This window comes from Panicum virgatum, chromosome 2N (genome assembly GCF_016808335.1).
Source record: "Panicum virgatum strain AP13 chromosome 2N, P.virgatum_v5, whole genome shotgun sequence".
Lineage (NCBI taxonomy): Eukaryota > Viridiplantae > Streptophyta > Magnoliopsida > Poales > Poaceae > Panicum > Panicum virgatum.
Window position 1 is genome coordinate 59,081,460 of NC_053146.1, and position 123,212 is coordinate 59,204,671.

Sequence of the window (123,212 nt, forward strand, 5' to 3'; positions counted from 1 at the left end):
GATACGAATAAACTTCGGGCCACTCTCTGATGGCCCAATTCGCAACACATTCCAACATAGCACGAGCAGAGACCATGACCGCTAGCTAGTTGTGGCCATCCAGTTCGTGGTCGCCGCCTGTGTGGTTCGCATTTTGTTTTTCCTGTGTACCCGTTAGTTCGTTTGCTCCCGTGATATCTTTTAGCTACATAGAGGTTTGCAGGTGTGATTGAGTATAGGCGTTGCTGAGGAGAATTTTCAAGCCTCCTATTTGCCCGCATCTCTAGTTTGATTGTTGTTGCTTTGTCGGCTGGAATTGTAAATTCAATACCAAAGTCAGCAATAATCGTTTGTAATAAGCTATCCAGCTCTGAATTTATTACACAAGCAATGTCTTTGACCAAGCAACATGCATGGAAGCCTGATCCCAATCCAACACAAACTGGTCACGCTTAGGCCGCAGCCAATTTGTCCTCAGGTGGGGGGCGGCGCCTGTGCCCTGCGCCTCGCACCGGTACAGCACCATCGTCTCAACGGTGAGCCCGGGTCCGAACGCCAGCATGGCCCCCCACTCGGGCGCCCCCTCCTCCTCCCCCTTCTCCATCCGGCGGCGCAGCTCGTTGAGCACGAAGATCACCGTGACGCAGAACATGTTCCCGTACTCGCTCAGGACGCGCCTGCTCGCCGCCAGCTTCTCGGGCTTGAGGTGGAGCACGGCGTCGACCTGGTCCAGGACCGCCGACGAGCCCGGGTGCACGTCCCAGAACAGGTCGTTCCATCCTGCGCTGATGCCGAGCGGCTCGAACGCGTCGAGGAGGCAGCGCTCGATGTCGTCGCCGATGAGCACGGGGACCTGCCTGGTGGAGATGTTGCCGCCGTAGCCGCCTTTGGTGAGATGCATGGTGATGATGTCCTCGGAGTCCGGTACGATGGTCTGCGCGGCGGACACGATCTCGAAAATCGGGCACTCTCGGACGACGGCGGGGTCCCGATCATCACGGGGTCGGCGCCGACGATGACGGCGCCCGCGCCGTCGCCGAAGAGGCCCTGGTTAACGAGAGTCTGGAAGTAGCCCTCCTCGGGCCTGGTGAAGAGCAGGACGGTGACTCGGCGCAGACGACCAGCACGCGCGCACCGCGGTTGTTCTCGGCGAGGTCCTTGGTGACGCGCAGCGCGGCGGCGCCGGCGAAGCAGCCGTTGAGGTAGAGCATGGTGCGGCGCACGGTGGGTCGGAGGCCGAGGAGCGGGACCAGCCGGAAGTCGACGCCCGGGATGTGCGCGCCGGAGTTGGTGGTGACGACGAGGTGCGTGATGTCGGCGGCCGGGCGGCCCCACTCGGCGATGGCTCTCCGGGATGCCTCCGCGGCGAGCTCCGGCACTGCGGCCTTGGCGATGTCCAGCCGCGCGTCCAGGGACGGCGCGTGGTGGTCCAGGAACTCCGGGTGCGCGCCCAGCAGCTCCCCGGTGTGGTGCAGGTAGCGCTTCCGCACGCCAAGCTTCTGGCCTGTGGGCAACATCGATCGAGCATTGTGATAGACATGCATGTTGTTATAGGCAGCCTAAAGGGTAAAAGCTTGTTCGGCTGGCTCGTCAGACAAACAGTCAGCAATGTTTTTCTCTGACATCAAATCAACACTAGTCACAATACTTTTTTCTACGATAAATTAGCATCAGCTAGCCAAACAGGACGTAAATGGTAGATCTAACCGCGTGCTTACAAAGTCTCCTGAACTTGTCCTTGAGGCCGGTGAGGTGGTCGCTCTTGGTGGCACGGAAGTAGAAGTCCGGGAACTCGTCCTGGAGCACGCAGTTGGCCGGGTTGGCAGTGCCGATGGCGAGCACGGCGGCGGGGCCGTCGGCGCGCCGCGCGCGGCAGATCTCGCGGACGTTGGCTGGAGCGCTTCCCATGGTTGCTGCTATGGCTACCAGCATGACACAGGCAGAGCTAGCTGACCCCTCAAAAACTGACAGAGCTAGCCGATGTTGCTGTCGCAGGTGTCTTGCTAAAAGGCACGGCCGGGCGTCGTGCGCTTATATAGGAGCAGCAGAGATGTGCAGTGCAGGGGCACCGCCATGACCGGGTCCATGTTGCGGGTGCGGCGGCGAGAGGAGACGTGACGCGGTCAGTGGTGCGCTTTAAGAGCAACTCCAAGAGGTTGTTAAAAACTTGTTCCCCAAAACGATGTATTGGGGGCTATGCTAAATTCTTTTTTCCCTAAAAACATATCAACTCACAGTAGAATGCCAATAACTATCCCCAATATTTCAAATCAGGCACATGAACTACCTATTTTGCCCCTGATCCTAATCGATTGGACGCAAATCGATCTGTCCGTGCATCCCCTCCTCTCCCGTGTTCTTCTCCTCCCTTCTCTCTCCGTCTCTCCTCTCTCGTGCTCGCGCACATGCTGCTGGAGAGCATAAGTTCCAATGGGAGGCTGCCACTCAGAGAGACCTCGATGACCTCCCTGATTGCGTTGCAGGCGACGCCGTCCCATGTGCAGCAGTCCGTGCTGCTCCTCCTAGATGCAGCAAGGCCGCCATCCTGAGAGAGCCTGGCCAAGAACAGACGCGAGTGGAGAGGAGCGCCACGAGCTGCAAGACGAGCTTCCTCCCCGCGGCTGCCGCCGGCGACGAAGGCATCAGGCGCACAGAGGATGGCGAGGAACCGGTACGACAGGCGTCATTCCAGCAGGTTTCGGCCTGGAGCCGCGGCGGCCGGTGGCGCTCCCGTTCCGACCAGGAGCCGCGGCGGCCGGCGACCTGTTCCGCAGCAGGGGCGATTGGGGGCAGCAGAGCCTATACATGGCCAAACGGGCCGCACGGCACGTCACCGGCACGAGCACGATCGGGCACGGCACTAGGCGGCACGGCACTGTGCCGTGCTCGTGCCTCGCCGTGCCCAGGGTTAAAAAACCGGCTGGAACTAGTCCGGTTACCGCGGTTACCGGTCTTACCGGTCCGGACCGGTTCCGGTATCGGGCGGTTAGAAATCGGCCCAAATTCAAATTTTAAATTTGAATTCCAAAAAATGGAAAAATCTCAAAAAATTCCTAAAAATACTTCAAGGTGCAACAAATCTAATGGTGTCAAATTTTCTCAAAAATTCGTCCATTTAGTATAGTTTGCGGGGATTTGAAGTTAAATCAAAAAAAAAAACAACAAAATGGGCCGGCCCATTAAGGCCCACCGGTCAAACCGGCCGGTAAACTGGTAAAACCGGCCGGTAAACCGGTCAAACCGGCCGATAAACCGGTTGCACGGGAGCTTTTGAATTTGGATTTGAATTCAAATCGGTCAAACCGACCGATAAAACCGGCCGGTAAACCGGTCAAACCGGCCGGTAAACCGGTTGCACGGGAGTTTTTGAATTTATTTGAATTTGGATTTGAATTCAACCGGTTTCCACCGGTTACCGGTCCAACCGGTCCGGTAAACCGGAACCGGTGGCCGGCGGTTTGGGTTAACCGGTCGGGATAAAAAACCCTGGCCGTGCCGTGCCACCTCGGGCCACCGTGCTGAGAGCTAGGCACTAGCACGGCCCTACGGGCGGCTGGCCGTGCCGTGTCGTGCCCTTAGGCACGGCGGCCCCATCGTGCCAGTGCCGGCTCACCACGGCGCCGCGCCGAGGCTCCGCCGCACCGTCGCGCCGCCGCTTGGTCATGCCACACCATAGCCCCGACGCGTCGTCGAGCCTGGCCGCGTGAGCGCACTTCGTCGTCACTGTAGTTTGCGCCTGACACCGCCGCCGCCGATGCGCTCGCTTCCTCGCGTGGCCGCTCCGCCATCACTGCTACACGAGGGATGGGAATCGGACTATCTGAGCTTGGAGCACTTGCATCTTGTACTGCTACACGAGAGAGAGAGAGATAGAGAGGGCCATGGGAGGAGACGGACGGGAGATGGGGAGAGGAGGCGATGCATTAGCGGGGCGGCGGCGCTGAGATGGGAAAAGAATAGGGTTTGGTCTTTATATATGTTAGCTTCTTGTGATCCAACGGTGATAGTTCATCTCAAATGATCCAACGATTGGAAACGACCGGGCCGCATCATACCAGCCCATTAAATCGTGTCGTGCTCGGGCCGGCACTACGGGCCGGTATAAAGGCCCAGGCACGGCACCACCACTGGGCCGTGCCAGGCACGGCACTACCACTGGGCCGTGCCAGGCACGGGCACGATGGGCCTCGGACTAGGTCGTTTTTGGGCCGTGCTGGTTAGTGTCGTGCCAGTGCCGGCCCAACAGGCTTGGCCCATTTGGCCAGGTATAGCAGAGCCTGCAAAAATATGGGCGGCGAGGCATTGGATATTCGCATCGCGAAAGTATTGGGGAAGGTTTGCGCTGTCTGTTGGACTCCGTTTTTTTCACTTTTCTTCCAAAAAAAATTTTAGGGGTGAGATACATGTTTTTTTTGGAGTTCCTCTTATATGCATATATGTAAGTTTGTTATTCAAGGTCAGCGGTCCCCGCTCGGCGGCATATTGTAGAAGCGTACTCCCTCCGTCCTACAAAGGTTATTTGTTTGGCAACGTATCCAGTGGAAACCACAATCTTTGTGAAAATCTGTGAAAACTATGACTAAAAGGTCGTGTAAATTCACCCAAAAAATCATACATGTAGATAATATGATGATACACAACTTTGCAAAATATCTTCTCCAAACTCGACTTCGTTTGTGAGATATAAAAATAACAAATTTCTAATAAATATTTGGACAGCTTTCTGGCTTGAATTTTGTTATTTTTATATCTCACAAATAAAGTCGAGTTTGGACAAGATATTTTACAAGGATGTGTATCATCATATCATCTACACGTGTGATTTTTTTTGTTGAATTTAGACGATTTTTTTGCCGTGATTTGCACGAATTTTCACGAAATTGTGGTTTCCACCAGATACGTTGCCTGTTATTTTAGCTTTTAAATTTTATTATGTAAAGACTGATCATATAGATTGTAGTAAAGTCCATCTAGTTAAAACAATATCAAATATCAATAAATAATTGCATAGAGAAAGGCACGGAGCCAATCAAATGCTCAAATAGAAGTTATTGTTCTAGTTCTAATGTATTTATATTTTTTGAGGATCTAGAAACCAAATAAAACAGAGCGATCTTCAATCACAATTGATATATATAGTTAATTAGGGTAACATGATTATTTTTGACTACTAGTAATATGTCTAGAATTTTTTAAATGAACTATGGGACGGAGCACTACTACAGAACAGGCCTTTGTTACAGGCCATTTGTCCCGGCAGCCTTAGGGCCCGGGATAATATGTGGCTTTTGTCCCGGGTCCAACGGCTAGCCGGGCCAGCGGTGGAGGGGACAGGGACCTTTTGTTCCGGTTGGAGGCACCAACCGGGACAAAAGGCCACCCTTTTGTCCCGGTTGGTGCCTCCAACCGGGACAAAAGTCCCACGCACCAACCGGGACAAAAGGCCCCCTTTGTCCCGGTTGGTGTCTCCAACCGGGATAAAACTCCTTGGCCCCTTTATCCCCTTCCCTCTCCCCCGCCCGAGCCATTCATCTCACTTGTTCTTGCTGTTCTTGGCTCGGGGGAGAGGAGTTCTTGCTTATTTCTTCACTACATTTGTGAAGATCTTTGATTCCCCGTCCATCCATCGGAGCTAATGGTTTGGTGCTTGTTTTTCTCTTCTTCCTTGACTTGTATAGCTTATTTCATACTTTAGAAATAGAGAAAATGTGTAGCTACCTCATTTCCTGGACATTTAGATTGCATATGTAGGTGTGCTTTTCTTTTAGATTTAGATGAGTATGTAGATAGTAGAAATTTTTAGAATGAGCGTAGACACTTCATGTGATGTACTTGTATATATGACCATATTGTGGACAGTTGATTTTTGTATTCATGAATGAATTAATGAAATGAGTATATTAAAATTTTTGTATTATGAATGGATTATTTTGACACTCTAGTGATGTATTTATTCAGGCTTACATTGAAACCATCTAGAAGCTAAAAAATCTTTATTTCGAAACAAGTATACGTCGTTAATCTTCATCCAACGGCGATGGCACTACCTTTCGGGGATACACGATGCGCTATAAGGACGTCGCGAATCGGCTGGTCGCATCACCAGCACTTCCAATTGATAAGAAGACATCATTTGACGCAGTCAGCATGTCCGTTGTTGTACTGAGAGCATATCAACGGGTACGCTGCCGTGCCAAGTGATGTGCCTATTAATCATAAATGTTGGTGCTGCGAATGGCCGATTGGTGACATCCTTGTACCGCACCGTGTCCCCCCGAAAGACAGCGTCATCACCGCAGGGTTGAGGTTACTGACATATACATTTTCAGAAATAAAGGGTTTTTTTCTTCTAGAGGGTTTCTGGATATTGAAAAGAGTGTACTCCTGGAACTGAAGGGTGTCAAAGTAATTAGAAGTTATAGATATTTCTTTCAATTAATTAGATATTTCTTTCAATTAATGATACATTTCGTCTTTTTATATGATTTCATTGTTATTTGCAAGAGTTATTAATATGATCATTGTAATTGTAATAGTAAATAATATTTGCATTGTAATGGTAAGAATTTATAATTTTGTGGAAAATAAAGGTATTTTTCAGTAAAATATGGATTCAGCAGCCGGAGGGAGTGGCGCCGGTGGGGGTGATCGTTGTCCTTCTAGAGAGAAGGGCACAACTCGAGTATATCGTCGGTCCAAAAAACCTATTGTTTTTCATAGGACAGCGCTCCGTTATTTGGAAAAAGAATATAGAGAATTAAAAAGAATATAGAGAATGCATGGCAAGGGGCGAGGAACCTCCGTTTGATCTTGAGGATTTATTGCGGCGTTACGGTTCGTCACCGCCAAACTCGGAGGTTTTAGCTCCGCCATCTTCTTCTGCGCCAGCAAGAAATCCGTTAGAGCATTCTGCGTTCCAACGCAAGGACGGTTGAAAACCTATGTGTTGTTGTCCGAATTTTTAAGTTTCATGTTGAGTACTCCTTTGTCTAGTTCTATAATGGATTAAGTACTCCTTTTAATTAATCAAGATGTATGATGGATATTGCAGATCTTTTAATTATTCATGTTATGTTATATTTAGTTTAATTTAGGTTTGATATATTTTATTTATTCGATATGTGTAAAGGATTCAAATCGATTTCTTTAAAATGCAGATGGACCGACAATGGATGTACAATGCTGACCGACGTTCGAAAGAGTTCATTAATGGCCTGCATTATTTTTTGTCTGTGGCTGAGGCAAACAATCAGAATGGTTTTATGTGCTGCGTGTGTTCATTGTAACAATAACAAGAATTACTCATCTTCAAGAATCCTACACAGCCACATTTTCGCAAATGGTTTTATGGAGAAGTATGTTTGTTGGACGAAGCACGGAGAACGGGGGGTTACCATAGAAGACAATGAAAAAGAAGATTTTGACGACCACTTTCTCGGGAATGCTGGAATCGGTGCATTCGATGACGATATTTCCATGGAAGAGCCCGAAATAGATGTAGCAGAAAATGATCCCAGCGACGATCTGGGGTAGGCATTGCACAATGTGCAGTCAGACTGTGAGAGTGAAACGGATGGGTTGAAGTTACAGAAGTTGTTAGAGGACCACCGTAAGTTGTTGTACTCGGATTGTCAAAATGGATTGAAGAAACTTGGCACCACCTTGGAGTTGCTGCAATGGCGCTGGCAGCACTTTTTATCCCAGTTGGTGAGGTAGCATTTTGTCCCGGTTGCCAGACTCGGGACAAAAGGACCCCTTTTGTCCTGGCCTGGCGTTTCTAGTTGGGAAACCGGGACAACAAAGATTTCCCAACCGGGACAAATTAGCGTTTCTGTAGTTGTATTAGTGGAGGGAGTAAACGTTTGCAACCCTGATGACATGACAACCCAGATTCCCTGTCGCTAATCTTAATTATGATATCTATTTTATTTGAAAAGGTATCTTTATTGTGATACCGTGCGGCGAGTTTTGGGAGATCAAACTTTTAAGCATGGTTTGTTATATGCTCTGCGTCCAGTAGAAAGTGAAGTACAGTGAGTACGCACCAAATTTTTATGCAGCTACTAGTAGGCCGTCGTATCGTATTCTGGCAGAGACGAGGAAGGGACAGAGTAGCCGTAGCCGTAGGAAGCACACTATTTCTGGCTACGGCGGCTGCTACGCAGGGCAAAAAAAAAGAAAAAAAAAAAGAAGCAACCCACATACGACGGCTCTCTCGCAGCCCACGTGCACTGTTTTAAACGTCTGAGACCCGCGACGGCTCCTTCTTGGGCCTTTTCAGTTTTCATATCCCTGGCCTTCAATTCGCGAGACGCAACCAGCGCGAAATTTTTTATTCGATTTATAAAAAATATATGTCGTTATATTTTTTTTCAAAAATGTCACCCTGCCGCCGGATGAACCGGCGGTAAAATCCTTGGCCACGGCCCATGGAACTTACCGCCGTTTCATCCGGCGGTAGCTCCTTACCGCCAAACGAACCGGCGGTAAGTACTACCGCCGGGCTACAGCGTGGTTATAGTCGGCTGTAGCCGTCCTATAGACGCCCAGTGTCCTACCGCCGTTTGAAACGGCGGTACGTATTCCCACAATTTTTTAATTATTTTATATGCTCTCACTGCTGTAATTAATTGTATAATTATTTTATAGGCTGTCTGAACTGTAATTATTTTATTTACGTTTAGAGATATTTCAGAAAATAATAGAGATAGCGGAGGTTAGGGAAATATTTTTAAAAAAATTTATACAAATTAGATTGAACTCTAATAGAATGTGAAGAAATATTTTTTATGAGATATTCATGAGTTTCAATTACGATTTCGATGTCCTGTCACCTTGCATTAGATTCTTCTGCACCCCCACTATAATTAAAAATGTGGGAGGACCTACCGCCGTTTGAAACGGCGATAGACATGCGTGAACCATGCCTATAGACCAAATAGCTCCATCTATAAATAGAACATCGCCCCATCTCATATGAAGTCAATAGCCATCTCATACGAAGTCACTAGCCATCCCCCGCACGACCACCATGTTTTTCTCTGGTTCTACCTGCATTCCGTGGAACAAGATTAGAGAAACTGTGCCTCAAGGAGTGCAGGTTCCAATGTGTTTCTGCAGTTCGTTGTGCAAGCTGATGGAGTCCAAAGTTTTGGGCGATGGCTTCGGCAGGAGGTTCTTCATGTGTGAGAACTATGAGTACGATCTGCCAAAGCACTACGGCAAGGACAAAGCGAAGGTATCACCTCGCACTATCTAGTTTGCGCCTTCGGAGTTCAGTAAGTTAATTCTAACTCGGCTTGGAAATAGAGTCCACCACCTCTTTGTGATTTCATATAGTGGCTGGACACGGAGCAATCGACCGAAGCTAAGGAACACGTTGAGCGCGAAGCAAGGTGGGCTGCGGAAAGGTGGCAGCGAATGCTGCAAGAGAAAAAAATGGAGGAGAAGCGCAAGAAAGATAAAGAAGAGATCCAGAAGAGGTTCGCAGATATGAAACATCGGCAGGCGGGGGAGCGAGAAGCTGATAGGGAGAGGAAGCGAGAGAGGGCCCGCCGTGCGAAGGAGGCGGGACCCGAGGTTATTAGGAAGAGAAAGTATCCTCGGTGCACTCAGTAGATGACTATCATTTAATGTTCGAATTTCATATTCCCTAAGGCATGTTAGGTCTAGATGGAACACGACGTTAGCGTGTTCCATATACATGCCAGTGCAATTGTTATTGTAATTTCAATGTCAAATTAATCTGCATTGTGTAATTTGTACTAGCTACAACTAGATTTTTCAGAAGCATTGCCCTACAAATAAACTTTTCAGACCGACGCGATGACAACTCCATGGGCATATATCGGCCAGTACACACAATAAAAACAATCAAAACAATCACTGTTCATACATTGAACACAAATTAAATAGTGGTCCACACAATTCAACGCACAGAACACATGACATGGCATGTCAGGACCTGTTGCAAGCTATGGTAACGAGGTTCAAGACTAAACCTAACATGCCTTAGGTAATTCGAACAAACGTTACATTATTTATTCAGACGGAGCAGTACAACATCAATCATTCACGGGCAGTACCCTTATCACGTCCCGCGATGTCTGCTTTTGCACGCTCGCCTTTGCGTAAATCTTCATTCACCTTCTTCAACCACTCCATATATTGCTGATCACGATGAGTGATCCACGTGTCAATCCACTCATGGAAAATGACACCAATGAGTATGCGTGTCATCACCAGCGTACTTTTACAAACAAGAAACGATTCAAAATTAATAAAAATAACAAAAGCATATTTACAAATTAATCTATACCTGTGATGTTGCACCTCTTTTTTGGACTTCCTCGATATTCTTGCAACACCAATACCTCTGGCCAAAAGTCTCGTAATCACGAGATATGTTCGGAACACAACGCATTTGGCAATAGCAATCGAGTGGCTCTACACCTTTCGGCCATACCTTGCAATCTGTAATACATCTATCGGGATCGTTAGGAGAGGGTCCTAAATTAGCCTCCATTTCCCGACGGAAAGCTGCCCGGGAGAATGAGGAGCTCATAGCTGTTTGTTTGGGCTAATTAAAAAAAGTGGAACCTGAATTGTAAGTCTGTGCTCTCGGCAACCACAAGATGCTCTTTTATACACGCAGGGCTGCCTGCATCATCCAAGCACTTTGAACACAGATATTACCTCTCACTGCTCCACAGTCGTCCACGCTTCTGCACTCGCACGCTCCACAGCGCGCACTCATTCCACTTTAAACAACAACAGGACCTCTCACTGCTCGTACCATCAGTACTCGCACGCTCCACAACGCTCACTGCTACCACTTTAAACACGGATTATTGCATCGACCTACTCATCGCATCGACCACTTTAAACTCGTCGTACTGTCACTGCATCGACCTACTCGTGATTATTGCACTGCCCTGACATATCCCATCGCCCGAAACACTACATGGTACCGGCGTAATCGTCACAATGTAAACCATATGAATTACATCATGATACAACGTTAATGAAACACACAGCAGAAATGCAGTGGCATGGCAGAACCCGTTGCAACTACAGTAGAAAGATTCTGATCTAAGCTAACATGCCTTAGGTAATTTAAAAAACCCAACAAATACAACGATGCAGCATGTCACTAGCACTAGATAGTCCTAATAGCCGTACCCCCACGTAGCAAACTGCGTTGAGCCTTCTCCGCAGTATCCACCCATTGCAGGTGGTGCAGGCGGTGGTGCCGGAGGGGCATGGCCCTTCTTCTTGTGACAAGGGCAGTTGCAGTAAGGAATAGTGCATGGTTCATCTTGTGAAGCGGCAGCATTGCTGGTATCATCATCTTCGTCATCTTTGTTACCCTCGCTCACTTCCTCGTAATGGTTCACCTTGCACTCCAGATCAAAGATCTTTATCTGGAGGTACTCGATGAACTCCTAAACTGAATCAATTGGTGCAGGATCGACCCACCTGGTAAACCCACAGTTTTCTGGAGCATCTGAAGACTGCAAAACAAATTTCATGTAAGGTGTCTCAATGAAGATAAAGAAATAAAACAACCGAGTATTACCCATGCGTGTGGGCATTTGAAGAAACGCTGACCGCCATCACATCTGCACTAAGCAGTCCTCACCATGTCTACATTTTGGCCACGGTTCTCTACGGTTATCGTATTGTCGAAGAGGAGTTTTATTGGTAAATTCACTCTTGTACTGTGGCGGAAACTCAAACACTGGTTCCGGAAAGGAATCAGGTCCAAGAGGCCCCTCCCATATTATGGGGTCTCCCTTTCTTCCCCCTTTTCCTTTCCCAAAAAAGTAGTAATTCTTTCCGCTAGACCCACCTCAGACATTGGGTATACAATCAGCTTTGGTGTTTGAGTGGTGCTGAGAGTTCACAAACTGGTGAGTATTTATAGACGCACAAAGGTCTGATACCCGGAGTGTGGAGTGTAAATGCACATGAAAAGCCTACAGTACTCGCACGTTCCACGCACAGCGCTCACTCCTACCACTTTAAACACGGACACGACCTCTCGTTGCTCTTGATTTGTACCCTCGCACGCCCAACACCTCTCACTCCTCCCACTTTAAACAATGACACGACGTCTCACTGCTCATGACTTCAGCACTTGCACGCTCCACAGCGCTCACTGGTATCGCATCGAGCGTATTATCGCACGAACCTAATCGTCGTACTGTCACTGCATCGACCTACTCGTGATTATTGCACTGCCCCGACATATCCCATCGCCCGAAACACTGCACGGCACCGGCCTAATTGTCATAATTTCACTGCACGGACATATACCATCGCCCGAAACACTGCACCGGTCTACTCATCATAATGGTACGTAATGGACACATCCAATCATAGTCTGCACAGGCCTACATAACATAGTATGACGGAACAAAGTAATTAACAAGCTACAACCTGTAAACTAGATGCGTCCGCACATGCCCCCTCTCCACCTGCCACGTCGCTCTGCAGCCTGGCCCGCCCTAGTGTGGTGCTGCGATTATGTCAGTGGCTTCGGCGGGATGGTCTGGCGAGTGGACCGATGACCCTGCTCAGGAATAGGCGTCTGCTCCACCTGACTGTAGTCCTGCGTAGCGAGTGGGGCACCCCCCCCCCCCCCCGCTGTGAAGTGCCGACGACCTCCTGCGTCGGTGCAGAAGAGAAGAACATGTTCACCCACTCCATCTTTGCGAGGTCATCCACCTCCTGAATCTCCTCATCGTCGTCTGTCCCTCCCACCTGCCGGTACTCTAATTCACAAACTTCCATCCATCAATATTCAATTAAAAATGTACTTGTTATCACAAATTAACAACTCGTCTTAGACGTACCTAAATCGTGTATTGGACGACGAAGAGACGAAGATCCGGCGCCGTAGGGATCTATCGACGGAAACAACGACGAGCCGGGCGCTACACGAATAAGAAGTACAAGTTAATGAATAAAGTTTTACATGATACGGTATTGTAAGTGACACGAGGTTAGAGTACGATTTACCTGCCGAGTACAAATGTGCCGGTCGCGGCACGTACGTGGGCCGAACTGCAGAACCCGAAGGTGTCGCCATCGTGTCAGGTGGAGGTGGCGGTGGACCTGACTGTGCCGCGGGTGCAGACCATCGTGACGATGGACCGGGCACAGGCACCGGCCCCGAACTGCGAGGTGGGAGGAACGTGTCGTCCTCACGACAGGTCATGGCTCGTCGGAATCACTTGCACATATCGACGATCTTCTGCAGCGTGCTCTGGTGCTGGGCAGGCGTCATGTCATGGTACTGGCCCATACTCGATGAAGCCTCGGACTCAATCGCTCGTATGACATCGTACTGTACCGAGAAAGTAGTAACATCATATGCAACCAGTTTTGTATACTGCAAAATCAATCAGAGAAACGTACCGCTATGGCGAAGTTCTGGTCTCGAACTACGGGGTACGTCTCGGACACCCTTGCGGCCTCGATCCGAGCCTCTGGTGGAACGTGCACGACACGTGTGCGCGTCCTCGGCAGGTACCACCATAGGTAGTCCGCGAACGCCTCGTCGCTGTACGGCCGATCCTCGAAAACGACGTCGTCGAGGGTCGCGGCCCAAGAGTCGACGTAAGGACGGACCTTGTCGGCCCACCGCGAGCCTGGTGGCTGGCCTTGACGTGTCCACCTATAATAGAAAGCTTGAGCGATTCAATGCTAAATGGTAGGTTATAAAAAAAGATGAATTATTAACAGAACTATTTATTCGGTACCTGTGGACGTGGGCCTCCACTGAGTGCACAATCGGGACCGGGGTCTGCTGATAGAGACCGAACTGCCTCATGACCCGGTGAACGTGGTACTCCTCGACGTGGATGTCGTAAAGGATTGGCTTCCTCGTCATCCAGTATTCATGATCTCGCAGGCATAAGGACGAAAGACCGCTCGGTGCCCGGGCGTAAATGTCGGCTGCAGTGTATGGAGTCCACCTCATGTCCGTGTCCACAAGAGCGTCAAACTGTCCCACGAAGTCGTGGTACGACTTCCTCGTCTGCACGCCGACCCAAGAAGGCTGCATAATGAAAAAATAAGTTAACCGCTAAATCGTACAGTTGTGAAGGCATGTAACAAAAAGTAAAACAAATGATGTAACTACCCTCCTGAGGCACCACAACGAACCCATCGTAGGTCTGTCGACGACGTCGTGGTCTGCGGACAGCTGGACGTACGGCTCGAAGTCCATCTCTGGCCTACCGACGGGAAAGCGCTCGTACGACCAGAGCTGTAACAGTAGAGGACACCAAACAAAAATGGGCTCCTCTGCTGAGACCTTCGTCACGCCCGTGCAAAGACCCCTGTAACTCGCAGCCAAAACGGCAGAACCCCAGCTGAACTGTGGCATCTCGTGAAGTGGAGCATCAGCTATCGACCTCGCCAAAGGAATGAGCTGTTTGGGGCACGAGTCACCCTGTGAGCTGCAGAACATGACCCAGCCGAACAGCCACAGTAAGTAGGTCTCGAAGTGCCTGGCAACCGTAAAGTCATCTGCGTCTGCCCTCATGTAGTCCGCCTTTAAAATGGTACGAGTCGTCAATGCAAATACATATGAATATAAGTATGGAAAGAATCAACATTTATGTACTCACACTGAACTGTAGGAGCCACCTCTTTGTCGGTCCGTGTGCGTGGTTCGCAGGCAAGGGCCGGTACGGCAACGCTAGCTCGTTGCGCTGAACCCCAGCGAACCGAGCCAAAAGGTCATCGCGCCACGAGAGTCCCACGTCCTCTGCATCCACGGCTCGTCCAGCACACGGCAAGCCTAGAAGCATGCCACGTCCTGAAGAGTAGGGGTCATCTCACCGACCGGGAGGTGAAACGTGTGCGTCTCCGGACGCCAACGGTCCAGAAGTGCCGCGAGGAGGGACATGTCGAACTGAAACCGTGGAGCCCTGTCCCTAGGTCGACATGCAGGGTCGGCCATATCTCCCTCCACAAGTCACGCAATCGGGAAAAGACCTGAAGCGTGTAGCCTGCATCGCGAAAATGAAACATCAAGTTAGAACAAACGGTTACGGAAACAATTAAAATATGTGACAAATGTAACCCGTACCTAGGAACCCAACGACGGTGTATCGGCATCGTCGACATGGGCACACGTGCCCGAAACGTCCCTAAGCTTATGCCACGGACCGCAGACATGTACGACCGGTGGCGCTTGTCGACGAGAGCATCGAGCAACTCAGGGGTGGCTCCTTCCTCGTGCGCCATACGTGTATAACAAGATTTATTAGAAAAAATTTCTGAGCATAAATAACAATATTAAGCATAATAACATTAAGTAATACAACAAATACTTAATAAAATACTAAATAAAACATAACGTAATAAACTAATAAATAATGCACAACAAATTACATATCATATAACTTCAATTTCCAATTACAGCAACAAAGTTGAACATACGTTTACTCCACACATTACAACAAATATTCGTACGGCAAGACGAAATCAGTTTACGACATATTAGTTCTTAATATTACATAATTTAACATCGAACATGATTCAATATCGAATGACACAGTTTACAATCGTCATCGATCACATAAGGCCTTCATTGTTCGGACGGCGGCCACGACGACCCGTTGCCTGCGTTGCCGGATTTGGAGCTGCTTCTGATGGGCCCGTTCCATCTGTGCGGCCACCATAACTCAATGCCGTACAATCCTTGTATGTATGACCCGTCTCATGGCACTTCGAGCAGAGGCGGACGTCTCGACCAGCCTCCGATCGATCCATGTTATTTCTAATGCGTTTCTTCTTGCGTCGGCCCACCCCTTGAAACATTTCTGGATCTAGATCCGGAATGTAAGTTGCATTGTGTTCAGTATCAGTTATGAAGTCTCCCAGGATGTGGAACCCATAAATCTCGTGCCTCCAAGTCATCCAAATAGTTTCCTTCATGAAGTAATTTGAGACATACATACGAGGATGTAGTCCACCAGCTTCAAAACAGGCAGCAATGACATGTGTGCACGACATGTGCAGCAGCTTTGGCTTATGACATGAGCAAATACAAGCATCAGGATGGAGAACACACTCCTACACATGCTTCTCACGCCGGCCCCCCATTCGGCCTTTGTCCCTACACATCACCTCGTACCGACGTTCCATAGAGCCAACTGGAGTCACCCGATGTAAACGGGTCTTTTTGAAAACTGCCTCCATATACTCCGTAACCTTGTATCCGTAAACTTTGCGATTATCGACCATATCTTTCTGTGCCACAGCGTAACGGTTGAAAGGCCCTTGTTTGGTTTTGGTAATTGAGTGACAACTTAGGTGGACTAATAAGTGTTTATGTTGAGATACACAGGAAATTAGTCCACACAAAGACACTAGTATGAGCAACATGTGCCATGGTGGAGAAATGGCTAAGGGATTGATGCTATGCTCATATAGTGTGATCGAGGAGCTCATTGCATATGAGACATGACATGGAGTCATGTGACCAAAGTGGAGAAGATCAAGACAATGCTTGGCTTGATGGACCGGTTGCAATGGAGAAGGGCAAGTCAAGGCTTTGAAGCGATGGACCGCGAGGCGGTGAAGCTTGGGCAAGATTTGGCGCCAATGGACCGAGGCAACGGTGAAGAGCGAGCAAGGTCAAGATCGATGGACCAAAGAGGTCATGTGATGATATGGAGTGGATCATATCATTCAAGGAAGATCAAGCCAAGTGTTGACTCATGAAGATGATCAAAAGGCTTGATGGAGTTTGGTGCTTGTGTGGCATCAATATTTGGAAAGATGAAATGGAATGCGCAAGGCAAAGGTATGACTTGTAGGGCATTTCATTTCACCGGTCAAAGGTTGTGTAGAGAAGTGCATGACCGGATTTAGGATAGATGGCCGTTCTATCAAGAGGGGCAAACTTGTTTGCATATCGGTCATCTAGTGCCACTTGAGCGATCTAACATTGCAATGTAGCTAGGATCGAGTGGCGTGGTGAGATCAAGTGAAAATCCTTTGAAAATGATTGTGAAATGCTAACACACATGCACATGGTGTTGTTCACGTGGTTGTGTTGGCACATTTGCAAAGGAGAAAGAGTTGGAGTTGTTGTTGATCAACATTGGGAAGTAAGAAAGGTTTTTCGGTGTTCTCCGGAAATTAGATGGCTCTTGGAGTGGAATACTGCTTTGATCCATTGTGTTTTGGATCAAGTATTCAGTTGGGTTGTGTAGCCCTCTGAATTAGCTTTCCATAGAGTCCAAGATCACCTAATTTGGACTTCGGAGCTAAGAGTTATGGCCGTTTTACCGAGGTACATTTCTGCTGGAAATAGACCTGCGGACGGTCCGCCCTTGAGGGGCGGACGGTCCGCCGTTATCTTGGTTGAGCTCAAACAGAACCGTTTTTGGCTCTGTGGGTGGTCCAAAATGACCTGCGGACCGTCCGGTCCATGGGGGCGGACGGTCCGCCTTTAAAAGCTGAAACGGGCGCAGAAACTTGGTTGTTCTGTCTTGGGTGCCCAAAATGACCTGCGGACCGTCCGGTCCTTGGGGGCGGACGGTCCGCCTCCTACTGAAATTTCTGGGACAGAAACACTGCGGTTTCTGTGTGTGCTCATGTTTTGAACTGCGGACAGTCCGCCCCTGGGGAGCGGACAGTCCGCCGGTAACTTCCAGATTTAGTCAGAGACGTTTGCAAATCGGTTGGTTCGAAGTTTTGAACCGCGGACAGTCCGCCCCAGGGGCGCGGACAGTCCGCCCGGGGCTCTAACGGTCGACTCTGACACATAATCATTGCAGTTCTAGCCGTTGGTTTTAAATGGCGGACGGTCCGGTTTTTGTGAGGCGGACAGTCCGCGAAAACTCAGTTTTCACGGGATTTGAGTGTAACGGCTAGTTTGGGGCCTCCCTCTATAAATAGAGGGTGTGGCCGGCCATTTGAGATGGCTTAGCACCTTGGGGACTTGGTGTCCATGTGTGAGAGTGCTTGAGAGCCCTCTACTCACTCTAACTTGATAGAAATCATCAGATCGAGTGAGAGAGCGATTCTAGTGCGATTGCTTTGAGAGATTGCATCGAGTGGCACTAGGTGATAGTGTTGCAAGCCGGTGTGCTTGTTACTCTTGGAGGTTGCCACCTCCTAGACGGCTTGGTGGCAAGAGGCTCCGTTGAAGCCCGCAAGAAGATTGTGCGGTGCTCCGGAGAAGAGTTTGTGAGGGGTATTGTGCTCACCCCGCGGGAGCCGCGAAGAGCAACTCTAGTTGAGCGAGACTTGAAGAGCAACAAGTGGTTCGGCCGGATCATGTGCTAGAGCTCGGTGTGAGCACTCCACGTGGGAGAGTGTGACTTGAGAGTCACCACTAGCAAGAGGATCGGCGGCAACCTTGGAGCTTGTCTCAACGGGGATTAGCTTGGTGGCAACCAAGTGAACCTCGGGATAAAAATCACCGTGTCAACTTTGTCTACTCTTCTCGGTGGTTTGCTTTCTCCAAATCACAAGCATTGTATTTACATTCTTCTATATCTTGTGCTTGTGTAGTTGCTCTCTAGTGATTAGTTAGCTTGTGTAGCTTGCTAATCAACTTCTTGCTTGTGTAGCTAGAAGTAGAGATCCTAGTGTAACTAGTTAGCTTGTGTAGCTTAATTAGTTGCTCTTGCTTAGATTGTGTAGCTAAGCAAGTTGAGCACTTGGATTTGGATTGTGTATCCTTGTCCTTGAGCATCTAGTGAGCTTAGGTTTGGCTTTGTGCTTTTGCTCATTAGATTTGTTTAGGAGCTCCCCCGGTTTGTGAAGTACTAGTGCTTAAGCTTGTGTGTCTTGGCATTAGAATTGTTAGGAGAGCTCTTACTAGCTTGGCACTCCATTTGCTTTGTGTAGGATCCTTTTTGGAGGTGCCTTAGAGTCATAGTTAGAGGGGTGAAGTCTTGGCTAAGCGAATAGTTTCAATTCCGCATAAGTTTCGGTTAGCCGGCGTAATTATTTTTAGAAAGGACTATTCACCCCCCCTCTAGTCCGCCATCTCGACCCTACAAGTGGTATCAGAGCCGAGGTCTCTCATTTGTGGTCCTTACCGACCCGAGAGGATGGCGACTTATGGGTTAGATGTTGAGTGTCCACACATTTTTGATGGCACACACTTTGCATGGTGGAAAAATTGGATGATATGCAATTTTAAATTTATTTGCCCTCAAATGTGGTGGATGGTAGATGTAGGTTTATCTCATGTGTTAGATGAAGGAAATCTAACTCCAACACAAGAGAAATGCCTAGATCTAGACATTCAAGCTACTAACATCTTGTTTAGATCTTTGCATAATTGCATTCTTGGTGAGATCATGGACAAGGAAACCGCCCATGAGATTTGGAGTTATCTAAATGAAAAATATGGGGCGGCCTCCGATGATCATGATGATTATAAGACCAAGGAGGAAGTGCATGAGGATGATGAGCACATCCATGACATGGTGGTTGTGGAAGATTGCTCCACCTCATGGTCAAGTGATGACGATGATAATCAATCTACAACAAGTTCACTTGACATGATTGATGATGATTCAAGTGTTGCAAATTATGATTCTACTCCAAGCATACTTGATGATCAAGTTGGCTCATGTACGGATGATATTGCTATGTCAAGCTCATCTCCATCTCCACATTGCTTCATGTCACAAGGTGACACAAAGGTATCAAATTGCAATGTGATTGATCTTAATTCATATGATGAGCTCTTGAGTAGATATGCTAGCTTGACCAAATTATTTGAGGAAGTGTTAGCCAAAACAATCAAATTTGAAAAAGAAAACTCTTTTCTCAAAGACACATGTGAACAACAAAAGCATCTACTTTATGTCATGAGTTGTTCACATGAGGAGCTAAAATTGACTCATGAGGAGCTTAGTGTTGCTCATGAGAATTTGGTACTAGACCATGCTTTACTCACTAATAAATTTTCTAGTAAAAGAATTAAAACTAGTGAGAGCTCATCACATGGGTTAAAAGATCAATTGCAAAATATTGCTAACCCTTGTGATGTAGGAAAGAAGCATGTATCCACCTCATGTGATGATTTATTGTCTATGCCATGTACTTCACATATAGATGCTTGTTCTTCTTCTACTATGCAATATGAGACTAACCTTGTAGAAGAAAACAAAGAGCTCCAAAGTCAAGTGAAGTATTTGAGCAACAAGATAGAGAGATGGACAAAATCAAAAGTCACCCTTGAAAGCATAATCAAAAATCAAAGAAGCTTCGGTGACATGAGTGGCATTGGTTCCATCGAGAGCAAAGCCAAAGGCAAGAAATGGGGCAAAAATAAATATAATAGAAAGATGAAGAAGCAAGAAGAAATGAAGCTATCTCATTTCATGTGCTTTCAATGCCATGAGATGGGACATCTTGCAAATGGTTGCCCCAACAAAGAAAAGCTAAAGTTGAAGAAGGAAGAAGAGAAGCTTAAACATATCAAATGCTTCAAGTGCCGCACTTGGGGTCACCTCACCTCAATGTGCCCAACCAAGCAATTGGTGAAGCAACAAGAACCTCAACCAAAGCCACAAGTTGAGCAAGAGAAGGCACCCCAACCTCAAGTCAAGATCAACCATGATGATCAAGTTGATGACTTGAAGATGATGAAAAAGAGAACAAGAAGGGGTGGCAAGGCAAGAGCAAGGCATCCAACTCATATTCAAGATGCCAAGATGTTGAGCAAGAACAAGATTCAAGATAAGAATCCACATGCTCACATCAAGTGCCATAGTTGTGCAATATTGGGTCACCAAGCTTCGGGTTGCCCAAACAAGCTTGAGAAGAAGGCTCAAGCAAACTATGAGAAGCAAGGCAATAAGAAGCATCAAATGAGTAAGAAAGAAAAGGCTCAACAAAAGAGAAGATGCTACTTATGCCGGGAAAGGGGACACATGGCTTATTCATGTCCCTTAGGTAACAATTCTAAGCTTATTTCAATTGATGCAAATATTATGCTTAGAAAGGATGGTAATGGTACCTCATTTGTTACTATTGCAAAACATTCCACTATTCATACTAAGGCTTTGCCAAAGTATGTTGCTCCTAACTTGAGAGGACCCAACCTAGTTTGGGTACCATCAAAACGTGGATAAATGTGTGTAGGTACCAATGACATTGGAGGCTTGACTCAATTGGTTTTATCTTGTTCATCATGTGATTGAGTCAAGTAATCGAAGCCTAGTGCTATTCTCATCCCAATGTCAAGTCAAAACAATGAAGTCCAAGTTCTACAACATACAAGTATCTTTTTCTAGTTGTGAAGATTTATTGGAAATATTTGATGGCTTGCAAATTTATTTGAGTAGAATCTCGTTTTTGGATGAAAATCATTTTGCAAGTTGAGAAATGAGCTACTTGTCATTTGACTTCTCAAATATGACTTGAAAACTAATACTTATGGCATTTGGTTCATATATGCACTTCTTGTTTCTTTTTTCTGAATTTTTAAGCCATTTATGAGTTTTCATGATTCTACTCGATTTATTTTTGAATTCTTGTTGAAACTTGCTCATATGAGTCTTTTGAAGGTTTTCATGCAATATTTGAGATTTTTGGATTTTTATATGAGCAATGATCCCAAATTGAGGTTGAATTGAGAAAGTTGGAACAAATTCTGGACAGTCTGAAATTTGGTACTGCGGACAGTCCGCGGGTAAGGGGCGGACAGTCCGCCGTTCATGGGACTTGCTCACCAGAGGCTCTGCAGAGAAATTCTCAACCGCAAAAATACACTGCGGACAGTCCGCCAAAGGACCGCGGACGGTCCGCCTGTGTTGGGCAGTATTTGCCAGAGGCAGTTTCAGTCGGGCGGCGGTGTGAAAATTCAAAGGCGGACGGTCCGCTAGGATATCGCGGACAGTCCGCGAATGGACAAAAGGGAGGATCCTGACAGCTGAACTTATCATGAACTACAAAGGTATATCCCTAGTTGATCACATTCATTTGGGTGCATATGAGATGTTTGAATTGGATATATATGCTCGTGTTGCTTGCTATAAGATGTTTGAATGGATTAATTGCTTAGTATTCAAAATTGAGTTAATTTGAATGGATATGATCATGAGATGACATTTAGTATGCGATATAATTGAATATATGTCTTGTGAGAGTATTCAAACAAGTTGACATCAAGTTTGATTCAATTTGATGAAGTATAGCTCAATTGCTCAAAATCTATCCTTTATTGAAAATCTGAGTAAGCTGAGAAGATAGCCATAGTTGGATGATCAAACCTATTTGGATTGGCTTGAAATTTGGTATGCATGCCCTACACTTATGGTACTAGTTGCTGTACAAATTTCATGAGAATATGATGAGAAATACTTTAGTTTTGGAGTGGATCTTGTCAATGCATGTGCAGCAGTTTACAGCATGCACCCATGAGTGAAGATGTGAAATCTGGTAGCAATCTAGAAAAGCATTGAAGCTCAATTTTTTATGGCTACTAGATGACTTAGTGCCACACATCTCCACAAATTTTTGTGGCAATTCAACATGTACTTTGAGAGATTTGATGTATTCTTTGAGAAGCACAAAATCTGCCAGAAAAGTGACAAATGTTGGATTGATCTTGAGTCACTTAAATTGAAAGGTCCTCAAGTTGGAATCATCATTACAAGTGGTTGAGGAACTTAGGTTTGGTTTTGAGAAGAGCTAGAAGCATGACAAGAAGCATGACAAGTATTAGGTACAAGGCCATTTGATTGTAGAGTGTGCTTATCACATTTTTACTAAAATTGGAAGATCAAGAAAAGCAAGCAATACCCAATATAGATAAATTCATGATAATTCAAGTATATTCAAATGGTATTCTCTCATGCAAGCAAGGATCAAAGAGATGAAGCAAGCCAACCACAACAAGATAATGCATTTGATGATAAGTGATATTCATTTCATATGGGTGAAGGATGGTATTCATTGTCTTCACCAAGCTATTATAATTGGACTTCATGATGCTAGTTGGAGAACTAAATCGGAATCTAATGACTATCCTCTACTCCAACATAGCAAGGTGAAATTGGTTGACATATGCATTCATTATATGCTAAGGACATGATTAGTGCATATAGTCATATATAGTGATCATTCATGAAAAATAAAATATTTTTAAATGTTTTATGATGCCACTATTGCTTCTATGGTTGATATGATCTAGTGGTAACATAGGACATGTTCATGAGCTAGTAAACCCAAGTAGTTGATCTAGAAAATGAGTTTTCAAGTGTTTAACTCAACATTGTCAAGATAACCCTTTGAATGAGGTGTGAAGAAGCTTGTCATTGGTTCAAACCGAGTTGAATTATTTGGGCAAGTAGTCTAGATCAAGTCAAAGAGAAAGAAGCTCATGGAAACAATCTAGTTCAAGAATTGATTATCAATGTCAAATTCAATAAAGTGGTCCATCATGATTTTACAAGTGATACTAGATTCAACAAAAGGTATATCATTGTATCTCTACAAGTGATATACATGGTCATACAAGTAGTATTCATTCAAGTAGATCTAGTGCAATAATGTTGGTTCCACAAGTGATCCTCAACTTTAAGTGATCAATTCAAATCAAGAAAGCTATCCTCATCAAGAAGAGCTCTAGATTCAAGTAGATTGACAAAACTCTTTGACATAGGGGGAGGAGCCCCACTACAAAGTATCAAGGTCAAGGATCCTACTAGTATCCTACATGTGGCATTTCAAGGTGATCTTCATGCTTCCACATGTTGTTACAAGTGGTGTCGATTCCAATCAAATTGAAAGTGTCCATCAAAAATGAAGATTCAAGACTCAACCATCTACCCAAGTCCAACTCTTTGTATCAAACCACAAACGCTTCTTATGATTGCCTACAAGGGGTATTCAAGTGGTAACCCTATAAGTACAAGAGGTACAACCTCAAGTGGTAGCCATTGATCTTCACATGGCCAATTTCATGTGGCTTCGGCCCTTTTTATGGTCATTGATGACAAAGGGGGAGAGAAATGAACAAAGATATGAATTATCCTTGGATGACAAAGGGAGATGAGATGAGAGTGCAATCATGGACATGGATCAAGAGGAGCAATATTGAGGAGGATCAATATTCTTGGACAAGAGGAGCACACAAGTAGGGGGAGCAAGCTCATGAACTTAGTTGTTTGCATTTGATATGTGCATATTCATGTGCTTGCTTGCATTTGCATAAGTTTTAAAATTTATATATGCATTGCTTGTGTGTGATGTATGCTAGTCATAGAACTTAATTGATGATTTGATAACTAGCATGCATAGATTGTAGCTAGATATTTTTTTTTTACAAATGGATCAAGAGCCTTGCTAATATTGTTGATCTCATGAGGTATCTTGAGTTTTTGATGAATGTCTAGTTACTCATTGATGCTAAGGAATGAACTCCAAGGATGCAACTCAAATTGGTATCACGCTTCAAAGGTTTATCCTATATACCTTAGCATCACTTAGTAGTGATAACAATCCCACAAATTTCATATTTATGCATGTGTGTGAGTTTAAAACCAAATCTCTTGAGCACACATGTAGGGGGAGTTATCACTACCAAGTCGGATTTTTATGGTGCTTATCCAATCTTTACAAGTGGTCTTAATGGTGGATAAGAAACATAAAATCCAAACCAAGTTAGCTATTTACACATGTGTGAAGTGCTAGCTTGGAATATGCTTAATTTCCATATCTTTGTAGAGTTGTCATCAATTACCAAAAAGGGGGAGATTGAAAGGCCCTTGTTTGGTTTTGGTAATTGAGTGACAACTTAGGTGGACTAATAAGTGTTTATGTTGAGATACACAGGAAATTAGTCCACACAAAGACACTAGTATGAGCAACATGTGCCATGGTGGAGAAATGGCTAAGGGATTGATGCTATGCTCATATAGTGTGATCGAGGAGCTCATTGCATATGAGACATGACATGGAGTCATGTGACCAAAGTGGAGAAGATCAAGACAATGCTTGGCTTGATGGACCGGTTGCAATGGAGAAGGGCAAGTCAAGGCTTTGAAGCGATGGACCGCGAGGCGGTGAAGCTTGGGCAAGATTTGGCGCCAATGGACCGAGGCAACGGTGAAGAGCGAGCAAGGTCAAGATCGATGGACCAAAGAGGTCATGTGATGATATGGAGTGGATCATATCATTCAAGGAAGATCAAGCCAAGTGTTGACTCATGAAGATGATCAAAAGGCTTGATGGAGTTTGGTGCTTGTGTGGCATCAATATTTGGAAAGATGAAATGGAATGCGCAAGGCAAAGGTATGACTTGTAGGGCATTTCATTTCACCGGTCAAAGGTTGTGTAGAGAAGTGCATGACCGGATTTAGGATAGATGGCCGTTCTATCAAGAGGGGCAAACTTGTTTGCATATCGGTCATCTAGTGCCACTTGAGCGATCTAACATTGCAATGTAGCTAGGATCGAGTGGCGTGGTGAGATCAAGTGAAAATCCTTTGAAAATGATTGTGAAATGCTAACACACATGCACATGGTGTTGTTCACGTGGTTGTGTTGGCACATTTGCAAAGGAGAAAGAGTTGGAGTTGTTGTTGATCAACATTGGGAAGTAAGAAAGGTTTTTCGGTGTTCTCCGGAAATTAGATGGCTCTTGGAGTGGAATACTGCTTTGATCCATTGTGTTTTGGATCAAGTATTCAGTTGGGTTGTGTAGCCCTCTGAATTAGCTTTCCATAGAGTCCAAGATCACCTAATTTGGACTTCGGAGCTAAGAGTTATGGCCGTTTTACCGAGGTACATTTCTGCTGGAAATAGACCTGCGGACGGTCCGCCCTAGACCTGCGGACGGTCCGCCCTTGAGGGGCGGACGGTCCGCCGTTATCTTGGTTGAGCTCAAACAGAACCGTTTTTGGCTCTGTGGGTGGTCCAAAATGACCTGCGGACCGTCCGGTCCATGGGGGCGGACGGTCCGCCTTTAAAAGCTGAAACGGGCGCAGAAACTTGGTTGTTCTGTCTTGGGTGCCCAAAATGACCTGCGGACCGTCCGGTCCTTGGGGGCGGACGGTCCGCCTCCTACTGAAATTTCTGGGACAGAAACACTGCGGTTTCTGTGTGTGCTCATGTTTTGAACTGCGGACAGTCCGCCCCTGGGGAGCGGACAGTCCGCCGGTAACTTCCAGATTTAGTCAGAGACGTTTGCAAATCGGTTGGTTCGAAGTTTTGAACCGCGGACAGTCCGCCCCAGGGGCGCGGACAGTCCGCCCGGGGCTCTAACGGTCGACTCTGACACATAATCATTGCAGTTCTAGCCGTTGGTTTTAAATGGCGGACGGTCCGGTTTTTGTGAGGCGGACAGTCCGCGAAAACTCAGTTTTCACGGGATTTGAGTGTAACGGCTAGTTTGGGGCCTCCCTCTATAAATAGAGGGTGTGGCCGGCCATTTGAGATGGCTTAGCACCTTAGGGACTTGGTGTCCATGTGTGAGAGTGCTTGAGAGCCCTCTACTCACTCTAACTTGATAGAAATCATCAGATCGAGTGAGAGAGCGATTCTAGTGCGATTGCTTTGAGAGATTGCATCGAGTGGCACTAGGTGATAGTGTTGCAAGCCGGTGTGCTTGTTACTCTTGGAGGTTGCCACCTCCTAGACGGCTTGGTGGCAAGAGGCTCCGTTGAAGCCCGCAAGAAGATTGTGCGGTGCTCCGGAGAAGAGTTTGTGAGGGGTATTGTGCTCACCCCGCGGGAGCCGCGAAGAGCAACTCTAGTTGAGCGAGACTTGAAGAGCAACAAGTGGTTCGGCCGGATCATGTGCTAGAGCTCGGTGTGAGCACTCCACGTGGGAGAGTGTGACTTGAGAGTCACCACTAGCAAGAGGATCGGCGGCAACCTTGGAGCTTGTCTCAACGGGGATTAGCTTGGTGGCAACCAAGTGAACCTCGGGATAAAAATCACCGTGTCAACTTTGTCTACTCTTCTCGGTGGTTTGCTTTCTCCAAATCACAAGCATTGTATTTACATTCTTCTATATCTTGTGCTTGTGTAGTTGCTCTCTAGTGATTAGTTAGCTTGTGTAGCTTGCTAATCAACTTCTTGCTTGTGTAGCTAGAAGTAGAGATCCTAGTGTAACTAGTTAGCTTGTGTAGCTTAATTAGTTGCTCTTGCTTAGATTGTGTAGCTAAGCAAGTTGAGCACTTGGATTTGGATTGTGTATCCTTGTCCTTGAGCATCTAGTGAGCTTAGGTTTGGCTTTGTGCTTTTGCTCATTAGATTTGTTTAGGAGCTCCCCCGGTTTGTGAAGTACTAGTGCTTAAGCTTGTGTGTCTTGGCATTAGAATTGTTAGGAGAGCTCTTACTAGCTTGGCACTCCATTTGCTTTGTGTAGGATCCTTTTTGGAGGTGCCTTAGAGTCATAGTTAGAGGGGTGAAGTCTTGGCTAAGCGAATAGTTTCAATTCCGCATAAGTTTCGGTTAGCCGGCGTAATTATTTTTAGAAAGGACTATTCACCCCCCCTCTAGTCCGCCATCTCGACCCTACAACGGTCCCTAAAGTACTCGCAAGTGCGATACAAGAAGAACTCCACGATCCCAACAAGTGGCAATGATCTTACACCACGCAGCACCCAATTGTATACCTCGGCTATGTTTGTAGTCATTAAACCGTACCTAGCACCTCCTTCATCAAACAGTAAAGCTTATTTCTCTTTTGGTTTGTGCTCAATCCACTCCGAGAATGTCTTAATTGCCCTTCTCCTTTTGCGCCTGACATTCGGACCGTCCAAGCCCACGTCTTCAAGTGAGACCTGGTCGTCCTCCTCTGTATTGATAGATCTCTTCGCTAGCTCCACCGTTTGCTTTTTTGTTAGCTCATCCAATTTTTTCCATAGGAAGTTGAATTTCCTTTCCTGATTCTGGTTGCATAACCGCTTGAACAGCTTCATAAGGGTTTTGTTCTTGAACTGGCTATGAAAGTTTGCACCCATATGCCTCATGCACCACCTACTCTTTAGGTCCGGCCAAAGTGCAGTCCTACTACGCTCAGTAGAACCATTCTGTATGTCATCGATTGCTTGTAATATACCCTTGTGCCGATCATGAATCAAACACACGTTCTCTACATCTTTGACAATCATCTGCTTCACCCTCTACAAAAACCAATACCAAGTATCCCCTGATTCTTTCTCCATAAAGGCAATTGCCAAAGGCAACAATTGTCTGTTACCATCAGCTGCAACAGCTGTGAGGATTGTCCTTTATACCTTCCTATCAAAAATGTCTCATCTATACAAATGACTGGCCGGCAGTGCGGAAACGCCTCAATGCAAGCGCCCAAGGCCAAGAACGATCATTGGAGTACCTGTTTTCCAGGCTTCTGGGCACATGGATACGTTTTCAAGTCGTAGTAGCTACCAAGATTTCTAAGACATATAGTGTGCAGCAATGCCGGCATATTGTGATACGAAGCTTCATACGTCCCCCACCTCATCTGCAGCGCTTTTTGTTTCGCTCTGTAAGCTTTGTTGTAGCTAATTTTATATTTAAACTCCTCCTCAACAGTACAAATGATTGACTTAGGTTCATAACTAGGATTGTCCACGATCAAAGGGTACATGTAGTTAGCTATGGAACCTGCAATGAGGTTGCGGTGCTGTGGTTCTAATTGCTCAAGCAGGCATGTGTGCTCCACAATTTTTTTGACCTCCTAGAAATCCTGCCACTTGCCCATAGAAGCATACACCCTGAAAGGACATTCGCTTCTCACACAACGCACGTCATATGTTCTCGGACTGCTCTTGACAATTTTGAACTGTCTTTGCAAAGAGAGAGTCAACCAACGTTTTATAGCTTCCTTCATATTGTCACTGATGCCATAAAATGATGGCATACCTCATTTTGCCTGTACTCCCAAGGGACCGCTTCACCTTCATTTACACTTAATTTTGAAAAATCATACCCGGACCAGTTGTGTGAGACATGATAATCATCGTCATCATCATCATCATCATTCGAGGAGTCATCACTCATTGCATTGTGCTGTTGTTCACCCTCCCTCTGAAACTCTTCAACTATCTCAGGAATGTTTTCCCCTTCATCAGCCTGACCAGTTGCTAGACGAGGTTTGTGTGCAGCATGTCTATCATCTTCTAAAATCTCGAGTTCACCACCTTCTTCATGAGGTTCATGCATCGTTTCGGTTTCTTCCGATACTATATCTCCCGGCCGTTTATGATCTCCACCCGCTTCAGTTCCCGAACTAATCTTCTCGAATGCTTGCACAAACAACACAAGCGGTAAGCCTCGGCTACTACTTATATTGATATAGTTCCTCCAATTTTGTGTCCCTTCAAGCGGCAATAACTCCCAAAATATTGGTTCCCTTCGACTGACCACTGCCATAACAGAGATCTCATGTTCATCTCGACTAAGGCCGAAAGCTTTAAATAGCCAATTGGATATTGAAATCCAAGTCCTCTCTCTAGCTCGGGGTATTTTTTTGTGATCGAGATAAACTCTGACAAATCTACCCCTTCAGGACCATATCTAACTTCTCCTAACCCATAAAACACTTGAAAATACAAATCATCTGACATGCCTGCCAATATTTACGACAATAATTACTCGTCCTTAGAATTTAATCAACGCTAAAAAATATTTCTGCTATTTTTACATCTATCTTAATTATTTCTCTACAATTTCTATTACTGACATATATATTCGTACGTTTTCTATGTAATATAATATCAATTAATAATATTTTTATGAGACTATTATGTCTGTTTGAACTCATTAATATTTTCAATTATATTCGTATGTAAACTAATATTTTCAATTTCATGTACTACGATTTTATATTAAAAACAATTATATGTAAATTACTAATATTTATTAAAACTATATCTACATCACTAATATTTCTAATACTAACCTACCAATTATTATTAATAAAACTAAATTTTAAAATATACCTGATACGAGTAGTCGCGCGACGCGAGGTGGCGGGCGCGCGGCCAGGGCAGCGCCGGCCGGCCAAAGCCCGGCGCGCTGGGGCCAGGCGCAGGCGCCGCGCTGCAGCCGGGGGGCCGCGGCGGGCAGGCGGCGGCGCGGGGGTGCGAGCGGCGCGGGCGGCGGCGCGGGACAGCGCGAGCGGGCGGCGGCGGCGCAGGGAGAGCGGGCGGGCGGGCGGGCGGTGGCGCGGGGGGGGGACCCCGGGGGCATTTAACGGGGGGTCTTACCGCCGGACCAAACGGCGGCAGGTACTCATCCGGCGGTAAGTGCGAGATACCGCCGTTTCATCCGGCGGTATGCGCCCGGCCCACCAAGGCCCACCGGCCGGCCTCCTACCGCCGGTTGATCCGGCGAGATGCTGTCAGGCGCGACCTACCGCCGGTTCATCCGGCGGTATCTCGTTACCACCAAACGAACCGGCGGCAGGGTGACATATTTGCAAAAAAAATATAACGACATTTATTTTTGATAAATCGAAAAAAATAAAAAAAATAAAAAAAACTCCAACCAGCGCCGCAACCAGCAGCGGCAGGGGAAAGCTATCTCGTTATTGGACGGCATTGCGGCGTGTCTGCCGGGCAACCTCGAAGCCCCTTTTTATTTTTATTTTAGGGTAAAACCCTCTTTTTTACAGAATTTCTAAACAACATTCGGATGATTTTGTGATGTATTTTCACTGGCTACACAAACAACACTCGCTAGTTGTTTTGGGCTCTCACAGGTTAGGGTCCTACGCACCGAAATATGAGAGAAGGGTCACGGCTCATGATCGTTAATAGGGGAAAATTGGTTCTGTAGCACTAAAAGATCGCGATCTCCGTAAAATACCACCGAAAGCTTAAGCCCCTGTAAAATACCAGTGAAAGGTTGCAACGTTACCCAAAATTAGCATTCCATTAGTTTTCCTTCACAAATGAGTTTCAGTCATCTATTTTCAGAACAAAAGGTGGACATAAAATGACACATATGCCCTTGGCCCCTAAACCTTATCCTCCTCCACATCGACCCCCTCCCTGCTCGTTCTCCAGAGGGACCGACGCCGCCTTGCCCTCCACAGTAAACCAGCGCCGCCGGCCCACCACCACCTGCACCGGCGCCGCCCCACCCTCTCCCGTGCCACCGCCCACCCGTCCCTCCCGCGCCGACATCCCGCGCCGGTGGTGCCTCGCTCGCTCCCACGCCGCCCTGGACGCATCTGGGCAGGCTTAAGGGGGCGCGCCCGAGCGGTCCAGCCCCACCTGCACCGGCGTCGCTACGCCCCCTCCCGAGGCCCCGCCGGCCCGTCCCTCCTGCGTTGACACCCCACGCCGGCGGTGGCGGCGCGTCGCTCCATCGCCCCATCCTGGACGCATCTGGGCGGGCGACCAACGCGCGCCGAGGTGGGGCGTCGCCCGCCCGCCCTCCAGCCGAGATGCATCCACCAGAGATCCCCGAATGGTAAGCATCATATTCTCCCATCCATCCCTCTCTGTTACCGCACATGGTTCCTCTAGGTTCAGGAATCCTCTAGGTTTATTGTAGATGGAAACGAATTTGGTGGTTAGATTTGGACTGGTTGTGATATGCATTGGATACAGTCAGTAGTGATTCAACAGAAATTGCAACAACTAAGACAAATAGGTAAGACATGTTGTTCATTTGTGCACTGTTACTATTTCAAGATCGATGAGAATAATGCTTGTAGAGTTGTGGTTGATGCCCGCTCCTTCTCAATAATTGAGGATGGTCGATCCGTGTATCAGAAGGGCAGATCATTGGAATGGTGGGTAGATTCAGAGGAGTACTCTATCATTGATATGGAGAATGATGTTGGAGATCACTTCAGTTGGTCAATTTTTCAAGAGGCAAATTTTTTGTTTGAGGATCAGAAAGGTCAAATAAATCGCCTTGCAACTGATCATCAGCTTATAGCCTTGTTGCGGGCTTCAAAACTTATGAAGTTCACCATGACTATTGATAGATGTGAGCATGGTCAGAATGTGACTCAAATGAATGAGCACCAACTTGTGGTCAGTAGTGGCAATGATTTGGTACAGGTCTCATCTCGAGGTGTGAATGCAGAATATAAAGGTAAAGAATGGGCAGATGAATTGGAACTTGGGATTACAACAACTGGTCTTGATAGAATAAAGGAGGAGGAGGAGGAAGATCACTATATAGAGCGTGGTTTTGACCTTGAGGGAGATGATCCTATTGGAGCTGATGAAGAATTGAGATATTTCAAGAAGCAACAAATGGTACCAGAAGGAGGAAGTAATGAGAAAGTGCAGCAAGAAAAGAATAAAGTGGAGAAGGGAATGTATATGAAGGTACAGATCCAGATGCAGTACCAAGTGATGAAGCCACTATGATGAGTGATGTGACATATTTTGCACACACTACCTATCTATCTATATAATACAAAAGCTGGACCATTCCGCGGGCGGTGGATAGGGCCACGTCGCCCGTTAACCCATTAACTGTCGGATCCCCGCAGCATCCATTATCGACCATCGGATCGGGCCTCCCGCCCGTTAACCCTGACCCAGGCAGTGGATCGGGTCGGGCCTCTCACCCGTTGGATTCGGGCCTTCCGCCAGGTTAACAGAGCATGCAAAGCATACAGAAATCTTGACATCCCCCTTCCCTTCCGCATGGCCGGTTGAGGGAAGCAGCGGCCCGCCCCGCCTTCACCGCGTGGCAGGCAGTAGCCAGAGCTCGCCGGTGGACAAGCAAGTGGGAGCCTCTTCCGCCGCGGCACCACTGCCTCGTTCGGCTGGCTGGTGGCTGGTGGCTGGGCTAATCTGTCGTGAGTGGAAAACACTGCTGGTTGGCTGGCTGGCTGGTGGCTGGACTGATTTGGTGTGAGAAGAAAACACTGTTGCTGGCTGCCTGAAGCTGCTAGCCGAACAAGGCGCACCTTCGCCTCGACCTAGCCCTCGTCGGAGCCCAAGCCCAGGCATAAACACGACTGCCACAGCCAGCCGAGGCCGCGCCGCTGGGGCTGCAACTCGCCATTTCAGCCATTGTCGTCGCCACACGGCAGGGGTCCTTAGTCACATGGAACGCGGAACGACCCAGCGTTCTGTGTTCCGGGAACTTCGTTCCCAAATGAGGAACGGGAAGGAAGCGGGACGTCTGCTGGTACGCGGGAGGAACGGCGCTTGGATCGTCGTCCCCAGAAGCATGCGGAATAAGAACCGCTCACCACTGGTACGCGGCGGCTGCCTCGACGCACGGCTGGTTCCCTGGTGCCAACGGCGCCGCGCAAGCCGTGGGTGGCCGCCCACACCCCCCCTGTCCATGCGCCAGCGCGCCATGACCTGTTGTTGCCGCTGCGCCGCCGTAGAGGGCCACGACGCCGGTGCCACCGACAGCTATAGCAGCTGATTTGGTTGGTCAGGCTGGGGAATTCCAGGGATTGGTGGGCGGTGGTCTGGGAACCGACGGGAGGAAGAAGATAAGGTTCTAGCGGCTGTGCTGTGCTATGCTTTTTTTTTTTTTGAGGGGTGTGTTATGCTTTGCTGGTGGTAGCCTGTTGGATAAACGGGCCGCTACCTAAGCCCAGACCAGGAACGAAGGACAGCATCGCTTCATGTTTGGAATTTTTTAATATGGAACATGTTCCAAAATATCAATCCGAACTAAAATGGAATATGTTTCATGTTCTAAAATTGTTCCATAGAGGTATACCTCCTGGATTCTAAAAATTAGCGAACCATGTTCCTCGTTCCCATCGTCCCGGGAACGCTTCCACTGTTACCTCAGCCACAACAAGTCATCGGCGCCGGTGGGGCTACAGTACGCTCGCCACCAGGACGTGTGCCCAGGGCGGCAGAGCAGCCGCTCACCACGGATGCACACGGGGCATCACATGCGCACGACGGGCACACACAGTCCTGCGCAGCCCTCGGCCCGTCGCTACCTGTCGTCCTCCTTGGACATGGAGACTGCTCGATGGAAAAGACAGATAGGGAGGCGTGGAGGTGGAAGAACTGCAGCAACCAGATGGGGATCAGGGAGGCAGGGGAATCGGCGAAATCTGAGACAGGTATTTTTTTTTGGATGGGGAACAAATAGAAGAATGGAGCTACAGAGCGTAAAGATGCGGACGGCTCTGCTTCCATGTCTGAAGGCACGTGTCCACAGCCTCGCTGCTATACAGTGATGCTGCCAGTTCCGGGTTAAAAGATCCAATATTATATTTTTTCCTATTTTTCTCACCCTAATTAAATGAGTAACATGACTTAGTTCTTTTTAAAAAAATAATTGAGTAAATGTGCTTTGAATTTGTTCAAACTTACCTAGCGAGACTAGGACGTTCACGGCTCAAGTCGCTTAATTTCAACATAGACTGTAAAACCATTTTGGATGAACTCTCCTTGAAAAATCCAAGTGTTGGAATTTCATAAGCTTTCAGCTAATTTGAGTATCAAACTAAAATTAAGATAAGTAGATATTTGTCTTCCATTTTACTAATATGCACACGTAGGACAATTTTAAGATTGACTGTAAATCACTATAGCCGCATCGTTATCGAGTCGATGTCGCCTACCACTGAAAATGCAAGCATCGTGCCAAGTCGAGGACGATTTAAATCTGGATGGACAAGCTCCACCACAATAAACATAACATGCTGAGCTATGCTCAATTTGTAGTTTTAAAATTGATCAACTTTAAAATAGGTCGATCAATATAATTAAGATGAAATGGCTGAAATTTCTTTTACCAAACGTTAGATAATTCAAAAATAACGATAATAAGTAAGAATAATAATGATATTGGTATAACAAATTTAAAGAATATTTTTGTTGTCAAATAACCTAGCCCAAAAAAATGAGATTTTTAAAAGAAAAAAAGACCTGAAGAGAGAGGAGGTAAATAGTAACACAACTTAAAAATAAATCATGACTTAGCGTCTCAATTGGGTTCCAATGTATAGCTTTATCAAATGTATATTAGTATTTAGTATGCAACAAATATATCTACCAAGTCTGATCATCCTTATTAACACAACGAGTACATATTACTCTTCACAAACTATATATATGAATATTAAAAGTAATATGTCAATGAAGAGCTATCATATACTACACCCATTGTTGGGCTTTCAGAGTACGTGGGTGGATCGGGTTATGACTTGTGTCACCTCGGTTGGCTACACTATCCGTTTCAACGGTGTTGTTTCGACACCCTTTAGACCAACTCGCGGTCTACTTCAAGGTGATTGATCCTCTTTCGCCTTATCTGTTCCTTTTTGTTGCTGACGGTTTATCCACTTTGATGAATAGGAAAGCTGACATGGGTGACCTTGTGGAACTCAAGATCTGTCGTAACGCCCCGGGGATTTCCCACCTCCTCTTTGCAGACGACACGCTGCTTTTCTTCAAAGCTTCGGCAGAACAAGCTGAGGTGGTTAATGGGATTTTAGCGACCTATGGGAGACACGGGCCAACAGATTAATCCAGCAAAGTGCTCTATTATGTTCAGCGAAAAAATAGAGGCACCTCTGAAAAGCCAGGTTAAGTCAATTCTGCAGGTTGATAAGGATGTGCTCGATGCACGGTACCTGGGCCTTCCGACGTCAAAGGGAAGGATGAAAGGAGATCGGTTCCAGTATCTGAAGGAGCGTCTATGCAAACGACTCCGGAATTTTTCGGAAAAGAACATGTCAAGTGCAGCAAAGGAAATCCTCATTAAATCAGTGGCGCAAGCTCTACCAACATATATCATGAGTGTTTTTAAGCTCCCGCTTGGTTTGTGTGACGATCTGACTAGTATTATCAGGAATTTTTGGTGGGGGTCAGACCAAGATCAAGGCCGTCGTAGAACAGCTTGGACTGCTTGGGATGGGCTGATCCAAAAGAAATGTTGTGGAGGCCTCAGCTTCAAGGATTTATGTCTGTTCAACCAGGCCATGCTTGCAAGGCAGGCATGGCGCCTGATCCAATTTCCGGACAGTCTGTGTGCTCGCCTTCTAAAAGCTAAATATTTCCCAAGAGGAAGCCTTGTAGACTCTGCATTCTGCTCCAGAGCATCCACAACTTGGCAAGCGATCCTGCATGGGTTGGAACTTCTCAAAAAAGGAATCATTTGGCGCGTGGGTAATGGATCTCAAATCCGCATTTGGCGTGATCCATGGATCCCGCGAGAATTGTCCCTTAAAGTAACATCTCGACAGGGAAGGTGCCGCTTGCGATGGGTTTCAGAGCTGCTGGATATTGAAGGAAGGGGATGGGATCGCAACAAGATCAGACAAGTTTTCAACCAGCCTGATGCAGATGAAATCGTTAAGATCAAGATTCTTACACGGGCATCAGAAGACTTCATAGCATGGCACTCGGAGAAAAATGGCATGTTCACTGTGCGTAGTGCCTATAATCTGGCCCTGAAACTTAAGACTGGGCAAGATGTACAGTCGTCGAGTTCAGCTCCATCGGGTGACAGGAAATTATGGCAGCGGGTATGGAGCGGACATGTCCCACCGAAAGTTAATGTATTCATCTGGAAATTGGCCAAGGACATCCTGCCAACCAGGAGGGCTAAGTACATTCGCAGATTAGAGCCCAGTGACATCTGTCCTTTATGTGACAGGGAGATGGAGTCGAGTTACCATGCCACGGTTACATGCCCAAGGGCTCAAGGACTCCGAGTTGCCATGCGTGAGCATTGGCAACTTCCAGCTGAAGAGCGTTTCAGGTTGACTGGGCCAGATTGGTTGCTGCTCCTATTGGATCAATGTTCAGACATCGAGCGTGATCTCACGAAACTGTTACTATGGAAGACTTGGACAGTCCATAACAACATCACGCATCAATCAGGTCCGACAGGCATTTCGGAGGCTGTACATGCTTTGCTTTCCATGCAAGCCAATATAGTAGAGAGCATGGGAGATCGGGAAGGTAATGGCAAAGGCAAAGCTCCCTGTTTCCCGTCCGACAATAGGAGACACTCTGGATCGGCAAATGAGGAGCAAGATAGAAAGTCCAAATGGGAGCCTCCTCCTGCGGGGTGGGTGAAACTTAACATCGACGGCTCTTTTGTCCAGCAAAGGGGAGACGCCGGTGTTGGTGTTATCGCGCGAGACAACAAGGGTCAGATTATCTTGACAGCCTGGCGTGCCATCCCTGAATGCCACGATGCAGCAGAGGCAGAAGCATGGGCATGTCTTGAGGGCGTTCGGCTTGCTGCTCAATGGATACATGAGCCGGTTATCGTTGAGTCCGACTGTGCAAGGATCGTCCAAGCCATGCAGGAGAAGGAGGATGGATCGATTCTCAGCTTCATCTTGGCGGAGGCAAAGGACCAAGCGAGGCTGCTTTCTGGGTGGCGAATGGTCAAGGAAAAGAGAGAGTGTAATTCAGCTGCAAATGAATTAGCTCATTTAGCTAGAAGGAACACGCACTCGGCGGTGTTGCTAGGACGGGCGCCTGCGTGCGTTGATGACATCGTCAAGAACGATTGTACTCCTTCTAACTAATTAATAAAGCTCTCTTTTACCCGCAAAAAAAATATATTACACCCATTAGGTCAACCAAATTAGATCATTTATAAGAAAATAACTGTTTCTATGTTAATATAAACTTATGGAAATCTTGCTTTTATCTAATTTGGTCAGCTACAGAGAGGATGAGGCGATTGGAACTGATGTACTTTAGATATAATTTAGATATAATCTGTGTCTATAGATTGAGAACATACAGCCAATTCAATTTGTACACGGAACAATTCTATGCACGGTAAAACAGGCATGCCCACAGGTCATCCGCGGCAAACGCCGCGACCTTTTCTAGTGATAGAGATAACCCTGACATAAAGGAAGGATCCACATTTGCTGATAAAGATGCATTCAGGCTGGTTATCAAACAATATGCCATAAAAAGGGGGTTTCAGACATTTGTTGAGCATAGTGACAAAGCAAGGTATAGGGCAAGATGCGCTGATTCAGAGTGTGAATGGAAAGTTCACACAAAGAAACTGCACGGCTGCCCTACATAGATGGTATTTATGTTCTGTTTTTCATACATTGTCATACTATTTTCAGATTGTATATATATATATATATATATATATATATATATATATATATATATATATATATATATATATATATATATATATATATATAGGGACGCGCTATTTAACACGCAGGGTGTTAAATAGTTATTCAGCGCGTCACTAGCAGCCCATTGATCCTCCACGAGCTAGAACAGCCTCCGCGATCGGAAATTACCATCCGCAACCGGAATAAAGTTACTTTGCGGCATGCTCTGACAGGAAGACCTAATCAGGATACCTGCAACCGGAAAAACGCAGGAAGGAGAGATCATGCGACCGGAAAACATGTTCCGGTCCATGAGAAACATGGACTAGTCTTTTCTTGTCTCGAGGAAGTAGTATTCCGGTCTGGTTAAAAAAAAACTTGATGTGACCGGAAAAAACAAGTGTTAGTTGGCCGAATGTTAACAAGGTAGCTGGAAAGAAACTTATCTTGACCGGAATGTTTTAGCTGGAAACCAGATCATGTTTGCCAGGAAATGTTCTAGTTTATTCCATCAGGATATTTATGCCTTAGTTCAACTGGAAAATAGTTAATTGATAATCGGAAATCTTATTGGTGTCACTGGAAAAAGATAGTGGTCGTAATCGGAAAATTAATTTGATGCTAATGGCACTGAGAAAACTGAAAATGTCACAGTGCGCCGAACACGTTCAGACAAGCAACACCCGAGACGCATGGAATGAAATATCATTTACATTAAAATTCAGTTAATGTGTACATGCACGGATCATAAGATTGTACACGCATCAGCAGGATTACCAGCACACCACCTATACAAGAAAACTAAGATTGAGTGTATGTGCTAATGTGCCTCCTTTCAACTGAACTGCAGTCAGACGTCACAGCGGCAGCACTGCAAATGTAAAATTCAAGGAACTTCAGCTGACCTGATGTAACATATAAGAAAGAACTTCTTCAGTTCACCTGCTGTAACATATTGAACAAGAAAATTACGACGTACACAAATGCAGCTTTATATCTAAATATCTAATACACAGTTATAACGTGTGCTTCCAATTGTTTGATCACACAGCTCTTCATCGTAGAGTAACAATTTTGCATTTGCCTCATTTACCAAATTTATGGGTTAGACTGTCAGATTCAATATGTTTTTATCAGGTTGCATATGATTAATATTTGAAGCTGCAGTAATGGCCGGCTGTACACCTTTGGTGAAACTAGTACCAGCAAAATTGGTCAACAAGAATGAATCATTTTTTGTCAACTTCAGGGCCATATTCTAAGACAAATTCAGGTCAGACCATCTCGGTCATTTGGTGCAATTGTGAATAAAAAAATTTCTGTGGATGGGGTCTACGAATCTCCTATGTTCTAGTTAGGGAAGGAGCACAGACAGGGAGTGCTCCCAATTACGTTGCTGCGGATCCTAGCCAAAAATTGGAGAAAAAAAGTAACAGGGATTGGGATGGACTAAGAGCACTTATAATGCCCAAATATACCTGTATGTACTTGCTGAGTGACTCCAACTGATAAATCCTTGCTTCTATGAATGTAGTTGGCGTGGACGTCCAACGCAGCTCTCCTGCAACGCCAGAACCAAAAGATTAGAGCCTGCGCTTACAGTTACAGATATTGCTGCTGCTCCGCATCTTGGAGGCAAGGATGCATGGAGATGCCAGAGTCGCTACGATGAACTGAAAAACTATAATGCCGCAACTGAATCAGCGCAATACCTGCCATTCTCCCCTGATCCGGTCAGAGGCTTCGCTGCTCTTGCCCCGCGCCAGCCAGATCTCGACTCCTTCCTTCAAGCAGACCCTTACCTCCACTCCTTCCTGCCAGATTGGTGATTCGCCGGGATGTGTACCCACCGCCATGCCTAGCAGACTTAGATCGGGATCCACTAGATGGAGATGATGCACGGGGCCACGGTCGATGCAGGAAGCTGCTGCGGTGCTAGCGAGAATATGCATCAATCTGGTGAATAAAGACCAAATAACGAGACGGAGGGGATGTAGTTATACCCCGTCCCAAATCAGAGCGCATCAGGCCCTTCTTCCTCTGATGTGGCGCATGCGCCAGCTCGATCTCACTCCTTCCTTCACGCGGGCCATGAGCGGCGGCGGAGTACTGCCGAAGGGAGGGAGCCAGGGAGGAACCCGAGGCGAGGTTCCGATCCATGGGTTCATCGCCGACGGAGGGTCCCGTCCCCTAGACCATTTTCAGGGATGAGAAACAAACGGAGAGGGGAAAAAATAATCTGGAGATGAAATGGGAAGTGACGAAACTGCTCCATGCCCCACGTGCCCACGATGGCGTTTAATTTTCCTGCAGTAGTACCGTGAAGAGGAAAAGGTGGGCGGCAACGAGTCCGCCGAGAAGACGAGAAGGTGGGCGTCGTGCGAATTCAAAAATATTATAAAAAAATTCGAAAAAAATATGATAAAAAACTAGGTGTTCTTCTGAGCAAATAGAGGACTAGAACACACTCAAATCTAAAATCATTTGCTATGGATAAAATTACATTTTAGTTGAAAAACAAGGTTATTTGTAGTCTAATGAGGTAGAATTATAGTTTTTAGTACCGATGCAGCTTGTCATTTCTCCAGACCCCTCCTCGCTCTATACAAATTACATTTTAGGAATTCTCTATACAAATTGAATTCAAACAAAAAATTCAAACACTGTCACATGAATTGATAACCAATTCAAATCATGTTTGTCTGGATTTAAAAATAACTTTCAATTGGATCAACTAATATCCCTAAAAATTTATAGGAATATCCGCCATAACAAGAATAATAAAAGTCCAGTGTGGCCTAAGAGAGAAATGAAAGTTGTCACATGAAATGACAAGACTTTTAATTGGTAGTTTTTGAAATAATTAAAGAACTTTCACAACCATGGCGGACGACGCGGGGAGGAGAACCGCTTCGCATACCGGTCCCACAAATGGTTTGGAGTTGGCGCGATTTCTAAAATTTCAACTCGGTCACATTCATTTTCCGGTTTGAACCTTAATTTTCCGGTTAGGATCTTTTATCTTTCTGGTTAATTTAATTTTCTTGTCACATAATTCGGCTTTCGGATATGTTATTTTAATTTTCCGATTATGCAGAATAATTTCCGGTTTGAACCTCCTAATTTTCCGGTTGTGGGATGGAGGCTGGTTGAACTTGGATTTTTTCCGATTTAAAGAAGAATTTTCCGGTTTCGGGATAATGTTTTTTCGGTTTCAGCTTGGATCCATAGCTCACACCTGTTTCGATGGGTGGTCAGCGTGCTAAATAACTTATTCAGCACTCTGAGTGCTAAATAGAGAATATATATATATATATATATGTATATATATATAAACAACGCTATTCCATATCCTGAGTATGGAATAGTTATTCCATACCCGACCCAGCCCACGCACGATGCCACGCCGATCGCGTCTGCCGCTAGGGGGCGCCTGGTTTTTTTCTCCGGGTTTTCCTCCCTCGTTGGTTTTTCTCCTCCTCACGATTTTCCTCCACTTCCCCACGCGCACGTCCCTGTCAGTTGCAGGAACTCGCGATCAATTTTGGGATTCATTGTTGGTTGTTTCTCGCCGTCTTTATAACCCCACGTACCAAATATTTCTATTTGCATAGTTATTACTTTGAGTATACTTCATGTGATGTCATGGAGGTGCCTGATTCAGCTAGTATTACGTATTGCCCCAATTCACATAAAAAATAAATTACATTCTTTGGACACAAATAAATTACATGTAACCCCACAAAGTAAACCGAAGTGTATATTTGACAATCTATACATACTCAGAAATTTTATCAATGGAATAATGGCAAAATACCAATTACTACAACCATCATGGACCTCTCCGAAGATCTACTCCAAGGTCCATACATGTGAATGCACAAGCTACAACAAATGCCTGAAAATAAAGACACGCGCCAGTCCCAGAGTGAATCAGATTTCAGTTTTAGACATACTGTCCTTTTTAGGCACTTGATTCTACAAAATAAATTATTTGTTCCGCAGCCTCCTCCCTGATAGTGCATTCATATACAGCCAATTAAATTATTCTTCTCTTAACATTAGCCCAGCAGCATGTCCTGGGCATTGCTGGGCGGCGAAGCACCCACCCCGCAATGTCGTTGTAGCCTGTAGGCCAGTCCTTCACCTCCGCATGTGGCTCCGTCCCAGTCCCAATCCAGTGCTGCCGAATCCGCAGGCTGCCGAACCACCGCAAGATCGCAAACCTATGCAGACTAGCACCAAGTTAGTTTTCTTATCACAAAATATATTTGCATATACGAAATTGCAAACTGAATATAGTGATTTTGTGATTGATTGATCTCAGTTTCAACCTAAAACTGAGTACATTTTGTTATTCCATTGACCATATTTAAACTGAGCACACGATAAGAGTTCATAAAAACTCAATGCATTTAGCTATTTCATTGACCCTGTTTTTATAATTTGGCAGAACTACAATAAACAAAAAGGAAATCAACAACCATCAAGCCAATCAACCATCTCACGTGCAGGTAACAAGCATGCAATCATGCATCTTGCAATCTGCATAAGAGCTAAGAATTATTATTATATGCAAGTTAAAGACAGCCTATACACATTGCGGAAGAGCAAAACAATTATTAATTAACAATAGATGGGCATTGTGTTGCAACAAACCCCATGGATAGGATATACTCAGTTGCATGAACTGGCTGCAGACTTAAGAATTAGTCAACAAATTATTCAGTTTAGATCAGGATAAGTGCAAGAAAAAAATGTTGTTGACACTGGATACACATGGTCAAGCTAATTAATTGATAAAGAACTTGTTCTTTCTACATATCAATTAAGGTATATATAGACACCCCGCAAGCAATCATCCTGAAATGAGACTGAAGATATGAATAAGAAAACACAAATTGGCATTTGAAGAAAAAAGCAGTTATAGGTTCGAATTCTTTGCTTTCAGAGATAAAGGGGTGCATTTTGGGGGGGGAAATCCATCTCACAGCAACCCAGAGATACAGAACAAGTCAAATTACCAACCAAAAATAGTGCATTTTGTGATGGTTGATGAAGCTTCATCCATACCTCTTATGCCACGGTTTACATGAACATAGATAAGGCAGTGGGGTGGACATTAGTGCACAGTCAAAATGTTGGACAGTGTGCATTATATTGACAAGATATGGCAGCAAGTTGCAATTATGAGGTGTGCATCAAATTCATAAGATACAATGATGTGCATATTCAAAGATAAGAATCTCAGCAATATATTTATGGTCTTGCAGCAAGCAAAGTGGCATGCATAATTGTATACTGAAATTTCAGAATACATAAGCATGCAAATGGACAGCAATGTTCATCAGATCTGAGATTTATGAGCATATGAGCAACTACTTGTCACATAATAGGTTCTACTGAGGATGCCATAAAGTGTAACAATCAGAAACCTCAAATCTGAAATATCAACACCTATATACAGATAAAGATAGATAGATTGATACCGGGTATTATGCCCAAAGTTTAATAGGTGCGATCTAAGAAGAGATACTGATAGGATTTCAGGAAACAAAAAGATATTTCTGTAAGGAAACCATGTAATTGACGCCCTGATCTAACCTTTACTGCATAACTTGAACTATTAACAAAAAATATAAATGCAGAGAAGACTGCAGCTTGCTGGACCCATCTCATGCAAGAGGCAGATCAAAATGTTCAGTAGCTGAAGTACAAACTAATGATAATGGGAAACGAGACTAAACCAGCACTGGCAAGCACTACCTGACAGTTTCGCAAGGAGGTCCTGCCATTCAGCATATTGTCGAATGGTCGTTGGCACCAGGGTTAGATCCAGTCATCCCAGCAGGCAGCAGTGGCACCATCTCACCACAATAGGGAGTAAAACAGTAGTCGATTGAAAAAAAAAACAACCAATATCCATCCACACATCCGCCGTGCTCCAATTAAACTAGAGGTTATTAAGATCCTCTCGAAGAATCTTTGATCTGCACGCAATGAGGAAATTAGAATGGGAAACATGCTCGCAGCCTCGCAGGGCACCCTTGGTCGATCTGCGCACCTTGGGGATTTGGTGTGAGGTAGATCAAAGGGCAACTTGCGCAGAGCGAGGAGCTCGACGGGGCACCTAACTCGCTAGAGCATCTCCACGGGAGAAATAGCAAACTGCCGTGGAGAAGATTGGATCCCTAGGATCCATCCAACGCTTGTGTTGCCGTCACCGCCGATGCATAGAAGGGGGCAAGAATCACCGCAGGAGAGTGGCACACGACTGGCGATCAAATCGGAGACTCCCGTCAGAGGAGGCGAGCGGCGCCGGGACGAGAGCGACGACGCAGGAGGTTGGTGCGGCGGCGGGAGGGATTTGGGCCTGGCTGGAAAAAATGTGGCGGTGGGGGGGGCTATCGGAGGAGGCGAGCGGCACGGGAGGAGCGCTACGGCACGGGGAGGGTGCGGCGCCGGGACGGGAGCTGGGCGCTGAGCGGCGCCGGGAAGAGAGCGACGGCGCAGAGGGGGTGCGGCGCCAGGAGGGGATTGGGTGCCGGGACGGGAGCTGGGCGGTGGAGGCGAGCGGCGCTCGGGGGTGGGGGGGTTGGGGTTGGGGCGTGGAGGGCGGCAGCGCCGGGGAACAGGAGCTGGGCGGTTGGGCATGGGGACGGGGGTGGAGGTGGTGGGGGATGTCCGGATGTCGACGCAGACCGGGGCGAACCGGATGCAGAAAACCGGAAGCGGCGATCGGCGACAGGCGGATCAGGTGCGCGGGCCGGGTCGGGTATGGAATAAACTATTCCATACCAGTACTAAATAGAGTATATATATATATATATATATATATATATATATATATATATATATATATAGGACTGATCTATTTAGCATTCCGAGTGTTTAATATTATTCAACGCTCACGGCGGAGCGCCGCCCACAGTCTGGCTGGAGAAAATTACAGTGCAAACGTTAAGGGGTAGTAACAAATGGGTTAATAAGTGATTTTAATGCAGAGTTGGCCACAGAGACACTGAGTTGTCACGGTAATGATAATTATTGCACGTTTGACTATTAGAAATGTCAATAAAGCACCTCTGTCGGAATTTTTGGTGCAATTTTAGTTAACCGGTAATCATGCGCGCAGTCGCCAGACATCCTGACAAGCTAAAATTACACTGTTGACGTGGGTGGGAGTAAAAAGCGCAGCAGCAGCACTTCCAACCAGAGGTCAGCCAAGCTCTAGGACCGTAAAAATCTACTGGTTTGTTCTGAAACCATAAAAACTAGTTGTAGACAATTTTTACAGCTGATTTTTAGCACCATGGATTTCTTGGATCCTCGGGCACCTGCTGAATTCTACACAGTTATACCCTTGGTCTCCCAGGATTATTTCTTGTTTATACGGATAGTTATTATGCTTTACCTATGTGAACACTAAAATACAAGTTAGTTATTACTCCTTGCCTATTCTACATTCCTTTGAACACTAAAATATATCAGGACAGATAAATTACTGTTAGTTGTGTCGAAAAGTAATATTGGTACAATATAGGAATAATTACTACAAGTTGAATTGAAAAGTAATTTGATATTAACTAGTTTTCCTAGAGGAATAATTACTACAAGTTGAATATGAATCAATTACTTATGCATAGTTTTCTTTCAGGAAGCTATAGGGCTTTCAGTGGGAGTATTAATTGCAGCGCGTGATGTTACAACTATAAAAAAAATTTGGAACTATGGACATCATTTGGATGAGAGAAAAATTCCTAAAATGGTAGCTTGAGTACAATGATAAAAAAAATAAGATTTCTAGCTTCTGAAATCGTCATAAACTCATGGACACAGCCATGAACTGCTGTTGTAGCATGCTCGCCGTGCGGTGTATCAAGGAGTAAAAACGAGCACCACCGTGCCTTGGACATCATCAATTGCCTGCTGTTATCCAGATCAAAGGAGTAAAAATACATTCTTAGTTTCTTCTGATGATGCATTAGGAGTAAAAATCTTCAGAACTGATTGTGGTGGATCGAACAAGTATGTAGGTGTGGTTGAACTCACCTCGTTTCCACCAGAGGTTGAGCCGATGGCGGCCAATGGCTCCGACTAGCCGGCAGCGGTGGTGGTCGAGCCCCACCAGGTGGACACCTGAATCATGGCTATGCCCAGTTGACGACGGTGGTGGCATCCCAAATCACAACTTGATGAAGCATCGGGTGAGGCGAGGGGAGAGGGGGATCCGGCGTCATGAGTCTCCAACTGGTCCATCGGAGCCTCTAGGGATGAGCATCTCCAGCGAGTTTGCAGGAGCCCCTAGGTGGTGAGGGAGAGAGGGGATGGCAATTAATGAGGGAGAGAGAAAATTAGGGGAGGAAAAGCCGCAATTGCATTTGCAGCAGGAGGTATTAATGGCAAAATCCTCGAGTTTCCAACCATCCTCGTATTAAAATGGATGATGTTGGCAACATAGACTGTAAAAGGTTCTGCATCTAATTACTCATTTAGATGGGAGTTTTTACTATCTATTGGGTGCCCAGTCAATTTGTTGGAGTTGAAGCGCATTGATTGCGGTGGCTACGTTTCTGCTACGAATTTAAAAAGAGCGGTGCTTTTACTGGCTCGTCGGACGGTGGTGGCGCCGCCGGCGTGCTGAATAATATTCAGCTCATTGGGTACCAAATAGACAATATATATATATATATATATATATATATATAGTGTGTGTGTGTTAAATGTACATGTTTTGACCTACATGTATCCTTTTTTTCATATTGTAACCATTTCAGAAGGTCATACATGTGCTAGTACAAGCCAATTGAAGGGTAAGGAGGCCAGCAAAGGTTGGATTGCCGATAGGGCAAAAGGGGTTGAAAGGACCGTGATGTCGCCTAGAGGGGGGTGAATAGGCGCACCTACAAATTTTCACTCAAACGCAGCGGATAAAATTGTCTATCTGCCAAACCCGGAACTTCCGGGTTTCAAATCCGGAACTTCCGGATTTGGGCTAGACAGTAGGGTGAACTCGGAACTTCCGAGTTCACTCAGAACAGAGTGAACACAATAAAAGTAGTGCTAGTAAATGAAAATAAATTCAAACCCCAATTGTAGAGTCTGCCCAGTTAAGTTCCTTTAGCAGGTTCACACAGATCCTGCACACACAAAACAACAATCTCTCCAAGACACAAGTGTCTAATGGAGAACTCCTCAAATCCACGAGTAAATGTAAATGCAATGAACACAAGGAATTGTTTTACCGAAGTTCAGATTCACCCCGTGCACCCACGTGTGAATCCTAGTCTCCGTTGAGGAAGCTTGTATCGACCCCAAGGTCAAGCTATCTCCTCCTTCCACTATATGCCCATGCGCCCTCGTGGCACAAGATCGGTGCTGCAACAAACTTGCCGCTGCTCACCACAATCCTTGGGAGCTAGCCGGCGACGCCTAGCCATCTAGGAGGCTTCACCTCCAAGAGTAACAAATGCAAGTCACACAAATCACGGCTAATCTCAAGTGCTTAAGGTTTGCTGTGCTCTCTAGTGCTCTCAAGCATTCACTCTCTCAACCCAACTCAAGGATATACACTAATCACACAATCTCACAAAGAGAGGTTGGGGAGAGCTCAACTATGGCTACCAAGCTTCTTGGGACGACCAGCAATGAACTGAATAGAGCCTGGAACAGCAGCCCACCAAGGAGGGGGCTAAGGGGTATAAATAGCTAGTCCCAACAAAGCTAGCCGTTATGTGACAGTTAGAACCCGGAACTTTCGGATTCTACAACCCGGAACCTCCGGGTTTTCAAACCAACTAGCCATTAGGACCACGTGTGCCAAATCCGGAACTTCCGGATTTGCCCTGGCAGTAATGTTAAAATGTGTACGTGAGGCTTTTGTGTCTCTCTCAACTCACGTGGGTTACTTGAGCACTGGGACTAAACCAAAGACCATTGTGATGCATCCCACTTGATAGTACGGCATACCTAAACTCAAGATCAAAGATAAATTACATTTCAACTTCTTGAGCTACTCTTTTTCATCCTATGTCGTGTGTTTATTAAACACAATCTGAGGTGTGCATCCAACTTGGCTTCTTTACTTTGAGCACATCTTCCTTGAGCTAGTGACCTTGAATCTTTGATTTGCATAGGAGTGAAATCCAACTTGATTCACAAGTCACTTTCTTTACTTGAATAATGACACTCTTCAACATAGAGCTCTCCATGACTCTAGGATCTCTGGCCTTTGACCCGTATCGGTTTCTTTGCTCCCCCCAAGCCGTCGCTTGCGTAGCCTCTTGAAACACGCCTCTCGGTCCTCTACCTTTATCCTAGCCGTCCATCTTGAACTCATATTGATTTGTGTCAAGCATGAAATCTTCATTGTCAGTTCGAATTCTCAATTCAATCTTATATACAAGCTTTCCAATTTAAGACATCATATATGCATCAACTCATGTCTCATTCTCTTTTGCCTTGCTTGCTTCTTTAGTTAATAACCATTTATCACATGTGACAAGATCTTCCACATTTGAGATTATGCATAAGCATATCACATCTCATTCACAAAACCTTTACTTGTCACTTTAAATCCCATTTTAAACCGAAACAAGCCTTCTCATATTAGAGCTTTTATATCAACCATGAATACCTTGCTCTATTTTTCTTTTCTTGTTTTGCTTGTCACATACACATTTTACCAATGGGATAAACACACTTGCTTGCAACACATGAGCCATCTCATTTAGTACCCATTACTTAATTAAATACCTGCTCATGATCTCATGCAAACAAGTTAGTCCTTTAATTGTGTTGTCAATCAATACTCCAAAACCCACTAGGGGCTTAGATGCTCTTTCAGGGGTACTCAAGTCCAATCCAGTCATGGGAGCAAAAAAATTGAAAGATCAGCTTGAGCGACAATTTCCAATCAAACTATCATATAATAAGGTGTGGGAAGGAAGGCAACTTGCTCTGGAAGGACTTCATGGCACTTGGGAAGACAGTTTCAAAATGTTGTGGAATTTCAAAGTGGAGTTAGAAGCAATGTGTCCTGGCAGCATAGTGGAGATTGCTTGCAAGAAGAAGAAAGATGGCCGAGTCTACTTCTCTAGGATGTTTGTTGCAATCAAAGCATGTGTGGATGGATTCCTTGCTGGATGCAGGCCGTATCTTGGAGTTGACTCCACTCATCTCACCGGTAAATATAATGAACAGCTAGCTGCAGCAACGGCAATTGATGGTCATAATTGGATGTATCCGGTGGCATATGGGATTTTTTACAAGGAGACAAAGGCTGATTGGACTTGGTTTTTGATGCAATTGAAGAGAGCAATTGGAACACCTCATGGACGGACCATCCACACTGATGCTTGCAAAGGTTTAGAGACAGTTGTCCACAAAGTTTTCCAAGATGAAGTTGAACATAGAGAGTATTTTAGACACCTAATGCAGAATTTTAGAAAGCATTTTGAAGGAGATGTGTTGAAATACATGTGGCCATGTGCTTGGGCATGTACTGCTAGAAGGCATAAGTGGCTTTGGGACAAAATTGTAGAGAATTGTCCAGGTGCTGTTCCTTGTTTGGAAGCAGAGCACAAACAGATCTGGTCACGTGCTAAGTTCTCAGGAGAATGCAAGGTTGATTATGTCAATAACAACATAACATAATGCTTCAACAATTGGATTATAGAGGCTAATGGTTTGCATGTGGATGCCCTTATGGACACAATCAGGGGGATGATCATGGAAAAGATAGCAGTGAGGCAACATATAGCCGATAGACTTGAAGGACCAATTCTTCCTAGTGTTATCAATGAGCTGAAGATGAAGAGTAGAAATTTGAAGTACACAATCAAGGGCAGTGGTGGGCTAAAGGCCGAGGTATCTGGATTGACTAAGGACAACTATCCTTGGAGGCATGCTGTGGATCTTGATATGAAAACATGCTCATGTGGTCAGTGGCAAATTTCAGGTAAACCTTGCACCCATGCTATCTCCTTCATTGGTTCACTCAGAAGGGTTAAACAACAGGACTATGTGCACGATTACTACTCACTTGTGCATTTCAAGGCTACATATCAGTTTGTGATTAATCCAATGGTTGACAAATTAGAATGGCGTGTGGCTAATCCTGGTTTTGAGATGTTGCCTCCAAAGCTAGAAAGGTCTGCCGGTAGGCCAAGAGTGAAAAGGATCAAGAGTCGAGGTGAGCCAGGTAAAAGGGGACCTTACCAATGCAAAAGATGCTTCCAGTTTGGTCATATTGAGAAGGGTTGTCGTGAGCCCCCTACTGAACTTGGTGCTGAATTACCACCTCCATTTCCTCCCAAATCTAGGTAAGCTGAAACTTTCTTTCAATTATGTTTCCATTTTGTTACTATGAAATCTCTATATGGCTACATAATGGCTTGACTAAATTGTTGCTGTGTAGGAAGAGGAAAGGAGAAGCTAGTACTTCAACAACCAAGAAGACTTCCAAAAAGTCCAAGAAGGCTGGTACATCAAGCAACACTACTTCCTTAGTGGCCCAAGCAGCATCAACCCCCTCCACTAGCGTAGTCTCCGAAGCAGCAGTTAGTGCAGGACCAATAACAAGAAGGATGGCAGCTTCTATTTCTACTCCAACGAGACCTTCAGCTTCACCATTGAGTCCAGGGCCCACGACCAGAAGAATGGCTGCACAACTAGACATATCACCCGGAGGCATTGCTAGGAGGCGAATCATAAGCTAAGCATGGCTGCTGTGTTGTATTGTTAGTGCAAAAGTTGTGTGTGTTGTATTGCTGTCCTAAAACAATTATGTATCAAACTGTTAGTGTGATGAAGTGACTAGATGCTTCCTGTTTGTGAGGGGATCTCTTGTGTAACATACATGGATCCAGACCACTTGTTTTTGTGAATTGCTTGGCTTTTGTATGTGTTAACATGAAGCACTAGTTGTAGTTGGTAATTTCCCGTGCATATGTTGCCATTGATAATGTTATTTTGTTGAAATGGTGCAAGTATTAGCCATGTGCTTCTTTCTCATGTCCTGTGCATGTTTTCATGTGAAAAAATGGTTTGGAGGTATATATGTCCAAGTTAACAGACCCAGATTTGAAATCTAACAGAATGCTAAGTTTGGGTAACGTTGCAACCTTTCAGTGGTATTTTATGGGGGCTCAAGCTTTCGGTGGTATTTTACGGAGATCGCAATCTTTCAGTGCTACAGAACCAATTTTCCCGTTAATTAGTTGTTTATGTAGCGTCAACATTGCCGCCGGAAGGTTAGTGGTGCCATGAAGGAAGGTTAGTGGGTGCTCCAGCATTTCTACCACCGACCTCACCTCATGAGAGTACAGTTCTCTCATACTAAATCAGCACCAGCCACCAGCTACCAGCCAGTTAGTAGTACTGTTCTCTCATAACAAATCAGCACCAGCCATCAGTCACAAGCCCACAACCAAGCGAACACAGCGAAGAAAGTCCAAAAAAAGCATGGTTGGGGGGAGCAGCAGCATGTGCCATAAAATCGTGACACGTAAGATCTCAGCTTGACTAACCATGTCGAGAGGGGCCTGTTGGCGGGCGCTGCGCTGGACAAAGGCGAGGTGGTCACTTCCATGGGGTGCGGCTATGCGCAAGAGCAGCAGCATGTGAACTGCTGCTGGTTGCCGAAGAGCAAACGCAAGTGACGTACCGATGCAGGTGTTGTTGACGTTGGCATAGGTAGTCTAACATGTGACGAGCTCGTGTCTATGTGTTTATTTGCGAGTGATGCAGCAATAAAAATCTGAGTGATTTTCTTGTTATTTTTTTCATTCGATTTTTAATCTATGTCGTACATTCGTATCCGTTACCACCCCTACCTCTACCACTACCGGCCAGGTTGCGCCAGCGCCGTGGCGCTCATGGACCGCGGCACCAGGAATTGGAAGGAGACAGGGTGTGGCCAGCTAATTTTGGCCGGCACTGGTAGTTTTGCTCGGCTCGACATGAAGAAAATGTAGTGAGGAAGAAGGAAGAGGAAAGGGGGCGCTGGGGAAGGGGATAAGGCCGTAGTGGCAAAGAGCGCCGGTAAGGAGGAGCGACGGGAGGCAAAAAAAAGGAAAAACAAACAGCGCCTGGGTTTGAACCACGGGCGATGGGTGCTGGTGCGCGGGGGAGAGGGAAGCGGGGGAGCAGGGGACTGTGGTGTTGAGGCACATGATCTGCCTTTGATGTGAGTTGAAGCTCCAAGGGATGAATCCTAGACGTAGATTTCAATGGAGCTGTAATCGTGGATACAATTTTCTGGGTGTACAGCGGTTTGACTCCTCAGTGGGGACGTTTGGCTCGGTGGACATAGCGTAATTTAATTCTTGCTTTAGTGGTGGGATTAGTAACGAGTAGTTGACTCTGGTCAGGTATTTTTCAATCGGGTCCTCGCATTCTCAATTTTTATGTTCTGATCCTTAGGGTTTCAGTTTCTGGTGTCTATAGTCTGTCTATTATATGCTATTTAGTACTTGTACCATTTCAAATTACAAATTGGTCGAATGGGATGTGATCCCAACTAAATTAACGTTCAGAGGCTTGTCTTTAAACTATTTAGTACTTGTACCATTTCAAATTACAAATTGGTCGAATGGGATGTGATCCCAACTAAATTAACGTTCAGAGGCTTGTCTTTAAACAAAGCCTGAGAGGTACGCTTCTTCAATTGCCTACCATCTCAATATAATATGAGACACCATGACTTACAACGTGCTTAGCACACTCCATCTTTTCTAGTCGGGCAATACTAATGGGGAGCTCGTGGATCTAGCTTGGAGGACGAGCCACGGTGCCGCCTCCTGCTAGCTTCGCATGGAGTATTAACAACGTGATCCCAGGAGTCGGAGCGCTCCCTCCCCCGCTTCAAGCTCTCACCCAAGCCCCTCCGGCTACGCCTCACTCGGTACTTCTTCCACCTCCCCTCCCTGTAGGGGGGCGCCATGGGGCCTCGGCGACCCAGTTAACAGTGAAATCGATCGCAGCATGTCGAGGCATCTGGGCAGCGGTTGGGTCGGTAGTTGGGTGGATGGTTTGGTGTGGGTAGGTTGCACGGCATGTTAGGGTTCGGTCCCCGAAGGACAGGGAGTCAGCCGCAACGCCGGTCAGGCATCTGGGCCGCCGTCAGATTCGTAGTTGGGTGGGTTGGCTAACACGACATCATTCTTAGATATGTGTCAATTGGCTAGGGCGAGTTTGTTCGTTTCTTCAGATTTTGTTCATGAAGGGAGAGCTTCTAATGGAGATGCTCACTTATTAGCTAGAAGGTCTGTTTATTGTAAGTTAGGTAGACAAGTGTGGTTTATGTGGTTTATTTCACCACCTAAAGGCATTTATAATTATGTATCCTACAAGTTTAATAAAAGGTGGTATTTCCCTAAAAATAAGATATGTGTTAATTACATTACATTATCCCTGAATAGTGGATATATGTGACAACATTCCTTTTTTTATGTCACTCTGGAATGGAAGGGAATAAATTGTACTAGTCCATCCTATATGCGAGTAGATAATTAAACCAACGCTAAATTTAGTTATGTCACAACTCTGTCATCTACTGAGTTTCCTATATCATCTACATGGAAACCTTGATATATCCTACTTGATACCTCTTATGCCATGGTATGGCAAGGGGGAAGAGCACCCCTATTTATAGGTGCTCATGGGTGTTGTGGTATTGTTATGTGGCAACTTCTACACTCTTCTTTACAAAATATTATCTCTAGAATGTTTCTCATCCTTATCCAACTATGCAAAATATCAAATTCTAGAGAATTCTTGCCTTACCATGAAGCATGGCAACTCCCCTCTCTTGCAATTTTCAAATTATTCTAGAACCTTCTCAAGTATGCATTGTTATTTTCAACATTGATGATGATACTTGCAATGGGAAGGTGGACACTGGATGTACCTCATTTCATCCACTTCCTGGCTATTCTCTCTATTTTTACCACAGTGGTTGTCTCCCACGTTTTCCAGCTTGTTGATATCGTTGTATATGAATCAAACTAATTTCTTTAGGTTTTGTGATCTGCTGATTTTGTTGTAGATTCTTAAGTATATTTGTTTCCTATTTTGCAGACATCTCCAAGAGACAAAAGCAAAAGTATTTAACTGCTTTGGTCCTGCTACCAACATTTGCCTTTAATTTCACTAATTTTCTTATTACGAACAACTACCATCCGAAGCAAATAATTGATTAGGTAAACATATCACTTCCTCATATATAGGTGTTAGAAATAATCCTTGTGTTAGCTTACTTATTTAGTATTAGTCTAGTCTGGATACCATGCTGTTTTTGCCTTGGTCAGCAAGGTAGATCCTTAATCAACAAGATCAGTCACTTGTCAACAACCTTAGCCAACAAGTAAGTTTAGCAGCTGCCACGGACAGCAAGTAGTCAAGTTGATCTTTTCAAATCGCTGGACAACAGTAGTGGTGTTAGATCTCCACTATATGCAAAAGAAATAAACTACAATTTCTGCTCCTCCAGGTCAATAGCAACACATGCCTCATCACCCGCCAGGTCAGGAACACATACCTCATCATCCGCTGCAAGGAGTGATCTGAAGCTAAAGCGGGAGATGGGGGATGAGGAGGAAAAGGAACTGGAGGACGAGAAGATCATGAAATGGGAGGAAGGTGAGAGGAAGGACGAGAAGATTTGGTTGATCCTTTCACTACTGAGGAAATTGATGAGGTAGTCAAGCACCTACCCTCAGATAAGTCACCGAGGCCAGATGGGTTTAACACAGACTTTATTAAAGCATGTTGGCACATAGTAAAGAATGACTTTATGAGCTATGTTTTGCCTTTCAGAGGGGAGAAATTACTTTACAAAGTATCAATGGCTCCTACATAACTTTGGTTCCCGAAATTAATAATCCTGAGGCTGTTAATGATTTCAGACATATCTCTTTACTGAATATCTCAGTAAAGATAATCACCAAGCTGTTGGCAAATAGATTACAGAAGCATATTGTAAGTTTGATTCACAAGAATCAATATGGGTTCATTAAATCAAGAACAATACAGGATTGCTTGGCCTGGGCTTATGAATATATTCACATCTATCAAAAGTCCAGAAAAGAAATAATTGTGCTGAAATTGGACTTCGAGAAGGCCTTTGATAAAATTGAACATGATGCCATGCTCAGGATTATGCATCAGAAAGGTTTCCCTCAGACTTTGATTTCTTGGATAAAAGACACTTTTAGTACTGGCACCTCAGCTGTCCTCCTTAATGGAGTCCCTGGAAAAACATTTCATTGTAGAAGGGGGGGGGGGGTTAGGCAGGGGGATCCACTCCCCCCCCTCTCCTTTTTGTCCTTGCAGCAGATCTACTCCAAAGTCTACTGAACACAGCTAGGCAACAAGGATTGCTCAGATTACCCATTCCTATGCAACATACCTCTGATTTCCCTATACTGCAGTACGCGGATGACACTTTGATCATAATGGAAGGTTGTCCTGTCCAAATCTTCTTCCTAAAGAGCTTGCTAAACACTTTTGCTGCCTCTACCGGCCTTAAAGTTAATTATGCAAAGTCCATGATGGTTCCCATTAACATTACTCAAGACAGAATTCAGCATCTTGCAAATACTTTTGGCTGTTCTGTTGGCAGCTTTCCATTTATCTATTTGGGACTCCCTCTCTCTCTTTCTAAGCCGAATGTTGAAGATTTCCAGCCTGTTGTGGCCAGATGTGAGAAGAAGCTTCTAAGCACCTCGATTTATCTCTCTCAAGCTGGAAGGCTGCAGCTAACAAACTCAGTTTTCTCTTCTCTTCCAATGTTTACTATGTGCACTCTTTCCCTGCATAAAACAGTGATTAAGCAGATTGATAAGTTCAGGAAACATTGCTTGTGGCGAGGTGCTGACATTAATGACAAAAGACCACCAAAAGCTGCTTGGAGTTTGGTTTGTCTCCCAAAGGATGAAGGGGGTCTTGGAGTTCTAAAACTTGAAACTCAGAATGAAGCTCTCCTGCTCAAATTCCTGCATAAATTCTACAATAGAGCAGACATTCCTTGGGTCCATCTGGTTTGGGAAAAACATTATCCGAATGGAAAACTCCCTAGTCAAACAAGAAAAGGGTCATTCTGGTGGAGAGACATCTTAAAATTAGTTACTACATTCAAAGGGTTAGCTACTGTGACTCCATTTATTGGAGACACCTGCTCTTTTGTGGAATGATCTTTGGAGTGGTAGGGTCCCTGCACAGGCCTTCCCTGAGTTGTTCTCCTTTGCAAAGCTCAAAGATATTTCTCTCAGTGGCGCGGCTGCAGCTCAATCTTTGAACACTCTATTCCATTTGCCCCTCTCGGAAAGTGCCTTTCAGCAGTTGATCCTCTTGGCATGTGATCTTCAGGATGTTGTTTTCAGTGAGGAAAAGGATGTTTGGTCCTATATTTGGGGGTCTTTTCAGTTTTCATCCTCAAAGATATACCGTCACCTAATTGGTAGCCACAATATAAACGTGCTTTTCAGGAAAATTTGGAAGACCAGATGCCAACATAAGGCTGACTTCTACAACGTGATGCAAACTACGGGATGCATTCCTTAGTTTGCCTCGCGCACAGTGGATTCGTACCCAATGCAAAATTGGTCGTCTCCAACAACGCGAGGCAAAATCTCCTTTCGCAACCACTGCTCCTCCCTCCCGCCGGCTGCCGGTGCGGACCCGCCCGACTCGCCTCCTCCTCCGCCCCAGCACGCCTCCTTTGCCGCTACGCCCCTCCGTGGCCGCCGCTGTCCCGCTCGCCTCGAGCAGGGAGCAGAGGAGGAGAGGAAGGGGCGGAAGGTGCTCGACGCGGGTGCGCAGCCCGTCCCGCATCGGCCTCCGCGTCTGCGAGGCGCGCGAGGAGCGAGGCAGCCTCATCCCCGGCCGCGGCGCCTCCGCCCGCCTCATGGAGGGAGGGAGTGCGCCGGCCCGCTCGTTGCCGAGCCGCGCCGCTCCCGAGCAGGGGAGCAGGGGAGGCCGACAAGGGGACGCCGCCCTCGCCTGCTCGCCACCACCATCGAAGCTCGCCAGCGCCCCTCCGGCCCGCTGCACGCCGTGCGCGCCACTGTGGCCTCGTACCCCGCGGGCGCCGCCACCGCACCGCGCGGCGGACGGGAGCCGAGCCGTGACCGCGCGCTCGGATCCGCCCGCAAGGCCCGCCGCTGGGGGCGGGGCCCCTGCTCCACCGCAAGGTCCGCCCAACGAGCGCCCGCGAACTCCGGCATGGTCACACGGAGGCCGATACCTGGGCGGCGTGGACGAGCTCGTCGAGCTTAGCGGATACGGGATGAGCAGCGCGGGCTCGCCACGACGGCCGGCTCAGCCGCACGGGCTCAGCGTCCCTCCTCCTCCCTCCTCTCTGCCAGGCCGCCGCACAAGGGAAAGGGAGGGAACAGGGGCGTCGTGGCGGACGGAGCGGACGAGGCGAGCGGACGGATCGACGCGCCACCGCCGGATCGACGCGCCGCCCCCGGATCTTCGCGCCGCTGCCCTCGGATCGATGCGCCGCCCTCGGATTGACTCGCCGGTGCTGCAGCCACCCTTGCTTGCTGCCGCCACGCTGCTGCCCGCCGCGGCCGCTGCTTCACCCCGCCGCGCCGCTGCCGCTACTGCAGAGGAGGGAGGGAGCAGAGGAGGGGCGGCGGGAGAGCACCGGCCCGGTCCCCGGCGGCCGTGGCCGCGCTGCTCTCCGCCCCCGCCGTTTGCCTTGGAGGAGAGAGGGAGTGCATATTTGCATCTCCTCTCTCTTCGGAAGGCAGTTTACCTCAGGTTTTGCATGCTCTGTTGGAGGAGGAAACAAGAAGGCACAGTCGCCAGCGGGAGGCAAAAATTCTTTTGCCTCCCGCTGTTGGACTCAGTCTTAGCACATTGTCTTTTTTTGGTTACTACTAAGGGACAGACTGAGCACACGAGGTTTGCTGAGAAGAAAAGGAATGGATCTGCCATCCTATGATTGTTTTCTGTGCTCCCATTATTTGGAGGAAACTCAGTAACATTTGTTTCTAGACTGTCCTTTTGCTCAGAGATGCTGGGAGATTCTTGGACTTCAGATACATTGAAAGCGATCGGGTGCTCTAGCCTAAGAGGGGGAGGGGGTGAATTAGGCACTCTAAAATCCTTAACCTATGGCTCCAACTAGTTTGCACAAAACTTAAACTAAAACAAGCTATCTAGATGTGCAACTACGGTTCACCTTAGTGTGAAACCCTCATCCCAAAAGAGTTTTGCAACCTATAGCCAATCCTAGCAAGATACTACACTAAGAAAGTAAAGGCACACAAGTTGCAATATGAAATACGGAAGCTTAAAGGGAGGGATGAGAGAAAGCGAACTCTCGACACGAGGATTTATCCCGTGGTTCGGTTTGCCACAAAGGCGCCCCTACGTCCATGTTGTTGAAGCACTCACTAAAAGTATCGCTTCCCGGCAATCAAGTCTCTTCCGTGAACACAATCACGGTCACATTGATCCCGATCTTCACTAAGGGAGATTGCCCATGAAGGAGAGGTCTCCGTCCCCCGCACAAAGTCGTCGTCGCCGCTCCACACCAAGCCGGAGGGTCGTTGACTTGCCGGCGAGCCACCAAAGCTCCAAGGATGGCCGGCACACCAAGATACAAGGATGGTTCACTCTAGAACCACAGCACAAGGATCTAAACCTTGCTTGATCACTCACTTAAGAGCTAATCTTGCACTAACACTCACAAAGCTTGTGCTAAGGACTAAGGATTTGGACTCTATGCTCTTGGATGGCTTGGAGGTGTTCTTGGGTGTGTGTGATGTCTTGGGACTCCAGCAAACTCAAAATAGCCGGGGTGAGGCATATATATAGGCCACCAACTCAAGAGAGCCGTTACTAGCCGTTGGCTAGTTTTCTGCGTAGGCATCGGAACTTCCGGTGCATAGGGCATCGGTTCTTCCGGTCACTCTGCGCTTTGAAGTAGCCGTTGGCCTCTCTGACACTGCTGCAGCAACTTCAGGGACCATCGGTTGATCCGATGCTTAGGCGTCGGTTCTTCCAGTGACACTTGATCCGCAAATAGCCGTTGCTCTTGCTGATGTCATTGCACCGACGCCTTGCTCCGACGCACCACCGGTTCAACCGGTGCTGAAGGCTTGGCTGCTGCACGCTTGACAACGTCTCTGGAACATAGTACGTTCAATGCACCGACGCTTCTCTTGACACCGTCGGTTCAACCGGTGCTTCATTCTTTCTTCACTTGATCTCTAGAGGCGCTCAGTCTTGCACCAAAGCCAGGCCGTCGGATGTTCCGACAACCATCGGATGCACCGATGCTATAGGCATCGGTTCTTCCAGTGCTACTGATTTCAGTAGAACTCGTCCAATTCAGCGTTTCTTTGAGTTCTTTCTTCGTGTTTTACTTTGCATGGCCTTTGTACATCATCCCTGGGATCTAGAAATGTTCACTCAACAAAACCATTAGTCCCATTGATTGCGTTGTCATACGATCATCAAAATCACTCGAAATGGCATGAATGGTGCCATGTTTGTTACATACATGATCATGACCCCCTTCGAATTTTTGAGAGCTTCATCAATCAGCTGAGTGTTCCTTTTGCTCTGGATGTTATTATCATCATGTCGTGGTGCATTTGAATGGCGAGGAATGATTTGATCTTTAAGAATATGGCTGCTTCCATTTCTTCAGTTAGGAACAGATTTAAGTCAGAGTTTGCTCTGGTTGTGCTTAGAGCAAAACCATCTGCCCAGCCTGCTCTTTCCTCATGGCTGCAAGCCTTACTGTAACTCAACTTATTTTTTTTCATTTCTTTCTTTGTTTCTTGAACCTTTTGCTGGACTTTTGTTTGCTCTGTATCTGTTTTTTTCTATTATAATATATTTATCCAGTAGGGGCTTTGCCCCTCCTGTTCCTTCAAAAAAAACAAAGGTGAGAGGAAGGCGCGGGAGGAGATTAGGAAGGCGCAGGAGGAGACCAGGAAAGCGGAGTTGGACAAGACGCAGGGGGAGATCAGGAAAGCAGAGTTGGACAAATGGTAATCGAATGCAAGAAAGATGAAGCATCAGTTGGACAGAAACAACAAGGCGGAGGAGAGGAAGGAGCTGGTGGGCGCGAAGAAGGTGATGAGATCGAAGTCAGCAAACCATAAAGCTCAGGTTGTTTCATCTTCTAGCGCGTGGTGCCACTTGTCATCGCTGCTTCGGCGTCGAACGGTTTAGTAGCTTCTACTTCCCATGTGTAGGTTGAAGCTGACTTTTGGGTTGGAGGATGAACAGGTGATGGGATTTGGTCTTGCTGCGTTGCCATTTAATCACGAGCTTGCGAAATTTGCAATGCGGTGTTGGACGTCTCACGGTTCAGTAGTTACCCTTATTTCTCTCGCTTCTGCATTTCAGAGCTCGACGAATTCTATGTTGTTCACCTTTAAAAGGCAAGGAGGAGAAGGTACTATCCAAAAGATCCCAACCCCCCCCCCCCCCCCCCGCCCCGCGTCGACAGCTCCGGCGGCGGCAACCGTCCGGGCGGCGGCCCGTGGTCGAGCCGAAGCCGGCTCCGCCAGCGCCCCCCCCCCCCCCCCCACACGACTTCTCTTTTCCCTCTCCCGCCTCCTTCCTCCTCCCACCCTTCTACCTCGCCATGCCTCGCCATCGCCGGCAACCGGGGTCGGATCCAGCCTCCTCCTCGCCGGATCCGGCCCCCCATGGCCGGATCTACGTCGGGCTGGACAAGCACCGTCGGCTCAGGTGTGCAGCGTCGCCGCCGCCGGTATGGGTCGGGCGGCGCTGCATGCCGCCGCCCCGTTCACCCTCGAGTGGCCGGGGCCATGGTCGCGCCGTCGTCGTCGCCTTGGGTGGCCGGGGGCCATGGCCGCCTCGTCGTCGCCTCCTTGGGTGGCCGGGGGCCTTGGCCGCACCGCCACGGACTCGGGTGGTCGGGGCCCTTGGCCTCGCCGCTGCCTCGGGTGTGAGCCGCCGCTTCCCCTGGGTGTGGTGCCGCTCGCCTAGGACGGCCCTCGCCGTGGGTGGTTCGGGGGCTCCTGGCCGCGCCGCCGCCGGTGGGCGCTCTGCCCTTCGCCCTGGCCGGTTCTTCTCCTCGCACCGGCCTCATCGGGGCCGGTGGCCGGTCGCCGCCTCGTTCCTCACCACTCTCGGTGGTTGTTGCTGCCGTCCCCGTGGTGTGGTCCGGGTCTGTGGCGGCGCCGCAGCTTGCTTTGTCTGCCGTCGGTTCTGGGTTGGAAAGGGGTGGCGGCGAAAGCTTTGGTTCCGCTTGCGGACCGATGACGACGACGCCCTCGTGCGTCGTTTACCTTGTTGAAGGCATCATCCTTCCGCCCTTTTCCTCACTGTCCGGCTAGTCTTCTGGGTGAAACCTAGATCATGTTGGTCGGACGACGATGGCGCCTGTGGCGTCGTTTCCTTTCTGAAGGCGTTGTCTTGGAAGCTTTGCTGGTGGTGGCCATTTGCTCTCCTCGGAGAGTTTCTGCTTCTGCGTCTGACTTCGCATCATTTCATCTACATCGTCCAGGTCGTGTTTGGTCTGCGGAGTCTCTTCACTGGCGGATGCTTGCCGCCGTCATCGCTTTGGGGGAAGTTTGTTCGGGCAAATGCTTTGACGCCATGGTTGGTTTCTTCGGGCGGATGCTTTGCCGCCGTATTTGGTTGATCGGGTGGATGCTTTGCCACCTCTGCTGGGTCGTTGACCTTTGCACCCTAGACGTTGTTGATTCTGCTTGCAGGCTTAGTTGTAGGGTTCTGGAGGGTGTTGTGAGTCGTGCTCTTTGTCATCCCCGTGTTGCTTTGCTGCTGTTCTGGTTGTGTTCCCTTGTTTGTGTTTTTTCAGTGTTTTTTTTCTTTTAGTCCTTTGTGCTCTTGTGTTGGACAAGCTCTGCTTGGCTACATCAAGATTGTGTATGTAACTGATTTCTTCTTAATGAAAAACGTGCTCAGACACGATCGCGAAAAGAAAAAAAGAATTCAGATAAACATAGAACTCTATTGAAGTTTTTTTCACAAACGAACGGCAGCCTTACACCGAGAGCGCCTTCTCCGAGCAGTTCCACCGCTATGCCGACTCCCTCTCGGCGCGTGCGGGAGCGCTCGTCGTCTCCGTGGAGTACCGGCTGGCGCCGGAGCACCCCATCCCCGCGGCCTACGAGGACGCGTGGGTGGCGCTCCAGTGGGCGGCCACCCTCTCCGACCCTTGGCTCGCGTTCCATGCCCACCCCACGCGCATGTTCCTTGCCAGCGAGAGCGCCGGCGTGAACATCGCGCACAGCATGCGCGTGTCGCCGCCGATGGTGAGGACATCCGCATCACGGCGCCGGAGAGGAACATACGCGTGGGGCATGGCGGCGCTTGTCTTCGCAGACGGTGAGGACATCCGCATCGAGGGCATGGTCCCCCTGTGGCCCTTCTTCTGGGGCACCGAGCGGCTGCCGGCCGAAACGGACCGCCACGACTGTTCGGTGTTATCGTCGGAGTTCGTGGACACAGGACGCCCTCTGGCCGTTCCTGACGGCCGGCGCTGATGGCAACGACGACCCTCGCATCAGCCCGCCGGCCGAACAGGTCGCGTCGCTGTTGTGCCGGCGCATGCTGGTCGGCGTCGCCGCGAAGGACGTGGTGCGGGACCGCAGGTGTGCCGTTACACGGCATGGCTGCATCACAGCGAGAGCCGCCGCGAGGTGACGCTCCTGGAGTCCAAGGGAAAGGACCACGGGTTCCACCTCTACCGGCCAGGTTGCGCCAGCGCCGTGGCGATCATGGATCGCGTCGCCGAGTTCATCAGCGGGTGGGCGCCGTCGGTGATCGCCGACGCCGAAACGGAGCATTTGCATGCGCTGGAGACCACGGGCCGCATTTGCTGATGGGCCAGATAGCAAAGTCAGCGACAGCCCAGGGCTGATGGCATGGAATGCTTTGGTCCATCCAAAGGGGTTCATTTGCTCCAGCAGCTCTAGGAATCGCTGTGGCTAAGAGTCGCCTGTAGCGCTCATGGCCATCGCATTCTAAACTTTTAGCGCTTGTGTCATGTTGGTTACGATTTTTTTAATTGTATGTACTATAACATATGAATTCATTGTACAATTATTGCCAAAAATCATCTGACGAAATAGGAAAAGCCATGAGGGATTTTTTTTTAATCGAGACAGATAGCCAACACGGAAGATAACATGCCGTGTTAGCTGTTAGGTTTTGATACGGTGACGTTTCAGAAGATTATTCCGTCGACCATACTTTCTTTACTCATGCGTCAATAAACATTGGCATACAAGTATACAACTACATACTATTGCTGTGTTTGGTTTTTTACCGGCACGATTCCCGAGAAGAGAATCTCGCATGCATGGAGTACTAAATAAAGTCTATTTGCAAAACCTTTTCAGGGATGAGTGTAACTTTCCGAGACGAATCTAATGACGGTAATTAATCGATGATTTGCTACATTGATGCTACAGTAACCATCCTCGAATCACGCGGTCAAAGGCCCCATTAGATTCGTCTCGCGATTTACACGGGGGGTTGTGGATGTGGTTTTGTAATTAGACTTCATTTGATACTCTAAATTAGCGGTCAAAGCGTGCTACAGTAATTCCACGAAAAAACCAAACACGGCCTATATGTAAGAATATAGCTTTGCTATGGTACTATGAAATGACTGGATCTTTTTTTTAGGGCACATCTCGAGAGCTTTTATTCATTTGCGGAATCATTACAATCTCTGCTAGCAATCTCCACAAGCCAATCTGGGAGAAGGCCGGACCAAGAAAGAAAAGGGCTAGTCTCCGATGGCATACTCGCACACCTGTGAGCAGCCTAATTACCCTCCCTATATGAACAAAAAAAACATCAAAAGCTACAAACCCAATGCTAAGCTCTCTGATTTCGTGCCAAATTATGGAGATACCACCTCGAATCCCCTCTTCCGATCAAATGAGGTTCGCCACCGACAGATTGTCCACCTCCAGTATCACTTTTGTTGCTCCCTGCTCAGTGGCAAGCAGCACACCATCCCTTGCCGCCAAAGCTTCAGCCATCGTCACATCTGCAATTTTAGTATAGGCGCGAGCTGCAGCAGCCAAAACTTCACTCTGGAAATTTCTAATCACCACGCCACTAGCTCCGGATGTTGTCGCAGCAGCCGTGTTGATCTTGAGCCAGCCTTCCGGCGGTCGACTCCATCGGCTCCGGGACGTCGGCATACTCACCTCCTGTGCTGCAGTCGAGCACACCAGGTCCTCCAGCATTGCTGAGACATGCCTGAACGACGCCCTGGGGTTCCAATTTTCCTTTCCATGTTTCCGTGCGTTTCTTCCTGACCATAGGAACCAAACACCACAAATGATTAGGGCAGCATCAGCTGTTGGGAACCGTCCTGGAGTCAGAAGGTCCCTGGTCCATGTATTTGAATCATGGTTTTAAATCTCCGGCTAAGGGTATATAGCGGATGACTTCTAAAACAGTTATAGCGGAGGCTAAACCAGAATATAGCGGGCTATAGCGGGATATTTGTCATAGCTTGATGAGCCAAAAACAGCTATAGCCGGCTATAGCGACGGCTATAGCCGGAGATTTAAAACTATGATTTGAATGCATGGCTGGTATTTTTGATGCCGATTAAATCTTTTGCCGTCTGCCAGAAACTCCTCGCCAGGGAGCATTCGAAAGCTACATGAAATAAATCTTCACCTTCAGCTCCACAAGTATCACAAAAATCCTCTTTTTCCACATGTCTCATTTTTAGTTCCTTCTTGGTGGGTAAGAAATTGTTAACTGCACGCCACCAGAAGATATATCTTTGGAGGGATCTTAATTTTCCACAGTTGGCTCCATATGGCATCACCATTGGACGAGCCAGGCTCATTACCTGCGTTTGCTTCCTCCTGTCGCTGTTCAGCCTTTAAGACTCGATATGCAGACCGAATCGAATAGGTTCCTGTTCTTTCATAGTTCCACCCTATGGTGTCATCCATCATCCGTATCCCCTGCCTGATATTAAGTATCTCCTCCGCATCCCAGGGAACAAATGAGTCACGGACCAACTCCTCATTCCATCTCCTAGTGCCTTGGATAAACAGCTCATCCACATGCTCAAGATTTTTTTTGACGTGAAATCCACATGCTCAACATTGACATGTTCTTGCCTGATTAGTGGTTTCAGTTTCAGCGCCCCTGGGATCCAGTTGTCCTCCCATATATTGATTGAATTCCCAGGACCAACTCTCTTAGTTATCCCTTTCCGGAGAACGTCTTGACCATGCAGCATTGCCCACCATGTCTCCGACGATCTCTTCTTCCAAGTGGCCGTTAAGAAATCTCCATGAGGATAGTACTTCCCTTTGATCACCCTCGTGCATAGGGAATCAGGTCATGTGAGTAGCCGTCATCCTTGCTTGCCGAGCATTGCTTTATTGAACAGTGGCAAATCTCGAAATCCCATACCCCCTTCTCCTTTTGGAGCAGTCCTAGACCATTGTTGCCGATGAATTTTGTGGATCTAGGAGGTAATAGTTCACCCTTAATTATTAATATTTTTAAAAGAAAAAGATAAATTGGCAAGAGATTACCCTGTAACAAATCTACAGGATTTTACTCCAATTTTTTTAAAAAAAAATATTCTAGCGTGGCTGGCGTGCATAGTTGTTGTATTGTTTTTTTCAAAAAAAAAAGTTTAGCACGATATTCTTAGTAGCGTGACGCTTGTTTGCTGGTTGGTTGTCTTCTTTTTAATTCTCTAGCGTGACATGCATGTGTTCGAATAAAAAATAAAACGTGACATGCTGTAACGTGATACGAACGCCGTATATATAAGAAACTTCTGCAGAGACAAGTTGGAGGAAGTAAAGCTAGGTTGTCAAGTGCTAGAGCGCATATACAGCAGCCCATGGCCATGCAAACAATCATCAGTAGTGCTCCGGCTACTAGGAATGCTGAGTCTGACATCGTCGTCGATGACATGCGCCCGTTCCTGCGCACCTACAAATGCGGCCGCGTCGAGCGGCTCGCGCCCGACACCTTCGTGCCGGCCTCCGAGGACCCGGGGGCGACCGGCGTGGCAACCAGAGACGTCGTCATCGACCCCACTGCGGGCGTGTCGGTGCGCCTCTTCCTCTGTGTCGGCGCGGTCGCGACAGGCAAGAGGCTCCCGCTGGTCGTCTACTTCCATGGCGGCGCCTTCTGCACTGGGAGCGCCTTCTCCGAGCTGTTCCACCGCTACGCCGCCTCCCTCTCGGTGCGCGCGGGAGCGCTCGTCGTCTCCGTGGAGTACCGACTGGCGCCGGAGCACCCCATCCCCGCGGCCTACAAGGACGCGTGGGTAGCGCTCCGGTGGGCGGCCTCCCGCTCCGACCCTTGGCTCGCGCTCCATGCCGACCCCACGCGCATGTTCCTCGCCGGCGAGAGCGCCGGCGCGAACATCGCGCACAGCATGGCGGCGCGTGTCGCCGCCGACGGTGAGGACATCCGCATCGACGGCATGGTCCTCCTGCAGCCCTTCTTCTGGGGCACCGAGCGGCTGCCGGCCGAAACGGACCGCCACGACGGGCCGGTGTTCTCGCCGGAGTTCGTGGACACCCTTTGGCCGTTCCTGACGGCCGGCGCTGCTGGCAACGACGATCCTCGCATCAGCCCGACGGCCGAGCAGATCGCGTCGCTACCGTGCCGGCGCGTGCTGGTCGGCGTCGCCGCGAAGGACGTGGTGCGGGACCGCGGGTGCCGGTACGCGGCATGGCTGCGCCGCGAGGTGACGCTCTTGGAGTTCAAGGGCAACGACCACGGGTTCCACCTCTACCGGCCGGGTTGTGCCAGCGCCGTGGCGCTCATGGACCGCGTCGCCGAGTTCATCAGCGGGTGGGCGGCGTCGGTGATCGCCGACGCCGAAACGGAGCGTTTGCTTGCGCGGAAGGGCACGAACAAGACGGGCAGGACCGCATTTGCTGATGGGCCAGATAACAAAGTCAGAGACAACCCAGGGCTGATGGGTAAGAGTCGCCTGTAGCGCTCATGGCCATCGCATTCTAAACCTTTAGCGCTTGTGTCATGCTGGTTACGAATTGTTAAACTGCATGTACTATCCTATATGAATTCGATGTACAATTATTGTGAAATAAAATTAGAAATTTATTAATACTTTGTGTTGATATCTTAAGTTAAACTGTATGTTTTTTTAAAAAAAAGAGCCTTGATTTATTGCTCAGAGATAAAAATTATTGTCGGTGTTACATATCACCGGCTAGTAAATTTGTGTGCACGTCACTGGTTCGGATGGTAATGCAAGGATTCGACACAAAGTTTATATTGATTCGGGCAGAATGTCCCTATGTCCAGTTCGAGCTCTTGCGCTCTTGCACTCAGTTTGCAGTAGGAGTTACAAACGGGCGAGAGAGGGAACAGACTCCCGAGTCTCTGGTTGCGTGAAAGGGTGTGCGTGTGTGTGAGCATGTGAAAGTCCGGTCCCGTACCAAGGAATACCCCTCTCCCCCTTTATAGTTCCAGAGAAAGAGGGGGGCGGATACAAAATGGGATAAAGGTAAAAAGAAGGAAGTCGCGGGGGTCGTGGGGTTCATGGTCCTTGCTGATGGCGATAGCGGTCATCCTTCCCCACTTCTTGCTCTGTAGCAGTCGTGGCGGACGGCAAATGGCCTGGCGCACTGTAGATGATGCCCTGTTGATGACGTTGGTGAAGCAGGGGACGGTCGTCCGGTCTTCACGTCCGTCCGGACAGTCCTCTCGTCCACGGTGCTGACTTCTGGAGAAGTAGTTGCGCACTGTCCCATCAGTGAGGCCCTGTCGTGTCCGTGTCCTGTCGCGGTTGTCTCGGTTCGTACCGAGGCATGGGCGATCAGTCATGTCTGCCCATGTGGGTCCCGTTTTGACCACCGACGGTCTCCGTACTGCAGCGTAGGTGGGTCGCCACGTGGTGGTGCTCTCCTCCAGCCCTACGAGGATTGAGCGAGGCGGAGTCTTCCCATAGGGTCGGGCGAGGCGGAGGCTTCCCCGCCGGGGTCGGTCAGAGAGAGGCACTCCCTGTGGGGTCGGACAAGGCGGAGGCGGCTGCCGATGGCCCGCCTCGTCTCATTTTGGGCCGCACTTGGTGGGTCGAGGTTAGCTTGGGTCAGCCCCTAGTCGGGCCGTGCTAGTCTAATTCTTTTGGTGCTTTAGCGCTGACAGACAATTAAGGGTATTCGTTACTTTTACCCCCATCGATTACATCCCCGAATAATAATATCCTCGACACGTGCAAACACCAATCTGCCTATTCATCAGTATGAACTAGGTACTACTGGTCCGGATCGTCTGGCACTGCTGGTCTCCCTTCGTATGAACTAGGTACTACAATTTCACACCTTCCTTAAAAAAATTTACAGTAATGCTACAGATTAGATGTCCGATGTCTATTCATCAGTCGGACGTTTAGACACATATTGCAAGAGACACGCACCAATGTTACAATTATTTTTTTTCTTTATATTTCATAGTGAATGTTGCACGAAATATAGTGTCAATATTGCGGTGGAAATTTCCATCCTCGAATCGGATGTCAGAAATATTTGTATACATATTTTTTCTGATATTGCAGCAGTTATTTTTTCTGATATTGCGACAGACCGTCCGATGAAAAAACAGATGTCCGAGCGCTAGTAGTGTCGAAGAATTTATAACAAAAAAGTATTAATATTTATAACACCAAATGAACATACTACTCCCTGATATGTTTTTATTTACATGTCGTATTAGGTTTGTCCTAAGTCAGGCTAACTTTGACTGAATTTATTGAGAAAAATAACTACATTTAAAATACCAAATTTATTTTATTGACTCCACTATGAAATATATGTTGATAGTGTATATGTTGAGTAGTATAATTGTTGCTATATTTTTCTATAGATTTAGTTAAAGTTAGTCAACTTCAGCTTAGGACAAACCTAATATGATATGTAAATAAAAATACAGAGAGTATATATGAAAATATATTACATGGTGCTTACACAAATCTAATCTTATCTTCAATCAGTACGTGTCAGTCTCCTAGAGGATAATTTTCAGCAGCAACGAACATCATTGTTTCCCTCTTTTTTTTTTCTGGCGATCAGTTTATTTGCCGGTGGTCAACTGGCAATGGCGAGGTGCAGGTCGCGCCTCCTCCAGATGCTAATGCTACTACTTCGTAGTGCCAAGAAAGATTTGCCACAGGAAACGGATGGACCAGGTAGAAGCGGAGTAGAGACGGTTGGGGAGCCCCAGGCCCCAAGCATGTACGCATGCGCGGTCACGCCTGCCTCAGCCGGCCGCTCCCCGCCCTTGTCGTCCAGCCTCTGCATACCGGCCTTTATTTTCCCCAATCTCCCGCTGGCCAAACCGAGCCTCTCCTGCCTGGCTGTCGTCCGTCTCCGGGTTTAGTTTTATCTGCGGTGTTGCCGCCGCGCCTGTCGTCGTCTTCCGATCCGATCCGCTGGCGGTCGGGTTAGCTTCTCCTCCGCCCTTAGCTGCTAGTAGCTTGTTGCCGCGACCAGAGAGATCGAGGGAGCTAGGGTGATCGATCGATGGAGTGCCTGCTCGGGCTGCTCAAGGTGCGGGTGGTGCGAGGGGTGCACCTGGCCATCTGCGACCCCCTCACCCACAGCAGCGACCCCTACGTCGTCCTCCGCCTCGGCCAGCAGGTAAACCGCCGCTCTGATGCTGTCCCTCGGGCCTCGGTCGATCTCTAGCTTCGTCTCCCTCTCGATCTTGCTATTCCGCCTACACACCTCGTAGCTCTAGCCTCGTAGCACTTGACCACAACAAAAGAAGCAGAAGCAACGAAAAGTGAAAGGGGCTCGCTTAGAATCAGAGTCTGACCTGGGGAGTTGATCAATAGTCATCAGGGAGGACGACATCTCTCACGACAGGGGCGGCATCGCAGCGCCAAAGTTTTAACTTTTTTTTAACTCATCCTTTGCATGTCTCTATTCTTAAGGATCTCTTGTATTGCCACCTTTTGCATCTTAGTCCTCCTTTAACATGGGCATTTGTTTCCATGTATTGCGCAGAAAGTGAAGTCAAGTATAAAATACCACACAATCAACCCGGAATGGAACGAGGAGCTCACCCTATCCATCACAAACATGATGCACCCTGTCAAGATTGTAAGTTCATCTCCATGAACAGATAAAATGCAGCACAACCTTCAGCTTCCTCCAGGCCGCCACTCTACCCCCTGATGAGAGGTTGAACTCCTCGCCTTTGGCGCTTTGGTTGCCGTCAGGAACTCTTCGACCATGACACCTTCACCAAGGACGACAGCATGGGCGACGCCGAGTTCTGCATCCTGGACTTCGTGGAGATCGCCAAGCGGGACCTGAGCGACGTCCCCGACGGCACGGTGATGAAGACGATCCACCCGGAGAAGGACAACTGCTTCGCCACCGAGAGCCACATCACGTGGAAGGACGGCAAGGTCTCCCAGGACATCGTGCTCAGGCTCAGGAACACCGAGACCGGCGAGCTCGTCCTACACCTGCACTGGGTCAGCATCCCCGGCGTCGCGCGGTGAATCCTCCGGCGGGATGGCGACCCCTGCCCAACTGGTTTTATATGAAAAAAAAGGTATTGTAAATGTTGCTCCGTCTACTACGAGGTACCCAAAATAAGAAAACACCCTGAGGAGACCATGGATGCGTAATTCGTAAGGTATTCAGAAGGATTATGCTACTGGGAGCAATGCTCTGTTTTCAGTTTGGTTCTGCATAATTTCTGCCGTTTCTCCGATGCACAGAGATATATGATTATATGTTGTGAAGGCGTGTCAATTTCATACAGCCGCAATGCGCCTTATTGATCAATGATCATGTTGGCACAATTCCATTTATCAGTAGGTACCACGTACAACAAGAACAAAAACTGCTTCAACAAAAACTGAAAAATTCAGGTTTGGCCCACCACAGCGGTCTTGCTCTTGATAAAAGCAGTTTTTGCGGAACTTCAGACCAACCAATCAGTACATAACTGACAATAAGCATGGTTGAACAATAGAGGAGAATTCGACATTTGTAGTCGTAGTAAAACCAAATAAGATGGAGTAGGTAATTTCTCTCATCTGATACCTCTCCTGGACTAAGTCTTGGAGTGCAAAAAGATACTAGTATGTACACCATCCATGACCTAGCTATGTACAATTTTGTCTTTCAAACCTGAGATAGAACATAAGAACAGAAGAATGGACCCAAACCAAGTCACTGTTGCAGGGTTTCTGTCTCACACCTAGCTAGGAAAGCAAATGTGGCGAGCTTTCATTGTTGCTGCTTCAAGAGCTTTCAGACGGGCGCTGATGCTTCGTCATTTGCACATCCCGGGTGAACTGGGTCCTTGATTTTGCGTATGGAGCTTCCCTTGCTGCAATGAATGTCAGTAAAGTCAGTTTACTACAGCCTGAATCTTTGTAGATCATGCTTTAAGGTCGCATCACTGTTCACATTTCTTACCTGCAGCTAATTTTTGGGCGCGGAGAATGCTCTGCCGTCTTTTCCACCAGCACGCTGCAAACACAACTAGAAACAGAATAGCTAAAAGCACCCCGAAAGCCATGCCGATTTTTGCAGCCACGGATAGATGAGGGCCACATTCTCGTAACCCAGGAATTCCACACAGTCCAGCATTGTCGGTGAAGCTGCAATTTTGTTGCAAGAACTATCAAGTTACCTTACCAATCAGTATTTAAGTAAATGATAACTCAGGTATGTGTATAGGATAGTACAAATGATGTTATGCATGAGAAAAATTTGGCAGCTTGTACACATTATGTACAGTGAGAACTTGCAAAAGGGGTAGGTATTTTATTTCAAATTGAATGCCTTCTTACTTAAATCTAGCTCTGTGCAGAGGCCTTCCTCCTAAATTGGCTGGAACCCTTCCTGACAGACGATTGCCATTCAGATTCCTGCATACGAGCAATTCTTTTAGAACTTAGATTTAGAGGAAGGAAATCACAAATTTGAAATGCCAATCCAGAACAGAGTAACATGCTTAACTAATCCACTCACAGTATCTGCAGCGACGTCAGAAGGCCAAGGCTCTCTGGAATAGATCCATTAAGCTCATTGTATGACAGATCCCTGTGAAGATAATTACAAAAGTCAGTTTCATACGAAATCAATTATTTGATCTAAGTGATAAAAATTATTTTGTTCCAGCAAATTTGAAAGAAAAGGTATCAGAAATGGCAGCAACATGAACTGAATTCCATTTGAAACAGTATTTAGTTTTCTACTTGTAATACACAACTTGCGAGATGCAAAAAAAAAGAAGGCAGTAACATGAGCTGAATTCCAGGCCTTCTGGCAACTACTAAGCAGCCTGGAAAGTCACAATGAATAAATAATCATGAAGTACAGTACAGGGGGCACTGGCAATTCTAAATTGATGATGGAAGATGTATTAACTGAAATCGTCATTTCTAATGTCCTGCATATTTCTGCCACTAAATAAATTTCCCTTACAACCACCTATACAAGATCAATTCGCTTCATACATCAAACAGCTGGAAACACAATGAATATGGTCATATGGAAATATCATTAACAAAAGTTTCATTCTCTTCATGTCGCCAGAACGGCATATCATGGCTTATGCAGTCCAAGAAAGAACATAAATATCAGACACTAAACTACACAGCAGTGATTCAGTGAAGTGCACTTACAATACTTGCAGCGCAGAGATAGTACCAATAGAGGTTGGAATGTTCCCCTTTATGCTATTGCCGCTCAAGTTTCTGTTAACCAAGATAGGCAGTTACTTCAGTCAGATTAAACAAAAATGCTAGTACATTCTGATGACAGTAAGGAACATGGTAACTCCATTTAGGGTTTAGGTGTGACACAAAGTGTGACAGCTATGTTTTCCAAAAGCTACACCAGTGATGTTTGGGTCCAATGCCATAGTGTTTCATCCACCAACCAAGTTAACAAAAAGTCTGTCGATGGAAGGCAGGAAATATACTTAAAAGATAGCAAAAATTGGTGCTTCAAAGAATGTTTTGAAGTGGTCATATCTTCATGTCAGTGTTGTACAAAAACTCTCACATGCTTTGCAGATGCTGCAGCTTAGATATGTCACCAGGTATAACCCCTCTTAAACCTTGGTTGTCAAGACCTCTGCATATTCAAGGAGCAGTGTTAAATACTTAGAGCAAAATGTATATCCGTTATCATTGACGCAAAATGCATATAGAAAATAAAAATGTTCTGGTTAAGCCTCTAAAATATGAGAATTCAACAGCTTAGAAAAAACAGTGAAAATCCAAATGATTAAACAAGCCTATACAAGAACTTAAATTGTTCAAATCAACTAGGATCTCTGGTCAGTCCTGCAGGATGTCACATGGGTTGACATTGCAAATAATAAAGGCAGTATTTTGAATACATAATACAACAAAAAGGTGCCAATATTTGTAATGCCTGGAGTCACAAGAATTCTTACTTCAAGTTCTCTTAAAAAATATCTTAAGACTCAATATATAGGGTGTCTCGGTGTCAGCTCAAGGAAAAATTGGGCATTCAGTTAAAGATTAGTATGCTCAGTTGCTCAAATTTTGCAATCTATTCTTGGTGTTGAGCTTTTTCTATTTGTTAGGCTTGACAATCAAGTTCGGGAATCAGTTTAATCTTGCACACACCTTCGTATAATGTGAAGTTACTAGAATACATCTAACACATACTTCTGCTTCAACTAAATAAGATGATAGTATCTGTATGACAGCATCATCGCATGCTGTTATACAAAGGGAAGGTAGTGAATAGGTTTTCTCAGTTCACCAAATGATGAATATGTTACAAGATTTCTAACAAGCTATTGATAAAAATATCAACAATTGTGGCATGGACCCGCATGATCTAGAGACGTACAATCCATCAATAATCCAATTCCCTTTGTTGTTGTCAAACTGGCAGTCAACTCCACTCCATGGATGCTGCTGTGGAACACAGGGGTCACCATTCCAGCCAAATCGAAGAGGAAGACCAAGTGAACCCTTCAATGTGCGCAATGCACTCACTGTAGGTAATTGAAAACAATAAGATTTATACATGATTATCATTTTAACAATAAGGTACTTATTAAGTTCAATAAATCTATGTATATCCAAATGGTCTTTAACCTTCTCAATTTTCAATGTTAGATGATCCTCTGCAAGATTCCGAATAGAAGACTAGAAACAATCACTATTAAGTTTTGTAGTGCTAGAAACAACAGACAAGTGAGTTTGGAGGGTATTTAAACAACAACCTTCTTGAGGCAAGGTCTTCTTTTCAGCTGGTATTACCTCAAACACCTCAATGGCACTAATAATGGAACGGGTTCCTTTCACAGGTTGCAAGATGATTTTTAGTGTTGTCCCACTGACAGCTACAGTTTTATTCAGAACAAGTGCAGTAAAACGCTCTCCTGTCATCCGGATTATATCAACATCCTTAAATGCAGTGTCTCCATTGATGAGTACATCAAATACTCTTTGCTCTTCTGCAGTTACCCCATTATCAATCTCTGCAAAGTGGAGCCATACAGAATAGTTCTTGTTTGGTGTAACATCCATTTCAAAGGACAAGCTCGGTTGCCTATCAGTGCCCACAATAGCTGATTGGTATAGGCTTTGAGGGTAAAAATTCGGAGCAAGCAATGTCTCTGCTATAACATTCTCAGTTGATATAGACTGATCATCAGAACTGGATGATAAAGTTTGTAATCCTAACCAGAATCTGTCCCCACCCCAGCTGATACCATGCAGATCTTCATCAAAAGCAGGCTTTCCAGAGCCACATTTCAACCTTTTGGCTGTTCTAAGTACTGTCCCTTTTCCCCATGAAGGGCTGAAGTTATAGGAATCATCATCAATTTGGAGAACTTCAATAGAAAGAATAGATGGATCACCATGACCTGTGCTGTGGAAGCAAACTGATAAGCTAGAATCCTGAACAAAAACCAAAGCTTCTGCAAATGTCTTTTCATCATCACTGCTCCAGCCCAAAAGCAAAGAACTGAATAGGGTGCCCTCAACAGAAACATCGAAAATTGGCTCGCTGTCAAGATTAGGATTATCCAGTAAGCCAAAGAAAAGCCTGACTTGATAGTGCCCATTGGGAACGTTGTTGATGTTGTAGCAATTCTCAGGGCCATCAGATAGTGGGAAATAACGAAGCGTTTTCAGCGGAGGGATGATAAAGCTTGGGCGAGTGGCATTTGCAAACCTGCCTCCAGTATAACCAAAATCTCTGTACCACAATGTGTTTGTAGGCGACGTTCGGACATCATCAAAACTTCCACAGCTTATACGGATGGTAAATGGTTCTGAAAATAAACGTTCATTTAAAATCGTAAGACAGAGAAATTGAACCAAGCAACTGGTGTACCGTGCGAGTTAGATAAACAGAGCAAACTGTTCTTTTGAATTAGGAATGACTAGTAAACTGAAAGGAAGGGTTTGCATGTTTGTTTTTCTTCATCCCTACTAGCTTCACATGCCCCCCCCCCCCCCTCCTATTTACCTAGCTTGAGCAAGCTTTATCTTAATTCTTAAAGATGGGAAAATTAGCAAATGTATGCACATGTCGGCAAGAAAGGGCAAAAACTAATATCAAGTTCCTCAAAATGGATAAGACTCGGTTCTTCATCTCGTCAACGGCTCAAAAAGCAAGAAAGCCGAGGTGATACTCAGCACAGAAATGGACCTAGAGCTAAACATAGATGGATATTCTGGGAAAGTTTCAGGGTTGGGACCAAACAACTACTTATTTGGTCCAGATTGCAACCGTAAACCAAAACTCGAACATTTGGGGGGAAGTTTTTCCTTTCTTATGCTAGGAATTGGAGGAATCTAGCACTGCCGGATTTCGAAATAGGATAAGAAGAAAGAAGAAAGCAAAATAAACACAAAAATTGACTGGAAAGTTCCAGATTTCGCTACGGATGCAATACATCAGCACAGCCATTAATGCAAGAACTTGCAGCCACTATGCCGCATTTACCAAGATTTCAACAGGGGAACAAAATCTCAAGCTAGGTGGAAGCAAGGAGCAAGAAAGCTCACCTTTGCTAAGATCAGCCGCAAGAACACCAAGAAAAGCCGGCCACACGGAAACGGCCAGCAGCCACAGCCGCAGCTGCAGCACAGCAGGAGATCTCTGCCGCATTGCGCCTGCGTCCCCCCTCCTCCTCCTCCTCTTCTTCTTCTCTCTCTCTCGCTCCCTCCCTCCCCCAAAGGAGTACGAGCCTTTTCCTTTGACTTTGGAGCAGATGGGATTTTTGCTTTAGAGCCCGCTGAAATTTGCACGGACAAAACGAGAGAAATTCCCGTGGGTTTTTTAGCCGCGCCTTGCTCCTGTTTCTCTCCACCGGAGAAGGCCTAAAGGATCGAAATGAGTGTGTGGGTTTGAGAGCAGAGCAATGGCAATTAGACGGAGCTAAGGGCCTGTTTGGGACTGCGGTCCAAAAAAACGCGGCACGCATAAGTGATAAGCGGCGCGGACCTCGCTTCTCGTGTTTTCCCCGCTTCTAGTTCAAACGCTCGTTTATCGCGTGGTAGATGACTGGCAAACGCACATTGGACGTAGACCGTTCGGCGGGATTTTTTTACTTCTTTCGCTGATACGCGCCGCAGCCGCCGTCCCAAACGGGCCTAAGTATTGTTGCTTTTATGACAGGAGTAATGGCGACAGAGGAGACAGAAGATGAGTGGATGCGGTCACTAGAATTTTTTTTCTCCCTTTATTTAGTTTGGGCACAGCCACCCCACCCCCGAGCCACCACCCCCGAGGATTTGAAAAAAATTGCTCGGATTCTTCAGGGTGTGAGAATGAATGTCTAGCCCAGATTTTTAAAGTAAAAAATAGAAAAAGTTGTCATGAACACCGAAAGTGAGAGGATGTGGCTCAGCTCAGAATTCAAGCAGGAACTGAGCCCTTGTTTAGTTCTCTTCAAAATTCCAAAATTTTACAAGATTCTTCGTCACATCGAATCTTTGAACGCATGTATGAAATATTAAATGTTGCTAAATAAAATAATTAATTACACAGTTTATCTGTAATTTGCGAGACGAATCTTTTGAGTCTAGTTAATCCATGGCGGGATAATAATTATCAAATACAAATGAAAGTGTTACAGTATTTTACAGATTCACTTTTATGCAACTAAACAAAGTCTGAATAATTATTTACCGCAGTTTGATCGGAATTGTAGGCCGCCTTTTGCAGAGTAGTAAAACCCCCTTTTGCATTCTTTAATAAAAAGAAACGCCGAATCTAGCCGGACGCCGAAGCTGTCCAAGCTGGTTTTGGTGGGTCACGTGCCAACAGAGGACGAGAACGGCTGCGACAACCAGCTGAGCTGACGGATCGGCAGCGGCAGCGCGGATCACGTCACGTGCGAGCGCGACGCAGCACAAGCCCGAACGAGAACGAGCACGGTGGGCGGAGCTGACGAGACGAGCGGCTGAGCCCAGAGGGAAACCGCGTTGTCCCGGCCAACTCCGCTCCCGGCTGCGCGGCGACCGTCGCGGGTGGTTAGCTGTGCCGGGCCGCCAATGGCGCCGGCATGTGCGCGGCGCCAACAGCCGGCCGTTGCGGCGAGTTATGCGCGCCCGAATCGGGCGCCGCCGGGTCGTGCAGTGTCGTGCGCATCACGACTTCACGAAGGACAGGCCGCCGAAATAGTGGGGGGGCGCCACTTTGGACTCCGCCGAAATCTCGTGTGCCCTCCGGGAATCTGCGTCTGGCGCTCTCGGCTGAGGGGTCTTCTGAGACCCACCGCGGCATGGAAATGACCTAGCTACACCTACGACTACGAGAGTACCTATTGGCTATTAGAACGAAGGCATTTCACTGATGCCGTGAGAGACAAATGAGACGTGGGAGTGGGAAGGCCAGCAAGCTAGATAATAACGAGATGCGCTTGGGGTGTCCAGGCAGAAGCAAACGAGCAAACACAAGGTCTTTTGTCCTAAATAAGTTGGAGTAGACTAGAGATGAAATTCAAAAGACACAAAAATCACAGTTCAAACATATTGATAGCTAGTCTCCAGACGCTCCTATCCAAAACTACCTTTTCAAAGATATTCCAATCCTTAAAGTCTCTCTTCACCGACTCGTCCCAAGTCAGTTTAGGCCTACCTCTATCCTTCTTTATCTTATTGACACACTTTAGAACCTCACTACGCACCGGCGCCTCAGAAGGCCTCCGTTGGATATGTCCAAACTATCTAAACCGATGTTGGATAATTTTCTCCTCAATTAGTGCCACCCCTACCTTTTTCCGAATAACTTCGTTCCGGACTGTCCCTTCTTGTGTGCCCTCAAAACCACCGCAACATCCGTATATCTACTACACTCAGTTGCTGGACATGTCGCTTTTTTGTAGGTCAATATTCAGCACCGTATAACATCGCCGGACGAATAACTGTCCTATAGAACTTACCTTTTAGTTTTTGTGACTCTCATGTCACAGAGGACGCCAGAAACTTGACACCATTTCAACCAGCCAGATGAGACTCTATACCTAACATCTTCATCAATATCGCCATCCTTTTGTAGCATCGATTCTAAATACCGAAAAATATCCTTCTGGACCACCACTTGACCATTGAGACTAACATCTTCACCCTCATACCTATTCGCGCTGAAATCACACATCTTTCGACTATAACGTACATCTCTATAGTTCTAACTTCCTATTAACCCCTGTCCTACTCTCATCAACTAGCACCATATTATCAACAAAGAGCATACACCAAAGGATATCATCTTGTATGTCTCTCAGTGCTAACCCCTAATGAGACCTATATTAATAGAAAAATTAGTGATGTCGCCATCACATGTCCGGACAAACATCATCACATGCTTGTATATATTTAATGAGAGTAATATATTTAGTTGGAACTTTGTGCTTCTCCGAAACAAACATTCCGCCTCAATATCGCATTCAACCAACCAACCAGCTGCAGAACTGCCCTTCACCTCGCACATCTCGAACCTGGAAATGTCAGGACCGGACGTACAGCATTTGCCATGGTGCCATGGTTGGAAGAGTTGAGTCCCATGACACTGACAGAAACAGACCCTGCTCGTGTCGCGGAATGTATCAGCCACATCCAGCAAGGCAGGAACAGTGAGGAATGCATCACATCTGGAACTCTTTCACATTGGCAACACCCTTTGTACAGCGCTCAAACCAAAATGCAGGACTGAAATACTCGTAGCAGGCAAAGGCATGCGACAGTGAAAACCGCAAGGGCAGCTGAGGACGATTTCTCCGTGGGACACTTGATACAATAGTTCGTACAACACAACACCACTTAAAATCAATAGCATAAAACTTCTCTACAGTTATGTCGATAGCTTTCATGCAGTTGCAGCCTCGCCTTATTGTACCTCAGTTTCCACCTATAAACACAAACATATACGATCCAAATTGAGGACACGGAAGCTAGATTTTCTGGGAAAAGGTACAGGATGACATAATACCTTGTATAAGCTGAGCTACCTACTTCTTGTTAACTATATGGTACAAAGCCCTCATCTAAGCTGGCGGTAGGGAGCGCCTGCAAGTTGGGCACTCCATCTTGATGTCCATCCATCGTTGTAAACAGCCTGAGTGGAATATATGCTCACAAGGTGCCACCTACACAGGAGGGAGGACAGTGAGTGCCCTGTAATAGCTGTGTCCAAAGTCAAATGCCAGAAATATTGCACGATTACCATGTATTCACTTGTTCTTTGGGTAAGATCGATTGTAGTCATGCAAATAACACAATCAATGGGCTGATTCGTGCTATCCTCAACCTTCCTGTGGTAGCAGTATTTCTCAGGCAGGATCTGAAAAAGAGTAGAAAGTGGACACATCAGATTAATCACTAAAAACTGATACTAATAAACATGCTGAGTATCTTATAATGAACAGCTTAACAGTGAAACATAAAGAGTGGCAACTAAAACAACTTATGAAGGAAAGAAATTAGCTAAAAATGCTAACTAAAATACATCTGGGATGAAACAGATTAGAATACATGTGTCATGGTAACATGGCATATTTATTACCTGGCGAGGAATAAAGCAGCGAGAACCAAGATAGTGCTGAAGCAAAAGCACTGCTGCTTGGATACCCATGAATGCCGTAACAGCTATGCACCATTTCTTGTCAGGCTCAATGCGCATGAAGTTACTAGGGCAACCAAATATATACAGTGGAATAGCAAGGCGGGTAACTGTCATGCCTAAAATATACTGTGGGTGCAGAGGTTTTCTTGTATCCTTGATGACATTTGTAACAATTTGGGGTACCCAAAAGGAGTACATCAGGAGAAGAAGTGGGCGTAAGAAATTGTGCAACTCATACATTAGAAGGATTCCTCCCAAAAGAATACCATCTGCAGAACACAAACCAAATTAAAGAATAGCTTATAGTTGGTGAAAAAATAAATACTTAAAGTAAGTATGCAGAAAATGCAAACTACATTGGCATATACAGAATAATGACACAATATATGTTGTTTCAAGTTAACAAAGGCAGTGATCACTATAATGGCTCTGACAGAATATCCAGGCTTTATCTGATAGCAAACATCAGATACTTTGCCTACCGACTTACACATGGGTAACCATTTTCATGCAGCAGGTAAATGGGACAAAAATGTTGTAGACAAGAACCAGCTAAAAGGGGCAGTATTGTCCAAGTATTTTTATGTTATACTTCTCAAACCCTGAATCGATTGCACATGTAAGTTCTAATAGCAACAAATATATGGAAAGGAGCATTCTAATGCACTTGTGCAAACTAAGTTGATTCGAATTTATTGACCTACTGCCATGATTCTTTGTGAGAAACAGATCCAATGAGTGAAGTTAGTACTTACAAAAGCGGCTGTAAAGAACAGACAGTTCTCGCCTCATTATCTCCCAACCTTCACTGTTTAAAGGCCTACTTGCTTTCCATATGGCGAGAAGGTACCTCATTTCAAAAATAGAAAATACAACAAATTTGAAGAATGCAGCCGTTGCGAAGGCGTTAAACAGCGACTCTGTAGAAAGTTACATGTAAGAAGAATGTAAGCTAAAATAAAATTTTAAAAATCCACAGGATAAAATGGTAATATAAGTCAACTATAACCTCATGCAGAAGTGGCAATACAAGTTAAGCAGGCCAATAGTTAATATTATGATTAATTGCAGTGCAGGCTAACTTTTTTAATTGCACAATCATTACCACAGAGCCGTTGCTTGTTGGATACGAGTTTCAGCAAGCTTTTTTTTTTCATTTGACCCAAGAACTGTGGGGACAGATCCCCCAAGAGAGATTGTTTTTCATTCCAACAATAATGTCTCAACAAGATATTATCTGATTAACTTTGCAGAATCTCTACTAGGCATTATCATTAACCTGTCTTTAGCTCATAGTTCTCTTAAATTGCAAGATTTTCATTGATTGAACACAAAATGACCAATAGGGGACTGAATTTACAGAAAATATAACCAAATACAGTTCACAGATCCTTAGTCAACAACAAATGAAATCCTACAAGGTCATTTTAGCTTACAATAAAAAGAAAGACAGAAGCAACAGAGAAACACAGCCAGAAAAAAAAACAAATAAATTATTCAAGTCATAAGACTCACCAACCAATATCCCAGCAGTCAGGTGGAGCAGACAGAGATATGCATCCATAATAGCTTGTTGGCCAATCATTAAAATAGAAACCTTAGCAGCTCCCTGTAGGCAACACATAAGCAACTCAAGCAAATGAGCTTAAAAGTCATGTACTGCAAGCTGTTTTGTTTTACTATATGCTTCAGAAAAAGAATGCTTACAGATTGAGTGTTGCTATGCTCCATTTGTCTAATCAACAGCAAAACTTGAAGGAAAGAGATCTATCATACCCTAGTTAAGGAATTCAGAGACTGGGAAAATACAATAAAGATAAAATCAAAAAAAAAAGGAAAGAAGCAGCCAGAGGATACAAAAGTGACCATCAGTGTGTAGTTGACTGCTTTGTTGTAATAGACTTCAACATTCAAAGAAGTCGCATTTAGTAAGATAGGTGAGAAGCACTCTCCATCATCATCGACGGCTGGGCTCTCCATCAAACCCTCCAACCGGTACTTCTCATGCTCGCCATCTAGTTAAACAAAAAGTTTTGCAAAAGCAGTCACTATTTTAGCTTTAACTGGAAGTGAAGAAATTACCAACTGAAAGCTTAGTATCGCCACAAGTGAATTATGATGAAGCGATGAATTGACAGTGGAAGAATGAATTTAATAATAAAGAAATTATGTACCATTTGGGTTAGATGACACGCGAACCACCTTAGCAGCAATTTCTGTGTTACAGTGTTTCTCCATGTCATATGTGAGAGCTGATAAGGAAGAAATAACACACATTAAAAATTGCAGCAGAGTGATATATAGTACTGAGTGTGCAATTTCAAACTTACAATTCTTCCTTCGGTTCTTCTCTTCAGAAGATTCTTGGAATACTTGAGAGGAGAAAATCCGGAGCTGTTACAAATCAACCAGACAAAAGTATATTCTATAAGCATGTTCATTAATTGTAAGAGATCTTCTGAGGATATATGCACATGATGAAATAATACCCATGTAATAGTAATGAACAATAAAATAGGTCAAATCCATGAGCGTACCAAATGGTATGGATTTGACAAAAAGTAATCCTCTTCTTGAAGTGGCTCACCATCTGCACCACTGAAAAAGGACAAATACAGTTACATTAGTTCATATGGCAACAAGAAACTTTCCAAGGGAGAACGAAATGCAAAAATCCCATCAGTTACAGAGAGAAAATAGACAGTTACAGAGAGAAAATAGACAGGTACTTGTTTGCTACCATCCGAAGTTGTCTAAAAGGCCATATGTACACTCCTTCCAACCTTATTTGAGCCACTCCATGATCGTGGGCATTGTCAATGACATCATGGAATGTAATTGATCCCTGTCAGCCCCATGGTAAGGAAAGTAATCAGTAGAGCATGCAGAGGAAAAGGATCAAGCTCAAGTAACATCCATGATAATAATTAACTCAAGGCTGGTCACTAAAAAAGTACCATTTTATTTACTCAACCTAAACAGGAGTAACTTCTGCATTCAAAAGATCAGGCTTGTGGTAGCATTCTTGGTTATAGTTAACTCAGGTTTGACATGAAACAAAAGCCTAATTTCTTTCCTGTGGGCTTAACTAGAATGACAAAAAGTTATATGGAGCTCAATTACCTGAACATAATGCACCCCGCTTATCTTTGTTGGAGTGCTCAACAATTCCAGAACCGAATCACCTTTAGATTTCACAAACTCAAGAAACCTAGATGAACCATTTGTGGCACCAGCAAAGGCCCAGCTCCCTAAGCCATAAAGTGGTGATGTTATTACACAAATTGAAGTAATACTGACAAGCAAACAGTAGTAATCAACATATAGGTAAGCAAGAACAGGGTAAATTCAAGGTTGGAACAGTAGCACACATTTTATTGAGTTATTTGACTATTTCAAAACTATGCTAAACAAGACTGCTTTTAACACTGGATCACGTATTATATATATCTGATTAAACATTAGACACAACAAAGTCTATTAAACAGCTAGGGGAGAAAAAAAAGTAGCAATAGAAGAATAAGGAGATGCCAACTAAATAGTATTTAACACCACTTGATTGCATCGAATAGCCTAAAAAATAAAAACATTTCGGTTTCTTGATAAAATATGTGATGTAAAATATATCACAGGTCCTAAATTTTGGAAGACTACAATGTCACCAACTCGAGGAATCAAGGGATATGCTCCTATGCCTTCTATACTATTTGCATACCAGACAATTCTTTTTGTGGCCCTTGTTTGGTTTCATCTCTATCCTACTTACTTGGGATTATAAGCGTTGTTTTTGTTGTTGCTGTTGTATTTGTGTACCAGCCAACATAGCATATCTAATTTCTGGAAATAATCATCCTAATTTATGCAGTGGAAACACAAGCATTGCATAACCATCACAAAAATATGCACAGAACAGAAGTTACCTTTATACGTTCCCGTAATATTCCATGAATAGGGGCCTATATCATTATCATCCCTTTTGAAGAAGGCGTGCTGCACAAACATATGTATCACAAGAAACAAGCTAAGTCACACGCATACCAGTAGTAACAGATGCTACTAGAAACCTAGGGCCTACAATCAGCTAATTTCCCACCCACAAAAAATAGAAGGCAACCAATCTACGCTGGCATTCAACTAACTCCCACTCATCATTCAAGAGAAGAAATGTCTCGCACACTTTGGTACTCCCAAGTCCCTAGACTCTAACAAGCGCGTGAATCAATTCTTACAGTCGATTTTGAACACACAGCATATCCAGTTCAAATGACTATTTATATTAGATAACCCTAAGATGATTCCCAGCCGATTCCAATTGATGACCATCCAACATGGGAATAGTCCAGTGTAAGTCGACGAAATGGCACCTGCCACCACCGAATTAAGTCAAAAATAACTTTCCCATCTCGTCAGCTCCGATTGAACAACCCTAAGCTCCCAATACACCAAACCCCCGCCCCTCGCGCAAAAAATGGGGAGAAATAGCTTCCAACACTACCAATCCGAGTACAGCAGCATCAAAGTCACCTCATCGCCCCACGAACCGGCGGAGGAGGAGGCTCCGGCGGACGCGACGCGCTCCCGGAGCGGCCGCAGCGCCGCGGCCAGCGGCGGGGCTAGGGCGACGCCGACCAGCACGAGCCCCACAGCAGCGGCCCTCATCACAGCGCCGCTGCGGCCGGCAGCGGCGGAGGGTCTCATCTATCTATCTCTCTATCTCCCCGATGCACACCACGAGCGCGCGCAGCCCTCACGCCGTCGCGGAGGCGACCATGCGGGGGCCCGCGGCGTGCGGCCAGGCAACTGCTCTCTCCGGGCGGCCCGGAGGGAGGCGGTTGGGTTCTGGGGAGCGCGCTAAACCTAGGACGGGGCGGCTGGCGGAGGAGCAGGTGGGGGAGGGGAACGGAAGGGGAAAGCGAGCAGGGGACGGGGTCAAACGGGCGGGTGGAGAGGTGGAGGGAAGGTAGGTGACGGCGGAGGGGGAGGGGGAGGGGGAGGGGGAAGGGAAGGGAGGGCGGCGACTTTGGTTTCGGCGGACGGACGCCAAGCGAAGGCAAACGCCTGCGCGTGGGGGATTTCCGTCTTCCGTGTGTGTGTGTGGGGGGGGGGGGGGGGGGGGTGATGGTTGCTGGTTGCTGGTTGGCGCACGGGCCACGGGGCGGCCGGGCTGGCTGGAGCGGGAGCAGCTCGGGCCCACATGTCTGCGAGGGTATGTAGCGCTAGGCTGCGTGAGGCTGGGGCATGGGGGCGCCAGGCTCGTGCGCATTTCTGTAAGGCATTTTTTTTCTTGGCATCATGGAATATGGGCCCTGTTTGTTTTGTGGTAGCAAGAGTAGCACAAAAATCTTGATCAATAATTAGTGGTACTAAATAAAGTCAATTTGCAAAACTAACTCCACAATCCTGCACTACTTCGCAAGACGAACCTAATGAGGCCTTTGACCGCACGATTAGAGGATGGTTACTGTAGCATCACTGTAGCCAATCATCGATTAATTACTGTCATTAGATTCGTCGTGAAAAGTTACACCCATCCGTGAAAAGGTTTTGCAAATAAACTTCGTTTAGTACTCCATGCATGTGAGATTCTTTTTTCGGGAATTGTGTGTGCTACTCATGCTATGCAACCAAACAGGGCCATGGACATTCGAAAGTTCTCGCACCGGAGAACGGTACACTACGTCAGTTTCAAGGAGGGTTTTATGGAGAATTTTATAATATTAAACTCTACGTTAAATTATTAATTATGGTGATATGGTAAAGAGAGAGTAGTGAGTTTTATAGGATGATAGAGAAGTTTCATTCTCTTATCTGGCACGGTTATCTAAATCCTAATTTTGGTAATCCTGCGATAAAATTGTTCATTGACATTGGCTTTAGATGCGTTTGTTAGATTGGAACCTTGTGAAAAGTAAAGCTCAGAGAGATTTCAGGTGAGATTGGCCTTAGACGCGTTTGAAGACCTTAGAGCTCGGGTGAGCAAGTTCTATTAAGAAAATTCTAACCAATCGAGCTATGTACATTTTGCTCTTGAACATAAGTGAAGTCTGAGTATGTGTCTGCATCGGTGGACTCATGTTCATGGCTGCTTTCCTTGACAGATTCCTACCTAGTATGTGCTTAACTGACCAAGACCCTCCTTTAAGAAAAAAAAACTGACCAAGACAGATTGACAAAGTCTCTCGTCAAAATCAAGCTTTGGAAGCTGTGAGTCGGTAAAATCTAGAACTTATCGGAGCTGGAATTTACTACCTTGTTTATGCTACTCGCGCCGCTGGGTTCTTAGGAAAATGACGTAGTATATGACTGAGAAAGACATCCCAGAAATGGACGGGCCCTTAGTTTTGGCGTTTCCTGACGACTCCATCGATGAGATCTCAGTAGAGACTTGCATTTGCTCCGGCTCCTCTCGTCTGGATCAGAATCATACTTCTGCCTGTGCTGCTGGTTAAAGTCAACAACACGATAATTGCGTCGAATAAACGACGTCAAGATTGTTCATGGAGCAACGCGATGGATTGGTAACTGTTGAAAGACGAGAGAGCCGAGGTCCCACTAGTCGCAAGGGTTTTCTGTCCACAGGACGCCACCACAACGTGGTTTGGGCTTTTGGATAGCACATCCACTTTTCGATTTAGTCTAACAGATACAATGAAAATACGAATTTGTATGCAACACATTATTTCTATTTAAAAACACCTTTCCTGACCAGGCAGGAGAGATGGCACGGTAAAAAGACTAAAGTGCCCTTGGTGCGGATACTTAGCCCGACACGCGGGTCGTGCTCTTTGCTCACAACCGGCTGCAGCAGCTCCGACGATCTCTCCCCTGCCCCTGCCGACAAGAACAAGCGAGCGGTCAAGGCTAAGATCGCCAGCCCCAACGTATGCCAATGCTCTCCCCATGCATCCCCAGTCAAGGCGTCACGAGGTGCTCGAGACCCCTCCAGGTGGGAAGTGCTTGGGCTTTGTTTGAATCTAAGGATTGATGGCTGAAAATGCTAAACCTTAGTACTAACTTATCCAAATGAGGGATGCTAATGGTGTGGGCTACACTTTAGTCAAGATTCGAAAACTTTAACATCTACACAAGTGCTAATATATGCTAAAATTTAGCATTCAACTTTGGCTCATCCAAATAGATCCGTAAATCTCAATACCCAACGGTACCATGGAAGATACCGCGCTTCATCTCTCCCCGTTATGAAGCATATGAGGGGTATTTTGGTCATTTTACCTAGTTTTTTTTTATCTTACCCAGGCTTGAACGAAGTACTTGTAGTAAGGACGATGTGCTAGCCCGATACTCGTTTTGCAGTCGACCGTTCGGAGCGTTCGACACGCGCTGCCCATGTACGTGGGTCCGCGAGCTTCCGATTCTCTTTTCATCTACTTTTTTTGCTTATTTTTTTTGTTTTCAACTTTTTTGCTTCTTTAACCTTTTTATTCTGAAATTTTATGTCAAAATATTTTTTCTCCAAATTTTATATCTTAGATTTTTTTGCTGGACCTTTTTTGCTCCTAAATTTTGCTTGTGCAAAAAATTTGGACTATGACTTTTCTTTCCAAAAATTATCGATCTCAAAATATTCTAGTCCAAATTTTACGTAATATTTTTGTTAAGATTTTTTTCTTTCAATTTTTCTCTTTCAATTTTTTCTGAAAATTTTGTTCAGAATAGTGCTACGACAGTTTGTTTCACTGAAGCTAGGGACAAAAACAAGATGACATGCCGTGAGGGTATATGACTCTAGGAATGATAGGACTGGGCACGTTAGCTCAACCTACAAAGGAATTGCATATGGAGTATAGGATCAAATCGACCGCACGGAGGCCAATTTACGGGCGACCATAAATTAGTGCCACCCATGTGCTACGCATAAAAACACATTCTCGGAGTATCCTCACTCCTCATGCCTAGCGGATGTGTTGCCCACGGAACACAAACCATTTTCATGGTGTCCCCTAGATTTTGTTATTTTTTTTTAAAAAAAAACTTGTCGCAACGACGTTTGTGGCTCCGCTAATCCGACATGCACGTGGAATCATTCTCCTGGACTTCTGATACTCTACTGGACAATAGTCCCACAAACGTGCGGCCCAGACGAGCAGCCGAGCCAGCAACCGGACAATTGACCAGATACTCGGATTTGATTCTTATAACTAGTACGTACAGTGGCTGGCATGCGAGCCATACTGCAGAGCCGCAGAGGATACGAGTCCATGTCATGTTCAAAGGGACTGATTTATACAGAGCAACCTCTATAGTTTGGTCCGGTCCCGAACGGATTTTGTTTGTTTGTTTGCATGCATATATAGTAGGTTCGTGTGAAATCTTGATGATAATCTCCACTCTCCAGAACCTCTAGCTCCTATAAACCCCTACAGTACTGCCGTCGCCACAAAAAAAAAAAAACTCGCTCGTGTGCTTTCGATGCACAACTTCTCGTCCATTTTCGTCCTTAGTAGTACAGTAGTGAGCAGTAACTAGTACTATGCCGTGAGCAAGTAATACGGGTGTCTTGCTAGGCGACGTAGTTGGCCTTCTCCTCCCGCATGGCGTCGATGAGGTCGGACCACCTGGTGCGCGCGGTGATGACGAGCAGGGCGGCGGCCTGGCACGCGAGCCCGCAGATGAGCCCCGCCCAGAGGCCCCTGGCGCGGAGGTCCAGCTTGAAGGCGAGGAGCACGGCCAGCGGCATGCCCACGAAGTAGAACGCCACCAGGTTTGTGACCGCCGCCAGGTGCTGCCAGCCGCAGCCCCTGGCCACCCCGGACAGCACCCCCTGCGCCGAGTCCAGCACGATGGACACCGCCATCAGCGGCGCGATGGCCGCGAACTCCGACACGATGGTGGCGCTCCCGCTGAAGAGCCGCGCCCACTGGGTGTGCCCCAACGCCAGCAGCGCCACGAAGGAGACGGCCAGGAACACGGACAGCTTCAGCGTCACCGACACCGCGTTCTTCGCACGAGCCACGTTCCCGGCGCCGATCTCGTTCGACACCCGCGTGCTGCAACGAACACCAGGCAATGCCCATGAGGCCATGATCATCGATCGAATCGCACTGCACGGCCGGCGTTCGTCAGAAGAAACTGATTCATGGACGGCGCAAGTAGGTAACTAACGCACCTCACGGCGGCGCTGAACCCGAACGTGATCATGTACGCGATCGCCTCCGTGCTAGAGCTGCACACACGTACAATTCGTCGATCAGGTGGTCAGTTCGTTGCAAGATGAACCGCGGCACGCACGCATCTGAATCTGATCAAGACGAGAGACATACCACATGGCGATCAGCGACGTGCTCACCGTCGAATTGGGGAGCAGGCCGGCGATCAGGACCAGGAGCTCGAACGCCCAGTACTCCAAGCTGCGGTCAGAAAGAGAGGCAGCGGCGTTACATATATACACAGACACAGCCACAGGCGGCACATCGCCCGAACAAATACGGAGAAAGACACACAGCGACCGACTGGCACTCACCAGACCATGACGGCAGACGGCGTGGCGAGCTTCACCGTCGGCAGCACGTACTTGAACGCCTCGACGGAGAACCCCGTCCACGTCTCGGCGAAGGCCTTGGACCGCGTCACGTAGGCGAGCAGCATGAGGCAGGAGACCCAGAACGTGGCGGACACGGCGGCGGAGGCCCCCGCGACGCCCAGCCCGAGCACGTTCACCAGGAGGTGCGCCAGCGCGACGTGGAGCGCGAAGGGCGCCACGGAGCAGGCCACGAGCGGCGCCACGACGGACTGCGTCTGCAGGTACCGGATCAGGCACTGGAGGAAGGAGAAGGCGAAGAGGCCCGGGATCTGGCACCGGACGAAGGACGCCGCGGCGCGGGACACCTCCGGGTCCTGCCGGAGGAACACCAGCACGGGCTCCGTGAAGCACCACAGCGCGGAGACGAGCACGGAGACGGCGCCCGACATGATGAGCGACGACTGCAGGTACAGGCCCAGCATCCGGTACAGCCGCGCGCCGTACGCCTGCCCGCACAGCGTCTCCAGGGCGCCGCTCAGGCCCGTCTGCAGAAGATAGAGCACGGCCATGCATGGTTATCAGCTTCCATGGAAAAGGAAAACGATGCAAGCGACATCGTTTGATTTGAAAACAGGTTCCAATCCTAAATTGTGCAAGTTTTAATTCAGTTTATGCGGCTGTAAGCGTTCAACAAATGAACTGGGTGGGAATTACGTCCTGATATTCTCCGATCCGATCCTCAACAAATAGGATAAAAATGATTGGATTCCGGTTGAAAAGGAATTGTACATGTCACTAAGTAGAAAAAGGGCTATTAGTTCATCCAAAATGTACTGGTATGGACTAGGCCCGGTAATAATGACATACCAATGTCCACACCAGTAGTAGTAATGACAAGCATTAGAGGAAGCACAATATATATGGACCAAGTAGTCCATATAAATAGCTTTTGTGTCAATAGTCCATAATTATTGTTATCTTCACAACGTATATAGACTGGGTAGTCCATATGTGAGAGGAAAGGGAGAGAGAGCCAGTAGAGAGAAGAAATATTTTTTATTCCTTATGGGCAGTTCATAGGACTATAGTTATGGACTGCTCTATGGACTATCTCCACAGTGTTTCAGCTAGCTGATACATAATATTAAAATTTGAGTAAAGTGCGTCACCGGTCCCTAAACTTGTTCGATTGTGTCATCACGGTCCCTAAACTCGTAAATCGATTGTTTAGGTCCTCAAACTTATTTGATTGTGTCATTCCGGTCCCAGACTTATAAACCATCTATTTAGATCCTCAACCTTGTCCAGTCGTGTCATCTCAGTCCCTAAATTTGGTTTTGAGTCTCATCTAAGTCCAAACCGGACGATTTAAAACCTCTCTATCAAAAAATAATTTATAATTTTTTCATATGAACTCGAATGAAGACAAACTTTATATCAAAATTGTATCTCTCGACACGATCTTCAACTTTGCAGATGAAAATTGTTTGAATTAAAATTGTTTAGAGTCCCAATATTTAATTTTAACTTTTAAATTTTAAAATCTATAAACTTACAACAATATTTTGAGACCCTAAACAGTTTAATTCAAAAATATTTCAACTACAAAATTATAGATTACGCCGAGGGCTACCATTTTGATATAAAATTTATCTTCATACAAATTCATATGAAAAAGTTATAAATTACTTTTTGATATATAGATTTTAGATCGCCTTGTTTGACCCATATGAGACTCAAAATCAAGTTTAGAGACCAGAATGACATGATTGAACAAATTTGAGGATGTAAACATTTAATTTTCTAGTTTAGGGACTGGAATGACACTGTGGATCAAGTTTATTGACCGAGATGATACAAATGGACAAGTTTGAGGACCTGAACGGTCGATTTGTGAGTTTAGAGACCGGAATGACACAGCGACACAAGTTTAAGGACCGGTGATGGACTTTACTCTTAAAATTTCTATGGACTACTTTGCTGCAACATTGTGGTTGCTCTTAGTATGGGGTCTAATTCATATCTGTATTTTTGGAGTGACATTATTACGACATCATAAGGCAAGCGTGCGTGCTGAATCCACCAGAGAACAGTTCAACCCTCAATTTGCTCATTTTCTTTGGAATCATCAGCTGTTAGCATCCCCGGGCCCCCGCAGCAAATTTTCCTTATATAGAAAAGAAGAAAACAACGTCTGAAAAATCGTGCAAAGTCCAAAACACCGGATCGGAAGAAATGCACGTTTGACTGCTTCTGGCTTCAGGAACCAAGAATGAAAGGGCCACACCTCTTTAGTTTATGCAAAAAGATTTCGAGGCGCCGTTTCAATGTCATGCTCTTATTTTATTCTATTTCGCATCTCAAAGAAGAAGACGAAGAAAAGGTTCAATGCATGCTAGCTAATCCAAACCATGCTATAGCCTCAAGCTTTTCTACCGTGCAATAATAATGCAGTTGGCGACGTGGATTGTCGAGCCTGAATCTACCGTACCGCCACCGCGATTTTCTAGGAACGTAAGGCCACTTGATTGCCTTCCGAAGGTCCACGCATGCGCGGGGCACTGTGGAGATCCGACGACATGGCGTGGCGCTCGCACGTGCCTAGCTACCTAGCTACTGGTTTGGGAGAACTCCGACTCGTCTAATTAATTTTCAAAAGAGTTTGTTTCAAGAAGAAGGAGAAACTTCTAATTACCTTTTAACTAGCAAGGTGGCCCGCGCTAATAGCGCGGCTAGTCTGATTTCAACTATCATAGTAATATGTACATAAAATTCATTTTTTTATCTAGGTAGTTTTTTTTTTCTCATAGTGATGAGGTATATGTGTACATTTTTTTAAGCATTCCAGAAGTAGGGCCATTTATTTCTACTTCGATGGAACCAACTGTTCATACTATTATTACTAAGTTTTATAATTTTATTCTAAATTTAGCTTTTTACTAATCAAAGTATCACAATAATATTTTGTGTTATTTATAATTCTAAAATTAGATGTAAACTAAGATTAGCTCATATGGTAGAACTTGTCCACTTGTGTTCAAGACTAAAAGTTCTCGACTCAGCATGAGTCCTCACATTTAGTGGTAGTAGATATGCCAGTCGACAGCGAGATGCTTGTAGTGACTTTGGGATCTACTTGCTCAATCCCCTGGAGGTGCTCGAGAGTGGTAGAGTTGCGTGCACGTATTCATAGAGGTGAGCATGTGTGTTTGTAATTTATTTCATAAAATAAAATTCTAAAAATATCTATTTAGTAATTGTATTTGTCATAGACTTCTATTGTAGCTATTTTGCATCCCAATTGGTATGCAAATTGATTGCTAATTTTCTTTATCCTTTAATTCCATATTTAATTTTTTATTAGTCTGATTTGACATGGAGCCATTGTGTAAACTGCTAATTTCTTTACGATAATTTCCTAATTTTTAAAATTTTAAATATATATAGTATTCTTATTTGATATGGATTTTTTGAGCTAGTCTAGATAGTTAGATCTTCGTAATGCTTCAGCTCGACATACAGACGTACAGTTTGGCGATGGAAGCCACACTCCACAGCATGAAAGAACACACCCGCACGATGCCCAAATTGAAACAATCTGATATGGATACATGTATCACAAATATTTGAACTACAATTCCATAGCCCAATACGGGCATATGCAAGTCATTCCCGTCGTTTTGTTGGAGTGCTCGTTAGCCTGATCAGTTTCTCTAGGCATGCAGCAAAACAATTTTTAGTAGCTATTTACTTTTCGTATTCGGTAAGGATTTTTAATCGAAAGCAAGTTTTATTAATTTATCAATTCTGAAATTATATATACTACCCGTATTTGATGTGGACTCGCCCGTTAGCCTAATCAGTTTCTCTAGGCGTACAGCAAAATAATTTTTAGTAGCTATTTACTTATCGTATTCGGTAAGGATTTTTAATCGAAGGCAAGTTTTATTAATTTATAAATTCCGAAATTATATATACTAATCGTATTTGATGTGGACTCTTTGTTACTAATCGTATTTGATGTGGACTCTTTGGATTAATCTTGACCGTTAGATCTTCATAAAATCCAACAGTGCAAATCCTTCTCTTTTTTAGATTAACGTGGGAATTTCTAGACCCTCTCGGCGAACGTGGTGGCTTCTTTTAACACTCCTTTAATAATATAATAGATAAAGACCCCGTTTGATACGGTTTTGCCAAGCTTTGGCTTCTTTACTAGTGCTATTGTAGCGCGCAGGAGCACCGGAGGAGGACCCACAATTTTTGGTTCTACCGACTTCTCTTTTGTAGTTTATTTTAGGCTGTAGAGAGAAAAGGGGCTTCTTGCTACAATGTTGCATAGTACCGCTACAGTGCATATGCCAGGAGAAGCTGAAAGCCGGTGAGGGCGCACCAGACATGCTCTAAGCTTCAGCAGAATGTTGTGACGACGCTGGCCAAGAAGCCCCTGACATACTCGCATGCCAACTTCCGGTAATCATCAAACCATCGTGCCGTCATCGGCCGACCCCGCGCCACCGTGGATTCGCCGTTCGCGCCAGCTATTTATTAACTGATCATTTGGTGCCTGCTGCCTGCCGGCACTACTACCAGGTAACTACGGTTCTAGAAGTACGGCCAAGGACCGGAGACACTGGTGGTTGGTCTTCCTGAGGAGTGGTCAAGTCCGGGATACGTACAGTATCGAGCTGATAGCGAAATGCACGGTCGCGGCTCTCGGGACAACACACAAACTCGACGACGTGCTATACTTGCAGAGCTCTTGGCCTCTTGCCGTGTGTGAGGCAGTCCTGAGTGCGGCAGGTGAGAGCCCTGACCGCTTCGAGCGAGCACCGTAGCCAGAGCTCAGAGTCAAGCTTTCCACACACAAGAAGTACGAGCTTCTGGGCTCTCTGACCTGGCCGCCGGCCGGGTTCGCAGTTCACTACAGACGACATTTACCCACCCGACCCGAGGACATGTGCTTCCCCGGGATGTGATGTGACGCGTGCATGACCGGACGACGACTTCCGAGCTATCGACGACCGCGATAGCTCCACCTCCACCATGACCGCCATCGACCGCCCCGGCCCTATCGTTTCATCCGACGCGACGGAGTACGCCAACGGGTGGGCGCGGAAGGAAGGCGGCGGAGCGAGACCTCTTCTTGCGTCGCTGCCACGGGAACCTACTGCTCGAAGCGGCGTACGAAGGCGGCGCGCGCACCCACGCGCACGCACCTCTCGGTCGGGTCGTTTTCTCAGGACTCAGGCTGCCAATCCGGCGGCCGCGCGCAGCCCGCAGGGCGGATCCGACCGTCGGTTCAACTAGCGGCTGAGAAAAGAAGCCGGCCACGGGGGGCTAGCTATAGCGTGTCGTGTCGTGGCGAGGCGAGGCGCGGCCAAGGAGAACCGCGAACCGTCCCGGCCGGCGCGCGGCGGGCGGCGGCGGAGCTTGCTGGGCCTGGCGTGCGTCGTCCGCTTCTCGTGGATGGGATGAATCGGGCCACCAATAAAATCGATGGCGTGGGCGGGGCCTGGCGCGCTGCCTCTGCCTGCCTGCATTCATTCGCCAACTGTTTTCCTCTCCTCTCCCTGAGCAATGAGCATTACTACATATACAACCTCCAGCTATTCGCGGCACGTAGTAGTAAGGGTGTGTTCAGTTCGCGAAATTTTTTAAGTTTGGCTATTCTAGTACTTTCATTTTTAATTAGTAATTAGTATTTAATTATGGATTAATTAGACTCAAAAAATTTATCTCATTATTTACGGTTAAATTGTACAATTAATTATTTTTTAAATTATATTTAATATTTCATACATGTGTCCAAAAATTCGATGTGATGGAGAATCTTGAAAATTTTTAGAAACTGAACAGGAGCTAAGTGCAAGTGGTGCCCGCTCTCTTCGAGTATATCCGCAATCTACCTATACATGACACTTGCTACCGTCGGAACGTCCCAGCTGTTACTGGGCCTCCATTTTCTATCTAGAAAAACAAACTGTGTAATGGCCGCACCCCCAAATGTCAACGAGGCACCGGGCACGGGCGTTGAATACAGTGGTAGTACTCGCAGACATATTCGCATCACCGCACCGGTAGGGATAGAGGAGCCCGTACGCCGGTCATGACGCCGCTGCCGTAGGCCTAGGCTTGTGATGAATCTGTGTGTGCGGTGCGGCATCATGGCGCGTCGTCCGTGTAAGCACGCGCAAGAGCGCGCAGAGGAAGAACAAGTCCGCGCGGGGCGGGTCCGCGGGTGCGCTGTGTGTGCGTGCGCGCTCGCCGGCGACGACCGGATCGGAACATCTAGCTAGCGGCGGCGGCGGCGACAGGTGAGAAAACGGATCGGACTAACATGCTTGCTAGATGGGGGACGCGGTGAGCACGTACCACGAAGGCGTAGCCGGTGACGGTGGCCCAGGAGTTGCCGAGCGTGGCGCCGGCGAGGTGGACGTCGCCGAGGTGGCCCGAGAACATCACCGACACCAGCGGGATGCCGTAGTAGGCCATGCTGGTCAGCACCATCGGCACCGCGAACCGCAGCTGCGCGCGCGCCTCCTCCGTGTCCACCACGCGCCCCAGCCACGACGGCGCCCGCTCGGGCTCCCCGCCGCCGAGCAGCGGGGCCGAAGACATTCTGCCCTCGCCGGACGGTCCACCGGAGGAGGATCCTGCCGGCTGCGACGCGTCGCTGGAGCCCACGGCGAGCAAGGGACGATGGCCCGCGGCTCGCCTCCTCCCCGCCGCTGCTGCTGCTGGCCGGCGCGCGATCAGCGAGCGTGCCGCGGTGGTGCTTATAACGCGCGCGCAGCCTCGGCCTCGGTCCCGGTGTGTAGCAGCCGCGCCCGCGGCCCCTCTTTGCCTGAGGCGCCCGCGGGGGGCGGTGTGGAAATGGGACTGAGGTGTTACGAGCATGGTGTGGACTAGGAGGAAAAAATTGACTAATAATCTATTGGGGGCAATATGACTTATTGCCAAGACTTGCAGTACCATACAATTACTACTCATAATAAAGATATTAAAGTCAGAAATTCAGGATCGACACCGTGCTTGTGCGCAATTAAGCCGGCCTTTCTCTGGCATCGTCCACGCCTGTGCCACCCATGTGCCGCAGATCCCGGCGGGGCACGGCGCGGCGGCGCCTCGCCCCGGCGGCGGCTAAAGCAGGCCCTCGTCATCAGGCCTCCATCCTCGTCTCTCAATGTCTTGCTCAAGTTCCATCTTAACCTCCAGGGAGAAGACGCTTAATGTTCTCATTTAGAGGTTGTGGCTGTTGCGTTTTGGCTTGTGATGAGGAAACTTTCACGTATCTATGACACTGATAGATCGATCAATAATACCATGCCAACAACGTGAATATGGTTTTGATATATACTTCTTCCATCCTAAATTATTTGTCGCTTTGATTTTTCTAAATATATATCTTTTGTTATGCAGAGATATATCATGTCTAGACGGAAAAAGGTATCTGACAGTTTAGCGCTCTCAAATAGAACGCGCAACCCCTGCGCGTCTCCTCATTGGAAGAAATTGGGCTGTCCTGTCCCATCTACTTTTACATTGTTTGAGCTAAAAAAAATATGATAACATTCTCATGCTTAGTTCAATTTCAAATCTGATTGTATTTTTCTCGATAAGATCTACAAAACTAGATCCATGATGCATATGTTTTGAAATATTTTTTTTATAAAGTCGCAACTTATATTGAATGTGCATAGCTACTTATGTATCTATTATCTTATTATTTGACCAACAAATGAAGCCTCCACTTTCGCTCTCAAGGTCTAGAAATTTTCACGTTAAACGAAGAAAAATAGAAAAATAAAATTATCCACCATTGCTATTACGATAAAAATCAGCCTAAAATACCCCTGTGCCTAATTAAAAATTACCCACCAATGTCATTATGAAAAATTAAATATAAAATATCATTTAACTATGTGTCAGTTACAAACATATACTATTAAAAACTAAAGCTAACAACAATCAATCATAATATTTTTGAATTTTCAATACTAGACGCGCAAATGCACGGACTATACGCTTAGTTAATATTAACTATGTAGCAACTTATGTATGAACCAAACAATAAATTATGTAGATAAATTGCTATAAAAAATTATTTTATCTTCATGTTATTTATCTCTATGAAATATCTACACAAGTTACCATATTGTCTTTATATAAGTTGTTACCTCTATTAAGTACTATCTACATAAGTTACCATATTATCTCTGTATAAATTTTTAACATATATATACTATATGGTATTGTCTATAACTAATTTATTACCCAATTTTTACAAGTTCACGCATTTGTCTAAAGTTGTCACTAGAAAAAATAGACATACAATAAGTTGCTCTATAGTATAACTGCGTCACATCTATGTCTATTGTTAAGTTGTATAAAAAATATCATCTATCAATTTGCACATAACTTTTATACATAATTGTACATAAGTTATCACTTGCAATCAATATAATTTGACTGGCGCATAAAACAACTTCAAAACATATCAAATATGAATCTTGTTTCGTAGATTTTATTCCAAAAAACATAATGGTGCAAACGGATTTAAAAACGGACTCGATGAGGGAGTAATGGTCATTTTAAGAAAACATATCCTTTTTTCATTGCTCATGTTTCGGTTGACAGTTGCAAGCAGTAAAACGGACCAAGAGCTATATGTCATTGTTGAGCATAGAGTCGCACGCTATTCATGTAGCACGACTGGTCGCGTATTAACCTAGTCCTATCTAGATGCATAGTAAAATTAATGCATCTAGAAAAGTTAAAATAATTAATAATTTAGAATGGAGGGAATAGTTGCAAATGTAAATGTGTAAGTAGTCCACATTAGTCGATAAGTTGAATTAGTGGCCACCTTTAAATGTATTTGCCCTTCATCGTCTTCCCACTCTTGGATTTTAGGAATATGACCAATTCCGGTGAGAACATATTAGTACCTTGCAAACTTGTTTGTCCTGTTTAATCATATATTCATATGGTTTGCCTCCACCTAACAATACGACCGGTCAAATCAACTTCTCCATTCATATTGCGAAGTGTATCAAGTTTGACCGATGATTTCTTCAAAAATCAACGGACATCGTCGATCGCCGAGCGAGGTGGTCCGCGAACGCCACCGCGAGAGACCAGCCGGACGCCGGGGTGGGGCGAATGCTGGCCAGCGCCATCGGCACCGTGAGCCGGCGAGCCGCAGCTGCGCGCGCGCCTCCCTCCGTGTCCATCACGCAGCCCAGCTCCCCAGCCATAGCGGCCGTGAGGTTTTCCGCGCGCCACGACCGGGCTCGCTGCCGCCGGCCGGCTGCGGCCGAGCGCCCATGTTGCCATCAGCCCATCACCGAGCATCGCAGCGGAACTGCGGAAGACATTTCAGTACTCAGTACTCCGCCGTCAAACCATCTGGAGGTTTTTTTTTTTGGAGAGGAACCGGGATTATCATTCATAATGAAAACTGATAGTTTACAACCCATCTTACAAAGACAACCCTGAAAGAAATGAAAATTACATCCAGATCTTTGCAAGAAACTCCGGTCTTCCCCGTCGCCGACGATCGAAGCCATCCATGAGACCAATCACCACACCGACGAAGGAAAAGGATTTTGACAGGCACCGAGAGCAGCACATCGGAGAACCAATGCACCTTGAAGACAATGAACGCACAGGCCATGAGAGATGGCTGGTAGCCATCACATCGCCGGATCCAGGGTGTCTGGCGCCTCAGACAACGATCCCGGCACGCCGGACTACAGGAACCCCGAAGGGAAAGTAAACCACCAGAGGAGGTGGGACTAGCAACCAACCCGGCTCCATGGATTGGTAAGACAAGATCTCCTGCCCTTTCACACAAAAGCAAGAGAAGAAGAAACCTCACAACGCCACCGTCGGCGATGCTAGATAGGTCCGAGTAAGCAGAGCACCTCGCGACACTACCCAACACCAAACCAACAGAAAGGAGGAGGGGGGACAAAATCTTCACGCCGCCGTCGACACTGTCAGCGAGGAAGAACCCTAGCTTATTCATTGACCTCTTGCAGTCGTCATCCGAAGAGACGGGGAAGCCGCCATCGATGATCGAGCAAGGCACGCCAACCTCACCACATCCATGGCGTCGCTCACCGAAGACGAAGCAGCAGAGGAGGAAAGATCCACGCCACACCACCGACATGGATAAGCCGAACTTACCTAAACTAAGTAGAGTATCTACGCGACCAGCCGCCGATTGACCGGATCCCCACCACCTCCGACGCCGGTGAGGGCATCAGAAGCGACGTGCCGGTCGAATCGGCGGCAGATCGGAAATCCGCCCTGGAGTCGCCTCTGGGTACTGGGTACTGTGCGAAGGGAAAAGAAGAGTCGAGAAACATGTATTAAACCATCTGGAGGTGGTGGAGCAGTGGAGTGGAGCTAACGAAAGTTTTTTGTTTTGTTTTGTTTTTGAGTCACACTTACGAAAATTTTCTTTTCCTTGTTGGCCCATGGCCCACCTCCTTATTTGACACTAGAAAAGATGATACTTAGGGCGGTAGAATGGGCCATGCCATGGACTGGGCTCGAGACATGCCTAGACAGTTGGGCTTCATCGACTGGACCGGGCTGATCCTGACCCCGGGGCACCTGATCAATCTTCACCCCCAATATGGCATGGCAATACTCCTCGCCGCCGGTGCCTCGGCGGCGGCGTGTTCTGTGATAGCCACGTCAGAGGCAAAGGCTTTTGCGTTCGTGGGCCGAGGCGGAGGCGATGGATCCATGATCCAGGAGAAGAAATCGGCACCTCACGGTGATGATATAGAAGAACGAGGATTTCTCAGGCACGAGCGAGCGGCGCAAGCATGCCAAAGGGCACGAGCGAGCAGCTCAAGTTGGAGCTCTTGGCCTTCTTTATCCATGATCTGAATGTTTAGTATTTGTTCCAAGGGTCAACGGTGCAGATGAAGGTTGCTTGGTCAGTAATGATTAATGAAACCCTGATGATTTGGACCGGCTCGTTGTTAATAAGCTTCATTGGTAGGATCCAAATGCTTTGGTGAAGCCACACTATCAGTCACCAGGCCTGCTGTCCTGCGGTTTTGCCCTCCCCCGCGCGCGTAATTACTACGTAGTACATAGCAAGCCTTGAAGCTCGCATAGCAAAAAATTTCCCTTTCAAGAAGAACATATCACAAGTTATCCGGATGGAAGTTTGATGCCGATCGAGATCGATCCGACCGTGCCTCGCGTCCGGAGCTAGAACTGGACGCCAGTGTGCGAGCCAGAACCATGCCATGCTGAGTTGCTGACACCCCCTGCCTCTTCGTACCGCTCTGCGGGGATAAGGGCATCAGTAGTGTGAGAAATAGAGGGGGTCTTAAGCTCTCAGAGGCGACCTCATACATAACACCAGCATGTCTTAAGGAGGCCCTAAGGTCAAAAAGGTTAGAACTCGGCTATAAGCTTGAGACCTGACCTCAAGGAATAAACAAGTCACAGAAAGCACATGAGGACCAATCCGAGGCAGCGGTGGTGGAGATTCTCAGAGAAAGGATGAGTGGATGGAGTTGATAGGATTTTTTTAATTAAACATGGGTCCCACCTTAGAGGCAACGTGAGACCTTAAACATAAGGCTGGGAGACCTTATCACCCGTGGGTCCCATCTTAAGGTCCACCCCACCCTTATACACTATGGATGCCCTAAGAGCATTTCCAAGAGCCTAGTCAAATTTCACTGTTCATATTCTCATTTAGAGACCCATTTGTCGGTGTCCTGACCCGGGGGTCCGGATCCCAACTAGTAAATGCTGCGTGTTTCCTCGTCCCAAATGTTGATGCAAGAGGCAATCACAGTAACGCACGGGTTTATCCTGGTTCCGGCCACGGGGCCGTACGTCCAGCAAAGGGGTGTGCGAGGGCACTGTATTATCTTGCACCCGGAGTGCTTGTAGTAGGGGGTACAAGCGAGATGAGAGAGGGAGGGAGGCTCCCAAGTCTCTGCTAGAAGAGGAGTCGGTTGAGGTGTGTGCTCAGTAGTGTTGATAGTGTAACGATAATCGCGAGTGTAGGTGACCGTGGTCGCTGATGTCCAGAACGTCCCCCTTTAAAGGAAGCCCTCCTCCTCCTTTTATAGTCACAAGGAGGGGCGGTGTACATGAGTAGGGGAACGTGAAAGTCGTCGTCTTCCCCCAAATCGCGGGGGTGCAGTGGTCGAACACTGTAGAAAGTACACTGTGGGGCATGGTATCGGGCGTGGCGGTCGTCCTGGGTATCGTCCTTGACCTCGCGGAGATCGCGCCGGCGTCCTGCCAACCCCAGCAGGTGGAGTGGTCGTCACTGTAGAATGTTCAGTCCTCCAGATGTGGCATTCCGTGGGCCCTGCAGGTCAGGGTCCTGTGTGCCCCAGCTGTGGCGGGGCACGCGGCGGTCCCGGACCTCCCTGGACGGAGTGCTGGCGTGCACATCAGGAGGTCCGGGAGACACATGAAGGTCCCGGACCCCTCGAGGGGGGAGGTCCGGGACCCCAGCTGCACGTGCTGAGCGTCCCTCCTGGAGGGGCGCGTGGCGTCGCTGGACCCCTTCCCAAGCAGGAGGCGGGTCCGGGGCCGTACGTGTGATGAGGTGGAGTACGGATGGCCGGAGTTGGCAGAATAGTGCGGGGAGCAGTGCCGAGTACGCTGCGTCCCGCGTCGTAGGTCTCACAGTCCTGCCACAGCGTCTGGGATGGCGGAGCAGTGACCGGAGTTGGCGGATGGGACTCCGGTCACATCCACTGTGGGGAATGGCGGCCTGACGCCGTCTGTCCTGAGCACTGCGGAGGAGTGGTTGGCATTCAATGCCTCCGTACGGCGGGTGGTTGAGCGGCGGGACCGTTCGTCCCTTACGCCAATGGGTGGCCTCGAGCGAGGCGGAGATGAGTTACCTGCTCGAGGGAGGTTCGCTGCCCTCGAGTGAGGCAGAGATGATTCGCCCGCTCGAGGGTAGATTCTCTACCCTCGAGCGAGGCGGAGATGCAGGCCGCAGTCGAGGGTCCCGATGGGAGCCCTCGAGCGAGGCGGAGATCGTCCCGCGGGCCAGAGAGGGGTGCGAATGGGCCGCATGCTGGGCTTCTTTGAGTCCTTTACTTTCTTCCAGATTGGATGGAGGCCGTGGGCCTTCGTGGGCCCAGTTGCCTTAACACGTGTTTGCGTTTTTTAGAGTGATCTTAGTACCCCGATTAGGGTGTCCCTAATCATGGTACCCGACAGTAGCTCCCGAGGCTTTGGTCGAGTCAAGGGATTTGGCCAAAGGGTGATTCTGCGATTTCCCCCTTGACGTGATTGGTCGATGCCACGCACCCGCCAGGCGCGCCTGAGCGCCAGCCCGGCGGATGTGACAACACATCGGTCGGGGTAGTGCGCCCGTGGGGGGAGAGCTTTGAGGCGCGCGCCTTTTTGTTTGTTTGTTCCGGGGACAAGACGTGTCCACGCGCTGAGGGGGCCAGGGCGACGATGGCGTCAGCTGCTCGGTAGCTGGCGCTTTCGTCGCGCTGTCCCGCGCTCAGGGCCTTGGCCCTGATTTCCCTGGTTGCCTTACGGCGCGCCATTCGAGGGCGGTCGGCCTGAGCCGATGCTGCGCCGCTTAGCATCCAGGGGCTCAGCTTCGCTTTATTTCGTTTGGTTGCGTCTCGGCACGGTAACCGAGGGCATCCTTTGCTCGTGGAGTGCCACGCCGTCACGAGCGGTCCAAGCCCTTTGTCCTTCGACAGACTTGAAGCTTGGCGCCCGACGCAGCTATAAATAGGGGTCGTGGGGTTCCCTTTCCTCTCCAACTTCCCTGCTCTTCTTCCAGCATCGCCTAAGTCTTAATGTTTTCCTTTGCCTTTCGTGACCGGCCTCCAGATGGGGTGGCCTGGCTTTTTTAGGCTTTGGTGCTAGAAGAATGCTTGCGAGCGGTGGGGGAAGACCGGAGAGGGCGTGTGCACCATCCCTCAGCTTCAGTGGGATCAGCAGAAGAGCATTGGGCCCGTGGGGTCCTGCTCCTGCGATGTCCCCTAGCCTGAAGGGGGATGGAGATGCCTGACCATGGCGTTAGTGCCAGGTTTGGTGGCTGTTCTTCGCGTCGTCCCCCCTGGCAACAAGGTTGCTCTCGGGGGGACGGTGCGGAGGGTGCCGTCCGCCAGCTCGACACCCCGCATAGTCTTCGGTGGAGGAGATGCTAGAAGAAAGCTTGCGAGGAGAGCATCCCGCTGGACCCGTGAGGTCTGGAGGCTGCTCCTCGCATCCCTAGCAGCCTGGCCGTCGTGTCAGCCAAGGGCTCGGTGCCTTTCTTCGCCGCTTGCTCCTACCCAAGACAGGGAAAATTGTCACGCAGGTGGCAATGTGTTTGTATCTTTCGACGGTTTCACGCCGGTAACCCTTTGTAACCTTTATTTGCATGGAGCAATAAAGTCCCTTTCTCCTTTACGGGGAGGATGGTCGAGGGCATAGGGATGTACAGAGGGTTACAGCCCTCGAATATGTGTGAAGTTTTCCTCCGTGGGGGCGCGTTAGCGCACCCGCGGGTGTAGCCCCCGAGGCCTTGGAAGACTGTTTGTACTCGTCCAAGGGCTATAAACGTTGCCCCGCTGGGTTGCCTCACTGGGGTGGCCGTCCAGCGTCTTTTTCAGCCGGCAACGGCACTCTTTCAGCCGCCCTCGGCATTCTCCGTGCTGGTACAGCGACCAGGCGTTCAGCTTAACCATCAGGAGAGCGCACGTTAATAGCGGGGGATTTGGTTAGACACGTGGAGCTTCACAATTGATGGTCGTCGACTTATTCGAGGGTGCGGTCTGAACCGTGGTGTGCGAGGAGCCCCCGAGCCCAGGCCCATGTGAAGGCGTTCAGGGGAACCCTCGACTTTGATTACGACCCTCGTCGCCCTTCCGCAGGGAGGAGGGGTGAAGCGCACCATGCTACCCATGCACGGGCCGCGAGCCATGGCTGCTTCAGTGAGCTGTTAGCGGGTAGTTCAAGCGGACGTCCGTGCTCCATTCGATAAGGGTCGGCTCGTGGTCCATGGACACGTCACATAAAAGCGCTTGCAAAGGTTCGCTAGGCGGGGCTCGGACCTGTTCGATAGGGTCCGAGGGCTCGATGCTCTCTCTCGATGGGATCCCCCTTCTAGGCACCCTCGACTGGCCTTGAACACTGCATAGGATGCATCGAACTCCGTGTTCGAGGGTAGCTTGTACGGCACATCCATGCAGTCCCTGACTCTGGCGATCTGGGGCGCCTGTCGAACCCTCGACGGGCCAGGCTTCGAACCCCTGATTAGTAAGGCCTCGGAATGCGATTCCTTTGAGGGTAAAGAGACCCCAGAAGGAATATTCCGTCATGATTCGAGAACGGCGCGGAGTCGCCGGTGACGCGCGTGGGTCTTCCGCTGGTTGTGGGCGACGTGGCCCGATTCGTGCGGTGCGGTGCGGGCACGCCTTTTCAGGCAGCAGCCTCGGGCAGACGAAGCAGCGTGGGCGGTGGCTGACGGATGGGATAGTGCAATAGTCGCACCGCGCCCGCCGGTTACCGTGCCGCAGTTATTGCTGCGTGCGCGCGTGGGAGACTCCGCGGTCGTGGGGCCCAGCCGTCAGCGACAGAGAAATCTACCGCATTCAATGCGGTAGATTCGGGCTGTGGCAGCGGACCCGCCCATCACAGTGAATAAAAACGAAGAGAAAGGGGTTGTTTGGGCCCACCTAGCCATTTGCCATCATCTCGCTTCGCCTTCTCCGCCTCCCCTGCATCCTGAGCGCACAGCCAAGAGCGAAAGGAGGAAGAGAAATGGGAGTGAGAGCGCACCTTAGCCATCCCGGAGCCTTCATTCCCACATCCCCCTCGATTCGAAGAGATGTCGGATGTCCAGGAGCCCTTGCTGTGGGGGAGGTCCTCCGCCGCCGTGGCGGTTCTGGAGCAGTTGGTCGCCGACCGGCTGTTGCCGCTGAACCCCGTCTCGGGGGCGCCGGCGTGGATTTCCCCGCTGCCAGAGGAGACCGAGCCGAAGCCCCCCCAAGGCTACATTGTGAGCTTCGTGCGTCTTCACGAGTGGGGCTTCGGCGTCCCCGTCTGCAGGTTCATGCGGGCTCTGTGTGAGTACTACGGAGCGGAGCTGCATAACTTCAGCCCCAACTCCATCTCGCAGGCGGCGGTCTTCTTCGCCGTCTGCGAGGGGTACCTTGGCATCGAAGCCCACTGGGATCTGTGGATCCACCTGTTCCACGGCGAACTCTTCGTCGAGAACGCGCGGGGCCAACCGAAGCGGTTCGCACGCGCCGGTGGCCTGACGCTCCACGTCCGCTCGTACCAGAAGAACTTATACATCCCAAGCAAGATGATGAGGAACAACGCCGGGTGGAGTCGAGGGTGGTTCTAACTTCGGAACTACAGCGGCGCACTCCCGGCGTTCACCAACAGGGTGCTCCAGGAGCAACCACCGAAGTGGGACTGGGGGGTGTCGCCCCCAGCGCAACAAGCCAAGCTCGCATCTGGCGAAGAAGGGGTTGACGGCGGCGGCCGTCATCGCAAATTTCCATCGGCAGAGGGTGATCCCTCTCATGGAGAGGGCCCTGCCGATCTACAAGCTCATCCCTGGGACCCAGGCTTCGGGCTCGAGGACGGCGGTCGAGCTGCTTTCCCGCACCACCGCCGCCTGGAGGGCGTGGTACGCAGTGGCGGAGTTCCCCCACGACCCCGAGGATCTTTGGAGGATCAAGATGCGCCCCGAGGCGGGGTACATTTCCCTGGTGAGTCCTGATTCCAGATTCGTCGTGTATCTTATGCGGTCCCTTTCCCCGCCCCCTGATTTCAACTCGGTCGTGCTTTGCAGGGGTTGAAGTGCCACCCCTTGAGGCCTCCAGTCCCTGAAGGACGCCAGATCAACCGCCTGCACGTAGAGAAATTGAAGAGGCGGGAGGATGCGGCGGAGGCAAAGGCCGAGAGGAAGAGGTAGCGAAAGGCGATAAACGACAAGGCGTGCGAAATTGCATGCTCGGAGGGGAAGCCGCGGCCTGCCACGCCCGAGTCCACGGACGAGGAGGAGGAGGAGGCCTCGGATGCCGAGGGCCACCTTCTGGGGGACGACAGGTCAGCAGCGGGTGCGAGCTCCCCGCCCACCTATCAGTGGGATGCCGACGATGGGGCGTCGGCAGCGCCGGAAGAAACAAGGACCGCGGCGGGGTCGTCGGCGGATCCGTCCCTCGAGGGGACGGAGCGGGAGTCGTCCCCTCCGGCGGCGGATGAGGAGACGCCTGCGCCCCAGGTGCTGATTCGTGGCGACGAGTCTGCGGCGGGCGCGGAGGCGCCCGTGCTGACAGCCTCGAGGCACCTGGCCGACCCGAGGTGGGCGCCCTCGGGACAGTCTTCGAGGGGCGGCGCGGTGCCGCGGGCCCAAAGGAGCGGTACGAGAAAGCGGAGCATGAGCGCTCGATCCGGGTAAGTGGACTTGGACTTTATTTCTATTATCTGTTTGGTCGATTTCTCGATCCCGTTGTCCTCAGCTTTTGTTCCTCGATTTCCAGCCCCGGGGCCATTGCCAAGGATGCGGTGTAGCTCGCCCCGACTAAGGCCCTCAAGACCGGGGCACGCAGTACGCCGCACACGGTGCCGCAGCCCCTGCCTGCCGTGGACCTCGTGGCGGAGGCCGCGAAGCTGCGGGAGGCGATGGCTCGAGGGGCCCAAGTGGCCCAGCAAGCTCGAGCACAGGAGGAGGAGGGCGACGTCAGCCAGAGCGGTGCTGAAGCAGCCGCTCAGGCTGACGACGTCGAGGAGGCCGGCCGGGGCGGTGCGGATGGCGCCGCCCGGCCGAACATCGAAGTTGAGGCCGGTCAGGGCAACGCGGCCAGCGCCGCCCGGCCGGTTACAGAAGGATAAATTGGTGGGGGCACGCAGGAGCACCCCGCCGACCATGTGGAGGTGGAGACCCTCGTTCTCGAGCCCCCGAGGGCTGAGGTCGAGAGCGTCGCAGAGGAGGAGACGGCGCTAGGGGCGCCGGGGGTGGAAGGAGACCCCGTCTCGGAGCCCACCGAGGCCCGGGACGAGGGTACCGTCGCGGTGGTGCCGGTGCCAACGACGCAAGGGAGCATGGCGCCGGTGGTGCAGCTGCCGGACAACAGCGAGGAATACGGGGATTCGATGGATATCGACCCTGCTACTGCGGCAAGCGCCGCCGCGCACATCGCCGAGGTCGCATCGGCCAACGTGGATGTGCTCGAGGCGGGGACGTCCGAGGGGCCCCATCATGGGGCGATCATCCCGTCCGGGCTCCCCTCGGAGTTCCTCCGCAAAGAGCAAGAAGAGGAGGAGGCTTGGAACGCGCAGCTCGGCGTCGGCCGCGAGATCCTACAAGCCCTCGACCGCGCCTTCCAGCTCCATTAGGGGACGGATTACCAGGTCATCAAGGTAAATACTTTCCCCTGAAAATTGCTCGGATTCGATTTGGCTTTAACGTGTTTTTACCCACGCCCTCCCACTTGCAGTGGCTGAGGGAAATCTCGCGCGAAAAGAGCGCCGAGATGACCCGGATGTACTCCAAGATGAGCCATCTTGGGCAGCACAACGCCGAGCTAGTGCTCAAGAACATCGAAGCCAACACTAGAATAGAGGATCTGGGAGCCCGTCAGCAGGCGCTTGAGGAGGATTTGGCACGGGTTGCCAGTGAGTGGGACGTTCAGAGGGCCGCAGCGGAGCAGAAGGCTCGGGAGGCCGAGGCGCAGGCTGCCGAGCTGCAACGCCTCCGGACGGCGCTCGAGGAGAAGGCTCTGGAAGCCGAGGCGCAGAGCGCCGAGCTGCGGCGCCTCAGAACAGCGCTCGCGCAGCAGGAGACCGAGCTCCTCCACAAGGAGGTGACCATCGTCACGCTCACCGGGACCCTCCAAGAAAAGGGCGAAGCCGTCGAGGAGAAGGAGGTGGCCCTCCAGAACGTGGGGGCCGCCCTTAATGAGAAAAAAGACTCCTTGTCCTCGCTCGAAGAGGCCGCCCGAGTCCAAAGGGAAGAGGCGCAGAAGAGTATCACGGGTAAGTTCCTTCGAGTTTTCGTTGGTTTGTTTCTTTTCGTAGCTTACGTTGATTTCCTTTACTCAGAACTGAGGCAGAAGGTGGCGGACGAGTCCATGGCGAAGGAAGCAGTTCACATCGCACTCACGGCGGCGCAGGTGGAATTCGCCGAGCTGGAGCAAACCGCCGTGAGCGTGTGCCAAGAGCTCGAGGGGGAGGGTGCCGTCTCGGGCAGTTCGGTGATCAGCCGCCTGCGAGCGCTAGGCGGTCGGATTGCCGAACACACCAAGAGTACCTTCCGCCTCGGTGTTCTGCGGGCCCTTGACGTGGCCTCGACACACAACCTCATTGTCGCGGGATTTTTAGGGTACCCACAGCCGGGTGGCGGAACGCACCCGCCTATTCCCAGTGAGGGAGAACTCGGGGAAGTACTAGGTGGTTAGGCTAATCTAGCACTGAGGCAAGCACACAAGAACACACGATCTAGAGTGGTTCGGGCCGCCGGAGCATAATACCCTACATCCACTGGGAGAAGTATTGTTCTTGGTTGTGTATGAACCTATTCTCTGCCGGGCCTTGGCCTTTTTTTAGCCTTGGTTTTCTTCTAGCGGGCGTCCCCCTTTTATAGACCAAGGGGTGCGGATACATTGGTTATTGAAGCCCCGACAAGTGGGCCCAACGTGACTGTGTAGCATACTGCACAGAGTACTTGAATGGCTACAGTAGTTGTGAATTTTTTCTTCGATATGCTTCCATGCCCTGCTGCCCCTCTGACTCAGGGAGGTCTTCTCTTGTCCCGTCAGCAAGGTGCCCGTTGGGGAAATGTAGCCTGCGGCGTGGCCTGTTGAGGCTATTATGTAGGCATCATAATGGGGGAAGCCGAGCCGTCGTGTCCATCTGTCATGGCAGGCTGACAGGCGCGGCGTGGGCAGCGCCAACGGCTCCACTATACGTCTTGGTAATACGCGATCAATAGTGTCCCCTGGTCAAAGGGTCGTCTCGGCTTCTGCTATATCAATGCGGACGTCCACCTACCGCAATGAATGCAGTGGTAGGTGAACCTTAGTATGGAGACTAAGCGGCCTTATATACGTGTCTGTGCTTGCAGACACGTGGCAGCTCCGGACCACCCCGGGGTGGGGTGTCAATTCCTTCCCTTAGCGAGGGGTCCGGTTACTATGCAGGGCGTCCGGGACTCCGCGGGGGTCCGGACCTCCACGGGAGGTCCGGAGCCTCCCCCCTGTTCGGGCTGAGCGCCTGCTTCTTCCGGAACACGTTGGGCTCCCATACCTTTCCCAGCCGGGGGACGGGTCCGGGACCGTTGTCGGGTGAACAGGGCTCCGGACCGCAGGGGTCCGGCTGTTTGGACGTAGTCAAGGATAACCGTAAGGCTCTTGCCTAGACACAGTAAGAGGGGGTACCCCAGTCCTGGGGTACCGACACTCATGGATCTCCAGAGGGTGTCGTCGGGGTACGTCGTTCCCGATGACGCTGATGCAGGCGCCGCGTCGGCCATTTTGGATGTGTTATCGCCATAAATTAACAGGGTTAGTTTATGGGCCGAAAGCAAGATGGGCTTAAAGTAGAAGATCAAGAAGACTTGTAAATCGGCTCCTGCGTGAGCATATGGGCCTCATTGGCCGTGTATCTTTAGATTTAGTTTAAGATTAGAGATAGTGTCCGATCGGGACAAGATTAGTTTAGATTGTTTCCCAAGTCTCCGGACTATAAATATGTATCCTTTGTTATTCGTATGGAGAGTGTCATCACGACTCGCAAACAACAACTCTCGGCGCATCGCCACCCCTAATCCTAGGGTTTTCATCCAAGTAAGTGCCATCTGAAGAGCGCACCAGAGCCCTGCGTCAGGAGATGAACTACATGGTGGCCCATTCGCTTCATCAGCATTCTCAGAGCCTGATGAACGAGCTTGAGCGCGTGGCGCACCGCGTCATCCAGGAGATAATCAAGAACCAGTACTCTCCATCGGGGCCAACCCTGGGGAGTCACACAGAGGAAGCTGCACTGCATTCTAGGCTGCAACTGCCATTCTCATTTGCAGCTCCCAGACCACAGAGCTCGCCGATCTACGTCGTCCACAAGATCGGCGGTGATCCTGGAGAAGGCCAGTTCCTCACCGAGCCACCCAAAGAGATCCCGCACGGTTACACGTGCGCCTACATCCCTGACAGCGTCAGTCCAACACACTCGATGCAGGTGGTCAGCCCAGGAGCTTCTGGAGTGGACGCAGAGAAACAAGCGTGGCTGGCAAAGTACGCTACTGGGCCGAGTGCTGAGCCATCGGCCCCAGGAGTTCTTAGTGTGGAGCAGGTCAGTGCAATACTGAGAGACCAGTTCGGCATCCTGCCCAAGAGGAAAGCAATCGGCTATTCCAAGCTGTACCCAAGCGACTATGACTTGATCCCACTGCCACCTAAGTATCGGCTTCCTGAGTTCACCAAGTTCAACGGGTCAGAGGGAGCCAGCTCCATCGAGCATGTGAGCCGATACTTAACGCAGCTTGGGATGATTTCAGTGTCGGATCCGTTAAGGGTCCGGTTCTTCGGCCAATCCCTGACAGGCCCAGCTTTCGGATGGTATGCATCACTGGCTCCGGATTCAATTCGGACTTGGAGGCAGCTTGAAGATCAATTCCATACCCAGTACCACTCGGAGGCTGCTGAAGCCGGAATTGCCGACCTCACCCAGGTCAGGCAAAAGCGAGGAGAGACCGTGTCGGTGTACATACAACGCTTCAGAGAAGTCAAGAACCGATGCTGCTCGTCGCGCATCACAGAGAAGGAGGCAGTCGATCTGGCTGTCCTGGGACTTGCTAAGCCGATCAAGGATGCGGCTTTTCAGTTGGAGTTCACGTCTCTGGCGCACCTGGTGCAGAAGCTTATAGCATACGAGCATTACCATCCTGAGCTGTACCAGGACAAGTTCAAGCGCCATGTAAACATGGCACAAGTTGAAGAATCTGACGACTCTGGCGAGGAGCAAGAAGTAGCCGTGGCAGAGTGGACTCAGGGGGCAAACCCTGTCCCGTGCAAGTGGGTCAAACAGCAGGGACTTGTGAAGGACTTCAACTTCGACGTAACCAAGGCGGAGCAGATATTTGATCTACTCCTCAAAGAAAAACAGCTGAAGCTCCCAGAGAATCACAAGTTGCCAACAGCCCAAGAGCTGCAGAGAAGACTGTACTGCAAATGGCACCACTCGTTCACTCATTCCACGGGTGAGTGCAAGGAGCTACGTCGACAGATACAATCGGCTATCGAGCAAGGCCGATTAATCCTGGCTCAACCCACGATGAAGGTTGATACCAAGCCCTTCCCGCAAGCTAACGTGGTGGGGCTGTCAGCTTTTGGATCCAAGGGCCAGGACTTGGCATTCTAGATCAACATGGTGGGACCCATGTGCCGCCATGATAGGCAGGGGAGAGAGGCCGCTTCTAGCAAACAGCCGCAAGATGAACGTGAGCTGGAGCAGCGGCACGTGACTGAAGAGCAGGTGCGCCACATCCGCAATCAGCTTCCAGCTTCTAATCGGCTTCTGGAAAAATACCAGTACCAGTACCAATTGCGACGCCGATATGAATCGGAAGAAGATAAGTACGAGCATCGCTCAAGAAGGACATTGGGGAGGCGCCAGGCTATACGCGACCACTGGCATTGCCCGTTCTTCAGGTACTGTTGGAATTCCGGCATGAGCCGATTACCTACTATAGATGATTGTTTGGAGTGCAGGCCTCGAGGACACCAGCAGGACAAGACATCAGTGTTCCGGCGCTTAGGGCCTGGAGCACATCATGATGACCGTATGAAGAGGCCAACCAAGGGCGATTCCGAGCAAGAAGAAAAAGAAGATAGGTACCATCGCCCACGGTGGTGTCCTGATGGGCTCAATCACTCGCAGAAGCACAGAGTACAGCGCTTACGCAATCTGGAAGAGGCTGAAGCAAAGTATCTTGACGTGCTGAGGAAAGCGCGTCCGGATCTCGCGGAGCAGGTCAGGCGACCGAGAAGGGAGGAAAAGTGCCCTCCAAGAAAAGAGTGGCGCCCCAGGCAGAAAAAAGCCGATGAGAAGCCATCGGCTGACGTAAACATGGTGTTCGTGCTCCCGTCGGAGTTTCGAGCACCCCAACCGGAAGAATCGGCCATCGCACAGTTGGATCTGGGCCCACGGCCGGTCATCTTCGAGGAGCCCAAGGAGAAAAGCTACAAGCACTTGAAGGGATTGTATCTCAAGGGTTTCATCAACGGCAAGCCTGTGAACAGGATGTTGGTCGACACTGGTGCCGCAGTCAACCTGATGCCATACTCTGTGCTGCGCCGATTGGGTCGTTCTTCTGCCGATCTGATCAAGACCAATGTGATGCTTAATGACTTCAATGGACAGCCATCAGAGGCGTTGGGGGTTCTTAACGTGGAACTGACAGTGGGCCGCAAGACTGTACCGACATCGTTCTTCATCGTTAACAACAAGAGTACATACACAGTGCTGCTTGGAAGGGACTGGATTCATGCTAACTGTTGTATTCCCTCCACAATGCATCAGTACCTCGTCCAATGGGATGGCGATGAAGTAGAAGTGGTCCCTGCAGACAATTCCAGCGAGGTCTCCGTCGCAGATATGAACGCCTGGGATGCGGAAGGATAAGAGCTGATCTCAGGGATCGCCCTGGAAGACTGTGATCGGATCGAGGCGACAAAAAACAGACTGAGGCTGGTCTTATCCACTGGCCTCACAGAATAGATGCATCCTGGCATGCTGATAGGGAGGCCGGTCCCAGCGACCGGCCCCAAAAAATAGAAAAATTCTATTTGTGGTCGGAATTGTTACATCGTGTACACATGATGGCCTGCTCTGGCAGTTGGCCACTCGTTGACTATTTGGCTCTGAGTGATAATAGAAGTATAGAAGCGGCCAGCCCGTGCGGTTGGCCAAATAATTTTTCTTGTCATCTCCCTGTGTTTGCCGCTGATCTTGTAGACAACGGAGACTCGCCTGCGTTCGCAGCTGGTTTTTCAGACGACGGTAAATTAGGATACGGGTTCACGTCAGCTGACGATTTGGAAGAAATTGATATCGGTCCTGGGGATAAGCCACGGCCGACATTTATTAGCAAGAAGTTGGATCCGGTCTTGCGTGAGGAGATGATTGCATTACTGAAATAGTACCGGGACTGTTTTGCATGGGACTACACTGAAATGCCCGGTCTGGATAGAAGCATCGTTGAGCATCGGCTCCCGCTTAAGAAGGGGTTTCGGCCGTTTCAGCAACCAACACGTCAGATGAAGGCCGAAGTCCTAGAGGAAGTCAAGAAAGAAATAGAGAAGATGTTGGATGCTGGGTTCATCAGGCCGTGCCGGTATGCAGAATGGATCTCCAGTGTGGTGCCGGTGCAAAAGAAAGATGGCCGATGGCGTGTCTGCGTCGATTTTAGAGATCTCAACAGAGCAACTCCGAAGGATGAATACCCGATGCCTGTTGCAGAGACATTGATCAACGCCGCTGCTGGCCACAAAATGATGAATTTCATGGATGGTAATGCCGGTTACAACCAGATCTTCATGGCCCCGGAAGACGTGAACAAGACCGCATTCAGAGTACCAGGCGCAGTTGGCTTGTTCGAGTATTTGGTTATGACCTTTGGACTAAAGAATGCCGGTGCAACGTATCAACGTGCCATGAATTATATTTTTCATGATCTCATCGGCAGATTGGTAGAAATCTACATTGATAATGTTGTGGTCAAGTCCAAATCAGCTGGGGGGCATCTAGAAGATCTGCGCCAAGTTTTAGAACGGACTCGAAGGTTTGGGCTCAAAATGAACCCAAAGAAGTGTGCCTTCGGTGTATCGGCCGGTCAATTTCTGGGATTCCTGGTGCATGAACGGGGAATCGAGATCGGCCTGAAGAGTCAAGAAGCTGTGAGGATGATGAAACCACCTACTACGAAGAAAGAGTTACAGAAACACATCGGTAAAATTAACTTTGTCAGGCGATTTATTTCTAATCTGTCTGGACGCATTGAGCCGTTTATGGGTTTAGTGAAGATCAAATCCGATGATGAGTTTCGCTGGGGGGGCAGAACAGCAACAAGCTTTCGATGAAATCAAGGAATATGTGTCAAAGCCTCCAGTATTGGTTCCTCCTCAGCATGATAGGCCGTTTTATGTGTACCTGTCCGTGGGTGACACTTCTATTGCTTCGGTGTTGGTTCAGAAGCATGACGGCCAGGAGAGGGTAGTTTTCTACCTCAGCAGACGCATGTTAGACGCCGAGACCAGGTACCCTGAAATCGAGAAGCTTTGCCTTTGCTTATACTTTACATGTACAAAGCTTCATCATATTTTGCTCTCGGCGGAAACAATTGTTATATGCAAATCGGATGTCATAAAGCACATGCTGTCGGCTCCTGTCCTGAAAGGCCGACTTGGAAAATGGATGTTTGCATTGTCAGAGTTCGATATCCGATATCAGCCTGCAAAAGCAGTCAAGGGACAAGCACTGGCGGATCTTGTTGCGGACAGGATCAGCACTGATATTGCTGCGGTATTTATTCGTGCTTGGGCTATGTTCTTTGATGGATCGGCTTGTGATGATGGATGCGGTGTGGGAATTCTGTTGGTCTCGCCTCGTGGGGCGACTTATTCCATTTCCATCAGAATGACTGCCCCATGCACCAATAATTTGGTAGAATATGAAGCCGTTCGCAAAGGGATGGAACTACTCCTTGAAGCTGGAGCAGAAGCGGTGGAAATTTTTGGGGATTCAAAGTTGGTGATTTCTCAGCTCACGGAGGAATATAGATGTGAGAGCGAGGCTCTTTTTCCGAAATGGATGCAGTGCCGTGAGTTGATGTCACGATTTAGGCACATCAATTTCCACTGGATACGCAGGACTCTGAATAACGAAGCCAATGATTTGGTACAAATGGCTTCTGGCTACAAGGAAACAGCCGATGGAGTCGATGTGGAGGTTCAGTTTTTGGAACCTGGAGACTGGAGAGCCGATATCTTCAATTACTTGAAGGATTCGGCTCGGGGGGCACCCAGAAGGATAAGACTCAAGGCCATGAAGTATGTTCTGATAGGGGATGACATGTTCTACAGGACCTTGGAAGGACTACTGCTTAAATGTCTGGGGCCTTCAGAGTCAAATTGGCTCTTGCACGAGGTTCATGAAGGAGCCTGCGGTACGCACCAATCGGCTCATAAGATGAAATGGCTGATTAGGCGATCGGGTTATTACTGGCCCACTATGCTTGAAGATTGTTTCAAATATTACAAGGGATGTCAGGCATGCCAGAGGTTTGGCAAAATTCAGATAGTGCCAGCATCAGTGATGAATCCTATCATCAAACCCTGGCCATTCAGAGGTTGGGGCATGGACATGATTGGATAGATCAACCCGTCGTCTAGCAAGGGTCACCAATGGGTCTTAGCTACCACAGATTATTTCACAAAGTGGGTAGAGGCAGTGCCCATGAGGTCAGTAGCATCGAGAGATGTGATCTGCTTTGTCAAAGAACACATCATTCACAGGTTTGGGATCCCTCAGACCATTACGACCGATGGAGGATCGGTCTTTATATCAGAGGAGTTCAAAAAGTTTGCCGATGACATGGGGATTAAGTTGATCAGATTATCTCCGTATTATGCCCAAGCTAATGGACAGGCTGAAGCATCTAACCAGAGCCTTATCAAGCTCATAAAGAGAAAGATCGATGAATATCCTAGGCGCTGGCATGAGGTGTTATCAGAAGCTTTGTGGGCATATCGTATTTCGTGTCATGGGTCCACCAAGACGTCGCTGTACCATCTAGTCTACGGCCAGGACGCTGTGCTACCATGGGAAATCACGGCTGGATCAAGGCGTGTTGAGTTTCAGAATGATCTATCTGCCGAACAGTATGCAGCCTTGATGAATGATAATGAGGAGGACCTGATAGAGCTAAGGCTTTGGTCGCTGGAAAAAATTAAAGAGAACAAATCTAAAGTTGCCCGTGCATACAACAAGAAGGTCAAGCCTAAGGATTTCCGAGTTGGAGATTTGGTTTGGGAGGCGGTATTGCCATTGGGAACTAAAGACAAAAAGTTTGGTAAATGGTCTCCAACTTGGCATGGGCCGTACAAGGTTGATCAGGTTTTGCCTGTGAATGCATACATGCTCGAGGAATTGGACGGCGTCAAGTTTCCTGTTGCTGTTAATGGTCAGCATCTCAAGAGGTATTTCCCGAGCATGTGGGAAGGCGAGTAATAAAAGCCGAGGACATCCATCTGGCTATATCACGACAGGCCAACACGTTGAGTTGGCCGCGCAAAAAAAAAGAGTCTTGAAAGGCCAACACGTTGAGTTGGCCAGTAAAAAAAAGAAAATCATGACAGGCCAACACTTTGAGTTGGCTAGTAAAATATATGAAAAGCGAACAGCCGATGTGTGACCATCGACTTAAGATGTTTTTAAAAAACAGTTACAAGTCTCAAGTTAACAGGCAGTACTAATTCTCTCTTGAGCTTATATACTGGTTCAGGAACTCTTCTATGGCATGGATGGCTTCAGTTCGGACAGTGTCTGCTCGTGCTATAATTGCTTCGTCATCCTTGTCATCGCCTGTGACTATTTGCCGACTCAAGGTGCTGATTTCTGCAAACTCTGCTTGTATCTGCTTGGCTATTTCCTGGGTTTCTTGCTTGAAGTTTGCAATGGAGATTTCCTCAGCTTGGATGAGTTCTTTGGTGGTGTGGACCTTTTCTTCGAGTACCGCCAGTTCTTTCTTCAGGAGGTCGAGTCGATTCATGTTGGCAGACACGTCAGCTTTGATGTCTAGAGTTGCCTTCTTCTGGTTGAGGGCCTTACACTTTTGGGTAATATCGGCTTTCAGAGAAGCTTGAGAGCGACGTGCTTTCATCCTCTCTTGTGCTTTACTGACTTCTATCCAAAAGAATGGAAGATTGCTGGCTGATCAGAGCTTAATTTGCAATGGCTCTGGGAGTTGGGATTCTATTTGCTCGAAGATATTCTTTATTTTGCTGGAATCGTCAACCAGAGCGGTGATTGGAGCAGATAGAAGATCCTTGATAAGTTGAAGCTGATGTGTCAAGTTAGCCGATTGCTGCAGAGATGATGTTTCTGCTCTAGGAACAATCAGACCCACTGATGCCGGGTCGAAGGAAAGCAAGCCTGAAATGTCAAAGCTCTATGGACATCTCTGGAGTTAGAACAATATGCATTTATGAAGCTATCGGCTGGTTCAGAATTGGTTTTGTAACGTCACCTGTTCTGGAGAAGAAGTGTTGGTCGGTTCGGGAGCAATCGTCCTATCAGAGCTGGTGTTAGCGTCAAGAGCATCGACTGTATCAGCTTGTTCCTCGCTTGTATCCATCAGTGCATCAGGAGTTGCAGCCGTCTCATGTTGATTCAGGCCTTCTACATTGGAGGTTTCTTCAGCTGCATCCTGTAAATAGAATTACAGTCAACCAGAGTATATATGTCTGAAATAAAGAAGAAGGTTTTGAAAGATGAGTTACCTGGTTGATGTTGGACTCTGATGGACTCGGAGATGCTGGTGCTGGTTTCTTGATCACTCGCCTTGTGATCATCTTCCTTTTCTTGGTCAAGACTCGGGGGGCAACTGCTGCAGAAGCTTGTCTTTGTTTGAAAGCCGACTGGAGTAAGTCTGGCTGAACAGTCATTATCACTTTCTTCATTGGTGGTGATCCTTTGCAGAAGAGTACATCAGGAGCAGTTGGAAGGAAGTGAAATGGCTCCCCAGTACTGGTCATGGGTTCTGGACCATCTTGTTGCTGCTAACAGGATGAGCAGGATTAGCCAAGAGGAAGGGATAGAGGACTCAGGAGGAATAAAGTAAATAAATTCAGTACCTCTTCCTCGGGGATTACATATTCAGGATCGATTTGCTGCAGTCGAGGACCTAGAGCTTTTCTGAAGACATGAGTTCTCCACATGTTCCACCAAGTATCAAAGCCGATTGATGAAGAGATAAAGGACAGATCGGCTGGTATTGGGATGTGGAGGTCATCAAACATGCTGTAGCATCTTGAACTAGTAAGACCATCAGGCAGATCGGCTCTGCTCTCCACCAAGTGGTGAATATGGAAGTGGGGAGGGACCTGTCCTAGACCAAGTTGCCGAGCTGCTATGACTGGTTGGTAGGATTCATAGGCTGGCTTGATAATTCTATTAGAAGTGCTGATGCCAACGGGAAGGAAGCTAGGTCGAATCGTCAAAGAATATAGATGCCGAGTGCTGTCGTCATCGGCAAAGCTATCTAATCTGAAGGCAGTTGGATTTTCGAAGGATTCAGATTCAGTAAATGGAGAATATAGGGGATTATCTAGTCCTTTGTAGAAGACTTTGAACCAGTTTGCTGCATTTTCTGAATTCAATTTACTGCCAGGGAGACTGAACAAAGCTTTGCCATAATTAGTACATCTAATTGGTTTGCCATTCTCATCAGGAAAGGAGTTCTTGGTCAGGCGTTGGAAGTTGGGAATATGATGTTGGAAGTACAGTTGTGCCCACAACTGAATAAACCACCAAGGGCCTCCAGTTCTCAGTTTCTTGTGGTTGAGCAAATTAGATGTCATTAAATGGAGATATCTATATGTTTCTCCAAGAAAGAGTTTGCCTAGGCCGGTGTGATTACCATGGGCTAGGTATTAGGCCAAGGGGAGATAGTTCTTAGTTGGAGCTAAAGAAGGACCACAGAAGATGAAGTGCTCTAGCCAAAGATTTAAGAAGGCTATGTGTTCCTTCTCAGTCACTGGATCTTTTGTTTTCATGTGCTGACTCATGTAAGTGCCCCAGTTTGTGCAGTTGACTTTGGAAGAAAGTTTGAAGGGAACTTCTACCATTTTGTGAGCAGCAGGATTAGGAGAGCTAATGTCTAGTCCAGTGATCATGGTAACATCCAGCAGAGTAGGGGTCATGGGTCCATGACCAAAGAGAAAATAATTCAGAGCATCAGACCAGAAATAGCCGATGGTTTTCAGAAGATTTTCATCTTTGTCAAGGGGTGACAGTGATAGGCTAAGTGCATCGGCTATATTTAAATTTTGCCACAAGGTCATGTGAGCTTTTGCTACTCTGTTATACCATGTAATCCAGCTCTCAGGTGGATTAGGCCAGGCTCTTAAGCAGTCGGCCCAGAGGTTCAAATCAATGTTTTGACTCACAAAAGGGATCCTATTTGCTTCACAAGAGATCAAATCTATGGGGTTTTCATGGATTTGTGAGCCAAGACAGAAAGATTTTGGATTAGAGGGATGCGGCAAAAGGATGTCTGACACCTGAAGTTCAGAAGTTCAGAAGCATACGTATGGTGTCATGTTTCAGAATTTTAGTTTCAGAAGCTTGGTGAGCTGAAGAAAATTAAAGGTTTGGGCCGAATATTACCTTCAGGCCGCAGATTGCCGTATCATCGGTTGCAGAGCTTGTCGTCCGAGTTGCAGAATCTGCCATGGTACAGATCTGTTGGCTTAGGGTTTGCTTGCTGTGGGCTCTAATTCGAATTCCAGCTGCTTGGAGGGTTCTTGCTCGGATTTGTAGAGCTTGGTTTTCGAATTACACTCGAATTTGAGGGTTCGTCGAGTTCGGTTCAGACTGGAAGTATTATTCTTCTGCGGGTTGCTTCTAGTTTGAATTTCGTCGGCTCTTGGATATTTATGGAAGCCTGATGCGTTGCCATCGGCTTTTTGGAAGGTAGATGAAGACATGAAATTGAAGGAAATTTGATTTCATTAACGGAAAGTTCATTACAAGGAAAGCCGATTGCTACAGAGGAATCAATCCTTCGGCTTTATGATCCTACGATACTACTACTACTGTTCATAGGTACCTAGTACCTACGACGCTTGGGGCTTCGGGCTGGCACATCCCCGCTGCCGTCGTCGTCGCTGCCGTCATCGTCGTCGCTGCTGAAGGCGCCTTCAGACCTGGAGTCGCTCCAGCCGTCGTCGTCGCCGCTGACCTCCTCTTCGCTGTCCTCCTCGGAGGACCCGAGGAACCGGAAGGGCTTTCCGCCCATCGGCTCGTCGTCATCGGAGGGGGAGTCGATCTCCTCTTCCGAGGAAGAGTCGACTCCGTCCAACGAGGGGTCTTCTTCCTCGTCCTTCTCTGACTCCTCTTGGAACAGGAGCCGGAGGTCTTCTCCTTCAGTCATGGGCTCGTCCTCCTCGGAGACGACCCCGAAGTCGAACTCCTCTGTGTCCCAGTGCAGAGGAGCCAGCGTCTCGTAGGCCGCTGTTGGGTCCCACTCGGGGGTTGGCTCTCTGGGATAGAGTCGATGGAGGAAGCCGAGAGGGAGGAAGAAGAAGGGGAAGAGGAAGAAGAAGAAGAGTCTCCGAATGAGTTGGAGCCGGAGGAAGAAGAGATGGCCATGGCTGCTGGAGGATTGGGGTGGTTTTTTGCGTTACTGGCTCTGGTAGGAAGAAGGAGTTTGCTGTGGAGAAGAGCCGATTCGGGTGAGATTAAATAGTGAAAAGATGGAAGACGGATCGGCAGTTTCACATTCTACGAGGAGCCAGTTGCAGAGACGTTGCGTCTTCCTTGGTGGTTGCAGTATGTTTAATGAGCAAAAACGGGAAGATGAAGCGGCGGATTGGTTTTGGAACTATCATTGCCAAAACCAGGGGGTAGTTAATTTATGGGCCGAAAGTAAGATGTGCTTAAAGCAGAAGATCAAGAAAACTTGTAAATCGGCTCCTGCGTGAGCATATGGGCCACATTGGCCGTGTATCTTTAGATTTAGTTTAAGATTAGAGATAGAGTCCGATCGGGACAAGATTAGTTTAGATTGTTTCCCAAGTCTCCGGACTATAAATATGTATCCTTTGTTATTCGTAAGGAGAGCGTCATCACGACTCGCAAACAACAACTCTCGGTGCATCGCCACCCCTAATCCTAGGGTTTTCATCCAAGTAAGTGCCATGCTGCCCTGATCGCTTCTTGCGATCAGGGCACTGTAGTTCTTGCTTTTACCTTGGTATTACTCGTACTGAAGCGTTTTTGATGGCGTGTAATGCTAGTTATCCTGATGTTCGTAGCATGCCTTTTAGTAGATCTGTTGTGCTTTATCGCTTATCATCTGCGAATATCATGTTGTCTCTGTGCCGTTACGTTTCAATCTCATGCTAGTTCTTGTCGTATAGAATTAGTCGCACAGAGGCAACACCATGCTTCTTTTAAGTTTAATAGATCTGATCTGTTATGGTTTGCTCTTATCTTAAGAGTTTGCGTAATATCTGCTAGGTTAGGCCTTGCAAACAGATTGGATGATCCGGTGGCGTAGTAGATGCTTTATCTTAGCCTTGATAGGGATTGTTCCGGGAATCGGCTCTTGCTAGTTCTTAGGCCTCTGTTTTGGGTTTGGGTTTAGTTATCTGTTACGTTCATTAGGCCTAGTCACGTGTAGGATGTTCCGATCTAGCAGTGAAGCTTTACCATCGTTGATTGGATTATTTAGATTTAATTGAAGCAGTTTCCATAATCACGTGCTTTAATCACTAAAATCAGATACACAGATCTGATCTGACACCGGGACTCGATTGGCTCTTTAAAAGCCGAGGCAAGAGTCGTCCCGGGGAACCGATCCCACGGCTTGGACTAATGTTTACACGAGTTTATGCATGCAGGAAACTGTTCGGAGCACGTCTACACCCTCCTGATCGGGTATAGGTCAGGTGGCACGCCCGGCTTTCACACATTCTCCGGGCGCGTGACGGAATTGCGGGCCGTCGACGAGGGAGCAGTGCCTGCCAGCGCACCAGCAACCTCCCGGCTTTCCTATTTAATAATAAATTTAATTGGCTTTATTTAATTTTCTATGATTTAATTTGCTTAGTCTTGCATTTAATCAAATTTTTGTTCCACAAGTAATTAAAATTTATTTTAGGGCTAACTTGGTTGTGCATTCATGCTGGTGCATTATTTTATTTGTTTGAGTGTTAGGGTTGAATTCAAATTTGAATTTGAATTCGAATTAGTTTGAGTGATGTTTGAAAAAGAAAAGAAGAGAAAGGAAAGAAGAAAACCCAGCCCAGCAGCTAACCCAAACTCAACCTCAGACCGGCCCAGCACCCTATCCAGCGGCCCAACAACCCCACGCCAACCCAGCTCTTCTCCGCACGGCCCAGCAACCAGCGCCACGGCCCGCTTCGTCCCCTCCCCACTCACGGCGCGTGACGCGCGCTCCCGTAGCCCAGCGCCCGTGCCCCCGCATTCCCACTCGCCCGCGCACCAGCTCTCCCTCTGACTGACAGGCGGGCCCGACGCGTCAGCTGCACACCGCTCGTCCGCGCGCTAGCCTCAGCCGCTGCCAGCCAGGACCCACTTGCCAGCACCTTATTCTCCCCTTTCCTTCCTTCATCCTCGCGCCGAACACCTCTGCTCCGTCCAGCCCCAGCCCCGCTCGCCCGTCCCTGCTCCGTGGACCACCCCGACTCCCACAGGCCCACCGGTCAGCCTCGCCCCGCCTTCTTGAAGCCACGCGCCGAGCCCCGGGATTCTCATCGCCGACCGCCCTGCGCCACTTCCCCACTCGATTCGAGCCTCTGTAAGTGTCCCCCAACTCCCCTCTGTCGTTTTGGCGCTAGCTTGGACGGGCCGTAGCCCTGGAACCCCCGGAG

General features: G+C 47.8%; 7 protein-coding genes, 2 long non-coding RNA genes and 1 pseudogene across 14 annotated transcripts; 3 read left to right on the forward strand and 7 right to left on the reverse strand.

Annotated features, from left to right (window-relative positions):
* Positions 1-358: 358 nt before the first annotated feature.
* LOC120662831 lies at positions 359-2,665 on the reverse strand (annotated as a pseudogene).
* A 9,636-nt stretch (positions 2,666-12,301) lies between these two features.
* On the reverse strand, positions 12,302-16,261 carry LOC120661419 (serine/threonine-protein phosphatase 7 long form homolog). Its single transcript, XM_039940289.1, has 8 exons — positions 15,083-16,261; positions 14,619-15,002; positions 14,129-14,542; positions 13,746-14,044; positions 13,402-13,660; positions 13,003-13,330; positions 12,837-12,917; positions 12,302-12,755 (listed from the first exon to the last, which is right to left on the reverse strand). Exons 2-6 carry the CDS (start codon positions 14,799-14,801, stop codon positions 13,214-13,216), a joined length of 1,272 nt encoding a protein of 423 aa, XP_039796223.1. The 5' UTR covers positions 14,802-15,002; positions 15,083-16,261; the 3' UTR covers positions 12,302-12,755; positions 12,837-12,917; positions 13,003-13,213.
* A 22,420-nt stretch (positions 16,262-38,681) lies between these two features.
* Positions 38,682-40,300, reverse strand: LOC120661420. Of its 4 annotated transcripts, none has more exons than XR_005669889.1 (4): positions 39,996-40,300; positions 39,705-39,919; positions 39,471-39,553; positions 38,682-38,897 (listed from the first exon to the last, which is right to left on the reverse strand). It is a non-coding gene; the product is annotated as an uncharacterized LOC120661420 (long non-coding RNA). The 4 variants fall into 4 exon arrangements; XR_005669890.1 differs by having other exon boundaries at positions 39,705-39,916; positions 39,996-40,297; XR_005669887.1 differs by having other exon boundaries at positions 38,682-38,863; positions 39,996-40,297.
* Positions 40,301-41,678: 1,378 nt separating this feature from the next.
* Positions 41,679-44,466, reverse strand: LOC120661421. Its single transcript, XR_005669891.1, has 2 exons — positions 43,759-44,466; positions 41,679-42,218 (listed from the first exon to the last, which is right to left on the reverse strand). It is a non-coding gene; the product is annotated as an uncharacterized LOC120661421 (long non-coding RNA).
* Positions 44,467-54,575: 10,109 nt separating this feature from the next.
* LOC120662832 (probable carboxylesterase 2) lies at positions 54,576-62,840 on the forward strand. Its single transcript, XM_039941899.1, has 6 exons — positions 54,576-54,633; positions 59,903-60,008; positions 61,831-61,885; positions 61,998-62,369; positions 62,467-62,609; positions 62,642-62,840. Exons 1-6 carry the CDS (start codon positions 54,576-54,578, stop codon positions 62,838-62,840), a joined length of 933 nt encoding a protein of 310 aa, XP_039797833.1.
* Positions 62,841-65,828: 2,988 nt separating this feature from the next.
* Positions 65,829-67,099, forward strand: LOC120658943 (2-hydroxyisoflavanone dehydratase-like). The gene has a single exon (XM_039937053.1). It carries the CDS (start codon positions 65,858-65,860, stop codon positions 66,968-66,970), a length of 1,113 nt encoding a protein of 370 aa, XP_039792987.1. The 5' UTR covers positions 65,829-65,857; the 3' UTR covers positions 66,971-67,099.
* A 2,133-nt stretch (positions 67,100-69,232) lies between these two features.
* Positions 69,233-70,767, forward strand: LOC120661423 (protein C2-DOMAIN ABA-RELATED 5-like). The gene is made up of 3 exons (XM_039940292.1): positions 69,233-69,632; positions 70,002-70,097; positions 70,217-70,767. Exons 1-3 carry the CDS (start codon positions 69,516-69,518, stop codon positions 70,502-70,504), a joined length of 501 nt encoding a protein of 166 aa, XP_039796226.1. The 5' UTR covers positions 69,233-69,515; the 3' UTR covers positions 70,505-70,767.
* A 100-nt stretch (positions 70,768-70,867) lies between these two features.
* LOC120661422 (receptor-like protein 4) lies at positions 70,868-76,408 on the reverse strand. Its single transcript, XM_039940291.1, has 9 exons — positions 76,028-76,408; positions 74,230-75,288; positions 73,851-73,998; positions 73,029-73,100; positions 72,647-72,718; positions 71,991-72,062; positions 71,810-71,887; positions 71,433-71,617; positions 70,868-71,343 (listed from the first exon to the last, which is right to left on the reverse strand). The coding sequence occupies exons 1-9, from the start codon at positions 76,128-76,130 to the stop codon at positions 71,255-71,257; spliced, it is 1,878 nt and encodes a 625-aa protein (XP_039796225.1). The 5' UTR covers positions 76,131-76,408; the 3' UTR covers positions 70,868-71,254.
* Positions 76,409-78,816: 2,408 nt separating this feature from the next.
* LOC120661424 (transmembrane E3 ubiquitin-protein ligase FLY2-like) lies at positions 78,817-85,056 on the reverse strand. 3 transcript variants are annotated; one of them, XR_005669892.1, is made up of 15 exons: positions 84,612-85,056; positions 84,008-84,077; positions 83,211-83,338; positions 82,817-82,932; positions 82,625-82,685; positions 82,418-82,481; positions 82,262-82,339; positions 81,945-82,102; positions 81,795-81,854; positions 81,603-81,696; positions 80,843-81,007; positions 80,028-80,356; positions 79,689-79,805; positions 79,455-79,611; positions 78,817-79,373 (listed from the first exon to the last, which is right to left on the reverse strand). XR_005669892.1 is itself a non-coding variant. In XM_039940293.1 (15 exons), the coding sequence occupies exons 1-14, from the start codon at positions 84,783-84,785 to the stop codon at positions 79,510-79,512; spliced, it is 1,716 nt and encodes a 571-aa protein (XP_039796227.1). In that variant the 5' UTR covers positions 84,786-85,056; the 3' UTR covers positions 78,817-79,373; positions 79,478-79,509. The 3 variants fall into 3 exon arrangements, 1 of the variants encoding a protein (XP_039796227.1); XM_039940293.1 differs by having other exon boundaries at positions 79,478-79,611; XR_005669893.1 differs by lacking the exon at positions 84,612-85,056 and having other exon boundaries at positions 84,008-84,467.
* A 3,256-nt stretch (positions 85,057-88,312) lies between these two features.
* On the reverse strand, positions 88,313-96,541 carry LOC120661425 (protein DETOXIFICATION 19-like). Its single transcript, XM_039940294.1, has 5 exons — positions 95,944-96,541; positions 89,569-90,113; positions 89,369-89,455; positions 89,215-89,271; positions 88,313-89,095 (listed from the first exon to the last, which is right to left on the reverse strand). Exons 1-5 carry the CDS (start codon positions 96,466-96,468, stop codon positions 88,609-88,611), a joined length of 1,701 nt encoding a protein of 566 aa, XP_039796228.1. The 5' UTR covers positions 96,469-96,541; the 3' UTR covers positions 88,313-88,608.
* Positions 96,542-123,212: the final 26,671 nt, after the last annotated feature.

Bases quoted from the DNA above. Each gene is read 5' to 3' on its own strand.
- LOC120661422 (XM_039940291.1), bottom strand. From the start codon at position 76,130: ATGCGGCAGAGATCTCCTGCTGTGCTGCAGCTGCGGCTGTGGCTGCTG. The intron at 73,101-73,850 runs GTACGTCTCTAG...TTGAATATGCAG, and splicing joins AATTGGATTATTGATGGATT to AGGTCTTGACAACCAAGGTT. The intron at 71,344-71,432 runs GTAAGAAATGTG...CATTCATTGCAG, and splicing joins CGCCCAAAAATTAGCTGCAG to CAAGGGAAGCTCCATACGCA.
- LOC120661419 (XM_039940289.1), bottom strand. From the start codon at position 14,801: ATGCTTCTAGGCTTGCCGTGTGCTGGACGAGCCGTGGATGCAGAGGAC. The intron at 13,661-13,745 runs GTACCGAATAAA...TTTCTATTATAG, and splicing joins GTGGAGGCCCACGTCCACAG to GTGGACACGTCAAGGCCAGC. The intron at 13,331-13,401 runs GTACGTTTCTCT...TTCTCGGTACAG, and splicing joins ACCAGAACTTCGCCATAGCG to TACGATGTCATACGAGCGAT.
- LOC120661425 (XM_039940294.1), bottom strand. From the start codon at position 96,468: ATGCTCGTAACACCTCAGTCCCATTTCCACACCGCCCCCCGCGGGCGC. The intron at 90,114-95,943 runs GTACGTGCTCAC...TATCTTCTGCAG, and splicing joins TCACCGGCTACGCCTTCGTG to ACGGGCCTGAGCGGCGCCCT. The intron at 89,096-89,214 runs GTGCGTTAGTTA...TGTTCGTTGCAG, and splicing joins GGGTTCAGCGCCGCCGTGAG to CACGCGGGTGTCGAACGAGA.
- LOC120658943 (XM_039937053.1), top strand. From the start codon at position 65,858: ATGGCCATGCAAACAATCATCAGTAGTGCTCCGGCTACTAGGAATGCT.
- LOC120662832 (XM_039941899.1), top strand. From the start codon at position 54,576: ATGGGGGATGAGGAGGAAAAGGAACTGGAGGACGAGAAGATCATGAAA. The intron at 62,370-62,466 runs GTCCCCCTGTGG...TCGTGGACACAG, and splicing joins ACATCCGCATCGAGGGCATG to GACGCCCTCTGGCCGTTCCT. The intron at 62,610-62,641 runs GTGTGCCGTTAC...GCTGCATCACAG, and splicing joins GACGTGGTGCGGGACCGCAG to CGAGAGCCGCCGCGAGGTGA.
- LOC120661423 (XM_039940292.1), top strand. From the start codon at position 69,516: ATGGAGTGCCTGCTCGGGCTGCTCAAGGTGCGGGTGGTGCGAGGGGTG. The intron at 69,633-70,001 runs GTAAACCGCCGC...TGTATTGCGCAG, and splicing joins TCCTCCGCCTCGGCCAGCAG to AAAGTGAAGTCAAGTATAAA. The intron at 70,098-70,216 runs GTAAGTTCATCT...GGTTGCCGTCAG, and splicing joins TGATGCACCCTGTCAAGATT to GAACTCTTCGACCATGACAC.
- LOC120661424 (XM_039940293.1), bottom strand. From the start codon at position 84,785: ATGAGACCCTCCGCCGCTGCCGGCCGCAGCGGCGCTGTGATGAGGGCC. The intron at 83,339-84,007 runs GTAACTTCTGTT...TTTATGGCTTAG, and splicing joins TATTACGGGAACGTATAAAG to GGAGCTGGGCCTTTGCTGGT. The intron at 81,855-81,944 runs GTATCCTCTGGC...AGGGTATGATAG, and splicing joins ACACACTGATGGTCACTTTT to ATCTCTTTCCTTCAAGTTTT.